The sequence below is a fragment of the Pongo abelii genome, chromosome 12 (genome assembly GCF_028885655.2).
Source record: "Pongo abelii isolate AG06213 chromosome 12, NHGRI_mPonAbe1-v2.0_pri, whole genome shotgun sequence".
NCBI classification, from domain to species: Eukaryota; Metazoa; Chordata; class Mammalia; order Primates; family Hominidae; genus Pongo; species Pongo abelii.
The window spans coordinates 22,280,546-22,424,724 of NC_071997.2; the positions used below are offsets into that span (position 1 = coordinate 22,280,546).

General features: G+C 41.3%; 2 protein-coding genes, 1 non-coding gene and 3 pseudogenes across 5 annotated transcripts; 3 read left to right on the top strand and 3 right to left on the bottom strand.

The window, feature by feature from the left end:
* Positions 1-3,682: 3,682 nt before the first annotated feature.
* Positions 3,683-34,796, bottom strand: LOC129057625 (ankyrin repeat domain-containing protein 18B-like; annotated as a pseudogene).
* LOC100441943 (putative ankyrin repeat domain-containing protein 20A2) lies at positions 33,583-75,153 on the bottom strand (annotated as a pseudogene).
* On the bottom strand, positions 64,418-64,520 carry LOC112131635 (U6 spliceosomal RNA). The gene has a single exon (XR_002913634.1). It is a non-coding gene; the product is annotated as a U6 spliceosomal RNA (small nuclear RNA).
* Positions 75,154-76,648: 1,495 nt separating the features above from the next.
* On the top strand, positions 76,649-80,424 carry LOC100441213 (ankyrin repeat domain-containing protein SOWAHC). The gene is made up of 3 exons (XM_054547794.1): positions 76,649-76,765; positions 77,015-77,064; positions 79,440-80,424. Exons 1-3 carry the CDS (start codon positions 76,649-76,651, stop codon positions 80,395-80,397), a joined length of 1,125 nt encoding a protein of 374 aa, XP_054403769.1. The 3' UTR covers positions 80,398-80,424.
* Positions 80,425-88,527: 8,103 nt separating this feature from the next.
* Positions 88,528-94,843, top strand: TEKT4 (tektin 4). Of its 3 annotated transcripts, XM_054547804.1 has the most exons (7): positions 88,528-88,977; positions 89,407-90,079; positions 91,521-91,591; positions 91,966-92,109; positions 92,807-93,029; positions 93,602-93,756; positions 94,571-94,843. In XM_054547804.1, the coding sequence occupies exons 2-7, from the start codon at positions 89,546-89,548 to the stop codon at positions 94,785-94,787; spliced, it is 1,344 nt and encodes a 447-aa protein (XP_054403779.1). In that variant the 5' UTR covers positions 88,528-88,977; positions 89,407-89,545; the 3' UTR covers positions 94,788-94,843. The 3 variants fall into 3 exon arrangements, with proteins under 3 accessions (XP_054403779.1, XP_024098529.2, XP_054403780.1); XM_024242761.2 differs by lacking the exon at positions 88,528-88,977 and having other exon boundaries at positions 89,361-90,079; XM_054547805.1 differs by lacking the exons at positions 88,528-88,977; positions 91,966-92,109 and having other exon boundaries at positions 89,381-90,079.
* A 33,784-nt stretch (positions 94,844-128,627) lies between these two features.
* On the top strand, positions 128,628-129,054 carry LOC100433963 (small ribosomal subunit protein eS24-like; annotated as a pseudogene).
* Positions 129,055-144,179: the final 15,125 nt, after the last annotated feature.

Sequence of the window (144,179 nt, forward strand, 5' to 3'; positions counted from 1 at the left end):
TCATGGTTCTGCAAGTGGTAAAGAAAGCACAGTGGCTTCTGCTTCTGGGAAGACTCAGGAAGCCTCCCAATCATACCAGAAGGAAAACAGTAATAAAATGTTTCATATGGCAGGAGTAGGAGCAAGGCTGAGAGAGGAAAGTGGTGCCACACCCTGTTATACAAACAGATCTCATGAGAACTCACTATCACTAGGTCAGCATCAAGATGGTGCTTAACCATTGGTGAAGGATCCGCCCCCTGACACAGCTCCACCCCCTACTGTTTCCAGACAGAAGCCTGCTGCAGAGGCAGAGCCTCTTGGAAATCCTGTTCTATGGCAGTGCAGAAGGAAAACAAGGGCTTTGAGTTGCTATGCAGGAGGCCACCACCCTCTAGACCCCAGATTCATAGACCTACCAACTGTTCACACCTTCAGTATGGAAAAGTGATAGACACTCAACACCAGCCCAGCCCATGAGAGCAGCCATAGGGGCTAAAGCCTGCAAAGCCACAGGTGCACTGCCCTGGTAGAGGTTTTCCATGAGCCTCTGCCTCTGCAGCAGGTTACCCCCCCTTCCTACTACCCACCACCCTCCTACCACCCTACAGCTGGCCTACTCTTCCCCACCCTACCCACCCCTTTTTTCTTCCACCCCCACCCCTCCCATCCATGATTAAATAATCTCCCACCAGGCCCCACCTCCAACATTTGGGATTTCAATTCCACGTGAGTTTTTCCAGGGCACACAGCCAAATCATATTATGCTGACCTTGACCCCCCAAATCTCATATCCTTCTCAAAGAATAAAGTACAATCATGCCTTTTCAAAAGTTTCCAAAAGGCTTAACTCATTCCCACATTAACTCAAATGTAAAAAGTTCAAAGTCTCATCTGAGACAAGGCTACAGTCTCTTCTGCCTATGAGTCCCTGAAGTTAAAAGGGCATTTGTTTCTTTCAAGGTACATCCAAAACCCAGCAGGCCAGTATTCATCCAGTCTCACAGCTCCAAAATCATGAAGAGAACTCACTATCAGAAGAACAGCATTAAAAAGATGGTGTTCAACCATTTGTGAAGGATCTGCCCCCAACCCCTGCCTTTCAGCCCCAACCCCACCACAATCCCCCCCAACCCTCCCCAACCCCCAATCCACCCCAACCCTCCCCCACAACCATCTAACCTCCACTCTCCACCATGATTAAATCAACTTCCACCAGCCCCCACCTTTAACATTTCCCATTAAGCTTTGGTAGAGACAAAGAGCCAAAACCTATTATTCTGTCCCTGGTACCCCAAATCTCATGTCCTTCTCACATTGCAAAATGCAATGATGCTTTCCCTAGAGTCTCCCAAATCTTAACTCATTCCAGCATTTACTCAAATGTCCAAAACCCAAAGTCTTATCTGAGACAAGTCTACAGTCTCTTCTGCCCATGAGCCACTAAATTATAAAGCAAGTTAACTACTTCCAAGGTAAAATGATTGTACAGGCAATGGGTAAGCATTCCCAGCCAACAGAAAAAAAATTGCTAGAAAGAAGCACAAAACACAGATGGGACTCATAGGATACATAAATGTCCAAAACCCAGCAGGCCACTCACTCAATCCTACAGCTCCAAAATCATCCTTTTTGAATCCTTGTCCCACATCCATGGCACAGGTCTGTGAGGGCTGGGCTCCCAAGGCCTTGGGCAGATCTGCAGCTGTGGCTTTGCAGCGTTCAGCCCCCGTGGCTGCCTCTCATGGACAGGGCTGTTGTTGATTGCCTGTAGCTTTCCACACTGAGGGTGCAAGCTGTTGGTGGGTCTACAAATCTGGGGTTTGGAGAATGATGCCTCCCTCTGTGGGGGCTTTAACCCTGTATGTCCCTTCTTTGCTTCTCTAGTAGAGGTTTCTCATGAGGCTCTGCCTCTTGGAAAAGCTTCTTCCTGGACATCCAGGATTTTCTGTGCATCCTGTGGAGTCTAGATGGGGGCTCCCAAGCCTCTATTCTCTTGCTCTGTGCACCTGCTGGCCTAACACTATATGGAAACCATCAAGGCTTGAAGCCACCTCTGAAGCAGTGATGCAAGCTGTACCTGTGCATGTTTCAGCCATGGCTGGAGCTGGGGCTGCAGGGATGCAGCCAGCAGTGTCCTAAGGATGCACACAACAGCAAGGCCATGGAGCTTGCCCAGGAAACCATTCTTCTGTCCTAGGTCCCAGGGCCTGTGACAGCAAGGGCTGCTGCAGAGGTCTCTAAAATACCTTCAAGGCCTTTTTCCCACTGTCTTGGCTATTTGCACTGGGTTCCTTTTTATGCAAATACCCCAATCCTTGAATTTTCCCCCGCAAAGCCAGCTTTTCTTTTTGACCACTTGTCCAGGCTCCAAATTTTCCAAACTTTAGATCTCCACTTGAAGTTCCAACTTGAAGTCATTTCTTAGGTCACACATAAGAACACAGGCTGTTCAATGCAGACAGGATACCTCTTGTGCTATGCTGCCTAGATGTTCATTCCACCAGATACATCCTAAATCATCACCTCAAGTTCATAGTTTCACAGATCTCCAGGGCAGGTTCACCGTGCAGCCACATTCTTTGCTAAGGCCAATCAAATGTAACCTTGGCTCCTGTTCATAGGAAATTCCTCATTCTCATCTGAGACCTTTTAAATCTGGACTTCAGTGTTTATTCTTTTGTCAGCCTTCTGATCACAAGTATTTAACAATTCTCTATAGTGGTCTAAGCTTTTCCTCATCTTGCTGTCTTCTAAGCTTTCCCAACTCTCCCAACCTCTGTCTTTTACCCATTTCTCAACCTGCTTCTACATTGTCAGCTATCTTTATCACAGCCTCACAATGTGGTAAAAGAAGAAAAGTCTATTTTCAGGGGGAAAATTCAACAAGGCTTCAGATATTTCCATGAAAAGAAGCTGAGTGCTATTTGCCAAGACAAACGGGAAAGGGCCTTAAAGGCATTTCATGGCTCCACTTCATGGCACTAATTTTCTGTATGATCATAAATGAAGAGGTTTAATTGGCTCATGGTTCAGCAGGCTGTAAAGGAAGCATAGTGGCTTCTGCTTCTGGGAGGATCAGGAAGCCTCCCAATCATACCAGAAGGCCAAGGGGCAATGAGATGTTTCATATGGCAGGACTAGAAGCAAGACTGAGAGAGGAAAGAGGTGCCACACCCTGTTATATAACCAGATCTCATGAGAATGCACTATCATGAGGACAGCATCAAGAAGATGCTGCCTAACCGTTGGTGAAAGGTCTGCCTCCCACCCCCACCTCCCACTGTTTCCAGGCAGCAGCCTGCTGCAGACGCAGAGTTCTTGGGAAACCTCTACTAGGGTAATGCAGAAGGAAAATATGGACTTGGAGCCCCCACACAGGGGGCTACCACCCTCCAGACCCCAGATTCATAGACCTACCAACAGCTTGCACCCTCTGTGTGGAAAAGCTACAGGCACTCAACACAAGTCCAGTCCATGAGAGCAGCCATGGGGGCTCAAACCTGCAAAGCCACCGGTGCACTGCCCTAGTAGGGGTTTTCCAAGAGGCTCTGCCTCTGCAGCAGGCTACTCCCCCTTCCTACTACCCACCACCCTCCCACCACCCTACAGCCAGTCTACTCCTTCCCACCCTACCCACCCCTTTTTCCCTTCCACATCCACCCCCACCCGTCCATGATTAAATCACTCCCTCCCACTCCCTCTCATACTCTAATCCCTCCAAACCCTTCCAATCTTTGTTTGCTACCCACTACTGAGACTGCTTCTACTTTTTCAGATATCTGTATAGCAGGTTGGCTATGTAGCAATAACAAAAATCCCATTTAAGGGGAAAAATTCAAGATTTCAGAAATTTGCATATAAAGAAGCCCTGTGCTAATAGCCAAGACAAAGGGAAAAGGGCCTTGAAGACATTTCACAGCTCCTGTCTGCAGTTCTAATTTTCTGTATTATTGTAAATAAAAGAGGTGTAATTGATTCATGGTTCTGCAAGCTGTGAAGGAAGCATAGTGTCTTCTGTTTTTGGGAGGAATCAGGAAGCCTCCTAATTATATCAGAAAGCCAAGGGACAATGAGATGCCTCCTAAAGCAGGAGTAGGAGGAAGGCAGAGTGAGGAGAGAGGTTCCACAGCCTGTTAAACAACCAGACCTCATGAGAACTCACTCACTCTCAGGAGGATAGCATCAAGGTGATGGTCCTTTATCATTTGTGAAGGATCTACCTGCACCATTTTATGACTAAATTTTTTTCCACCTAGGCCCCACCTCTAACATTACAGAATACAATTTCACATGAGTTTTGGTAGGGACATAGAGAAAAACCATATTATTCTGTCCCTGACCCCGTGAATCTCATGTCCTTCTCACACTGCAAAATACAGTCACTCCTTGCCAGCAGTCTCCCAAAGTCTTAATTCATTTCAGCATTAACTCAAAGTTACAAAGTCCAAAGTCTCATCTGAGTCAAGGCTAGAGCCTCTTTTGCCTATGAGCCTCTGAAATAAAAGCAAATTCACTGCTTAAGGGTACAATTGATGGTACAGGCATTGTGTAAGCTTTCCATATCCAAAAGGAAGACATTTTCCAGAAAGCTTCTTATTTCTATCTGAGACCTCCTCAGCCTGGCCTTGACTGTCCATGTTTCTGTCAGGATTTTTATCACAACCATTTAACCAGTCTCTTAGATGGTCCAAAAGTTTTCTCATCTATCTGTCTTCTTTTGACCCCTCCAAACTCTTCCAACCTCTGTCCATTACCTGGTTCCAAAACTGCTTCCACATTTCCAGGTATCTCTATAGCAATGCTCCAATCCTCATTTGCCATTTTCTGTATGATTTATTTTGAAAAAGAGGTTTAATTGGCTCGTGGTTCTACAGGTTGGACAGGAAGCACAGTGCTTCTGCTTCTAGGAGGCCTCAGAAATCTTTTAATAATCATGGAAGGCAAAGAAATAGAGTTGTCTCACATGGCAAGGGGAAAACACAGAGAGTAGGGATAGAGTTTTCAGTGACCAGATCTCATGAGAAGTCACTCATTATTGTGAGGATGGTACAAGGGGATGGTGCTGAACCATTCATGAGAAATTTGCCTTCATAATTCAATCACCTTATACCAGGATCAACCTTCCAATTAGGAAATATAATTCAACATGAGATTTGGTGGGGACACATAATTGAATTGCATCATCAATCTTTGAGTATAAACACATCCACAGCAGGCTTTATCCAGCCAACTTCTTTGAGACCCTTTATAGGGTTTGAGGTCTAGAGCACTAAAATATTCATACTTCAAAAAGCAATAAAGTGGTATTATCATTCTTCCAAAAGTTACAGTGGTAGTGTAGGCATTCATAGCATGATTTAGTTCACGTTTGCTACTGTTTCTATTCTATCACCATATTAACTGTTTCTTATACAATTCTGTATTCAGCTCGATTTCAGTTAAGCCCAAAACCATCCTTGAACTAGCTCTTTGCTAGTGTTATTAATCTGCTGTAGAAAGTATCCTTGAACTGGAAACAGTCCACAATTGAGTATCGAGTCATTCAACACTATCAATTCCTGGGTGACTTTTTGAAAAAGTAGTATCTCTTGTTGCAAGAAATGCTACATCTGTGAGTCCATGTCTCTCACTGGAATTGGATGGAAGTGGTGAATTTCAGCCAAAGTGGCCAGAGAAATCCTGTTCCTGTGATTCTGACATCATCAGCCTCTGCACCTCTATCTTCCCTTCTGCCACTTGTTGTCTGTTCTCCGTGACTTTGGTAAGAGCTTCCTTGTGTATGTGGATGATGTCCAGGATGTTGGTCTGGTGTCCCTGAGACAGCACTAACAGGTCCATGGCTGGGTCCAGGTCCTGCCTGGACTGATTGGCAAAGAGCTCATTGATTGTGTGGAAGGCATCTATACTGAAGTGGATGGCCTGGTCCAGCTCCAAGGCCTGGCTGAGGCTGAAGGAGAACTGGCAGCCTTCTGATGCTCTTTCTTAAAGCCTGTCACCATCACCTGCTTGCATATCAACTCATTGGCTGTGAAGTTGAGCTGAGGGCCCTGTTGTCCATCTTCTTAGTGAGGCACTTGAAGCCATCAATCTTGCTCTCCCACTCCTAAAGTTTGAATGTCACCCTGGGGGTGGGCTCAGGGCCAGGAAGAATCTGGCACTCACCATCTCATCCTTCTCAGCCTTCCTCTTGCTCTGTCTCCAGGCTGTCTCCTCAGTGCTGGTGGGGCGCATCAGGAAGTGACAAAAGATGTGGCACTGTGCCTGCACCCAGAAGCTGGCCATGTGGTTCATCCACCAGATTGGGCCCTTTCTGCACTTGAACATAGATGCCACTTCACCATAGATGCCTTCAACACTGTCAGTGAGCTCTTTGCCAATTAGCCCAGGCAGGACCTGGACCCAGTCATGGACCTGTTAGTGCTCTTTCAGGGACACCAGGCCAACATCCTGGACATCATCCACATACCCAAGGAAGCTCTTACCAGAGTCCCCCTCAAGATGGCCTGTGGTCTGCCTCTTGGCACCCAATAAGCCCGCAGTGCTATAGAAGCCCCGATGCATGGACTGGAGCCCCAAAGGCAGTGCACACCCTGTTCCTGAGCCTGCTGCTCATTTTCTCTCTGTGGCTCCATTTGCAGCACTTTTGTTGCACTGAGGCCTGTGCATGCCAGGCAAGGCCAAGCTGGTTCCTCAAAGAGGAACCAGCCACCTTTGCAAGGGTGTGCCAGGAGCCGGTGGACCAGCCACCAACCTCCTCACTCACTGCCAGTCAGGGTAAATCAGTTCTTCTGCCCTGGAGGTAGGGCCCCAGCACCATCTGCTTTTCCTCAGGCCTCCGCTCCATCAGCTGTCAGGTGGTGGTCACTCAGGCTGTGGGAACCTGGCCATCCCTGTTTCCTTGAGTGGGGGAGGTTGGTGACTGCTCCATCTGCTCCTGGCACACTCTTGCAGAGGTGGCTAGTTGTTCTTTGAGCCAGCTTGGCCTTGCCTGGCACACACAGGCCCCAAGTACTGAGAAGCTGCTCTGAGTAAGCTTGTCTTGGGCCAAATTCTAAGTCTGGCCAGGGCCACAGAAGGCCAAGTCTGCTGGGTGGTAATCCTGGCTGCTGCAGGGGGGCCCATGGTGCCCCTCCCTTCTCAGGGCTCAGCATGTGGTCCAACTGGGACAGGACCATTTAGGTATGGGACTTGTGCCCCAGGAGGAGGCCTCTGTCACACAGGTTGGGTGAGAAGATGTATGGCATGCTGCTGGCTGCCAGGGCTGTTGGGAAGCACGTTCGCCCTTCCCTCCAGGGACCTCAAAGTGACCAACTTCCCCTTTAAGAATGACTTCCCAAGGCCCAGGAGCCATCTGGGGCTGCAGGGCAGCTGGCCTCATGCTGCCCTGGCTTCTTCCATGTTGTGCTGGTCACTACCCACCAAGGGGGGTCAGAAGCAGGCACCATGCAGGGCGGTTGTCTCTGGACCTGCGTCTTGGTTATCATGGAGCTGGACTGGGCCTGGTGACAGGGCCCTGATGGGGTTGTCCTGGGTGGTCATGGGGGTGATCAGAAAAGATGCAGAATGGCATTGCTGTGAGGATGAATGAGATGACTGTCAGCACAGAACAGGCACCCAGTGAGTGTTCAGGGATTACCCTCAGTAGCTGCCCAGAGGCCAAAACCACCCACCTGATAGTGACTGTCCCCAAGCCAGGAGGAAGAGAAGAGAGCAGGTCCCACTCACCTGAGTCTAATCGGTCAGCTGTGTTGAGATGTGCCTCTCACCTGGAAAACGGTCCTTCATGCAGAGCCACTCACAGACACTGCTGTGTGTCTCTAACTGCTCCACAACACAGAGGTGATGGGGGCTCAGCAACAGTGACATTGTGGGGTGACACAACCCACCACAATGGGAGCCTGCTTGGGTCAACAGGGCCCAGAGTCAGTGTCCTCTATCCCCTGAACTGACATGTGCATGCAATGTGTTTGTGCATGTGTGTGCGCCCGTGCGTGTGTGCACGTGTATGTGTGTGTATGCGTATGTGTGTGTTTGTTTGTCTTGCTTCTCTGGCCAGGCCTAGCTTCTCCACTCACGGGTGCACCCAGGTCCTCATCACTGTCACCACCAGGGTGCATGGCCAGCATTAGAGCCTCTACAGGTTCTCCCCAATCTCTGCCCTCCCCACCCATGGTGGTCTTGGGGATGCAGACAGAGGAGGGGCACCCGGTAGAGCAGAGAAGGCTGGCACCCTCTCTAGGTGGAACACAGGTCATGTGTAAAGTTGTAGGTCTGCCAAGCAGTGCCGGATTCAACACATCTTCTCACCTTCTCTTTCCAGCCACCCTCCAGGGTGCCCTGACTCACCTTCCCTGCAGATGGAGGCAAGGAGGCTCCACAGACAAACCCCCTGCCTGAGGTCACATAGTAGCCAGCTGCCAGGTTCCTACTGACCAGCCGCCCCTGACCAGGTTCCCACTGATGAGGCCCCTAATGACCACTCCTCCATTGACCAAGTCCCACTGACCAAGTCCCCACTGACCATGTACCAGGCCCGCACTTAAAAGGCCTCATGGACCAGACCCCACTGACCAATTTCCCACTGACCTGGTCCCCACTGCCCAGGTTCCCACTGACAAGACCACAACTTACCAGGTTGCTACTCACCCGAACCCCCACTGAACAATTCTCCATGGATCAGTCCCCAGCTGACTGAGCCCCCTCTGACCAGGCCCTCACTGACCAGACTCCAAGCCACTAAGGCCCCACACTGAGCAGGCCCCTGGTATACTGTATATGCCCCACCAACCAGTTTTTCATTGTTTATGTTCCAACCAATCAGGCCCCACTAATAAGGCCACCACTGACGAGGTCCCCCCACTGACCAGGCTTCCAATGACTAGGTTGCCAGGTCCCCACTGATGAGGCCTTTACTGAGGAGGCCACCACTAACCAGGCCTCTGCTGATCAGGTCCCAACTGACCAGGTCCTGATGACCAGGTCATGTCTGACCATGGTCCACTGACCAGGCCCCTGAGCGGTGCTCAAAGTCTTATTACAATGACCCCCTCAGCTCACAGACCCTCCCTCCCTGCATGTGTGCCCAGAGGTCAGGCCCTGGGGATTTTTTTGGGACACAGCCTTTCCTCCAAGACACAGGGAGAGAAAATCAACCTCAGGCTCCAGGTGCCGAGTTCCAGACTCACCCCCAAAGGCCCTCTAGGCCCATCTCAAAGGAGACAGTGAGGTGGCCTGGCACTGCCTGGACATGCCATCTACCTTATTCCTGAGTGTCAGAGTGTGAGGAAGGGAGGGACATTTGGCAGATGAGACATGCTGTGCTGTTGGGTCTCCCAGGGTCCTTCCCACAGAGCCCCGTTCTAAAGTTACAGCACAGAGGCTACAGGAAGACTAATCCACAACCTTTGAGGCTCAGCCAGGGACCACAAGAGGACTGTCCCCAGACAGCCAGAAGGTCCCTTGCTAGTTTCTTTGTACCTCAGTGGATGCAGCAGTTGTTCTTCTGTTGGGGACCAGTGACCATGCACTGGGGAGGGCTTGCCTGTGCTTCCTCAGTGGCTCCACCTCTGCTTCTAAGAAAAATTACTCATTCCAGCACTGGGGCAGAGAAAATACAAGATTAGCTTAGAACATCTTCTGCCAGAAAGTAAAAAAGTGCTGACAGAGTAATGGGGACAAATCAAAAAGACACAAAGTCAGCTTGGAATGTCTACCACTGGCCTAATCTTGGGGAACTGGAGCACCACAATCATGAGCTTTCCCTTCTCCTTTATTTATTGGTTTTATTTCTCCATGTAGAACAAAGAAGAGAATAAGAAAATAATCATCTGGCAACCATCATAATAGTAATAAGTGTTCAAACACAAGTCATCCATGAAATGCTAAATCTAGTGGGTTCTGAGGAGTAACCAGATATCTACAGAGCCTCAAAGTATCTCCATACAAAATACAGTTGAACTACAAAAACAAAATCGTAGCATTAGCATGGACAAACCTGGCAGGTACTCCTTAACTCTCCTAAGTAATAAAAACTGTAAAATGCAAATAAGCCTTCGATGACCTTAACTAAAGTATCAATGATGACTTGGTTTTTTGGCTATTTAAACAGCTGACATTTGGGCAATTTGAGTATGTCAAACTCAATAATACTTGTTTTCATTTGCAAGATCTACTTAAAACTTAAGGAGGTTAAAAAAACATTATTTAAAATACCCTATAAATTATCATCGTACATATGATACAAAAATATCCTACTTCAGTAAATATTGTAATGTTATATATTTTATGAGAAACAATTAAAATGTTGTGTAAATAGCCCAGTAATAAAGTTTTATAATCTTTTAAATCATACAATTTTTCCTTAAGACTTTATTGTTGAACATTCTCTTTATTAGATGTGGCTTACCAGTGGATTCTAGAGAGGAAAGTAGATGGGAGCAAGTGTCCAACACAGCAACAGCTGGAAAGAAAAAGAAAGAATTATGTTCTTTATCCAAAACACTTCAGTTAACTAAGTGTGAGTTTAAAAATTAAAGAGTTGAGAACTTTATCAGAGTTAATAAGAATGGGAAATATGTATGTACATTTACAATACAAAATTACTATCTAATAATTTACACATGGCATTAATTCTAATTGTGTTTAAATATCAGAGCTTTTTCATTCTTCATTCATGAAATCAACAGCCACGTGCTAAGGTACTAGAACCAGCACTGGAATTACAAGATGAAGATGGTGTGGTCCTCTCTCAACAGTCATATGCTATAACCTAAAAAACCAGACAGGCAGGTAATGTCCATATAGAGTCATAGATACCATGACAGGTATACAGCAGGGCACTACTGGAACACACAGAAGGGACACCTACCCACTTTTATGTCAATATCATGGGCTTTCTGGTGGAGGAGATAACATAGGTTGATACCTGAAGGACAAGGAAAAGCTTGCCAGATAGAGGGAAGAGGTGAAGGCAAATAGCCTGAGGTGAGGAAGAGCCCTGTGGAGTTCCACTCCATACAGTTTGGTGCTGGAGCAAAGGGCAGAGTGTGGTAAGTGGTGAGAGACAAGGCTGAGTAACTTGACAAGAATCACATTGACATGGGTGTTTTTATTTCATGGTGAAACATTTGGAATTTTTCCTGAGAACAGACATAAGCCAATGACACAGTAAATGACAGGAGATTTAAAATGTCTCCTGTCAAGTGACTGCTTATGAAGGGTTATTGCTCAGCTAAGGATTTCAAAATGAGTCTGAGGTCTGTTGGCCTTCAATCTCTGCCAAAACCCTGAGAACTTGATGATGCCTGTGTTTTCTGAGAATCGTTTCAGTGTGCTGGCTGACAGTTCCATGGGGATGGCAAAAGGGAAGAAATTGCAGAGCGAGTGAAAAAGAGATGCACAGACTTCTTGGGAATTTTTTAAGCTATGGAACATGATGAATTTATGGTGCATAAGTACAGTCTTCTCTGTGAAAGTTTTTGTTTTCACATCTTTCATTAGATGTGTGTAAGAAAAAAATACTTGATATAGTATCTACTAGCCCAACAATGAAAAGGAATGCCATTTGCTATTTACACTTTATTTCTAAAATAAAACTAAATTTAATTTAAAAATTTTGGCAACATACTTCTCTTTGTTTCTCTAATTATTTGTTTTACACAGTCCAGCTCCATCTAAAACAAGTAAAAATAATAATAATGTTTAAATTAAACAAGAAACATTATAATGAAAATAATATATCACTTACAAAATGTGGCCTTTAGTATTTTTAGTGACTAGACATAACTTGAAGTTTGCTTAAATAGAAAAATAATCACATAAATAAAGTAAAATTTCTACTTATTTTAAGCTTAGATAACAGAGGATGTATCTGTGTAATGCTGTTTAGAGTAATCGGACAAAAATACAGTTAATATTGGTCTACTGCATATACATGATTTTAGAAAGGTAGTGTTTTATTAGTACAAAGGTTAAACAATGGCCAGGCATGGTGACTCATGCCTGTAATCCCAGCACTTGGGGAGGCCAATGCAGGCAGATCACGAGGTCAGGAGATCGAGACCATCCTCGCCAACATGGGGAAACCCTGTCTCTACTAAAAATACAAAAATTAGCTGGGCGTGGTAACGTGCACCTGTCCCAGCTACTTGGGAGGCTAAGGCAGGAGAATTGCTTGAAGCCAGGAGGTGGAGGTTGCAGTGAGCCAAGATTGCACCACTGCACTCCAGCCTGGAGACAGAGTGAGACGCTGACTCAAAAAAAATAGTAATAATAATTAAATAATTAAAGTCATCTTTTGCAATGAATGCATTGCTTTGAAATTCTTAGCGAAACTCTGCCCTTTATAAAAGTTTAATCCATTTTTTACTTCAATAAATTTTATCTTAAAATGAAATTTCTATTCTCTACTTATAGTAAACTTTTTTTATAGTAAATTTTTCTTGTTTTTTTTTTTTTTTTCTAGTTTGTATTCTAAATTACGGCAGTACCTGTGTAGGTTTCTTCCAAAGGTATATTGAGGGATGCCGAGGTTTGGAGTACAATTGAACCCATCACACAGGTAGTGAGCATAGGACCCAATAGGCAGTTTTCCAACCCTGGCCCACTCCGTCCCTCCCCGTTCTTATTTCCCAGTGTCTATTATTCTCATGTTTATGACAATGTGCACCCAATGTGTAGCTCCCACATGAATGAAAACATGAGATATTTGGTTTCTGTTTCTGCGTTAGTTTGCTTAGGAGAGTGGATTCCAGCTGTATCCATGTTGCTTCAAATGACATGATTTTGTTCTTTTTATGGCTGCATAGTATTCCACGGTATATATGAAATTTCCCATCTAACTTGGATTTTCAATCTACCTTGGATGCACTTGGATTGACTCCATGTCTTTGCTATTGTGAATAGTGCTGCAATGAAAATACATGTGCATGCATCTTTTTGTTACAATGATTTATTGTCCTATCAGTACACCCCAGTATAGTTATGGGGTTGCTGCATCCAATGGTCATTCTTAGTTCTTAATTTCCAAACTTCTCTCCATAGTAGCTGAACTAATTTACATTGCCACATACAGTGTGCATTCCCTTTTCTCCACAGCCTCCCCAACATCTTTTTTGGTTTGTTTTTTTTTTGTTTCACTTTTTAACAAAAGTCATTCTGACTTGTGATGTTTTGTTTCACATTTTTCTGGTGATTAGCAATGGTAAGCACTTGTTAATATGCTTGTCAGCCACTTACATGTGTTATTTTGAGAAATGTCTGTTCATGTCCTTTGCCCATTTTTACTGGTGTTATTTATTGTTTGCTTGTTGATTTGTTTAACTCTCTTATGGATTCTGGATAATAGGCATTTGCTGTATCCATAGTTTGTGAACATTTTCTTCCATTCTTTAGGCTGTCTGTTTAATCCTGTGATAGTTTCTCATGCTGTGCAGAAGCTCTTTAGCTTAATTAGATCACATTTGTCAATTTTTGTTACTCTTGCAATTGCTTCTGAGGACTTAGCCATAAATTAATTGACAAGTATGATGTCCAGAAGAGTATTTCCTAGGCTTTCTTCCAGGATTTTTACAGAGGATGTGCTCTTATGTAAGAAAAGCACAAACCTTTTTTTTTTTTTTGAGATGGAATCTCCATCACCCAGGCTATAGTGCAGTGGTATGATCTTGGCTCACTGCAACCTCCGTCTCCTGGGTTCAAGTGATTCTCCTGCCTCAGCCTCCTGAGTATCTGAGATAACATACGCCTGCCAACATGCCTTGCTAATTTTTGTATTTTTAGTAGAGACAGGTTTCATCATGTTGGCCAGGTGGGTCTCAAACTCCTGACCTCAGGTGATGTGCCTGCCTTGGCCTCCCAAAATGTTGGGATTACAAGTGTGAGCCACCGTTCCTGGCCAAGCACAAAGCTTTTAACATAAAAATGGAAATGAACATTTTAGGATTTTGTGTAATTTATAAAATGCAATTATTTTGGATTCTACTATAATAAACATCCATATATGGGGTAAAGTGTTTAGATGCCAATCATTCAGTTGTGATTATGAGTGGGAAGAGTTGAGATGGTGCAAATAAACTTTTTTAAAAATTTTTTATTTTCAAGACGTAGTCTCGCCCTGTCACCCAGGTTGGAGTGCAGTGGCGCAATCTCGGCTCACTGCAACCTCCACCTCCTGGGTTCAAGCAGTTCTCTGCCTCAGCCTCCCTAGTAGCTGGGATTACAGGTGCCCACCACCACACTTCGCTAATTTTTTTTTGTACTTTTAGTAGAGGTGGGGTTTCACCATCTTGGCCAGGCTGGTCTTGAACTCCTGACCTTGTGACACACCTGCCTCAGCCTCCCAAAGTGCTGGGATTATAGGCATGAGCCACCATGCCTGGCCGGTGCAAAGAAACGTTAAAAATGACATGAGCTGGGCACTGTGGCTCATGCACTTTGGGAGGCTGAGGCAGGCAGATCACAAGGTCAGGAGTTCGAGAACAGCCTGGCCAATATGGTGAAACCCTGCCTCTACTAAACATACAAACATTAGCTGGGTGTAATGGTGGGCCCCTGTAGTCTCAGCTACTCAGGAGGCTGAGGCAGGAGAATCACTTGAACCCAGGAGGTGGAGGTTGCAGTGAGCCGAGATTGTGCCACGACACTCCTGGGTGACAGAGTGAGATACTGCCTCAAAAAAAAAAAAAAAAAAAAAAAGGTGGTATGAACCACAGCTAAACTGCAATCAATTAGAGAGTAAGCCAAAGCATCTCAAAGTATATCGTCAGTTATCAGGCAATAACGTGCAATTTCTAAAACCTAACTTAAATGCAGCTTTTAAAGATATTTTAAACATGTCAGTTTAATCACATTTATTGAATAAACTTAACAAATGGGTATCTCTTGAAAATGAGAGCTCCAGGGAATTAAAAAATGTAAAGTTCCCATTTTCTTTCTGTGTTAACACAGCTAATTATGATCTTTACTTCACATGCATAAGTCAACAGAACAACTCAGTATTTCACCAAATTAAAGACAAGAATTATATTAGAGAAATGAAACCCAAAAGAGAAACAGTCATATATAACTAACCTCAGTCAAGTAGTTCTTGCAGTTATTTGAAGTCTGAGGGTTTGAAGTGGAATTCTTACAGGCATTTGGGGAATATATTTTCTGTTGAGTCCTATACTAGTAAGATTTTCAACACAAGGTGACTCTGGGCCTCGCCTTGTAGGAAGAGTGCTGAGAAAATATTTCACCCACTCTTTCTCCATAAGGAGTTTGGTGCTGATCATTGCTATTTTCTTATTCGATCTGTAAAGATAGCAAAGACAAATGCTTAGTATTTCATTTTTCCTTATATAATTCTTAATGACTTGGCAGTTTTTAAAAATTTGCCCTGAGAGTAAACCAAATTACCCACTAAACAGTGTTTTCACACCAAAGATGTGTGAGAGCATACCTGTTGTAAGGAATTATACTTTTAAAATCATTCTAAAGAAGCACCTGTGTTTCTGAGGTGATTTATACTGAACATGCAGCTCAAACAAAGTAGACAGGGAAGAGAAATGGCTATCAGTCATGTATGGCACAACAGGTAAAACTTGCTGCCTTCTAAAATGGCTCTACTTGTAAGATTCTGAAGATTCCATTTGAAATACTTGTATTTAAAGTGTAACAACGTGGGAAAAGGAATATGTTGATTTGCTTGATTATAAGAACCACTTCACTAGAAATAATTATATCAAAACATCATGTTGTACTCCTTAATGTAGGTTAAGAAAACTAACAAAAAAAATCTAGGAATACTTGTGTTTAGTAAGCCAGTTTTAGGTTTCACCCTTGTACATTTCACCAATTATCTAGGACCAATTAAACATTTGGTAATGAGGAATAATTCAGAGCAACAACTCCTAGGGGAGAACTAGATTGTTTGGTTGTTGATCAAAAAGAACTAAAACATCTCTGAAGGCAATTAGCCCCCAGCACTGTGACCAAGGCACTGGAGGTGAGGCTTGTTCTTTCTGCCTTCCCCACACCCCTTCAGGCTGAACAAGGTGTTATTTTTCAACCACTTTGTGAATTACACTTCTTTAAATTCCTGTGATAATTATTTCCTATTTCACAAGGATGCCTTTCTGTAACATCTTGAATATGTTACACAAATAGTCTTTCTTGAGGCATCCTCTAGTGATAATACTAAAGATCACACTCAAAAACGATTGTGCCCAGAGTAGCAGTACCACTTGACACTTTGGGTTTAGGTTGTGATCTACTGAAAAATAAACTCATTAATATTACTATTTAGGGAAATTCTGACAAGTAATTTAAAACAAGATCACTTTATTAATTATAAAGCTTCAAAAATACTTAGTGAAAAAAACTAACAGATTAAGTTAACTACAAGAGACTTTTCAGGGGAAAAAAGCCATACAAAAGCAAAAAAAAAAAAAAAAAAAAGAAAAGAAAAGAAAAATGAGAGGAGAGACAGAAACTATCCTTGACTAACATTTTAAAGGTAAGATTACTTACTACCATTATTTTCCAAAATTACATTGTCAAATTAGCATTCACTTCCTACTAATATCCTGAAGCCATATCACTAAAAATTATACTTTCAAAACAAATTAATGAGCTTAATTCATTTTCTATGAGTGTATGTTTGGACTTACTTCGTTAATTTTTTTGACATGGAATTGTTAGCTTTCAATGCTGCTGTAAAGGCTTCCTTATATTCTTCTAATTCGGTTGTAACCTCTTCATAAGTAGTTTTCATTTTGGAGAATTTACATTCCACATCTTTAAGTGTGAGTTCCTTCTTATTTAGTGAAGCCGTATTATCCTTGTTTAACTGCTCTAATTGTTTTTCATATTATGCTTGTTTCTAAAACAAATGAAAAGAATATACTTTTAAAACACTTATAACCTAATTATTATATGTTTGTTGCCTTTCATTTTGAGTCAGTGATTCAAAGAGCAATTTTTAATATGTTAAAAAAAGAGACTGAAGCTTAAAATGTTTATCAGCAGTATCAAAACTAATAACTGAATTCAGAATTAAGTCTGATTTATAAAAATTTGAAATCATAATTATGTTAGTATTAATGTAATCTGGTCATATAAAAAGCAATAGAATCCATTCATAATTTTAAAAAGTGATCAACGAACAATGTAGCTTAAGACCAATTCAAAAGTATCACATAATTTCTAAATCACAACTTTTTCTTATGCCAACTGGTCTTAATCATCAAATGACTCCATAGTAAGAATCATTACTCTGAAAGATTGATTTTGTTGTAATAATAATGGAAATTTAAATATTTAAAAGAAAAAACAGACACCATTTTTTTTCTAGAACTCTACAAAGCAAATTGCTACAAGAGAGGCAGAGGAAACACAATATACACATATCCAAAATATAATTTGCAGTGAAATAAAGGAAAGCACATTACAGATAAACTTACCTGATTTAAAAAACTGACCTGTAAATGGATTTCTTCTAATTTTTCTACTGCCTGCACTGCCCTTTCATCTAGCTCCGATTTATATTCTTGTAGTTTACTAAGTTCTACCATATTGTTTTCCATATGTGTCTTAAGATTTAATATTTCTTCTTCCAACATCTTTTTATCCTCCTCAAGTTTTTCACATTCCTGTCGTACTTTTTTCATATATAATAACTCCTGTTGAAGAACTTGATTGTCTTTAGCCAAATTGACACATTTTGAAGATACAGCTTCCTTCTCTGCTGTAAGATCATCAAACTGCATGAATAAAATAGTATAGCTTGATAATGAAGTAGGCTGAGAATAATCTAATACAAAACCAACAGCAAATTTTGAAATGCATTTACTTGGAATAAACTGTTATCTGTAATGCGGTACATTCTTCAAATGTGAACCCTTAAATTACTCAGAATTTTAAGAACAAAGTTAAAGCTACCATGAGTCACAAAAATACATTATTTAACTATCATCATCTTTGCCACAGAACTTTTGCACTTCATCTTTTATTTTTCTGATAATTTATTTTTGTTCTTCCTTAAGTGGCACTAAGTTATCTCTTAGTAAAAAGTGTCTGTCCCCCTTCCCTCATTATCATTCCCCATAATATGTCAAAAAAAGTTTCAGAGTTATTTAGGCCAAATATCATATTTATTTCATTTATTTCATTATTTAGGCCAAATATCATATTTCAGAGATATTTAGGCCAAATATCATATTGAGTTATTTAGGCCAAAGTCAATAAATGGCTCTAGGAATAAGACTTTGAAAATAATATAACACTCTATACTAGGCATAGTGGCTCATGCCTGCAATCCTAGCACTTTAAAAAGCTGTGGCAGAAAGATTACTTGAGGCCAGGAATTTGAGATCAGCCAGAGCAACATAGTGAGAACCCATCTCTACAAAAAAAAATTTTTTTTTTAATTAGCCGGGCGTGGTGGCTCATGCCTGTAGACCCAGCTATTTGGGAGACTGAGGGAAAAGGATGGCTTGTACCCAGAGTTCAGGGCTGCAGTGAATTATGACCACATCACTGCCCTTCTGCCTGGATGACAGACAAAGACCCTATCTCAAAAAAACACAAAATAATGAATCCTATAAGTAAGGATTCTGATGCCATAAGCCTTTCCTTAAACTGCAAATGTTTCATGCTAATTGGAATTGCATTTTAAGAAGTAATGATTCTTGGGGTAAAGGCCATAGAATACAGCACCCAGAAATAAATCCACATATTTCCAGCCAATTGATTTTGGATGAACGTGCCAAGAACATACACTGGGGAAAGGACAGCCTCTTCAAATTAATGGCACTGGGAAAACTAAATATCCATATGGAGAAGAATGATACTATCCTATGTAACACCATATAACAAAATAAACTCAGAATCAATTGAAGACTGAAATGTAAGGCCCAAAACTATCAAACTACTATAAGTAAACATAGGGAAAATGCCTGAGGACGTTAGTCTGCACAAAGATTTTTATGGGTAAGACATTAGAAGCATAGGCAAAAAACAAATGATAGACAAATGGTACTACATTAAGCTAAAAAGCTTCTGTCCAGCTAACAACTGAGTGAAGAGAAAACTTGTAGAATGGGAGACAATATTGTCAAGCTATTAATCTAATAAGGGACTAATATCCAAAATGTACAAGAAATTCAAACAACTTGACAGTAAAAAAAAAATCTGAGTTCAAAATTGGGCAAAATATCTAACTATACTTTTTTTTTAGAAAGAAGAAATACAAATAGCCAATAAATAAATTTAACAATGCTCAGTATCACTAATCCTCAGAGAAATACAAATCAAATCTACAATATGATATAATCTTGCTTCAATTTGAATAAATTATTATCATTGAAAAGATTTAAAAAAATGCTGGTGAGGTTCCAGAGAACAGTAAATTCTTACATGCTGTTGGTGGGAAGGTAAATTAGTGCAGCCACTATAGAAAACAACATGAGGTTTCCTCAAAAAATTGATAATGGAACTGCCGAGGGATCCAGCAAGCCCACTACTGGGTATTCAGGCAATAGAAAAGAAAACAATAGATCAAAAGGATACCTGTCCTCATATGTTTATTGTAGCACTATTCACAATGGCTAATGTATGGAATCAACATACATATCCATCACCAAATGAAAAGACAAAAAACTGTGGCACACATACACAATGGAATACTATTCACCGTATAAAGGAATTAAATCTTGTTATTCGTGGCCACGTGGATCAGTCTGGAGGATGTTATGTTAAGTGCAGACACAGAAAGATATAAATACTGCACATTCTCACTTCTGTGTGGGAGCTAAAGAAAAATTGAGGGCTGGGCAACATGGCTGATGCCTGTAATTTCCTAGCACTTTGAAAGACAAAGGCAGGAGAGTCACTTGAGGCCAAAAGTTCCAGAGCACCTGGGCAGCATAGGGAGATGTTTCTATAAAGTCAAAAATCAGACGGGTGCAATGGTGCATGCTCATAATCCTAGCTTCTCAGGAGGCTGAGGTGTGAGGATCACATGAACCCAAGAGTTGGGGGCTGCAGTGAACTATGATCAAACCACTCTCTCCCATCTGGGTGACTACAGTTGCCCAGAGCCCAGACTACACTAGCAAGACCCTGTCTCTTAACAACAAAAATCTCAAAGAAGTAGGGGAAGGTAGGTTGGTTAATGGATATAGAATTACAGTTAGATAAGAAGAATTGAGTTCTGGTGTTCTGTGGCATTGTAGGGTGAATACGGTTAACTATGATTTATTGTATATTTTTAAAAAGCCAGAAGATTGTGAATGTTCACAATTCAAAGAAATGAAAAATGGTTGAAGTAGTAAATGTGCTAGTTAGCTTGATCATTACACCCTATTTACATGTATCAAAATATCACTCTATAACCCATAATTATGTATATATGTGTCAATTAAAACAAAAGAGAAGCTACATTGATCCCATGTAAAAAAACAGAATATGAGCCAACCTTACTGCCTTCCTCCTAATGAATAGAATGCAGTAAAAAGGATACCATGTGGCTTCCCTATCTCAGACTGCTTTCCCTTGGAACCCAGCCCCCAGATTGTGAGAGCACTCAGGCCACAAAGAGAACCTGGCAGTGCCAGTGTCAGTGTTCATGCTGCCTGTCCCAACCAAGGTTCCAGCCAATGGCCAGCATCAACCGTCAAACACGTGGGTGAGCAAAGCTTCAGAGGATTCCATTTCCCCAACTGATAGCTGTTCCTAGGGAAGCTGAGGGGAGTAGAGACGAGCTGTCCTGGCCAAGCTTTTTCCAAACCACAGGTTCATTAACAAAATAAATGTTTTTCTTTTAAGCCAGAAAACTCTGGGTAATTGTTAGAAAAATGTTTTAAAAAGAGACAACAGGAAACACAACTTATGCAGCAGAAAAGAGTCTCCTTTAAAGTAGGATCTAAATGTTGAGGTTAATTTATTGATGGCAAACATTATTGAGAAGCAGCAGATAACCAGGAGAGAGACTTAAGCTGATGAGGAGGAACTTTTCCTAAAACTCCTTCAGTTATGAACTCTGATAACAAGGCAAGGGTGTCTCCTTACAGTTTCCCCTCAAGTTAGGAAATAAGACTGGGAAGCAAGAAGAAGACATATGGTATGAAAAAAACTAGAAATACTTGGTTACACAATCAAAATCAGACATTTACCTGATTTAAATTAACTAAAATTCTAAAAGATAAGCTTTGAGTATTTATTAATCAATCTAGTATTTAATTTTTATTTTCCTTTTCTCAATGAGGAAATAAGGAGACCATTATGAAATGATTTTTAGTCTTCACAGAAGTAAAATAAACATAGTGTGCTTTGAGTGTTAAGCAATCAAATGCAATTTCTCCTTTACCTTACTTCAAGCTTGTTTGTTTGGAGAAGTTAAGACCATCACATCTCTATGTTATACCACAAGGCTTCTCTACAGCACACAACTTGGCTCTGAAATTTTGAAAGTCAAAATACTAATCTACTATGTGCCTCTGATAAATTGCCCGAACATTACCTGATTTTGAAGTGCTGCACTCCTAAGACCTTTTCTTGGAATGAGTTAAACTTTATATTCCAAGAATCCTCTACTGAGCTAGAAAGCAGAGCTGTGCATCTCTGTTTCAGTAAAAGGCAGTCGATACAACTAACTGTGGTTTCTGAGAATGCAAGATCTGCACCAAGAAAAGGATTAGCCACAGTGCTACCCAAGAGAACCAGCTACCAGGTGGAAAGAGCATCTGTCAACTGCAAGATGATGACTTCACTTGATTTCCACTGAGGAAAGCTGGCGGCTCAGACTTAAACTTCTCCTTCCTGGATGGTAAACACCTATGGAAGATTCTATGAATTATAATGAGTTAGCAAAACATAATGCACTAAATATTAGACTATGTCAGCAGATCCTGTGACCAAAGCTTACTGAAAACAAAACTATAGCGGGAGGCAATGGAAAAGAGACTAAAGATTTGAATGGAGAAAAAAGAAATAAAGTGTGTCTTATAAGCCTGGCTTCCCATCATGTCTTAGAGTAAGTAAGGTATAAGCTGGCCAGAGACTCCTTTGAGACACAAAAGGTGAAGTTAAAGATATTCCACTAAATTTAATTTTTATTATGACATAAGACAACTGGTAATATGCAACATGATTGAAAAAAACTTCTCAGTACATTCATTTTGGCCTTGCATAAGAATAGATATAAACAAACTAAGAATTGATAATATAAAAATAAACTTGTGCATATACAGCCAATTGATTTTATATAAAGTTAACAAAAGAACAACATGGGAAAAGAATAGTCTTTTCAACAAATGGTGCTGGGACAACTGGGTATCCATGTGCAAAAAATAAATAAATTTGGACCAAATATCTTATTTAAAAATTAACTCAAAATAAAACAGTTAACTGTAACAGCTAAAACTATAAAACTCTCAGAGGAAAACACTGGCATAAATCTTTGTGACTGCATTTGGCAGTGTTTTCTTAGCTATGACTCCAAAGGAGAAATGGACTTCAAAATTGAAAACTGCTGTGCCCGAGAAGACAGTATCAAGAAGTGAAAAGGCAAGACACTAAGTAGAAGAAAGTATTTGAAAAGCATATATCTGATAAGTGACTTACATATATAGGATATGTAAAGAACCTTTGCAATTCATAAGTAACAAGATAATGCAATTTTAAAAATGGGCAAAGATTTTGAATAGATGTATCTGCAAAGAAGATGTAAAGATGGATAAGGATAATGAGCACATTAATAGATGCTTGATGTAATTAGTCGTTAGGAAAATGTAAATCAAAACTACATGTGGTATCACTTCACACCACAAGATAAAATCTTTGTTCAATAAAAAAGTGAAAATAAGTGTTAGGAAAAATGTAAAGAAATTAAAATCGTTATCCAATGCTGCTGGGAATGTAAAGTGATGCAGCCACTTTGGAAAACAAACTGGCAGCTCCTCAAAAGGTTAAGCATGAAGTTACCATACGACCCAGAAATTCCAGTCATAAGTATATACTCCAGAAAAATAAAAATCATGCAAACATCAAAACTCATACATAAATGTTTACAGCAGCATTATTAATATGAGTCAAAAAGTGGAAAGAACCAGAACGTCCATCACCTTTGGGTGGGAAAGAACCCAAAGGTCCATCCCCTGGTGAATGGATAAATAAACTGTTTGATGTATCCATACAATGGAATATCACTCAGCAATAAGAAGAAATTAAGTACTGATACTGTATTAGGAGGAGACAGCAAAATACCTAGGCAGATATGGAAGGGTCCCCGGAGAATCTCCAACCAGCCCCACAAGTGTTTACACCAGATGTTAAGTGCAGATAAGGGAACCTGGACTTGTCTTGCCTGGACATGCTGGCAGCAGACCAGAGGCCAACATGCACTGGGGGGATGGGGTGGAGCTACCAGGAATTCACGCCTTATGCAGAGGGGGATCCTGGCCTCTTCAGCTCGTGTGCTCCTGATATTCAATTCTGAGGTAGAAACCTGTTTGCAGGACCCCTCTCTTTGCTGAGAGCTTTCCTTTCACTTAATAAATTCTGTCCTCCTCACCCTTCAATGTGTCTGTGTGCTTAATTTTTCCTGGTCATGAGAGAAGAACCCAGATGTAGCTGAACTAAGGAGAAAAACCCCACATCAATACCTGCTACAACACAGACACAGCATGAAAAATTATGCTAAGTGAAATAAGCCAGTCACAGTAGTCCACTTGCTTTTTATTTCAGAGGCTTATAAGCAAATCTATATAAAGAAGGTTGGTGGTTCCCTATGGCTGAGGGAGGAAGGGAAAACTAGTGAGATGGCTAAGTGATGTGGGGTTTGTTTACAGGGTGATGAAAATGTTCTAAAATTGATTGTAATGATGACTGCATAACTCTCTGAAAATACTAAAGTCAATGACTAGTATATTTTAAATGAGTGACTTGCATGGTGTGTTCATTATTTCTCAATAAACCTGTTACCCAGCCCCCCCAAATTAATTTGGTACTAGTGGTCTGGAGACAGGTACTGCTTGGTTTCAGATCACTGGCCAGAGTTAAAGACAGACACAAGAGAATCAACAGCATGTCCTTTTATAGAAAAAAGGTTCATATTTTAAAAACTATTCCTTTTCATTAGTATCAATTGTGTAAAATTAAATGAAAAATCTTTCTTTCACTGCTCAAAGCACTGAGAGATTTATATTGAGGAATAAGACCTTGTTTTCTTTGGCCCCAATTTCTATCTAAAGGTCTGAGAATCACACACTTCAAACTATCAAATCTCATCAGATGGGTTTTATTAATTCTTATAATGTGGCTTATTTTCTCACCTGATTCTGGTACAGCATCACAGAGAGAAGAAGCTGAAGGAAATCAAAATATTTAACCCCCAAATATATTTTTCTGACATATTTTGAAATGGCTGCTGCAGGTCCAAGAGATTGAAATGGCCCTCATTAATGAAGCCCAATCTCTCCCCTTCTAGGTCTCCCCAGATCTGGGGAACATTAACTAAGAGGCTGATGCATTTAAAGTCTGAAAAGATATATTTATCCTCTTTTTCTCCACATATTTTGGCAGAATTTGGGTTTTTCCATTATCAGTATGTTCCCAAATTACATGATTTTTAATCCCAAAACTGATTTAAAATTACCATATGTTGGAATATAAGTTATTCTATTATAAAGATACGTGCATTTGTATGTTCATTGCAGCACTATTCACAATAGTAAAGACATGTAATCAACCCAGATGTCCATCAGTGATAGACGGGATAAAGAAAATGTGGTATATATATACCATGGAGCCATAAAAATGAATGAGACCATGCTCTTTTCAGGGACATGGATGAACTCAAAGCTGTTATCCTCAGCAAACTAATGCAGGAACAAAAAACCAAACACTACATTTTCTCACTTATAAGTGGGAGCTGAACGATGAGAACACATGGACTCGGGGAGGGGAACAACAAACACTGGGGCCTGTTGGGGTCAAGAAGGAGAGCATCAAGATCAATAGCTAATTCCTGTGGGGCTTAATATCTAGGTGATGGATTGACAGGTGCAGCAAACCATCATGGCACACGTTTACCTATGTAACAAGCCTGCACATCTCACACATGTAATCTAGACCTTAAGATAATTTTTTTTAAAAAATTACCTTATGTTTTAGCTTCTTAATCAGAATATCCATTTTCAGTTGATCTGTTTTTAAGTCTCCATGGCAACCGAAGTCTTCATTTCCAAATACACTTAACATATTTATTGTCAATTCCAGGAGTTTCTTATATCTGCAGAAATGTATGGAATTAGTAAGTCAAATATTTTTAAGAGTAAATATTTAATAATTGTTTAAACAGATATTATGTTATAGCATATCAAAGAAACACATCTATAAACTATGATCTTTTCAGTTTCAACTGAGCATAGTTTGGAAGCATTCTATATGAAATTATAATCTAAGAACAATTTTATGGCATATATGGCAGGTAAAGTGGTATTACAACCATAGAGTTTTTTGTTTTGTTTTGTTTTGTTTTTGAGAAGGAATTTCACTCTTGTTGCCCAGGCTGAAATGCAATGGTGTGATCTTGGCTTACTGCAACCTCTGCCTCCTGGATTCAAGTGATTCTCCTGCCTCAGCCTCCCAAGTAGCTGGGATTAGAGGCATGTAGCACCACGCCTGGCTCATTTTGTATTTTTAGTAAAGATGGGGTTTCACCATGTTGGTCAGACTGGTCTTGAATGGTCAGACTGGTCTTGAACTCCTGACCTCAAATGATCCACCCGCCTTGGCCTCCCAAAGTGCTGGGATTACAAGTGTGAGCCACCACACCTGGCCTAACCATACACTTTTTGTAAATAAACTATTCTTATCCATGTTGGTATGCTAAGATAAAATAACCTATTACTAAATATAAGCCATAACCCAGAAATGAGTAACCAAGATAAAAAAGTAAAACACATACATTTGAAAAAGACAAAAAATTATATTTTGATACCCATTCACAGTCTATAAGAAGAAAAAAAAGTACACACAAAAAGCATCAAGGCCATTATTCAATGTTGAAAAAGAGAAGACCAAGAAAGAGGCAGAGAGTTGTGTGACGATTTAAAGACTTTGAAGGAGAGATCTAGAGATCTTTGCTGACATAATGTCAACAAAATGAAAGAGATACAAAACCATATAGAGAAAGGCAATGACAGAAAAATGTAGATTAGAATCAGAAAACCAACTTAAGTGCTCAGTAAATAAATAGAAAAGTAGCTGTGTTCGGGGCTTCAAAGACACATTCCATTTTTTTAAAAAAAATCTGTAATCAAAACATGAATGCTCATTTTACTTTTAAGTTATACATATATTTTTATATATATGAAATTTATTTCTGTAAAACAGAAGTTTAATAATAAGTATACTTCGTGTATACAACGGAGGTATCTGTGTAAAATGAGTAAATTTCCATATGTTTTATATCTAAAAGAAAAAGAAGCAGAAACAAAATATAAGCTATATATCAAGATAAATTTTGATGTTAAAGAATGACACAATAGGTCTTCTTTAAAGAATTTGAATGCAGCAGAGGATACTACAAAAGGAAGAAAAGATGACCACAGACAGCAAAAATATCTTCAGAAATAAAAATTCAAACTAGATAATGAAGAGTGCACTTGACATTGTATGTCCAAGGCTTTGGCATTGTTTTCAAAATCAATAAAGAATAAGTGGCTGGGCACAGTGGCTCATGCCACTTTGGGAGGCTGAGTCGGGCAGGTCACGAGGTCAGGAGTTTGAGACCAGCCTGACCAACTTTGCAAAACCTCATCTCTACTAAAAAATACAAAAATTAGCCGGGTGTGGTTGCACACGCCTGTAATCCCAGCTACTCAGGAGGCTGAGGCAGGAGAATTGCTTGGAGGCATAGGTTGCAGTGAGCCAAGATGGCGCCATTGCACTCCAGCCTGGGAGACAGAGGCACTGTCTCAAAAAAAATAATAATAAATAAAAATAAAAATAAATAAATAAATAAGTATAATATTTTGGCATTCAAAAAATTTTCAGATTATGTTGTTTTTCTTTTATACATATTTTTAATACAAATTTTTTCATCCCAACCTTGCCCCAGCAGCTCAGCTGACTCCCAACCCCATGATGCACATGCCTATAAAGTTGTGTTGTGAGTTTCTGAAATACATTTTAAAATAGAATTCATTTAATTATGAAAATGAAGACATAAAATGAATTTGTATCTCGGTTTTAGTCAAGTAAAATTAGAGCTAAATCAATTAATAAATGATTAACATGTTCTACAATACGAAAACCATACCCAGTTGCCTCTTCTTCTAATTCATGATTTTTCTTTCTTATTTGATTCACATTATACTCCAGTGATGATACTAACACAAAAAGTTTCCTTAATTCTTCATTTTCTTCTTCAGGCTTAAAAAAAAGTGTTTAAAATTATTTTTGTAAAATCTAGAGACCCTGTTTTATCTTAAAAATATTATTTCTCATAAGTTAATGAGTAATATGTATTTAGGCAGGGGTATAAAGTGCATTTTATAAGCCTGATGCCAATAAGGGTAGATTTCAAAAATAGTCACTTTTCTTAAAACTGCTAAAAATGATACATACTTTCATCATTATATTTTCTGAAATTTAAACTGTCAAAATGTTTGTTACAAACAAGGGTTTTTACACATAAAATACTAAGGGTTAGTAAAAAATGTGTAGTTATATTTACATTTTACTTTTTAAAGATGCTCTAGAAACATTGTCATTAATAGTTTAAGATATTCCAAGTTTTCTTAAATTACATCTTACTAAGATGATTTTTAGAAAACTCTTATCTATTTCCCATTACATTTTTGATCCTCAACTGTCTTCAGGCTGAGCTAAATACTGTCATTCTCTGTAAGTATTCACCCACAGGTTTCAGTTTTTCCCTTTCTCTTAACCCTTTCTCTTTAAATAAAGTTGTTTTCTATAATAAACAAAAACACAACTTTTGTCTACTTTTTGTGGTTTTTCTATTATCCTGTTTCTCCCCTTCCATTGGCCTCTGTGACACATGGTCTCATCCAGAAATCTATTTTTCATCACTTATTGTGTTTTTAATATGGAAATCTGATTTTTAATAATTCCAATAAAAAAGTCCAAGGGTCATGAAGGACTTTATCCTGCTTTACTCAGCAGCAACTGCGAGCAGTGACCAAATGTTCCCTCTGCTCCTCTGACCCCGCTTCATTTCTAAATGCAGCAACCTCTGTTCTTCAGTCCTATTCCTTTCTGTTTGTTTGTTTGTTTGTTTGTTTCTGAGATGGAGTCTCCCACTGTCACCCAGGCTGGAGTGCAGCGGCACGATCTCAGCTCACTGCAACCTCCGCCTTCTGGGTTCAAGCAATTCTCCTGCCTCACCCTCCCAAGTAGCTAGGATTACAGACGTGTGCTACCACGCCTGGCTAATTTTTCATATTTTTAGTAGAGATGGGGTTTCACTATGTTGGCCAGACTGATCTTGAACTCCTGACCTCATGATCTGCCTGCCTTGGCCTCCCAAAGTGCTGGGATTACAGGCGTGAGCCACCACGCCTGGCTGCTATTCCACTTTTTAAATTCTCTCAGGACTCCTAAAATCTCAAAACTTTAACCTAGATTCCCTAATCTACATTTCCAGCTCTGACCTTTTTCTTGAGGCCTCTTCCTTCTAGTACACATATGACAGACAATATTCTCAACCACACGCTCAGACATTGCTACTTGGTGCAGATTACTTTTGTAGACAGTGAATCTTGTCTATTTTATGTTGGTTCTTATTGATGTTACTTTGAGTATACCGTTATTTTCTAATCTCAAAGGGGAACAGTCTCACCGTTACAATATTGACCAGTATACTTTGTCCTTTTTTTCTTTCTTTCTTCTTTTTTGGACCAGTCTACTTTGTCCCTTTTTTTCTCCTTCTTTTTTTTTGAGATGGAGTCACACTGTGTCATCCAGGCTGGAGTGCAGTGGCACCATCTTGGCTTACTGCAACTTCCACCTCCTGGGTTCAAGTGATTCTTCTGCCTCGGCCTCCCAAGTAGCTGGGACTACAGGTGCACAACACCACACCTGGCTAATTATTGTATTTTCAGTAGAGACAGGGTTTCACCATGTTGGTCAGGCTGTTTTTGAACTCCTGACCTCAGGTAATCCACCCACCCCAGCCTCCCAAAATGTTGGGATTACAGATATGAGCCACGGCACCCAGCCCTTTTTTTCTTTTATAATGAAAACTTTCCCATGAGAATCAGATTATCAATTGTTTGCCTTTGTTTTCTTTTAAAGAGTTTCCTTTTCCATAGAGATATGGCATGATGAAAGTCTTGTTCTAAAGTTTCTAAAGTTTCTTTCGGGGGACACTCAACTATATCATTGGGAAGCTCCAGTCAAGTAGACATCTCCCTTCTTCCCATTTGAGATTCTTCATCTCAAAATGGTGTCCACCAAATGTCTTCATCCAGGTAGTCTGTTGCTTAGAAATTCATGAGATAAGAAACTTCTTGAGAAGTTAGAGGCTATTGATTGAGATGGTTTAATGCTGTCCCTTATTATATGTTTTACTCCCAAGGCAGACATCAAAGTGGCTAATAATACTATGCCTGATGTCTAACTCACTTCTATGGGAATCTATACAAAACGTTTTATTTATGAGACAGAGTCTCACTCTGTTACCCAGACTGGAGTGTAGTGGCTTGATCACCACTCACTGCAGCCTCAATATTCCAAGCTCAAGTGACCCTCCTACCACAGCCTCCCAATGTAGCTGGGACTACAGGCATGCATCACCATGCCTCTAAGTATTTATTTATTTATTTATTTATTAAAGACAGGGTCTCATTATATTGCTCTGGCTGATCTCAAACTCCTGGGCTCAAGTGATCCTCCTGCCTCAGCCTTCCAAAATGCTAGGATTACTGGCATGAGCCACCTCCCCCAGCCAGGTGTTTAACTGGGGACTAACATGAAGCACTTAGAAGAGTACGTGCAACATAGTGAGCTACATAAAATACTTGCTATTAGCATAATAATTTTATTGTATATCTTAACAAAATTGTGTATATTAGGCAGGTGGTATGCCAATGGAAGTAGTCTCCTACAGCTGCACTGAATCATTCTTCTCACCACTGAGAGTTGCAGCAAATGGGGGGCATATAATTTATAACTTACCTTTCTCTGTGCATGACTGAGTAGGCAATGACTATGTATGTACTACAATGTAAATAGCACCTCCTGGATTGAATAGTACATAACTGACATGACCAGCAGAGACAGGCTAAAGACACTGAGCTGAAAACCCTGGACTCTATTGCTAAATCAAGGCTCCTGAATCAGTTCCCTCTGAGCAACTGTTGCTGTGGTGCTGGTTCACAAGCACTCTGCTGAGCACTCAGATTGAGAAGCTGTGCTATTGTTCATCAGACAAGCTGCAGCCAGAACTGTTCAGCTGACAAACTGGTAGCAGTCCAGAAACGCAATTCTGGCTGCATAGTGAAAAAATGCCAATTTAGATTCTTTTTCATAGTGAGAAAAACATAAACATGTGATTGAACGAGTCACCTCTATTAGACTAATTGGTTTAGATTTGATATTTAATTGCTAAAAATACATTTAGAATATAAACCTTACTGTGCCAAGGTCTCAAAGAACAAATAATTGGTATGGTATAAAGTATTTAATTGTATGCTAAAAACTTCTAAGCTAAAATATTTTCAATGTATGCAGGATAGGTGGCATACATATTATATATTATTCCCCCATTAAGCAAATTTACACTGAGACAAAATTATCTTCCATAAAAAAATAAAAGCCATGAAAAATTAAGGACTAAGTTTTATGCACAGACTAGACAACAATTCCTAACACATAAGGTCAATCAGAGTCAGAACAGTCAGAGAAAGCTTCATAAAAACAAAAAAATTGTCTGCCAGGTCTGAATGAATGAGGCTAGATGAACAGAAACTGAGAAGGCAGAAAGGATAGCATGAGCAAGACAAGTGCTGAAATCTGCCCAATTAACTCTGAGGATAAAGTCCAATGGCAGGGAAATAAAAACACGTGTCCACATAATACCCTGTAAGTGAATGTTTGCAGCAGCATTTTTCATAACAGCTAGAAGTGGAAACTAACCTAAAGGTCCATCAACTGATGAATTAATGGAAAACCAGTATAGCCATGCAATAGAGTATCATTTAACTATAAGAAGAAATCAACTACCAATGTGTGCTAAAACATGCATGAATTCTGAAAACATTAAGCTAAGGGAAAAAGCCAGTCACAAAGGACTGCATATTGTCTAACTCTACGTATATGAAATATGCATAACAGGCAAACCTATGGAGACAAAAGTAGATGGTGGTTGCCTACAACAGGGGTAGGTGGAGGGACATGGAGGAAGGTTGCAGTCATGCCTAGCAGATGTAGGGTTGCTTTTCAGGGTGATGAAAATGCTGTGAATATACTAACAGATACTGAATTGCACATTTTAAATGGTTGAACTGTCTGATACATGAATTATATCTCAGTGAAACTGTTTTTAAAATCCAATGGTGATCAGATAATTTTCTCAGCTCTCAAGTTTTGATGTACATCCTGTATCAGATCTAAATATTTCTATACTTTTATAGTATATTTTAAATAAAAGGTAAATAAAGAAAATGCCTAACTTTTCAAATAGTTTGTAAATTAACATAAAACACGTACATTTCAAAGAATAGTATAATGGTCTTTCTATACAAGTTAACTTAGAATCTGCGAAATAGACACAGATTCTGTGTCCATTCACAAAAGTGAAGAAATAAGACAATTTTCTGGAACATTCCATTAAACATTGTCCTCTGATTTAATCTGGCCTGTCTCATCATAGCAATACAAAAATTACTTGAATATATGTTTAACAGGAAAAAAGTCAATTTTCTCTGAGGAATGATGTATAATTATCAACTTTTCCAAGGGTACATATTGTAAGAGAATAGGTATGCAATCCTTTTTCAAAATGGTAGAACAAAAGTCACAATATAAAAAAAAAAAGTACATTTTAAAGATAGTAAAATGGAAATAATTAATTATAATGAAAGTACAAAATCAAGCTTCTGCCAAAATTAGTATCCTAAAACATGTTATATAATTCAACCAGCTACAGAATAACTGTCGACATGTTAAATTCCATACATACTTGACTTTCCACTTGAAATAATTTCTTCTTTGAGGCCTGTGTCTCACCCAAATTAATGTGACAACATGATGTACCTTCCAGTGGAGACTCTAACATAGTTAATTTTTTTAGGCTGTCAGCCACTTCTTGTTGAAGTTGTCTCACAACCACCTGATAAAATATTTTTGTTACTGATTTTATAAATTGCCTTATTATTAAATTATGTTAATAACATTTAACTCTAACATACCTACGTTGAAAATTATCTCACACACATCAATTCACCTTCTTTTCATCATATGTACACACTTTTATTTATTACTGAATTCAGTGAGGGATGCAGAATGTGTTATCCTCCTGCCAAATTGGTATTCTCTTAATACAACAGATTCATCCCACCATTCAATCATCTTAGAAGCTCAACTCAACCTCAAAGTTCCTAACATATTCAATCAACCGTTCAAATCCTTCCAACAGATTCCTGTCTCAGAATAAAAGTAAAATTCCAATGGCCTTTGAGGCCCTAGGTAAACAGGCCTCTACCTCCCTCTCTGACTTCAAGCTCCTACAACTCCCTCCTGTAATTACTCCATTCCCACTGTACGTGAAGCCTGCCACCCCTCTTTAGTCTGAAAATGGGGATCTAATGCCTAACTCATAAATCACAGGCAGCTACAGTATCTTTGTACTGGACAAAGTTATATTCAAATGATAGTCATTGAGCCTTGAAATAAAAATTATGAGCTAATTATTAATAAAAATATTCTAAGTAAATTATGAATACCAGTGGGAAGACTAAATCAAATATGGTTTTGCTAAAATTTACCACATTTACCCTAAATTATAATTTTATAACAAGTAAGTGCCTTTAAAACATTACGTGGTCATAGAAATACGTAATTTGAGACTGACATATTTTCAGATTTAAGTTAAATTAATATGAATAATAATAAAGCTATACCAACTAAAATATATAAAAAACTACTTAAAGCAAGATATTATAAGACACAGCAATACACTTCAGTTCATCTGGGAAATCTAGAATTAAGTGTCGAAGCAAATCACTTAATTAAATTTTAATTTGAAAATACTCATTTCAGGTGTAAACATTTCCATTTATAACTTCATCATGGTCTTAACATGTGGCAACATAAAGACATTAAAATTATTATTTCAGCAGTACAGGACTATCTACCTTAACATATGACTCTGTGCCTAATAAAATGTCATAGATGACACAATGTCTTCTCTCAAAGTAAATCATCTCTCACCTCTATGGAAACAAGGTATGTTTCTAAGCTGATATAGTAAACATATTTTTCCTTTTTTTAATTAAAAAGCTTTGTTGAAATATAATTTACATACTATAGAATGTATCTGTTTTAACATAAAGTTAAAAGATTTTCAGTACATTTTCTGAGCTGTGCAGCCATCTCTACAATCCAACTTTAGAGCATTTCCATCACTGCAAGATCCCTCACGCCCATTAGCAGTCACTACCAGCTTCCAGCCCCAGCCCTTCGCAAACATTAATCTACTTTTTGTACCTATACATTTCTCTTCTCTGGATGCTTCATGTAAATGAATTATACAGTGTAGTAAACACACTTTTTATCTACTGATTTTTATATTCAACTAGGTTCAACATGTATCCAGAACCAAATGTTTAAATTTTCTTTCTAGAAGTTTGAAAATATTTATCTTCCTTGATACTTACTACTCTTTCTGCTTCTGCTTTCTGTCTCATATTGAAAGAGACTTTCTTTTAAATGATCATATTCATTCATTAGCTTCTTATTTTTCTCTTCTAGCATGAGGTCTTTCTTTCCACTCTTAATAAAGCCTCTTTGGATATTAATTAATATCTCTTTATGATCCTCTTTCTGATGAACATCAACTAGTTGCTGTTCAAGCCATGGATTTTCACGTTGCAGTTGACATGTCCTCTCTTCTACACAGTTCCACTTTGCAGTGGATTTACTCACTTTAGCTTCTGCACTTTGATACATCTCTTTCATTTCCTTTATTTGCTGCTGTGTTTGGCTTAGGTCGTTTTGTACAGTTTCTAAAGCCAATGACTTTTTTCTGAGAGTATCTCTTGTCTTACAGAACTTATCTTTTAAGGTATTGAATTTAATTTGCGTTTTAGAAAGTTGTTCAGTAAGAAACTCATTCTTATCTTCTACTTCGGAAATATCAGAACTCATTTTTACTTGTTCAGAAACATCTTGTGTTCTCTTTAAAGCAAGTTTTAGGTTTCTTTCTCTTTTCACACTTTCACTGTGTTTACTTATAGCAGCAGCCTGTCTAGACTGATAAGATTCAATTTCAGCTTCCAGTTTTTTCCTGCTTTCTTTTTCCTTCAACAGTTCAGAATTGAGCCTTATATTCTCAGCTTGAGATCATTAAGCTCTTGTTGATACCGGAATGCTGTTTTTGTTATCATTTCCTCATTGAGTTTTCTACACTTTTCAAGAGCAGCATTTGTATCTTTAGCAATTTTAATGTCCTTAAGATATTTATTTTCTTTTTCCAGGTTGTTATTTTTCATTGTGCATATTTCCTGTCTGAGTATAGCAATATCTGTCTTCAAAATGCAATTTTCATCCATCAGATCTTTCATTTCTTCATGATTATGAAAATCCTAAATAAAACAAAAGAAAGTTTTAGCTAGTACTCAATAAAAATGATTACCTTTGAAGTTAAAGAATAACCTGCACATCCATGCACTAAAAAGGTTACTGTAAGTGGATATCCAACTGGAGAAAAAGTTGAAGCAAAATTTTGAACCTTATAGAGCATAAATTCCAAAAAGTTCAGAAATTTATTTAAAGTCAATGAATTTATAAAAGTAAACACACACACACACGCACACCAGATAATTTTTAAGAATTTCAGAATTGGAAAAGCCTTTCCCTGAATTACAACAAACTCAAAAGTATAAATTAAAGCATCAACAAATTTGACTAAATTAAAATATATCAAAAAATTGCATTTACACTTTGATATCTAACCCATACACCACCCTATAGTAAGAACCTTAGTTCACACGTATTTGGACAGATAAAATTTCCCAGAGTTACTACAGTTCAGTTTCACTGATAACATTCTATTTCAATTTGACTCCTTTAACACTTTTATAGTCAGTTATAAGAATTACATTTACTAAATCATAAATCTAGACATTATACTAGTCACTCCTATATATATTCATTGGTGAACTCATCTAGTTACCACAATTTTGAGAAAGAAAGGTTAAAAATATAAGCAAGCTACAGGATTTTCCCCAGGACTTCTGACTCTACTTCTAGTTCTCCAACAGATCACAGTTACTTCTGTGGTGTAAATATATCCATACAAAAGAAAACTTTTATTTCAAAACACCAATGGTAAATAAGATAAAATTTATAGAGCTCTTCTTAGAATATCATGAGATTATCTGTGATTGCAATAATTTCTGCTTCCTCTTTATAATATTAGGTACAGTAATCAATATGAAATAGGGGAAAGTACAAGGAACAATTTTACTGGGAACAAAATCTTTATCAATAGGTTATCACTAAGTATATATTATGGCATATTATTGTTTTCAAAAGCTCTTTGTAATAAAATAATATCCTATGTGGATGCCAAGATTTATAATAAATATTAATAATTGTACCTGTACGTGTCATCATTCATTTTTAAAAATGAGATAACATTTCTGGTTTGTTTTAGACCTAAATAATATATATTAAATCAAGTGGATATTATAAGTAATATTGATAAAATAAAGTTTAAAATATAGAATTTTTACTAAAGATTGATTTACCTGATTTGGAGTATTTCTTGCAGTCTTTGATTTCATCTCTAGTGATTGAACAGTCAGTTCAAGTTGTTTTGCTTCAACTTCTTTCTTATATTGTTTCTCTTTCCTTTCTAATTCTTCTCTATTTTTTTGGTACAGCATATTAACATTTGTTTTTCTTCATTTTCTTGTTTTAAGGTGCATCTGCAGATAAAGACATTTATCTTAAAATTCATTTTGTTAAAAAATAAAGAGTTCATCCTGTGATCTACCTCTGCAGATGTTGTTTATTATCCTAATAAAATTTCTATGTTCTGGATTATTTTTCCTTTGCAGTTCTCAGATATTTAATTTCTCACTTCAACATCTTCAAAAGAACGCATATACTTGAAAAGTAGTAAGGAAAGAATATTCTGCTAAAGTTTTTATTACCAGTCACTCTAGTATATATTATAAAAAAGGATACTGGAGATAATTCAGTAAAGTTACAAGTTCAAAATTACCTTCTCAAATCACACAGTCATAATTACTCCCTAATTAGAAAAGGTCATTTACAATCAACTAAAATTTTAAAGTTACTATTTATTGACAAGTGTATAAGTTCACTAGAAATAAATTTTCATCTTTATGAAATATTGCAGGTGTCTCTCCAAATGATTTACAGAGTAAGATGTCTCTCACAAAAACTATATCTGCAAATGACTGTCATCCAAAACTAGGCTAAAGAGTCTAACATCTGTTACCCCACACTTTTATAATTCTTTCTTAATACTTTCAATTCACCTTCTTATTATATATATTTTATATATTTATTAGCCTATTGTTCATTATGTGTAATATATAATTAATGCCCTTAATAAGTGTGTGTATGTTTACACAAGTTATGTTTTCCTGGGAAATCTAGTCCCAGAAGTGGAGTTGTTGAGTTAAAGGGATGTCAGGTTATTTGAAATTTTGATACACAGCACTCAGTTACCCTTCAGAAATAATTTACCAATTTCATATACCAACAGTGTATGAGAATGCCTTTTTCCTCACATTTGCCAACACTAGTAATTACTTTTTAAATATCAGCATGACTTTACAAAATATATTGTATTTTATGTTAATTTACATTTTTCTGATTACCAGGTGGGCTAAATATCCCTGGTAAAAATATAAAACTTGTTTTATATTTTTATAAAACATATTTTTATAAAAATATATTTTTATAAAAAATATCATAAGGAATATTAGTCCAATTTTGAATTAGTTTATAGCACAATGACAATTATCTCCTGTGAAATACTGCTACAGGTGGCCAGGCACAGTGGCTCACTCCTGTAAACCCAGTACTTTGGGAGGCTGAGATGGGCAGAACACCTGAGGTCAGGAGTTCGAGACCAGCCTGGTTAACATGGTGAAACCTCATTTCTACTAAAAATACAAAATATTAGCCGGGCATGGTGGCACATGCCTGTAATCTCAGCTACTAGGGAGGCTGAGTCAGAAGAATCACTTGTACCCAGTAGGCAGAGGTTGCAGTGAGGTGAGAACACACCATTGCACTCCAGCTTGGGCAACAAGAGAGAAACTCCATCTCAAAAAAAAAAAAAAAACCCAAACAAAACAAAACAAAAAAAACACACTGCTATAGGCTTACTTACCTATCATGCTCTTCCTTCAGTTTCTTGGGAAATTGCTGAGGATATGTTTTCCCAATCTTTCTTTGTTGGGTTAATCTGTCAGCAGCAGCAGCAGATGTACTATGACATATATTTTCTGGTAGTTGTATTTTTTCACTTTTGATTGTATTATTTCCTTCTTTGACCTTTAATAAGAGTAATATGAACAATAATTATTATTTTATTCAATAAAAAGAACTTTTTCCTGGAATTTTTCACTTGATTCAGGTTAACTATCACCATTTTAATAAGTATTTTGTGCTTACTTTAATTTTATCATTATACATAATTATTATAATTATAAGGTACTCATCATTTTATCATTGAAATTTTTGTCACGTCTGCTCATTTCTGTTTGAGTGAATGGAAGAATTTTCCAAAATTTCAAAAAGGCCTCTTCTCCATTTTGTGCTTTTATTCCCATCCACTCTTTGCTATCTGACATAAACGTTTATGCTATCTGACTGGCAGAAACAGAGAAATAAAAAGACACAAGCATAACATATGTCTTCTGTCTTTACCACCTGGATTTTACATGAAATAGCCAGATTGAGAGGATGTGACTTTGTAGGGCTTCAGGAACAGTAAAGAAGTTTTCCCTTTTCTGCACTAAGCTATTCTTTTCCCCACTGCCTTTTATCTCTCTCTCTTTTTTTTTTTTTAATCCTGGGATATCAAAAAAGTAAAGGTTCTCCCTGAACTATGGGAACCAAAGTTTGCCACAACACAAGAAGCAGAGTGAAACTGCTGAGTTTCTAGTGCAGAATTCTGGAAAATGAGATGCTTCCCAGATTTCACATTCAATTACCACAAAAGTTTATAAGTGGAAAACATATGGTACAGTTACCTACTTTAGCCCCATTATCTACTGATAATGGGAGTCAAACCAACCAAGACATATGAAATGTTTCATCCAGAGCTCGAGGTGGCATTCCCTAGCATTTCATGGCACCAAATAACATGATCCAATTCCATATTGCTGAATTACATAAATTACCAGATAAATTTATCAAATTAGTCAGATATATTAAAAGTCTAACTTAAGCAAAGCAATTTAATGACTCACAGGGTGGAAAAAGGCCTCATCTGCTTTTACTTTGAAAGAAGAAAATCTCTAGATTTTTGTCTATCTTTAGAACACAATGTACAGAACTCAACTTTCTACTAAAGAGTCAAAAGCTAAATTTTTGGGTAAGAAATTATGCTTCTTACATGATAAAAATCATACATGCCAAAACTTACCATACTTTATTAAACAACATAATGTAAGGTCTGATTCAACAGAAATACTGGAGAGTGATGATTTTTTAAAATATGTGGAAGTATATATTTGTTTTCAAAATATTGGAAATGACCATGATGGGACTATAAGTTCAAACAGTTTGAGCTAAGCAGATAAACTTGCATGCATGAAAACACATTAATCAGACTCATGTGGCTGGGAATATTCGTTGCAACTCTCAAGGCTAGATGTGTTTTTGTGGCTCGTCTCAGTCATGGCTTCCCTCCCATTGTATTCCCATTCTATCATTAAATAAATGTAATTCATCTCTAAATGAATACAGAAAAAAGAATCTAGAATCTAGAGCTTATTTCTTTAGCAATTTCTTTATGTTGATCTGGTTCAGAAGGTCACATTGTATACGGCTGAATTAGTTTCCCAGCTCACACGCCACTTGGAAGACTGATAGGGAGACTTAGGTTGAATAATGAACAAACATTATGAGAACGTTCTCCAGAACCGTTATTTAGATAGCAGAACTAATCTACTTTGACACATAATTACACATTTAGATAATCCCACTGTAACTGTACACATGAGATTTTCTTGAATAGAAAATCTGACTAAATCAAATACTTGATAAACAGAAAAAAGAAGCAGCAAGTGAACCTCTCTCTTTTTGAAGTTGGACTTTCTCTTTCTCCAAAGCCAGGAACTCAACTTGTAACATGCCTACCTCATTCTTTTTTACTATTATTATACTTTAAGTTCTGGTACATGTGCACAACATGCAGGTTTGTTATATATGTATACATGTGCCATGTTGGTGACCTTGGACTATCTTGCTGTGTCTTCTAGCTGTATATTTGATGTTCTCTCACTATGTGGCAAAGAATAACTCACATTTTATAATTCAAGATTCATGCTTTTGTAGTTATTAGCACTGGGATTGTCATATAATGGCTTCTGGAGTAAGCACTGTATTGGATTTCTGTTTTTATAAGTATCTGTAGCAGCAGAAATACTGTGGCTTTCTATCTGAATCATATGCTTCATTTCTTTGGGGTGGGTAAACCACAAATCAAAAACACTTTCTGGATCTCTAGACTGAGGCCAAAGCCTAATGTCTAAATTTCCAATTAGTGGTATTTGGGTTTATATTTTTTGCCATTTGCATGTCAAACTCTTAATCATCTTCCATTTCAATCATAATTACTGGGTTCCTTAATTTTTCAGTTTCTGTATCATTACAAAAATTTTCATCGTCTGTGTTACAAACAAGCTATGTGTCTGGTTTGTTATCATTTTTATAGTCTGATTTATTTTCATTTAAATGAAGCTTAGAAGATGACTGGTAAGTGTATTTCAGGGACCTGGAGTATGAATGGAATAAAAAGACATTTGACATGGGCTTCCTCTGTTCAGGCACTGCCTGGAATGCCACAGAGTTAGACCCTCCAGATGCATTTTTCTCCTCACAATCAGGGACCTGATTCATCAGATTAGAGGGCACTCCTTTTTCATTCGTCCCTCTTTAGAGTTACTATGTAGGAGCTCTTCCTCAGGGCAAGCAGTAATTTTGGAGTTTTCAAAACTTTTACCAATATTCAGCTTGAACTTGTTTGCAATGAATTTTAAAGAAAGCCATAAATATACAGATAGATTCCCTTTATCACAATTCTTACCCAGTTCTGGTTCTTGAGACTTTTTTTTTTTTTTTTGGCAGGTGCAAAATGGAAAACAAGTTTGCTTATTTTGTTTCTCAGATGTCTTTTCTGTCAGATTGCATGTTTTAAAATTAGCTTTAATCAAGTATAAACAAAGAAATATTAGAAAACAATTAAAATTTAACCGTGAAAATCTATGTGTTGCCACTCTTAATTATGGGATTATAACTAAAAAGCAAAAAATAATTTGCCTTGGCTTAACATAGAACAGAAACATGAACTGGCAAGCTGAACTCTCAGTGTCTGTTTGGACTAAACTTAATGCATTATGTGTAAAATCTACCAGAAATGAATTCAAAGATGATAGGTAGTATTATAAAAGCTTCCTGTCTTACAAAGACTTTACCTCAGCATACCAGAAAAAGGGAGCCCCTACAGTGCATGTATATTTCTGAAGATTAACTAGAGACTAGGCAAACACTAAATTATTAAGAGCCAAACTGAACACCAATAAGAAAGAGAAGCAAAATTTTAAATTCTAATTCAAATGATATACTATGATAGTGTTATGTATCTAGAGATTTTCTGCTTATATCCACTTCTAATATATTTTAAGTTCCAGTAGTGATACTGTTTGGATTTTTTTAATTTTAGTAATATTTACTATGTATTTATGTTGAAATAAAGTTATTGTTTGTACCCTGACACCAAAGGTCCCATTCTGCAAGGTAGGATTCTCTTAACAGGCAACTGGGTTGATTTTTATGACCCCATTCACTCCCTGAACACAGACACAGAAGTCAAATGGTGACCACAAAACAGAACAAATCTTTAAACCTGGGACTGGTGACCAGCAATATAAAACTGCAACATTTGAACCACTGGCAATGATGACTCCTTTAACACTAGTTTAACTCAGTGGCCATCATTGCTAAATCGTTCATAATTTCTGTTTCTTAGTAATATGACCCAATATTTCATGTTACCTTCTGTATTATGAGTAGGGTTATACAAATAAAAGAGCAAGATAATTCTGAAAATTTCTTGCCTCAATTCCAAGGGTAAAGACAGCTATGAGTTACTAGAGATAGTAAGAATTACTAGAATAACTAATAGTTACTAGAGATAGTAAGAATATCTTAAGTTTCATAACTGGTTAAAATGTTTTAAAAATTAAATATAAAATTATGATCTATTGGATTCTAAAGGTATAGTCTAAAAGGTCATGTCATTTTGAATACGCTTTTTTACTAAAGCAAAAAAAAAAACTAATATTAAACAAGAAACTTAAATTTTCATATACCTGTGGTTGCTTCTTTTCACTTCTTTCAAGCCTTTCTTGCTCTTCCTCTGAAGCCACTGGTAAGGCTTGTTCTGTTGACAAATTCATTGGTTTAGTTCAAATAAACTAAGAACAGTTAGATAAAGACTATAATCTTTATAAAATAAATAGAGAATGACATTTCTTTGTATTTTATATTTTGAGAGTTTAAATGAAGCTGAATGTTTACTGAAATATTTACTTCTTTAAGAAATACTTCTAATTATCCAAAACTTCAACAAACCACTTGGGGAGACACTAGATATCACCAGGTTCAAGCCATACAAAATCTCAGGGTCACTCACAAATTGTTCCTCCCAAAATAAATCAACAAAACTGTTAGAAACAAAACAAAATTTTAAAATACAGTCAAAATATACAATGTACATAACAGTACCTTTTTAACAAGACACCAATTGAGTTGGCAGTTACTAATAATTTTCAAAATTATTGTTGTTTATACCTTAATTAGTGTGCACCCCATTTTTTACATCACAAGTGTTTTCCCCTACTATTCTGAAAAATTTATTTTCATCTTTTCAGACACAGAATGTATGCTGGGCATAATAGCTCACATCTGTAATCCCAGCACTTTGGAAGGCCAAAATGGGAGAATTGCTCAAGGCCAAGAGTTTAAGACCAGCCTGGGAACCATAGATAACTTTGACTCTACAAAAAATTAGACAGGTATGGCGATATGTGCCTGTAGTCCCAGCTACTCAAGAAGTTTAGGTGAGAAGATCCCTTGAGCCCAGGAGTTTGAGGTTGCAGTGAGTCTCGATCATGCCATTGTACTCCACCCTGGGTGATAGAGTAAGAACTTATCTCCAACAGCAGAAAAAAAAAAAGGCTCAGAATGCTGTGTGAAGTGTTCCTTGATTCTAGCTATCTTTCTGCACACACACAGGTGTCTGCTTCATTGGGGTCCCTTAGTACTTTGTCAATTTTTCTAGTGTCACTTTACCACCTGAACTGCATATCATGTCTTTACATGTCGATCCCCTTTGCTGCTAGACTGTAGAGGACAATCTTTTGAATCATCTTTGTATAAACAGTCTTAATTTTGCTAAATAATTCGTTATTGAGTTCCTGCTAAGTGTTAGGCACTGGGGTATAAGGAAGGAAAATAAAAGCTGTCAGGGATGGCTTTCCTAAAGATCATGCATGAGCCGAGACTTAGAGAGTGAGGTTAGCCAGATTAAGTGAGGCAGAGGGCAGGAAAGAGTGAGCACATGCCAGGCAGCAACAAGAGAGGGAGAGAATCCTCCAAGAGAGTATGTATTTCTCTGCAAAAGAGGAATGGTGAGGGGGCCATTACCAGCAGCTCAGTAATTCCAGAGAAAAAGGCAGATGGGGAAAGGGCTATGGATGGAGATTTGGGCAGAAAACAGTTTCCTATTCTTTTCTTTTTTTGGGACAAGGTCTTACTCTGTCTCCCAGACTGGAGCACAGTGGCATGATCTCGGCTCGCTGCAACCCGGCCTCCTGGGTTCAGGCAATTCTCCTGCCTCAGCCTCCCAAGTAGCTGAGATTACAGGCATGTGCCACTACCACCTGCTAGTTTTTGTATTTTATTAGAGATGGGGTTTCACCTTGTTGGCCAGGCTGGTCTTGAACTCCTGACCTCAAATGATCCACCTGCCTCAGCCTCCCAAAGTGCTGGGATTACAGACATGAGCCACTATGCCCAACCCAGAAGTCAGTTTCTGAAATCCTTATACAAAGCTTTAAGATGCTTGGACATTAGGTATTCAGGAGTGGTTCATGGATCTATTTACATTAGAGATAATTAACTCTAAATACTGTGAGGAGCATAAAATTCTGAGGCATATAAATAAATGAACAAAGATAAAATATAAGGCAATCTTGAAAAGATGATGCAGGCCTGAGGAGATGTTTTCAGAAATATTTAGGATATAAGTATCACTGGCCATTATAAGAATGAATTTTTATTGAATGAATAAATGTATATATCCAGGTCCCTGGAGAAATACACTCTGCTCACTACTTTACAAATTTTATCAAATGTGAAGTAAGTTAATATATATAAACTGTTTCAGTTACTTGTATTTACTTTACACTTTTTCTGTTTCAGTTTTACTGTGCCAAGGAAATGCATTTGGGTTTTGTGGTGGTGGTTGTTGTCGTCATTGTTGTTGTTTTTTGAGATGGAGTTTCACTCTTGCTGCCCAGGCTGAAGTGCAGTGCTACGATCTCAGCTCACGGCAACCTCTGCCTCCCAGGTTCAAGTGATTCTCCTGCCTCAGCCTCCCAAGTAGCTGGAATTACCGGTATTTGCCACCATGAACAGCTAATTTTGTGTTTTTAGTAGAGATGGGTTTCTCCATGTTGGTCAGGCTGGTCTCAAACTCCCAACCTCAGGTTATCCACCTGCCTCAGCCTCCCAAAGTGCTGGGATTACAGGCACGAGCCACCGTGCCCAGCCACATATGGGGATTTTGTTTTAAAAGTTCTGTTTCCTGGATCTACCAAGCTCATGAGAAAATAGAAGGAAACAAGTCATTTGCATAGGTAAGAAACTTTGGATTTATAGCTTGTCATCACTACTCTAGAAGATTATCATCATGTTTTGTAAAACAAAATGTTAATTCTAGACATAAGGGGAAAAAGAAATTAAAACTATAGGGGTGGATGAAAAAAATATTGCATAATTTATTACTGTTGACCTGATCATATGACTGATTAAGGGCACTGAATTTAACTTGTATGTGAAGTAGACCCCATATTAGCTGCAGTTAATCAGTAGACCAGGTGTTCTAGCAGAATTAAATTTGATGCTCCTGTGTTATCTTTAAATGACACAGCTCTTCTGAAAACCCGTACTCCTAGTACATGATTATCCATTAAGACAAGGTGATGGAATGTGTGAATACAGCTAAGGAGACACCACAAGGCAAATGCTCAATGGTTTCCATTAATATTGGGAAAATCAACACTATAAAACAGAAAGCCATAGGCATTATTTAATATTTGGTTTTGGAAGGTATTTTTAGTGACACTGCATACAGTTGTACCGAATAATTGGAAAATTAGAGATGTAAAAATTAAACAAAGGCACATTGAGTTTGAGTAGGAAATCTGTAGATGTCTAGCTGGTTTTCCCATCCAGTCCCAAAATTCTAAATATAATCATGGTACCCACACTCAAATTTATGTTAAATAACAACCTCAATGAAATTACTCTTTCTCCTCATTCTCTTTGTTATTTATATGTTGCTTTCCTTGAGGGAAGAATACAAATGCCTTGCTAAGAAGCATTCTGTTTGGTTGTAGGCTGCATAAGGGGAGTAAGCACAAAGTACATTTGACCACAAAATGACTTTTTAAAAGTCAGAACTATGGTAGCATGAAGCCAACCGAGGTAATCTAGAATAAAATTTTCTATGCTTCTTTCCCTTCTTTGCTCTCTTTCTACTCTAATAACTGCGATTCATGCAGGTAATGAAGAGTATAATTATCTGATAGAAACACAGCTCCAAGATTAATCCTTTCTTTAACTATGAAGTTCGTGTGTCCAAAGTCTGTAGTTGCTGTCTGATTTTTGATCACTGATGGTGATACAGATATTTATCATCAACTCACAACTTCCCAAATCTTTGAAAAGTCTTACTATTGATGGTTCAACTAGTAGAAACATAATCTAAAATATCTGAAAATAAAGTTTTTATTTATTAGAATGTAAATAGTAATACAAATTGTAACAAGTTGTAAAAATTCTTTCTTCGCTGAAGCAGTACCATGTTGTCCTCTACCCACAAACACACCACTCCCTCATGGTCTAACGTATTTTTAAAGTCCTGTAATTGCTATTAACTCAGGCAAGTTTACTTAACTTGTTCTAAGCTTCTGTTATTTACTACAATTTACTTTCAATCACTCAACTATCTCTATTATATATGTTGTTTCCCATGAGAAATTTGTTTATTAGTAATTAAGATTCTTCAGGGATAAGAAAATATTTGAATAACTAAGTTTGTGCATAAACACATTAAGGTCAAATACCCATGACATTATTGTGTGTTTCTGTGTACTAGAGACAAAAACTTCAAAAAAAATTTATATACATTAAATTAAAAACTGCTTTCATTAAACTGAGATAATCTTCCCTCAATGCATGAATACCTTCAGAATTCACATAGACCAAAGAATTGTATAAAATATAATAGCCTTAAAAATCTTATTTGTAGCTGTCACAGTGGCTCCCGCCTGTAATCCCAGCACATTGGCAAGCCGAGGTGGGCAGATCACCTGAGGCCAGGAGTTTGAGTGCAGCCTGGCCAGTGTGCTGAAACCCCATCTCTACTAAAAATAGAAAAAATTAGCAGGGTATGGTAGCATGTGCAGGTAGTATCAGCTACTCGAGGGGCTGAGGCAGGAGAATTGCTTGAACCTGAGAGGCAGAGGTGGTAATGAGCCAAGACTGAGCCAGTGCACTCCAGGCTTGGTGACAGAGCAAGACTCTGTCTCAAAAACACAAACAAACAAACAAAAAACATAATTGTTCCCATATAAGTCTATGTTCACACAAGATCTGAAGAGTACACAACACCATGAGACAGGACAGACATATATTTTAAAAGTTATATTCCTGGTTTCTGTAAAAATAAAACGGTTGAATTTAAGCTTTTAAGACAAGTCAAGGAAAAGAGCAAAAAATGCAAAAGTGAAACTTGAAAGGTCATTTCTCCATCAAGGGCTCATGATCACTGGACATTCACAAACTATATTGTTCAAAACATTAGTTCTGAATTTTGATCAGAGTATTCTAGGAGTTTCAGTTGAATTCAAGGATGTCCAAGAGGTCAAATAAGACAATATCATTTGCTATTTTCAGTTTTCTTTTCTGAGAACAGCACAGCAAACTTCTTCAGAGAAATGAATTGTCCTAACTTCATAGGCTAAAGGCTCATGAGTCATAGTTCTAAGGACATTTATAAAATATGGTGGCGCATGCTTGTATTCTGAAGTTTTCAACTTTAAACTCTCATATAGTAAATATTAATAGATACAAACTGATTAAAGAAAAGCCCTCTTAATCTGACATTATTTTTATTTTTCTTTCTTTCTTCATTTATCAGCAACAGGGGAGTCTAACTAAATTTGGTAAAGTGGTATAAGGGAATGCAAAGAAAAGTGTAAAATGAATTAAACCAGAGATAATCATATCAATGTGGATACATCTGGAAAATATAATACAAAATACACCAAAGAAAGTGGCAGAAAGGTATGTAAAGTGTATAACCACTCACATACCATTTTAGGACACAAATAAAAAATTCTGCATATTATTTCTGAGCACCACAATATAGTTAAAGATTTCAAAAGGGCATTGAAATGAAAAACAACCAACTTATGATGTCGGTAGCCTCTATGCAATCATCTTTTAAAAACCTTAACACCAAAAAGTCTCAAAATCACCATTTTAAAAGACTGTGTCTACCAGTTATAAATGAATAATTACTTTCCTCATTTTTAATAGTCAAAGATGCCACAAACACACACATACACACACCTATACATACACATACACACACAGTCTTGCTCACTAGAACATCTGATTGGCTTCAGATCATCAGTGTAATAACACTAGCAGCAAGCCTCTGAAGTTAAAACAGAAATTGACACGTTAATAAGTAAAGCTTTCCTCTAGCTAAAGATCAGAACTCCAACTAGCACTTAAATCAATGGAAATATCTTAGAGTCTCAAAATTCACTGCTTTGAATCCCTGACAAGTATAAAAATTTTATACTGAGAACTTCATGCTATTCAAAACATTAAAAGAGAAACATCTGAGTTAAAGCTTACATTTTTAAAATCTTTTTTATGCTTCTAAATTTATTTTTATTCAAATATGGATACCAACAATAACATTTATGTCAATGCCTTCCATTCAATTTTGAACAAACAATTAGGGGTAAGAATAATGTGAGTACTTCCAATCATTTAATGTACTATTTCCAGCATTCCATTTGTATTGAATATGTACCTCCTCTCAATGTCTGTACCTTCTTTCTTTGTACTGTTCCTTTCACAGCAGGATCTTCCATTTCAGTGCTAGGCTGAATGGGTTTTAAAAGAAAATGATTCACAAATCATATATATTTTATACAATATGGAGTTAGTGATTCAAAAAATATACATAATTAATTACCTTCAAGGAAGGATGTTTTGCAGGAGACCCTACAAAGCAAAAGGGACATGTCATCAATTATATGTAAGTATGACAGGGCCAACCAAACATTCATGCAGTGTTACTATCGAGCTGAATTCTCATGCCTGGCTACAAAAATAATTACTTAAGGTTTTGACGGTTCTTCTTGGCTTCTTCTTTTCATTGCCTAGGACAGCAACATGACAGAAACCTAATGAGGAAAATAGGAATATAACATTCCTAAAATGCACACTTTACATTTCAGTAGTGAGATTATGTTTCAAATGCCTATACCTAAAATAGAAAAGCATGGATATCACCGTGAATATGTGGGCTGATGAGGAGAAAAGGGACCACTAAACAGAGGAGCAAATCAAACCTGAGGAAATCAATGTCAAAGCTGATGGTGAATGTACAGAGTATTTTAACTCAACACATCAGAGGCATAGCTGTCAGCACACCACAAACAAATTCCCCTTGTCCTGTCACTGAGGAAATACACAGTTGGGATGACAGGTTCAGGTGAATGTGTGATTCACTTCTCATCAAAGAAAGTGTTCTACATTGATCAGCTAGGATACACACTTATGAAATGAGAGCTAATCAAAGTACTCATTTTTCCCATGACCACATGGGCTACTGCAGCACCTACATTTCTCCTATCCCCTCATTTGGCCTTGAGTTAGAGCTCCTTGATCCATTTGTGCAAGGTGGCCCATAAAACACATCAAATAAACCATGTCGAATAAGCTTCCAATATCAAAATATTTACCAAAAAAGAAAACACTGAATTACCACAGACTTGCTGGATACAAATACATATTTATATTTCAAAATCAGTGCAGTATTTATTGAAAATGAGAATTTTGGTATTCGCAGAATGAATTTTATAATATGATTGCTTCTAAAATTAACCAAGTTTGGTATATTATCTTACACTGTAAAGGACTTTTATAAAACAGCTATCATATCAAAGAACTGGCTGTCTCAAAAAAAATTAGCCAAAGCATCTATACGCAACTTAATCACATCTTATTCACTCATGTCAGTGAAACTTCTCTCTCTGAGGCCTGACAGCTATCAAGTGAAATGAGCTGCTGTGGTTTACCCAATTCTAGCACTCCCTCCTGCCTCCAGTACCCTCCACAGCAATAACCTCTTTTGTGAGACTGGGCATATGCTGAAGCAACTGCAAGTGAGTTGTCTCAAGTTTACTTGGCTTTAACCCCCAAGACCCCAGCAAATGTCTTTCTTTCCTCCCTCCATGTCCTTTCACAATCCCTCTTCCTTTGAAAAAGTGATTTTTAGATCTGTCGTCCTGATGCTTTCCTTCCTAACTGCTTTTTATGGATAATTGTGACCACTTTTTTCATCTGTATTCAGCAGTAGTATACACCTGTAATCTCTTTTTTCATCTCATTTTCCTTCCCCTGTGGCTAGAATCATGCTCAGAAATAAAAGGAAATTCTGTTATTTTTTAAATTGCTCTCCAGTGGTTCTTTTTCCAGATTTCTCTAAAGGAAGGCTATTCCCTTGCTATTCAGAGCTATGTCCAAGGACCAGCACCAATCACCTGAGTACTCATGAGAAATGCAGACTCCCATACCTGCTGAATAAGAATGTGCACTTTCCAGAATCTCCTCAACTAATTCATGACAATTTGAATGCCCTGTTCTACACTGATGTGCTTCCATATTGGTTTACCCTAATTGCCCTTTTTGGCCTAGCCTCAATTTCTTCCTTATTATGTCCCTGAATTTAATACTACATTATAAGCCATAATGTTTCTAATGAACTTTTAATCAGGCAATACCTTCTCTAATTAATTTCTTCTCCATAAATCACCCAACTATTCTTTTCAATTATGTTAATTTGGCCTATATGGTACTATCCTATGAGGTTACAACATTTTCTTCAAAACCAAATTTTAGCCATACATGGCTGACCATTTATGGTGATGTTCACCTATGGCAGATAAAACACACGTCTGTGTGGTAAAGTACCTCAATCTTTAATGCCTCCCCAGTAGTGAGGATGACAGCAAGAGAAGGAAAATGTTACTCTAATTCTCTGACACATTTTGGTACTGGAAGCTCACTTTATCTTCCTTCCTATTTCTAACACCCTGTTCTTCCTTCTTCTACAGATCAATTTGACTTTACAACCCTCTCCATTACATACATCCGCATTTTTTAAAATTTACTCCATGTACACTCTGCCTTCCTCATTCTTTCTCTCTCTTTCTTCATTTCCTCTTCTCTCTCTCCTGACTTGCCTCAGGTCTTACAGTATCTTAAAATGGAACTCATAACTCAGCTCCTTTAGTGGTACTCCCAATAGAATCAACTTCTGACCTTTGGTTAGAGACACAACTTATCACCATTTCACTTCTCCTTTACTTATTATACAGTTAATACGACATTTTCTTTAGCTATTAGACTCTATTAGTGCTCATATTTTCAAAGAAATATTCCATCAAATGACCTTTTTTTTTTTTAGATGGAGTCTCGCTCTGTCGCCCAGGCTGGAGTGCAGTGGCGCCATCTCCGCTTACTGCAAGCTCCACCTCCCAGGTTCACAGCATTCTCCCGCCTCAGCCTCCCGAGTAGCTGGGACTATAGGCGCCCGCCACCACGCCCAGCTAATTTTTTTGTATTTTTAGTAGAGATGGGGTTTCTTCATGTTAGCCAGGATGGTCTCGATCTCCTGACCTCGTGATCCACCCACCTCAGCCTCCCAAAGTGCTGGGATTACAGGCGTGAGCCACCGCAACCGGCCTCCATCAAATGACTTTTTAAATAAAATACGGTTCTCACCTTCTCCTTTTCCATTGACTATTCTGTTTCCTTTTTCATAGGAAGGTCCATGTAAAGGCTCTGACACTTTCTCGGGAACACACTGCTAAGGTAATATCAAGAATTAGTTTCCATTTTAAAATTATAATGAGTTGCATCAAGAGTTTCTTATCAATCTCTTTTTATGAAACTGGGTCTCACTCTGTCAACCCAGGGCTAGAATGCAGGGGCCTGATTATGGCTCACCGCGGTCTCAAACTCCTGACCTCGAGCAATCTTCCCACCTCAACTTCCTGAATAGCTGGAACTACAGGTGCATACCATCAAGCCATACTAATGTTTTTATTGTTATTTTTGTAGAGACAAGGCGTCATTATACTGCCCAGGCTGGTCTCAAACTCCTAGGCTCAGGTAAATCTTCCACTTCTGCCTCCCAAAGTGTTGAGATAAGCAGTGTGCACCACCATACCCAGCCCTAATCAATTTCTTTAAATCAGTCTCAATGTTGCCCAGGCATGGTGGCTCACACCTGTAATCTCAGCCCTTTGCAAGTCCAAGGTGGGTGGATTGCTTGAGTTCAGGAGTTTGAGACCAGCCTGGGCAACATAATGAGAACACATCTCTACACAAAAAATACCAAAAGGAGTCAGGCATGATGGTGTGTGCCTGTAGTCCCAGCTGCTTGGGAAGCTGATGTGGAAGGATCACTTGAGCCTGAGAGGTGGAGAATGTAGTGTGCCAAGATCATGCCACTACACTGCAGCCTGGGCAACAGAGCAAGACCCTAACTCCCCAAAAATTTCAATTTAAAATGTGAGAACAAAGAGAGCTACAAACAAAAAACAAGCCTAATTGGTCAATGAAATATGAGCTTAAGCCAAGAAAGAAAAGAAACAACATGAAATACAATAAAGTACATGGGGAAATAGATCTATAACAGAGCCTTTTGGTCTTTCATATCCCTGATAATACTAATTAATATTTATGCTGCAATTAGTTTTTTGGTAAGTACTTCTGTGATAGAGTTTATTACTATAAAGACATTCAATTAGCTAAATATGGTCATCTACCACTACCTGAAAGAACATTATTATAACAGAGAGAGAAAACTGGAAGCTTCCATCAACTTTCCACCCAGAAAAAGAATTGGTCACCAGAATTCTAAAGGGTAATGTATGGCAGACACATGCAAAAATGCTCATCATCACTGGTCATCATAGAAATGCAAATCAAAACCACAATGAGATACCGTTTCACACCAGTTAGAATGGTGATCATTAAAAAGTCAGCAAACAACAGGTGCAGGAGAGGATGTGGAGAAATAGGAACACTTTTACACTGTTGGTGGGACTGTAAACTAGTTCAACCATTGTGGAAGACAGTGTGGCAATTCCTCAAGGATCTAGAACTAGAAATACCATTTGACCCAGCCATCCCATTACTGGGTATATACCCAAAGGATTATAAATCATGCTGCTATAAAGACACATGCACACGTATGTTTATTGCAGCACTATTCACAATAGCAAAGACTTGGAACCAACCCAAATATCCATCAATGATAGACTGGATTAAGAAAATGTGGCACATATACAACATGGAATACTACGCAGCCATAAAAAAGGATGAGTTCATGTCCTTTGTAGGGACATGGATGAAGCTGGAAACCATCATTTTCAGCAAACTGTTGCAAGGACAGAAAACCAAACACCACATGTTCTCATCATAGGTGGGAATTGAACAATGAGAACACTTAGACACAGGAAGGGGAACATCACACACCAGTGCCAGTCATGGGGTGGGGGGAGGGGTGATGGATAGCATTAGGAGATATACCTGATGTAAACGACAAGTTAATGGGTGCAGCACACCAACGTGGCACATGTATACATATGTAACAAACCTGCACGTTGTGCACATGTACCCTAGAACTTAAAGTATAATAATAATAATAAAGAGTATTGTATGGCTTGAAAAGGTATATTTAATAGAACATGAGTTGGGGCTAATAAAAAGCTTAAGAAATGTTAATCTAAAATCTCAATGTTAAGATTCCAGTTGAATGATACTAGAAAATATGTTGTAACCCTCTTTGCTACTGATGACCTATTTCTAATTTATTTCCTTTTTAATTATGGCATAATTTCTCAACATAACACATCAAAACTTATACACTCTTAAATATTAAAAAATAATACAAATGTAAGCAATATTTTAAATACAATATTTAGTTGTTAGATACATTAGGTATATCACTTATAACATTCCATTATATAAAACTTCATTTGTCTATTTATTCAGATTAAACAAGTATTAAGACTGAATGTCTCATGCCTGTAACCCCAGCACTTTGAGAGGCTGAGGCAGGCAGAACACTTGAGCCCAACAGTTAAAGACCAGCCTGGGCAACAAGGCAAAACCCTGTCTCTACAAAACTCAGCCGAGCATGGTGACACAGGTCTATGGTGACATAGCTCTATTGTTTCAACTCCTTGGATGGCTGAGGTATGAGGATCACCTGAGCCCAGGAAATGGAGATCAGAGTGAGTCAAGATCTCACCAGTGCCCTCCAGCCTGGGTGACAGAGTGAAACTCCATCTCAAAAAACAACAAGTAAAATGTTCCTTACATGGAAGACTGTATTCTAGGTACTCCAGGATACACACAAATATGTTTACTGACCTCCAGTAGCCTATGGTATGCAGGAGCTTCCAATGATTATTTAAACAACTAAATAGAAAACCTTCTGACATTCAAAATTTCAGAATATGATATAAAGACTTTGAGTGGTTATTTTATTTTATTTTATTTTTTAAGATGTAGTCTTGCTCTGTCACCCAGGCTGGAGTGCAATGGTGCGATCTTGGCTCACTGCAACCTCCGCCTCCTGGGTTCAAGCAATTCTCCCATCTTGGCCTTCTGAGCAGCTGGGATTACAGGCACGCACCATCATGCCTGGTTAATTTTTGTGCTTTTATTATTTTTTTATTTTTTTATTTTTTTTAGAGACAAGGTTTCACCATGTTGGCCAGGCTGATCTTCAACTCCTGACCTCAGGTGATCTACCCACCTCGGCCTCCAAAAGTTCTGGGATTACAGGTGTGAGCCACCACGCCTGGCCAAGTAAATATTTGAAATAAACTACAATGACAAAATTATGATGATAAAGTCTTACCATATTGGTATTAAGAGTCTCTGCTTCTAGAACTGGTTATTTGCAGCAAAATACGTGTTATTCAATTAGATGAAGTGTTTTATATAAACTCTTCATGGACAACTCATAACACACACAAAAATCCCTTTGCAATACAAATTTTGAGAACATAAATTTAAATTTCTACATTTCCACAATTTATATTTTTAAATCAGATACTGTCTTGTTATGTTGCCCAGGCTGTTCTCAAACTCCTGGGTTCAAGCAATCTTCCCGCCTCAAACTCCCAAGTAGCAGGGACTACAGGTGTACACCACCACACTCAGATATTTTTCTACAATTTTTAACATTATTTTAGTCTCACTACAGAACCAATAATATAAGTAGAGAAACAATCTCTCCTAAAAACTATATGATACCAAAATAATAAGTTTCCAAGAACAAAAGCTATATGCTATGTGCTAAACCTTTTTGCAACTAAAAGTTACCAGGAGGATTCCATGATTACTGCAAATAATTTGATCCACTGAAGAGTTATACAGGCATAAATATTATGAAAGTCACACTCATATGATTTAAAAGTCAAAGTATTAGTATTTATCCAAATAAACCTTAACCAAATTTCATATTTCCTCTATTGGAGAAAGCATTTCCTAATGTGATTTTCCCATCACTACTTATTTTCTGGTTCATTTTTTTTTTTCAGCTCCCACCCTGTCACAGTACTTATCTTTGTTAGTTACCAAAGTTAAACACATTTTTTGAATCAACTAGCCATATGTATGTTTTTTTCTGACCAACTTTCCATTACCACCATAAAACAATGATAGGTAAACCACTGCTAAATTTGAAAAGCAAATACTATGCAAAACTAGATTCAAAGTGAGAAAATTAATTTTACAAGAGACCACTTTACCTTAGTAGCAACACTCAAGTCTTTGTCATCTGATGCAGGCAATGAATCCACACACAGTTCATCGAAAATGCCTGAGAGCAAAAATAAACAATGAAAATGAGGAAGTTGATTTCTTTACAATTTTTTTAACTGCCAGTTTCCATCCAGCTTCCCCCTCAAAAAAGGAAACAATAATCTGGGGAAAGGTCAGCAATCTATATATTAAATAATGATTCTTGATATAATTAAAATATGTCCTCTGTTCTAAAAATAGATTTGTTACCTATTTCTGCCCCCACCTGTCTAAATCTATAAAATATTCAATGAAAACTAACCTTGAGCTATATAACAAATAGTGACAGTCAATATATTGGCAGAGCCTGACAATAATTTGTCCTTACAAATTATCTGTCCTGAAGCTGAACTTAAAATTCAATTAATGGATGGCATAAATTTTGCTACCTAAACTGGAAGAAAACTGATGACCTAAAACAAGGTAGAAAGATCCACTGTCTCTTTTCCATGATCAATCTCTGGTTAAAAGATTAATCTGCAGCACTTCAAAATGGCAGTCTTAATTCCTCAGCATGGAACCCACTTAGGAAGGTCCTATTGCTTTCCTTTGCCCTAAATCAATACAGGTAATCCCCTGCAATATTTGAAATGTATGAAAGCTAAATGTACAAAAGTCATGTAACACAGGTGTATGTTCTTATTGAGAATACTTTTCCCAGAAAGATTAAAACATTAACAATTATAAAATCCCATTATTTTCACTCTATAGGACCTACCTTATTCAGATCCACATAAACTAGCAAGCCCTTAAAAATTTTCATAGGCACTCAGACACCCAAGGAGAGAGACTGCTGGAAAAACAGAGTCCTGATAGTTATACCTCTATTTCCCTAAGTACTATCTGAATATCTTTCTTCCTATGGGCTCCCACTTCCAGATTCCACTCCTGCAGGGCTCCACAGAAGTCTCCAATCTTCACATCTTCAGTCTATGAAAGCACAGATTCCTGAAAGGATGGCCTCAAATGTCCAAGTGTAGGAGCCCTCTATATCCCTGCTCCTGAAAAACAAGCTAACTGGAGTCTCCATCACCTGCCCCCAGCTAGACACACTACCAACTACCCAACTGAACTTCATGACTGATTTGCCAGCCAATCATGCCCCTGACCCAGCCTACATGGACATGGGAAGGACATCAGTGAATTGGGAAAAGAGGCAGAGGTGAGGAGGTACCTGTCCTGGGCCACAGATCTATGTAGTTTAGCAATCTCCAGCCCCTTAGTACTCCAGGGGCTCTAAGCCACCCCTCTGTAAGTCAGGATGGAAGTAGATGACACCACATTTCTATCTGCTGTAGACACTCCTCCCAGTGTCTCAAAATGTTTTAGCATCTTTCAGTAAAAATCTTCAAGTCTGTCAGTCCTTGATAAATAAAAAAAAGGAGCAAATTTTTTAGAGCTCCCTTGAACCTTCTATTTTAACGTTCCTTTTTAGATAATTCCCAACATCTTGTGTGTCTGTCATCTTTATAATTTATCGATCGATAATTGTTTCTCTTCAAATTTGGCCTTCCCCTACTCATTCCATTCTTACACACTTTCATTGGGTTCACTAGCTAATTCCACACTCATTCTATCCACTGGGTGTACCAGACTCACTCCCGTTTGTATTATTAAAACACACGCCAATAGGATATAAAAAGAAGGAAGAGTACTGGGCTTTAAAATGAGTGCAAATCTCATTTCTGCCAATTCCTATGTCTAAAAAAAAAAAGCAATCCTAATCTTTTTGAGTCTCAAATTCTCTATCTAAAGAATCACTTGACCAGAATGTTCAACACGTGAAAATACTAGAAAGTATTTTAATTCATTCTAAGATTCCTTAAAATTCTGTAATTCTGTGTGCTTTTGATTCTGTCTGTAGGAAAACTGGGAATACGTAGCCAGCAGAATTTGAAAAGATAATAGAATAAAAGAAGCACCAGAAAAGCAGAGAAGAAAGTTTTAAAAAATCAAGACAAGATTATAGAAAATTCATGGAAAAAGAAACAAGACTAAAAAAAGTATTATGGAAGTAAGCAGAAATACTTGCCTAAATGGAAAACAAACCTGGGATGTCAAATAATTTCTAAGACTTGCCTAACTTGCTTTGTAAAACTTACAGTCCTATGGCCAAAGCTAAGTAAGATCTGCCCTAAAGCCTTTGATGCTAAAAATAAGATACTGGTTACCACTGAAATTGTCAAATTTATTAGGACAAACTCTTGGACTAACCACATTCTAACGATAACATTAAATGAGAGTTTAAACTCTCATTAACTTAGACATTAATTAATGAATCTCATTAATCTGATTCAGACCTATACCTTGATCCAAGCGCTGCACAGATATCTATCAATCTATGCTGAGGAGCAAGAGAAGGGATTTGGAAGGCAGGCAGGCTGACGGTCAAACTGTAGGCCAGCTACTTTGTTAACTGTGGGATGATGAGGCAATTAATCAGCTCTAATCCACAGTTGTTTATTTAATAAACAGTAGGTTATAGGAACACAGATGTTGTGATGGCTGTATGAGATGATAAATGCATAGAACATATTAGGATGTCAAGCCCAGAATATAACACTCAACAGATATTAGTTTCTTCCATCTACATTTCCCTAGTTAACATAATTTTTAAAATCTATAAAATCCTACTGACTGCAGATTCATCAGAACTTCCAACATCTGTTAAAGAAAAAGGCAAAATGCATTTTAAATCAGTAATAAATGTACAGAACATTAACAAGCATAAGAATGCACAGTGATGCATGCCTCTAATCCAAACTATTTGGGAGGATGAGGCAGGAGGATCACTTGAGGAGCCCAGAAGTTTGAGACCAGCTTGGGAAACACAGCAAGACTCTACCTTCATAAAAAAAATTGTGCACACTTGTGTGTATGCTTTAGATCCTATTTTTGTTGTTGTTGTTGTTGTTTTGGTTTGGTTTGTTTTTTTAAAGCATAAGACTGATGCTTTGTTACAAAGAATTCCTTTGGGAGCATGCCTGGGACCTTATTAGAATTAACATTCATTATACCTATTGGTAGGTAATTAATGCAGTAAGAACTGTTACTTCTCTGTTTTTATTAAATGCAAAGAAGAATAAATTTATTAAATTTTGGTATCTACAAGTAATCTGCAGTATACAAGTCATCCTAGCCAAACCCTATGAGATTGAGTAAAAATGGTATTGTTAGCAGAACAGGTGTGATGAGTCAACAGTGTCAAAGAGCATGATTTCTGGACCAAAATATGAGAGGCAGTTAAAACAGAGTATACAGTAGTACCCCTCATCCACTATATGTGCAGAAAGACATAGTTGACCTGTTTTTCTCTGCTCTCACACCACAGCAAAAATCATCAACAAAGAAGGCTTCTGTGACAAAATGTGTGGAGAGTTTTTCCCAATCAACAAGCAAGCAATCATTCCTGCTGATGACACAATTCAATTCTCACACCCTATCTGCTGATCACATCAGATTCAATTTAATTTATGAATTAAACTTTATCATAGACATGTATGTATAGGAAAAAAAGTTTGTGATTCAGTACTATTCATGGTTCCATGCATCCACTGGGGGTCTTGGAATATATCTCCCACAGTTAAGGGGGAACTACCGCACTTATTTTGTTATAACACAACACAGCCTCTTTAGCTCTTCAGTTAAAACTGCTCAGTTTAGGGTAAAACACCCTATCACCAGAAGCCAGCAAAACATAGGAATCAGACCAGAAACAGGAATCCTTGCAAAGACTTTCCAGCCGCCAGTGGAAAAGAGCTCAAAAGAGATAAATGTATTACTCTGGCTACTACTCTTTGGGGAAGGTGCTGGGTGGTTTATTTAGTTGTAGCTATTTGCTCTGCCCTACATATAACACAAGGCCTAAATTCACCTGCCATTTTACCTCCCACAGAAAAACCGCTGGAAAGATCACTCCTTTAAGAGCTTATCCACTATGAACCACACCTCACATTCAGAGAGAAGCTTAAGAAACACTGGGGAGGTGTGGCAGGCTGCCGGGCAGTACTATATGATGTGAAAAATATATAGAAAGAAAACTATCAATGCCCTTTTACTACCAGAATGTTCCAATGCTTGCCCTTCTCCCTAGTAGGGGAAAAAAATTCTTTTTCACCTCACATAAAGCAAACTCTCTTGCTATCCCTCATGACAGAATCTAGTTGTAGGTGAGTCATGTCATCATAATACAGGCTGTTGTCAACCTCATCCCTCAAAGGAAGGGGATCAGTGAGGAACCTATGTATTTACCTATAGCATTCACTGCCTGGTCTTATTTCTAACCGAAGGTAAGTAAGAAAGTCTTTGTGATTCCAGTTTTATAAAGTATAACCCCTTGAACTTGTCCCCTTTCATTGCTAGAGAGTCTATCTGGACCCACCTCACAGAGCAAGAGGCCCCAGTTTCTGCTGTGTGCTACTGCATGATGTCCTTTTCCTCAGCCCTTTCCATTATGTGGCAAATACCTATACAAATCATGTTTTCTAAGTATGTAAAGCATATGTCATTAGCATATATTATCCATTAAATGATAAAGAAACAAAAGAAAAACAAAAGGACAAAGAACATCTTAAATGACTACATTCAATTATGATGACACGTACTAGCTTTTTGTTAACTATTCAAAAAGATATCCACTGTATTATTCCAACTATATGACTCTTCTGAAAAAAGTAAAATTATGAAGACAGAGTAAAGATCAATGGTTGCCAGGAGTTGCTAGGGAGTAAGTGAGAGATGAACAGGCATAGTAGAGAGAATTTTTAGGGCAGTGAAACTGCACTGTCAATAATATTACGATAATAGATACATGTCATTATACATTTGTCCAAATTCACAGAATGTACAGCATCAAGAGTGAAGACTGATGTAAACTATGAACTTTGAGTGATTATAATGTGTCAATGTAGGTTCATCAGTTGTAACAAATGTACCACTCTCTGGTGGAAAATACTAATAATGGGGGAGGCTATGCATGTGTGGGAGGCATGGAACATGAAAAGTCTCTGCATCTTCCTCTCAATTTTGCTGTGAACGTAAAACTGCTCTAAGAAATAAAGTTATTGACTTAAAAAAGATATTCACAGCTGGGCACAGTGGCTCATGCCTGTGATCTCAGCACTTTGGGAGACAGAGGTGGGTGGATCATCTGAGGTCAGGAGTTCAAGACCAGCCTGGCCAACATGGTGAAACCTCATCTCTACTAAAAATACAAAAATTAGCCAGGCATGGTGGCAGGCTCCTGTAATTTCAGCTATTCGGGAGGCTGAGGCAGGAGAATCACTTGAACCCAGGAGGCGGAGGTTGCAGTTAGCCAAGATTGCACCACTATACTCCAGCCTGGGGGACAGAGTGAGACTCTGTCTCAAACAAACAAACAAAGATATTTACTGTCTATGCATCCCGAGATCTCCAGAACAAAAATTAAAAAAAAAAAAAAAAGAAACAAACAAAACGATGGCCAGGTGCAGTGGCTCATGCCTGTAATCCCAGCACTTTGGGAGGCCGAGATGGATGGATCATGTGAGGTCAGGAGTTCGAGACCAGCCTAACCAACATGGTGAAACCCCGTCTCTATTAAATAAAAAAAAATTAGCAGGGCATGGTGGTGCATGCCTGCAGTCCCAGGTACTTGGGAGGCTGAGGCAGGAGAATCGCTTGAACCCAGGAGGTGGAGGTTGCAGTGAGCTGAGATTGTGTCATTGCACTGCAGCGTGGGCAACAAGAGGTGAAGTCTGTCTCAAAAATAAAAATAGGATTGACTTTGCAATGCGGGCTCTTTTTTGGTTCCATATGAATTTTAAAGTAGTTTTTTCCAATTCTGTGAAGAAAGTCATTGGTAGCTTGATGGGGATGGCATTGAACAAAAGAACAAAGCTGGAGGCATCACACTACCTGACTTCAAACTATACTACAAGGCTACAGTAACCAAAACAGCATAGTACTGGTACCAAAACAGAGATATAGACCAATGGAACAGAACAGAACCCTCAGAAATAATGCCACATATCTACAACTATCTGATCTTTGACAAACCTGAGAAAAACAAGCAATGGAGAAAGGATTCCCTATTTAATAAATGGTTCTGGGAAAACTGGCTAGCCATACGTAGAAAGCTGAAACTGGATCCCTTCCTTACACCTTATACAAAAATTAATTCAAGATGGATTAAAGACTTAAATGTTAGACCTAAAACCATAAAAACCCTAGAAGAAAACCTAGGCAATACCATTCAGGACATAGGCATGGGCAAGGACTTCATGTCTAAAACACCAAAAGCAATGGCAACAAAAGCCAAAATTGACAAATGGGATCTAATTAAACTAAAGAGCTTCTGCACAGCAAAAGAAACTACCATCAGAGTGAACGGGCAACCTACAGAATGGGAGAAAATTTTTGCAACCTACTCATCTGACAAAGGGCTAATATCCAGAATCTACAATGAACTTCAACAAATTTACAAGAAAAAAACAAACAACCCCATCAAAAAGTGGGTGAAGGATATGAACTGACACTTCTCAAAAGAAGACATTTATGCAGCCAAAAAACACACGAAAAAATGCTCATCATCACTGGCCATCAGAGAAATGCAAATCAAAACCACAATGAGATACCATCTCACACCAGTTAGAATGGCGATCATTAAAAAGTCAGGAAACAACAGGTGCAGGAGAGGATGTGGAGAAATAGGAACACTTTCACACTGTTGGTGGGAGGGTAAACTAGTTCAATCATTGTGGAAGACAGTGTGGTGATTCCTCAAGGATCTAGAACTAGAAATACCATTTGACCCAGCCATCCCATTACTGGGTATATACCCAAAGGACTATAAATCATGCTGCTGTAAAGACACATGCACACGTATGTTTATTGCAGCACTATTTGCAATAGCAAAGACTTGGAACCAATCCAAATGTCCAACAATGGATTAAGAAAATGTGGCACATGTACACCATGGAATACTGTGCAGCCATTAAAAAGGATGAGTTCATGTCCTTTGTAGGGACATGGATGAAGCTAGAAACCATCATTCTCAGCAAACTATTGCAAGGACAAAAAAACCAAACACCGCATGTTCTCACTCATAGGTGGGAATTGAACAATGAGAACACGTGGACACAGGAAGGAGAACATCACACACCAGGGACTGCTGTGGGGTGGGGGGAGGAGGAGGGATAGCATTAGGAGATATACCTAATGCTAAATGATGAGTTACTGGGTGCAGCACACCAACATGGCACATGTATACATATGTAACAAACCTGCACATTGTGCACATGTACCCTAAAACTTAAAGTATAATAATAAAATTTAAAAAAAAAAAAACTTGTGCTTCTCATGAAGGAAATGCTTTTCTGTCTTCTGTGCTCAGTAGCTATCTTCAAAAAATAATCTCCTATTTGTATGGGTGCAGGCTGGTTCAGTTTTACAGTTCTTATTGCCATTTATTTATGGTACCAGAGAGGGATTGCTGAGTTCCCGGTGCTAAAGATAGTTACTTTCTTAGTGATACAAATCAATATGTAATACAGTTCACCCTTCAACAGCAAGGGTTTCAACTGCAGGGATTCACTTATATGCAGATTTTCTTCGGCCTCTGCAACCCAGGGACAGCAAGAACCACCTCTCCTCTTCCTCCTCAGCCTAATCAACCTGAAGATCATGAAGTTCTTTGTCAAGATCTACTTATGCTTTATGAAAAGTCAATATGTTTTTCCTGATGATTTTCTTTCTAACAGCTTCATTTCTCTAGCTTACTTTATTGTAAGAACACAGTACATAATAATGCAGCACAAACAAAATAGGTGTCCATCAACTGTTTATGTTATCAGGAAGGCTTCCAGTCAATGGTGGGCTATTAGTAGCTAAGATGAAGGAATCAAAAGTTATACTCAGATTTTCAACTGTACAGAGATCAGAGTCCCTAACCCCCACATTATTCATGGGTCAACTGTAGCTATTTGTTTACTAAATATAAACAATTTATTATAAAATGAAATAGAAGATCCATTTGTATAACAAGTCCAATTTGTTATAATGTGACTATAGAGGAAACATACAACATACTAACTTAAAAATCTTTTTTCTTCTTTATACAAAAATATTATATAGGATTTTATGGATCATAATTAAATAAATGAATTTTTTCAGACAATAATGTTTGAGATTATAAGTTAGCTACAATTACCTTCCTAAATAAATCTGAATTTCAAACTAAAGAAGTTAAATTTAAAAAATTAATTTACATATGTATATACATATATGCACATTTAATTTACACATATTTTTGAACTGGTCTTTTTTGATTAACACTACCTTAATCTTACATCTTACTTTTTACTTTCTTATCAAGAGTAGAACCACCAAGAGAAATAAAAAATTCACTATCAGAAGTCTTACCTGGTTTGTCATTTTTAAGTATCTTCTTTTTATGTTCCAAAATTTGTTGTTGAATTCTATGTATACAAAAGTAATAAATAAAATTGCTATTTTAATACTGAAATAAAAAATATTTACCAAACATATTAAATTCTAAAACCATTTCAGGCAATATCAGACCTAATATCAGAATTTCAATGTCCCATACACTTCAAATTTTTAAACCTTACAAGCTTATTAAGCTTATAATTAAAGAAGAAAAAAAGTGAAATACTCAGAAATGGAGGAAGCACAGCTCAGTAAATGAACTCTAGTTAGCCGGACATCATGCAAAGCGTCCTGCACTCAGAATAAGTCCTCACTCTGTAACCAATAGGTGTTTTGTTTTCAGACAAGTTGCTTCTCTTAGGCTCCATGGTTTCTTCTAAAAAATAAGGATTTTGCTACCTTACTTTAGTAGGTTGTTAGGGAGATGTAATGAGATTACATGTTTAAATGTTCAGGAAATAGTAAAGCAATGGAATAATTTGTTCTTGAACTTTATTGCTTTGTGTGTGTTTTTCTGTAAGTTCTAATATTCAATTGTTACAGTTTTCAGAAAATGTTATTAAGTGCTAATTTTGGTTATTAGTTGTATTCTTTGTGGCTTGTAATTCAGGGCATTTTACCTAATTCATAACTAATCTGATTAAAATAGATTACCTAATTGTCTCCCATCACTGAGTTGTTCATCAATCACACCAAAGGCAGAAAACTAACAGGTGTCAAAATCTGGGCTTGGACAACTACCACTCCTTCTCTACCTCCTCAAACTCTGAGCCAGCAGATCTGTGCTTGGCTGCTGGATCTCCATGGTCCTCTCCAACTAACAGACAAGACAAAACCCTGCTTTGATTGTTTTTCAGTTCCATGAAGGAAATGCAAGTTGATATTCTGTCATTTCCAAGACATGTACTAGCAACAAGTAACATCCTCTTATTACTCAGCTCTGTTCTCATTTCAGAGATCACCTTACATCAGTAGTTTTATAGTGATAATCACAATTTCAATATTGGGTGTCTTCTGTTTTGGTTTTACTCACACTGCTTTCTTGGAGCTACTCAACAAATAGTCAAACGACCTTCCCAGGACTATGCAAAATATGGAATTCTTTCTGAATCTGTGTGCCATCCCTAGGCAGCAGCCATGCTTATCTGCTCTGTATTGATCCAACTTTTAAATACGTGTTGCTGAAACAAGTACAAAGCCCTGTTTGATACATGGATACTCATGAGTCACGGATGAGGCTTAGCTCTGTTAAATCCAACTCACCTACTTTAGATTCAGAGAATTTTACTGAATGGCTTCCTGTGAGGTCGAATTTTAAAATATATTTAAAACTTGAGGTAGAGATGCAAGTAGCCTGGTAGATTTTCATTATCATAGAGACACATGACTTGAGGGGCCAACTGCAAGCTGGTTCCCACTACTCGGTGGAAAGATAACACGGAACCTTCTGCTATCTAACCAAAGCTACTCCACAGGATATAAAAAAGCCTCAAGGTACAGATCTGATAGCAAAAGGGAAAGGGAACCCTAATCTCTTCCTGCAACATTATTAACATCCCTGACTGTTGAGAACAATCCCAACTAACATTGGTTAAAGAAAGACAAACACAGGTCTCAAAGGATAACTTACCATGAACACCAAGGCTAGGTCTAGCTAAGATGTGGGCTTCAGATAAGGTTTTTAGTGTAGGGCGAGGATCAACTTGCTCAATATTTGTGGGGTAAAGCTAGGAGGCCTGGCTGCCAGATCAGGGTGCTGGCAACAATGACTGAGCATAAGGACATAAACTAATAAACACCGTAGCTTTGAACTCTATGTATGAATCACCATGAAAATTGAGGGGTCTGAATGAGTGAAGGCATCCTGGTGGCAAAGGTCAATCATTATCAGATTGCAGGACTGGTTACAATGGCAACAATACAGGAAGTGAGTCCGTGGAAACAACAGAATGATCAGAATGGCCTTTTTCCCCCTTCTTCTGACTTGTAAAGAAAGACTGCCTTCCTTGGACTTAGGAAACCCCTTAGCTTCTTGGAAAATTCAAAGAAGGAAGATACAGGAGATAACCCCAGGGGAAAATACAAGATTTTCTGCTAAATTGGACATTTCAAGACCCAATAACTAATTAGAAAAGTCAGGCCAGGCATGGTGGCTAGCACTGTGAGAGGCTGAGGCAGGAGGATTACTTGAGCTCAGGAGTTCAAGACCAGCCAGGGCAACAGAGTGAGACCTTGTTTCAAGAAAAAAAAAGAAAAAGGAAAGGAGAAAAGGTCAAAGATGTGGCTCTTTTTATCCCATGCATGAGGATTATACTTAGAATAAAATGAACGACATTGAGATCCCTAGGGATAAAGGTCTTAAAAATCCTGAAAACATCTTGCACTCTACTTCTAACTAATCTAGACTTCTGCTTGATTTCTGGCTAAAAGGTAGACTAACTCATTGCTATTTCAAACTATCTGAACAAAACTAGGAACTCTCACCTAATGTATAAGATGGAATAGTTGCAATTATTTTAAACTTCAATTCAGTATTAACCGGCCTTTTGACATAAACACTTACTTTGTCAAACTGCGAGAAATAGCATAATCTTCTGCATCTCATCCACACGTCTTGAATAAAGACATTAATATTTTGCTTAAGAAGGATGTTGACAATACCTGGTGAGTCATAGTGCACAGCAAGCATGAGGGCTGTTCTAAAATAACAAAGAAATCACTCCACTGAAGAACTTTATAAAGACTTTTTTAAACAGCTAGTTTGATACACTTTACCAATTTAATATCCACCTGTCAGTGTAGACATAATAACCATTTGCATGTACTAGCTTGGGTCTATAAGCATCTAGGGTGCTCAAGTGTTCATCTTTGTAAATTATCACCAAGGCTAAAAGAAAAGGACAACAAGGAAACCTCTTGTCCCACTGGAGTATGACATAATACAAGTTGCTAACTGATAGTCCTTTGATGGCCAAGAAACTGTGCTGAGGTCACTTATCTAAAGTAGGTAAAGATTTAGACGAAGATTTCCCCATTGCTTTCCTAGTCTGATATATTGTAATTCAAATCAGCTAGGGGTCAGATAAGAGTTATCTGCAGGCTGAAAACAACAATAACAACAATAATGATGATGATGACAATACTAGTAGTCATAAACTAAAAGTCCACACTTTAAAAATTAATAAAACTGGCCAGGTGCAGTGGCTCATGCCTGTAATCCCAGCACTTTGAGGAGCCAAGGAGAGCAGATCACAAGGTCAAGAGATCGAGACCATCCTGGCCAACATGGTGAAATCCCATCTCTACTAAAAATACAAAAATTAGCTGGGCGTGGTGGCACGCGCCTGTAGTCCCAGCTACTTGGAAGGCTGAGGCAGGAGAATCGCTTGAGCCTGGGAGGTGGAGGATGCAGTGAGCCAAGATCACACCACTGTATTCTAGCCTGGCAACAGAGCGAGACTCCATCTCAAAAAAATAATAATAATAAAACTAATACAAAACCCTTTAGCTAATAAAAGATTACAGTACCAAAAACATCTGATTATAAATACCAAACACTCTATATTATAAGAGAAGATGTATCCTACTATACACTATTGTTTATGTTACTCAGTCCAAATATTTGCTGGTCTACCTGATGATTCATGGTGATATTTTTCATTATATGCCAATAATTATGTTAATCTTCTTATTAATATTTCTGACTTGAGTGACTGTTACCACTCTAGAATACTCAGGTTTTATTTTTAAAAAAAGAACTACTGTACCATCTCAGCCTATCAACGGCATGTGTACTTGCTTTGTTTTTCAATAAAAATTCCACCATTTTCTCTTTCTTGCAAATTATAGCGAATAAAAGTGGGGTATTATTATCCTATAAAACAGCAAAAAAAATTAATAATTCACAAAATTACATATTTCTCAACTGAACTGAAAATCTTCTCTAGGATGCTTTGAACTTCAACATACAATATAGGAAGGAAGTAAATGAAAAGCAGTCCCTTCCTTCTCACTCCTCTGTGCTTTCTGATGTGCTGCTCTTTGCCTTGCAAACAACCTTCCTCTATCTCCCCAGATTAACTGTGCTCATTGCCAAAACTCACTTTAAACATTTACCAGTCCCAAGAATCCTTGCTTTGATCACAGCACTTAGCATGGTACATTGTAATCATTTCACTGTTTCCCACTGAAACCAAGAGTTTCTTGAGGCAAGGGCCTAAAACCCTAAGACATACTAGCAAATATTTTAAGTTTTTTACATAAATTAATGATCTAAATTACTATCTCTAAAGCAGTGTTTCTTAAACTATATTCCAAAGAATATTTGCTTTTTCAGAAGTATTATACCCCAAGAGAAAGACTCCATGACCATCTGTATTTGAGAAGTATTACAAAACTGTATTTTATGTCCAGTAATCAAGCAATCTCTTTAATTTTACCTAATCCCCATTTGACAATACTATTTGTGGCAAACATTAACATTTGAGGAATTAAGAGTTTCAGAGATACAGTTGCCAGAGCTTCCCAACACAGGTGGCGGTTTCCTCTGGGCGGTACAAACTTGCTTGATTCACTTCTATCAGTGGTGTCAGGATCCCAGATGCCAATGTCAGACACTCCTGCTCCAAATGGGTCTCTCTGGCAATGAGCTCTGAATTAAGAGAGATTGGCTTCAAATGCACTTATTTTCCTTATTATTAAATAGTCCATGGGTTTTTCCCCTAATACAAGAGAATAGATTTTTATCTTTACTGTTAGAAAGCTCAGTATATTCTGTGTAAGAGAGATAGGTTTAAAAAACTTAAGAACAAACATTTAAAAAACCAAAACTCAGTAAGAAATACTATTCTCAATTATAATGGTAATCCTGCGACCCTAGTACAGCTCTACTTTTTAAATCCATTTTTACTGGCTTCCACTTAAATGGCTACTTAAAATTATTTTTTATTTTAGACAAAATATAAATCGGAAATAAAAACATAATGGCTTATCAATAAAAGTTCTCATACTGATCCATATGGATTATTTCTGGCATAATACAAGCCAATAAGTCACTTGCATTTTTAAGAAAGAGCACTGAGGAGAAAGATGTACTGTCTGCAATATTCGTACATTATCCAACTATAACCAGGAATAACCTAAAAAGGCTTCTAGGCATTCTTATGGGCAGAGAATTATTTGTGGTATATATAAAGAAAAGAGTTAAAAACTTCTAAACTTTAAAATTCAACTCCATAACTGAGGGATTTATATACTCTATAGACTATATATTATAAACAAATATGTGCTGACTTAAAAACCTTGAAATCTTTATCAAAATGTACTATAACATAGGAGTTGTAAACTCAGATACTTACAAGGAGAAAGGAAGGTTGCCTGAGTAAGGAAGTACTAAGGTGGGCACAGCAGCAAACTGCAGAATACATGCCTTCTATAAAGGGGCAACTTCTGCACAGAAGACCAAAGAGTGATAGAAACTCAGGGGACACCAGATTTGATTTTTTAGGATAAGCCTGAAGTCCACATTTCTTCACGAGTCTTCTAAATTTTACGTGTTGATTCAAACAAACAAATCTGTGTACCACATTAGAATATAGCCCTTGTGTTTTTATATTCGCTATAAATGTGTTACTAAATGGTTGTGTATAATCCAGGTATTTGCATGTAAAATATTTTCTTTCTCTGGTATCATATGCTTCACCAAAAAATCAGGCTCTCATATATAATAAAAATTGCTAAAAAGGATTCATAATACCTGCTTCAAGAATTTTTCCAACATTTATTCATTTAAAATATATTTGTATATAATTTTCCCAGATTGTTAACCAAATACATAACTGGTTCATGAGACTGCTAAAACTAAATTATTAAAAGAATTCCTATCTGTTTTCTTATTAACTTCATGGATTTCTGTGTTTAAAACTGACATTTTGGGTATGCTAAAGTTCTATAAACTTAACAAACATACTGAGATGGTTCATAATACAACTTCAACTAAAAAAAATAGTTTAGGATTTGCTACTATTCTAATTGAGAAAGCCCAACTTGTAATGAACATTTGTTGACACATAATCACCTGCATGGTGACAAAGGGACATCAAATCACGAAAGGGTCAGCCTCTAACTATTGAAAGATTACCCATAAGCAAATTTCTAAAGACTCTCTGAATGGTAGTGAATGATTCATGGTTGGAAGGAAAGGTGTTATTCTGTAAGCTGAGAGATATTGCCAATAATATTTCCTTTCACTTCCCAGTCACAGATGTAGAGAAAGACAGATAAGTCAGGCTAATATTATTGAAAAGGAGAACTTTGAAGGAAGTGGCAACTATCAAATGCCAACTCTTCTAGAGATTTCTTACATTTTTGAGATACAGAAATTTATATATTGCACTTATCTATTCTGGGGTTTTTCATCAAGAGTGTATCCAAACCTTGAAGGTTTTTTGTTATTTGTTTTTTGTTTTGGCTATTATTGTTGTTAGAGACAAGAATCTCACTATGTTGCTCGAGCTGGATTCAAACTCTTAGGCTCAAGCTGGGACTACAGGAACATGCCACTGTGCCCAGCTTCAAGAAAACATTTTTAAACACGTTCAGGCCTTATTAGGTCTATGACATCAAAATCTTCAGGGGAAAGCCTACAATTGTAGATTTTTAACAAAATGTCCTCAGGTCACTGTAATGCATAATTCTGAGAATTAGTGCAGCAGACAATCACTTCAGTCTCACCTCTCACCCACATGGCAAACTCCCTTTATCAGTTGGAGACATAGCCAAAAAGAGAAGAGTGAGAGATAGAGTCATTTATTAAAACTCCAATTAAGTTTCCTGGCTATGGGTAGAACAGGGGCAAGTAAACTCAAAATCCCACTTGATTTTGCTATTTACGAGCTCCTTACCTCCCACCTTCCCCTAGATTTGAGAGGAGACATTAGACTCTTATCTAAGCGGCTGTTTCTGCCAGGATGGGTATATAGTCAGTTAATAATTTGTTCCACCTTCTGCTGAAGTGTTTCTCACTTGCTCACCACATATTCACTGCCAATCTGGTTTCCTCAGAGTCCTCCTAAAATTAATCTCTAGGCAAGTTTCAACTCACTCTCTTTTTCAAACCAAAAATTATTAGACCCAAAGCTAAAGAGCACCTTGTCTCAACACATAAAGCAAACTTAAAAACAAAAAAAACCTCTTCCTGGCATTTTCCTCATTATCTAATTTCCAAGTGACCTGCATATTTCTGATTGCTCTCTTTTTCCCTTCCCATTTTTCCCTCTTAAGCCTTGCCACTGAGAGATGATATGTCGGTTTTTCAGAAAATTATCAGCAGCAGCAACATGTCCATTTATTGTAAGTTGCTTTAGTTTTGTTTGAGTTTTAAGATAAAGCCTATTTCCAGGGAATATTTTCTTTCCTGTGTTGTTTTACACTAATTAGGAAAAAAAAAAAAAAAAGAATAACCCTGTGTAGAAAAAAAGTTGAAAAGGTTTTACCTTTAACAAATTCACAAATATTTTCCAAAGTGCATTTAATAAAGCTGTGCCCTTTAATGCTTCTTAAAAAGTACCAATATTTAAAATAAAATCTTAGACAATTAAGTTATTTCAAAATCACTTAATTTGCATTTGCATTCAGGGAATGGTTGAGCTTCCAAATATAAAAAATTGACCCTTACCTATGTGAATGTTAAAACAAATATTTTGGAAAGAAAGTTGATTGATCTATACCTTGTCCAGTGCTTCAATATTTGCATCATGGAAAAGCAGTATTTCTGCCATTGAGGTGCTCTCACTATACACGGCATAATGGAGAGCAATGTTGCCATAGATATCCTTGAGGTTTGGATTGGCGCCATGTTCCAGCAAAATAACAGCACAAGCCTCTTCCTGGCAATGGACAGCCTGTCCGTGTTAGACCAAGAAACAGATCGTAAATTCCAAGAATTCAAAATACACATTCCACAGGTTTCACCAACTAGTTATATTTAAATGAGATCAATTTATTTTAATTCTATAGATGCAAATCAAATCCATGTCATGCTGAAAGAGTTGGCTGTAATATACCTGTATCAAAGGCGTTCTGTTTTCTTTGTCACAGAGAGCAATCTGGCATTTTCTGTTAACCAGGAGAGTGACCACTTTCACATGGCCACTGGCACAGGCCAAGTGTAGAGCAGTTCTACGAGAGTAAGAGGATTTTTTAAGAAACTGTAGTACAATATCTCAAAACATACAATCATTCATGTAATTGTAAAAATTGAATAGCATGTTTTTCCTCTGCCTTCAAAACAAATAATTTTTTTGAAGAAAGTACAATACTTACTAGCTCTTATTGCTCACTGCCTTAATGAAAACAGCAGCCTATTTGAGTAGAAAGAGCTCAGTCTTTGAATTAGGTTCAACTAGGGCTTGAGTCCTACTTTAAACCCTGCCACTTACCAACTATTGCTTAGCCTTTCTGTGCCTCAACTTCCTCATTAATAAAGATGACAATAGTAGCTATCTCATAGGACACCATCGTGATGCTTAAATGAGAAGCTATGTAAAGTATGTAGAACAGTTCCTACAACAACTCAGTAATTGTAAGATTTTTGTTTTTTGAGACAAAGTCTCACTCTTTTGCCCAGGCTGGAGTGCAATGATGTAACTATACCTGGAACTCCTGGGTCAAGTGATCCTCCATCCCCAGCCTCCTGAGTAGCTGGGACTACAGATGTGCACCAGCATGCTCAGCTATTTATTTAAAAATTTTTGTAGAGTAAGAATCTCACTTTGTTGCCCAGGCTGGTCTCAAACTCCTGGCATCAAGCAATCCTCTCACCTCAGCCTCCCAAAGTTCTGGGATTACAGGTGTGAGCCACTGCACCCAGCCAGATATTATAATTATTACTATTACTACTACTTCACAAAAACATTTTAATTAGGTAGAATGATACAATTATACCTACTTTGCAGGATGGCTTCACGAGTAGGTCACATTTTAACACCTCTGACATTGGAATGCCACTTATAATTCATGATTTATTGTAACTATAACTGGTAGCATTTAAAAATTATCTTATTGATATGTAAAATAGCGGGGCATCACACAATCCACGAGACCTTACATTAAGTAGAATATGGTATACTCAGCAGGTCTAGGGCAGTTCTAGGCATGTAACAGAAACTTAAATACATTTTAGTTCTTAAAGGTACTATGGGGAAAGAACACTTAAATAACAATAACGCATTTTTTAAACAAATTAATTCTTTGATTTTCAAACAACTTCAAGCCAAAGGAAACTCATGATTCAAATGAATACATATGGCTCATTGTATTCAATATTTATACTTACAGAATATATGCAAATAAGACTTTCCAATGATTAATATTAGTATTTAAGACTGATAAACTTTTGAAAGGGCAGTTAAAGGTTATCTTCTACTATTTCCTAACTTGAGAAATGCTTTTGTTTGAAAGGTGGGAGATAAAGTTTCAAGGAGATTAAGTCCCAATAGTCCTATTTTAAATCTCTCAGCTTGTGCAGGCGGGGCAGGTAAACATGAAGTTTCTAAGGATGGAAGGGTCCTGAGAGATGGTAGAGTATGTCTGCTACATAGCAGGTACTCAGGTTATGCTTGATGCATAAATGGAATGAAAGAATAGATAAATACAGTTGGGGAGTTGAATATTTTTAAATGAACTCCTATAAAGCAATATTTTTGCAATAGTAATTATTTATATGTGTTATTTTATTTTTAAAGAATACAATTAAAATGAAATGATTAATCTAACATTGTTTGCATAAATGGAATGCGTATATAAGAAAAACATGTACATAATAAAATATATAGATAATAAAATCTGGAAACAGATAAAAACATTCCCTTTTTACTTCTGAAGAGGCTAAAAGCTCAAAGAAGAAAACAATACACACAATAATGATAAAAAATAGAAAGTGAGAAATTATTTTTATCAGTGCAAGATTCATATTCCTCTCTTCCCAAGGATTATTCCATTAATAATAAACTTTTCTAGAAGTTTTTACATGCTCACTGCAGCAATCACAGATAAGAAAAAGGAAAAAAACTTTACTTAAAATACAAATGCTCAGAAATTACAAATTTTATACTTTGTACATATTTTTGCTAAAACAAGACCATAGTATGTTTGTGTATGTGTAATTTAACTAATTTTTTTTCCTCGCTAGCTATAACAAAATACATCTTTGCACATCAACGTACTTCTGTATCTATTGCCACCTTCAGTGGTCACATATTATTCCATCCTATGGATGCAACTGAAATTTATTTATAGGATCCATTCTATGGGTTCTTTTTAAAGTAAGTGCTGTGAAAAATAAAGTGCACATATCTTTATTTCCTAAGGGTATTTTAGTATAATGGAATTGGTGGGTAAAGGGCATACACATTTTTTAAATGTAGTACTTACCACAAAATTTTCTATTTGAAAAGTAATCAGCAACTTAAACTTTAAGCAGCAGTATAAAACATCCTCACAAATATTGTGGATAGAAAACTGTTTCATTCCTCTTTTAATTTAAATTCTTATACCAGAAATGCGAAGGATTTTTTCCTATGTATATAAGTAACTTGTAGATCTGGAAAAAGGTACTTTGCCCACTTTTAGAGTGTTTGATGATTTGATTTGAAAGAATTCCCTGTAAAATGAAGATGTACTTTTCATCTAATGTGTATATATAACATATTATATCTGTTATATATGTATACATATCAGTAATATATATATATATCTTATGATATATAATAAACAACATAGGCCGGGCGCGGTGGCTCACACCTGTAATCCCAGCACTTTGGGAGGCGGAGGTGGGCAGATCACTTGAGGTCAGGAGTTCGAGACCAGCCTGGCCAACGTGGTGAAACCCCCTCTCTACTAAATATACAAAAATTAGCCAGGCATGCTGGCACCTGCCTGTAATCCCAGCTACTTGGGAGGCTGAGGTAGGAGAATTGCTTGAACCCAGCAGGCAGAGGTTATAGTGAGCCAAGATTGTGCCATTGGACACCAGCCTGGGCAAAGAAGCGAGACTCCGACTCAAAAAAAAAGAATACAATGAATTCCCTATAAAATGAAAACATACTTTTTTCATCTGAAAAAATATATATATATATAATATAGTAAATATTTTTCAAGTAAGCTCTCTTATCTGAGAACTTTTCGCCTGCTGAAATAACTCACGTTATTTTTGATAGGGGAATGAGTTCTCTCATTAGGCACCTCCTATAATGTATATAAACCATGTTTTAAACGTGTACGTTAAAAATAACAACACTGTATATGCTTAACTTTGTGAGTTAAATCACTCAAATTCTCCAACTGCTCCAGCCAGGGAACTATGAGGGATGGAAAACAGCTGAGAGTCCGTTTGGCTCCGCCGCTCCGAGGGTGCCCGGAGCCCTGCAAGGCTCCGTCCCAGGGGCTGTGGGGAAGCCGGGCCTGGGGACCCCCTCCCACCCCGGGCTGAGCCCCCGCTACCTGTGCTGCTTGTCCGGGGCGTCCAGTCTCCGCTCCTGCGCGCCAGGCAGCGCTCCACCTCCGCGGCGTCGCCCTTGACAGCCGCCTTGTGGATCTTCTGCAGTTCGGAGTCCCGGATTCGGTATCCGGAACCCGTGTAGACATGGTCTATGGAGCCCTGCGCCGTCTGGCCCCTGCGGCTCCCGAAGCCGAATAACTTCATAGTGGTGACTTCTTCTCAGACCCCCAACCACCGGCTCTTGAGCAGGGGCAGCTCCCTGTCACCTTTTCACCACCCCCCTCCCCCGACCCCGGCCGACCCAGCCCCAAATCCCCTATCCCACCCCAAATCCCCGATCCAACCCCCAATCCGCGATCCAACCCCCAATCCGCGATTCCAAATCTGTGATTTACTCCACAATCCGCGATCCAGCCCGGTCCACCACAGCCTTCAGCAGCAACACTGGCAGCCTCCGACCTCTCAGACCGAGTGAGCCCCGCAAAGCCGTTGGGCGCGCGCCTGCACCGCGGTTGCTGCCCGGCTCCCGGAAGCCGCTCCCGGGCGGCGCGCGCCGGCAGGTGGGGCTGCAGCTCTGGGCGGGCGCCGATGGGCTCGCCCGGGCGGCCCCAGGATCGCAGGCGCGCAGCCAGCCCGGCCTGAGAAGGAGGGCCTGTCTGGCCTTGCAGCTCGCCCCGCTCCTCCTCTGAAGGGAGATAGGGCGCTGGCAAGGGCACTCCGCGGCCACCTGAGTGGCTTCGCGGACTGCCTGGCTTCACGCTGAGGCTCTGGCCCTGGAGTCTGTGTGGCTAGTGTCAGGTAGCTGGAGAGGCATGGAGGCAGAGGCAGAGGCTGCTCCTTCCCCCACCCGCCCTCACTGCTGACAGTGCCCCACGCGCGGTTTGCAGCTGCAGATCTGGCACTGGCGCGGGATGGCGGAGCTTCCCTTGGATGGCCTCAGGGCCGCAGAGCGTACAGCCCACCTGGCCTCAAGGTCCGCTCCTCTTGGACATCTCTCTGGATCCTGGGCCCTGGCGCTGGGCACTCTGTATCCACACGGATGAAACTGAGCGGCTGCTGGCGGGGCCCGTTGCCTGATTTTGCCGCCTGGGGGGTCTGGCCTCAGGATCCACGCTACTGGGGGGCGGGCCTGGTCTGGAGTGTCCAGTCACTTGCTGCCGGTGCACCACCTCTAGACTGCAGCTGCGGCTCCGATGCCGGCGTGAGCTGGCGGGCCTGGTACCTGATGTCCTCAGGTTCAAGCGCATCGCCCGCCCACTTGAGGGGTTGCTCTGACTTGGCCTCCTCCAAGAACGCAGGGGCCGCCGGGGCTGGCTCTTCGTGGTAACCGGGATGGTATTGAGCAGCAGGTTTTCACCCTGGTGCCGCTGCTGTGCGGACTGCCTGTTGGGCGCCCAGGCACCGGCCCCAGGGTCCGCGTGGCAGCTGTGCGGGTAGGGTGAGTGGCGCTGAGGGTCAGAGGTTGCTCCTTCATCTCTGCCCGTGTGCAACTTGCAGTTTTGCAGTTTTCTGCAGCAGCTGAGGCGCTGGCGCGGGAAGGCGGAGCTCCCCTGTATGGCGTCAGGTTTGCGGGCACAGAGCACAGTCCACCAGGCCTGAGGGTCCGCTCAGGGGCCATGGTGGTTGAGTTCTCCGTGGAAACTGGGATGGGGTGAACTGCCAGTTCCCGTCCTTTGGCCGCCTGGCCAACTGCCAGACTTAACCGCTGCCGCCCAGGCATCTGTCTCTAGGGCTGCCGCTACTTGGGTAGAAGTGGGAGTCGGGGTGGGGCGTGGAGTGTCACCGGTTGCCAGGCCAGCACTGTCTTTGCAACATATTCAGATGGCGACGGGCAGCTCGGGCGCCAGCATGGGCTGGCGGGGCTCCCCTGGACGGCCCTCACTCAGGTCGCTCACAGCATTGTCCCAGGCCTTCCTCGGCCTGTGCCAGGCGGGCAAGGTTAGGGGGAGTTTCCAAGGCTTCTATCCCAACTCTACCTATTTCTAGCTATTTTCTCTTGAGTTATTTTGCCTTTATCTCAGTTTTATTTGTAAAAATAGTATATGCAAAATACATCGAGTGAATGCACATCAGGCATATAGATGATCTGGCAGAAACATGTTTAGTATATGCAAAATACATCGAGTGAATGCACATCAGGCATATAGATGATCTGGCAGAAACATGTTTTCTCATCCCCATTTCCAGTCAGTATTTGAACACAGAGGCTTCCATGGTTTTGATTCTTTCCACAAAAGGTTAGTTTTGTCTGTTTTCACCATTTATGTAAGTGAAACTATAAATTATATAATTTTTATGTTCATTCACTAAACATGCTTGTGACACATCATTTTGCTCCTGTTGATTATTCATTAATTTTATTTTGTAATACTCAATTTTATGACTCTACCACAGGTTTGAGGCCTTTGCTTGTTTTGTTTTTAATCCATTCCACTACTGATAGACACAAAGGCAGTTTCTGATTTGAGGCTATCATGAATAAACCTGCTACAAACAAATCAGATATACACGTTTTTCTGTAATAATATTTTCACTTTTCTTGAATTTAAGTACATAAGAGTGGATTTTCTGGGTTATAAAATAAGTATATATTTGGCATTGTATGAAATGGGGAGACATTTTCCTAAGTGATTGTGCCATCTTAAACTACAATGAAATGTTTGGGAGAATCAGTTCCACTTTCTAACCAATACTTGATGCTGTCAGTTGTTTTAGTGTTATCCATTCTTATGGGATATAACTGCTGAGTAGCTGTCTGCCTTCCCCCATAACACAGAAAATTGAAGGCCCAGAGGACAGTTTTATTTTCATATTTGACATCTTCTATTACTTTTTATAGAAGGGTGATTTGGGTAGTAAAATTTTCTTTCAGTTTTCTAGGTTGTCTCTGAATCTTACTGGGGTTCCTTGTCCTAAACCACATTCAGAAATTTTCACGACCGACTTCTTTTTATCTTTGTCATACCAGGCCAATGAGGGACAGCATTCCTGAGACTTTTTAAGTACTTTGTGTGTGTGTGATGGTCTAATAATCATAGCCTTAAAACTTTCTAGCTGGGCATGGTGGCTCATGCTTGTAATCCCAGCATTTCGAGAGGCTGAGGCGGGTGGATCACCCGAGGTCAGGAGTTCGAGACCAGCCTGACCAACATGGAGAAACCCCAACTCTACTAAAAATAAAAAATTAGCTGGGTGTGGTGGCATATGCCTGTAATCCCAGCTACTTGGGACGCAGGAGCTACTTGGGCTGATGCAGGAGAATCGCTTGAACCCACGAAGCGGAGGTTGCAGTTAGCCGAGATCACACCATTGCACTCCAGCCTGGGCAACAAGAGTGAAATTCCGTCTCAAAAAAAGAAAAAAAAAAATGAATCTCAGACTTCTGGGAGACACTGAATTTGTGAATGTGTACAGCATGTCACAATAACTTTTTTTTTTTTTTTTTAGACCAAGTCTCACTCTGCTGCCCAAGCTGGAGTGCAGTGGCCCATCTCAGCTCACTGCAACCTCTCCCTCCTGGATTCAAGCAATTCTCCTGTCTTGGCCTCCCCAGTAGCTGGGATTACAGGTGCTGCAACCATGCCTGGCTAATTTTTGTATTTTTAGTAGAGACAGGGTTTCACATATTGGCCAGGCTGGTCTCGAACTCCTCACCTCAGATGATCCACCTGCCTCAGCCAATGGGTGGATTGTTAACTCAAAATACGCACCATTGAATACTGAGGAAAATGTATAGCTATCATCACCAGCAGCTGAGATGCCAGTTGAGATACCAGAAATGCCCCAGCATGTAACTCCTCTTTTAATTCACACACACAACACACACTCATGGTAACCAGTTCAGGATGGACACAGAAACAGTCATAGTCTTTTTTGGGAACACACTCCCCTATGACACTTAGATCCTAATGCTGACTCCAATTCCCTCCTGGGACCTCCCGTCTCCTTGTAGCATGCTGGGCTTTCCCTTAGAAAACCCCATGTCATTTCCTTCAATGGAACATCAATCAGCTTCACCCACAGTGTCTGCATGTCTCTGTCCATAGCAAATGTTTTTATTACTTTAAAATATAGATTTTTACCTTAACTAGCCAAAGACTTAGGACCCTTTTTCCAAGCTCTTTTAGATGAAGTAATAAATGCAAGTATTAGAGATGTGTATATGTGTATAAATATATGGGGAAAAGATATTGCCTAGTTGTACAAATTAGCTTTAACAAAACTCCTGATTTAAATTATTTAATTGTGAGAAGGGTGATTCTAACTCAACACACCAACGAAATAAAAGCCTTATCCCTCTGCTCCGCCAAAATATCCCATTCAGAGCCTGCGTGTGTGTGTACACACACGTGTGCACTCATCCCCACCTGACCGTATCAAATTATTATTTAAACTAGATATTTTTATTTTGTTGCATAGTAGTAACAGTTTCTGGAATAAAAAAAAAAACAGGAGAATAAAACTGTTTAAATGTATCTCCGGGTGGACGCTGTGGCCACTGCACCGACCCCGCCAATGGCGCCGAGTACCTGCGTTTCAGGAAGAGGTTCTGGCGGGGCCTCCGCCTGAGGCCGCGCCCCTGGGACTGTCCCGCGTCCACGTGAACGCGGAGCGCAGCATTCACCATCCCCTCCCTGAAACAGCGGTCCCCGAGGCGCTCCACAGGCAGGGCCGAGCTGGGCGAGGGGGAGCCCAGCCCTTGCACGGGCCGCCCTAAGCGGCGGGGACGCAGGAAGAGCTCGCCGGCTCCACCAGACCGTACCCCAGACGCGGGACCTGGGGCCAGCGAGGACCAGGAGCCGCCGCCCCACGGCTGCCAGGAGGCGGACAGAGGCAGCTCCTGGGGGGCTACCGCCCCGAGGCCGTTCCGCCACAACTTGAGCGACTTGGGAAGGGGCAGAGCCCCGCCCCTGAAGAGGAGCGTGTGTCCTGGAGGCAGCAGCCTGGGAGCTCCTCCTCCGAGGGCACCGCAGAGGAGAGTGACTCTGGCGGCGCAGCGCTGGCTTTCCCGTCCGCGGAGGAGGAGAGCTGCGGGGCTGGGTGAGCTGGACCCGGGAGCACGGCTGGCTGCTCTCGGCCTCCGATGGGGAGTGGACAGCTTAAGGGGTTGCCCCCGTGCCAGCCGGCCTGCTGGCCACGCTGGGCTTTATCACCGCCTCACCTGCCTGGGCAGGCGCCTAGCACCGCAGGCTGGAGCTTCTGGCCATGCTGGTCAACTTCCCCAACGAGCCTCCGCTGCCTGGGAACAGCAAGGCCAGGACAAGCAGGGCTACACCGCCCTGCACTTGGCAGCCATGTACCTTGGAGATGGTGAAGCTGCTAGTGGGGACCTAGGACGCCGATGTGGACATCAGGGACTACATTGGGAAAAGGGCCTCCCAGTATGTGAGTCAGAGCATCACAGAGGAGATCGAGACCCTGGTGGGAGTCCTGGACGAGGACGACTGGGAGAGCACCGTCGGGGGTGGGTACTGGGAGATTTAAAAGGTGCCCCCTCCATCTCATCACCTACAAACTCTCACACGTCCTGGAAGATGGGGGGACCCTCTTCACCATCACCACTTGGCTGAAGGTGGTCCAGAGGCAAAGCCAAGGATTCCAGGGCGCACAGTCTCGGGCAGGACTAACGGACTTGAAAAACACAGGCTCAACAAAATTCACTTCACAACCAGGATGCTTCACATCACACCCTTTCAGGGACCCAGAGCAGCCACTGGAAGAGGAGTAGGAACGCTCTCTTAAAGGCCACTTATCCTATTCCTCCAAATTAAGACCAAAGTCCAATGTATTTAGGTAAAAATTATTTCTTCTAGAAAATGCTGAGGTCTTCTGAAATTTAATAACAGAAACAAAAAAAGAACACTAGATGTGTGTAACGAAGTGAGACCAGAAAAGACAAACTAACTTTTCATTACTAGGTTGGAACGGATGGGGTGGAGTTCCCATCAGGCTAGCATTCTGGGGAAACTGTTTTTCTTTTTTTGGGGGGGGGGTGGGGGGAACGGAGTCTCGCTTGTTGCCCAGGCTGGAATGCAGTGGTGCGATCTTGCCTCACTGCAAGCTCCCCCTCTCGGGTTCACGCCATTCTCCTGCCCCAGCCTCCCAGTAGCTAGGACTATAGGCGCCCGCCACCACGCCCGGCTAATTTTTTTGTATTTTTAGTAGAGACGGGGTTTCACCGTGTTCTCCAGGATGGTCTCGATTCCTGACCTCGTGATCCGCCCGTCTCGGCCTCCCAAAGTGCTGGGATTACAGGCGTGAGCCACCGCGCCCGGCCAGATTTCAAGAGATTCATCATACCTTGACCTGTGCCCCATTTCCCTCCTCCACCTGTCTGACCTGGCGTCCCTATTTCGGGAGACTAGAAGTGGGGGAAAGAGAAGGGATGGCTGTTCTTTGCTTTCACCATTCCTGGATGCCCTGCAAAGGAAGGAATATTGTGCTTTTATGTATCTGTTTTATTAAGTGGTTACTCTTCCAAGAACAAAAAAAAAAAATGCAAATTGTTACGAAACTGGTAGTATTTGTAAGTGCAAGTACTACATGCTGCCTTGTTCTTTTACCAATTGCATTTCCATTTTAAGGTACTACTGGTACAGCCACGGTGGAGAACAGTTTGGAGGTTCCTCTAAACACTGAAAATAGAGGTACCACATGATCCAGCAATCCCACTGTTGGGTATATACCCCAAAAATAGGAAATGAGTGTATCGAAGAAATTATCTGCACTCCCATGTTGGTTGCACCACTGTTGACAATAGCTAAGATTTGGAAGCAACCTAAGTGTCCATCAACAGCTTAATGTATTAAAGAAAATCTGGTAGATACACACAGTGGAGTATTATTCAGCCCTAAAAAAGAATGAGATTCAGTCATTTGCAACAACAGGGAAGGAACTGGAGATCATTATGTTAAGGGAAATAAGCCAAGCACGGAAAGGCAGACATTGCATGTTCTCACTTATTTGCGGGATCTAAAAATCAAAACAATTGAACTCATGGACATAGTAAGTACTAGGGGGCTGGGGAGGAAGGCAGGGGATGGGTAATGGGTACAAAAATAGGCAAAAGGAATGAATAAGACATACTATTTGATAGCACAACAGGGGGACTCTAGTTAGTAATTGTACATTTAAAAATAACTAAAAAAATGTAATTGGATTGTAACACGAAGGATACGTGCTTGAAGGGATGGATACCCCACTCTCCATGATGTGATTAGTTCACACTGCATGCCTGTATCAGAACATCTCATGCACCCCATAAATATATATGTCTATTATATGCTCACAAAAATGTTTGAAAATAAAAATAAAGGAACTACTGAAGGTCAGGTCAGAGTCGAAATGCAAAAATACTAATTAGAGAATAATGTGAATACAATAGGAATCCTGTTGGTATTCTATTTGTATTGTAAGCAGCAGTTCAATTGTTTTGTCAAAGCAATTTCAATTTTAATCACTGAACTAAAGAAATGGGCAACACTGACTTCCGTAATATAGGTTCCACCTAACCATCTCTAACACCACTGTCAAGGAGGACCGGTGTTAAGGTACATTAACAACCACACAAATTTTTAAAAGAAAAGAACACTCTTAGCAGCCTATGGTACTTTTAAATGAAATATTGCCTCTCATTCTAATTCTCACTTGTGTTGCCATTCTAAAAGTTTGAATTTGCTGAGGTTTATATTCTGGGTATTATATAACCATTGGTTCTATTTGGCATAACCCTATTAAATGCTGCTTACAGCTGAATTACCTACAGAAACTTTCTGGTTTAATTAGCATAAATTGGCTTAAATATTAGTGAGCCCATACTTCTGTGATATAATTATTGAACCAACTTAATGATTCTCACGTAAGGTGTGAATTTACTAACGCATTCATAATCTATGCTTTGTAGCAACATTTTTCAAATGTTTAAAACGCTAAATCTTCTCAATTTTCCAATCTTTTCTTGAATCTATTAGATACCTATAGTGTAGTTGCTGAAAAGCTGGGTAACAAATACACCCAGTTAGAAATGGCACTGCTTTATAAAAGGAACTAGAGAAAAGACGAGACTATTTCTATATTTAAATACTGCTGGCAAGTGAATTCCTTTGTATATAAATGAAAGATACCATTAAAATGAAAGACTTGTTTTAAGTGTGGTTCTTACATTTCATTCATTTATGATAGAGTAAATGGCTTTATAATTACTTTAAAATTTAACTCACTAGTATATTAAATCTGTTCATTGCAAGGTTAGAATCAACTGTTAGGGGAACTAATTTAAACAAGCCCTTCCTTAGTCTTTTGAGTCTCGTATTTGCTGAAAGTACCTACAGCTTGCAGAATAAGGGAGTTCACGGACCACAGGGTGAGTGAACCCAAGCACAAATTGCAAACTGCCCAGAGCTACAACATTTAGGATTTTTAGACCTTTAATTTTCCAAGTCATAGAAATTTGTTACAAGTTCATCACATCTTTGTCTAAATGGCAACTGAATTTCTTTAAAGATAGGTTAAAAAAAGGCATAAAACTATGAACTATTATCCATTTGTATGCCTCTACTTTTGCTTTGGAATTATGGAAGTGGACCCTGTGCATTTGGGAAACACTGTTATGCATACACATGGGTGAAAAAAATCTAATATTGTGTAAATTAAAATACTTTTGAAGTTGAAAAGCATCCATTTGTTCTAAATCTATATATATTATGTGTATCTAGTACAGAATAAGCTGTAACTTCCCATTGAGGAATCTTAGGTTTTACAGATACGTAAAGCTAAAGCAACTCTAAAGAGTAAACACTTCAGAACAGGAAGGTTCTGGTCAATGTTGAGAGTAGACACTTTCACTGAAGGTTCTGGTGAAATGTGGGCAACTAATTGCTCAAAATCTGTAATTTGCTATATAGTTAACTATTAAGTTAAAATGTCATTTACCATGCTTTTTACACTAAAAGCTTTAACTTTTCTGATAAAATATTTTAAATGTTCAATTATTACTTCTGAGGAAAGCTACTTCTAGCGTTCTTTGTCGTGATGTGCTTGTGTGCAGTAAGTGGAGCATTTTCAGCTACTTACCACTACATTCTTCCAGTTTTTCAGTTTCCGATTTAGATTATAAAAGGCAAATGACTAATTTAATTTGATACTCAGAGTTGTGTTTACCTTTAATGTACAAATATATGTCAGATACTTGATGTTTATTGATATGACACTGTGTGGTTAAACAGCGCAAGTATGTCCATGTGTTTCTTAGAGGGTACACTTGAAACTAGTAGTGTTTATGCAGCTCACTTATGTAACTTGAAAATCTGGTACTATTGCATTCAGGACTGAAATCTTGGAGTTTAGGTGTCTTGTCTCTCATTTTGAAAGTAAGTTGAAAGTTGAGAATGTAAAATCTATAAAGTTAATTTTTTTAACTAGGAAAAAAAACAAATTAATGACAGACACCAAATTACAAATCCAAAAACCTCAGAGAACACCAAGCAGGATGAATATTTTAAAAATATACCTAGGAATATCATATTCAAACTGTAGAAAACTTGTAACAAAGATAAAATATTAAAATAAGACAGAGGAAGAAACACATTGTCTACAAAGAAACAGACATAAGAATTACATTGGACTTTTGTTTAGAATCCATGCAAGTAAGAAGTGTTGAAAAAAATTAGAATACAGTGGGTATTTATTATCCAAGTATTCATTATCTAAAACTGCAAAGCAAAAATAATTGTTAACAAGAACATATTCACTAGCAACCTGAGCACTCATGATATTAGTGTCTGTTCTGGAGAGAATTATGTCCCCCCAGAATTCCCAACCTGAAGCCCTATCTCCCAGTGTGACTGTATTTGGACAAGGAGCTTTTAAGAAGGTAAAGGTTAAATAGGGGCAAAAGGGTAAGGCCCTAATCTGTTAGGACTGGGGTCGTCATCCAAAAAGGAAGAGACACCAGAGATATCTCTCGCTCTTCTCTCCCTCTCTGCCTCCCTCCTTCTCTCTCCCTCCCTCCCTGTCTCTCTCCCTCTCCCCACATACATTTAATTGTTAAATTGAGATTTTTGTTAGAACATATATAGTGGCATTTTAATAAAGTGTTACTCTACTTAAAACACACACACACAATTTTGATAAATTCTTTTTTGAGGATAAGGCCGGGCATGGTGGCTCACACCTGTAATCCCAGCACTTTGGAAGGCTGAGGCGGGTGGATCATCTGAGGTCAGGAGTTCAAGACCAGCCTGGCCAACATGGTGAAAACCTGTCTCTACTAAAAATACAAACAATTAACTGGGTGTGGTGGCGGGCACCTGTAATCCCAGCTACTCAGGAGGCTGAAGCAGGAGAATCCCTTGAACCCAGGAGATGGAGGTTGTGGTGAGCCGAGATTGCACCATTGCACTCCAGCCTGGACAAAAAGAGCAAAACTCCGTCTCAAGAAAAATAAAAAAAAACCAAACTGGGACGTGTCCCTTTTAGGCAGATATAACTTTACCATTACTAAAATTGAGCCTCAGAAACATTAAGCATGCTACACAACCTTAGCTGGGAATTAATACTGAAATGGAAGCTTGAATCCAAGATGATTTATTTTGAATCCCATGCTAATGCCGTTAACTCCTATAGACCCTTCTCAGGTGCAGCCAGAGAGACACTAGGCCACTGATGGACGGACAGACGTGGGCAGGGTCCGTCTCACTAAACCACCCACCACTGCCACAGCTGCCTACAACAGACACATCAGATGACACTCCAGGCAAGTAAATGATTTTCACTGTGGACTTATTGGTTTTAATAATAGGTCCTGGTGCAGAGAAGTCTCTCAACCTACTGTGCAACAAGTTTTGAGAAGCGGGTAAGCTATATGTTTTGTGATTTTGTTTCATAAATGCATCTACAGGAAGACCAATATTGACTGAATGAAGCTTTCGTTTAAAGGGCTAAAATATGCTTTGTGTTTTTATATGTGGAAACTACTTTAAACCTAATGACTACTTATTGTATCATAGCTTGTGATGTATTCTGCTCATGGCTTTTAAGGTAAATTGTGCCATGATCCACTGCCATTCTAACTGCTTTAATTAACAAGTCATTACCACACTACTGTTACATCTTAATTATGCATACAGACAGGTAGACTTATTTTACATATGTGAACTAACTAGTTGTCAAAGCAAATGCAGATTGTATTCCGCAAGTAAAGTCTTTTTCTCTCTGAAATTTCTAGGGATGTTCTTTCAGTGAAATTAATATTCAACCTGAAGATTTTAGTTAAAAGAACTGAGTGCAGATTAAAGTCTTGTGATTTAAACATAGTCAAGAGTACAACTGTGATATTTCACTGAAGTTATGCAATAAAATATCTGTAACCTGCAAACAAATCAAGCAGACGGCACAGTACTGAATTTGAAACCAGAAATACTGGGTTTTTATGTAAATGCTTCATAGATTTGTTTTATGATAAAGGGTACATAACTCTCCTAAACCTCACACCACCTCTTAAATAGGGACAATAAGTCCATATCAATGCTGATGCCTAAGCTATTATTAAACTCTTACAGTATGATGTAAAGTGAAAGTACAATGTAACATCATTCCTAGGCCAACTTTGACCAGTTTTATACAGAAACATGTGCCAACTTTTCTGTTTGCAAGGATAATATCAAAGCAAACACCAGAAAGTTATATCTTTGATGCATTTTTTCAAAATCATACACATAATAAACCAAAGACAAATGATGAATATTATTTCAGAAAATATAAAGTCTTCCCCTTTCTTCTTTTGCCAAGGAAGTCCAATATTTTCACCATTTTTATGCACACAATCAACTTTATTTAAGCTGGAAGTTAATGTCTCATTGTTTTCACTGTTCTAAATAAACACCTTTTCCCTTGAGTATTGTTCTAAAAATTTTGAAGTCGTGTGAAAAATTTTGTTCTGATTTTTCACGGTTGTGCTAATGATACGTGAAAAGGAATACAGATGGTATTTAACTATGAACAAGAAAAGATGTTAAATATCATTAGTCATTAGAAATTTGTAAATTAAGACCACAATGACTAACACATATATATCAGAATGGCTAAAATAAAAATAAAACATCAAACGCTGAGGAGCATGAGTAAAAACTGGAGCTTTCACACATTACTGGTGGGAATGTAAAATCGTACAGCTATGCCAAAAAGGAGTACAGTAGTTTCTTAAGAAACTAAAGGAACCCGAGTCCCCAGGCCTGCAGTCTGGGCCAAGGTCGCTGGCCCTGGATCAATCAGGATGGGGTTCAGGGGACTTCCTGGGGCCATCCAGTGTCCAAGGTGCCCTTTGGTGGCCTCATCTGCCCCTCAGCCCCTGAGCACGCCCCTCTATCCCTCCAATCCTCCCTGTCACAGGGACATCTGTCTCAGAGCCCTGCCCCACCTCCTGCTTTCTGGAGATGCCAACTGCCCAGGGTGCTCTTAGCCCTGCCCTCCCCATCTCCGGGTCCTGACCAAGGTGCTCTAATGGACACCCCCTGACCCAGGTCTCAGGGAGCTGCCAGCACGCTGGGTCCCTGAGGCTGAGATCCAGCAAGACACATGTGGCCTGAGGGTCCCACTCTCTGGCTGGCAGAACCCAGAGGTGGGAGCACATTGGAGTGTCCTTCAGGGCGTTTTCACCCCATGAGAGGGCTGGGGGCTTTGGGAGTTTGCAGCTGGCAGGAGTGAGGACCCAGTCTCCTATCTCTGATGCGTCCTTGGTCAAATCCTGTCCCCCAGCCTGCAGGGCCTATTGCAGTCACCACGTGAGTGTGTTCCCTTAGTCTAGGAGCCCCAAGCAGGCAGCACCCCCTGCCAACGACTTCAGGGCACCTGGAACTGGAGGCTGAGAGGTCTCCCACTTCGCAGAGCTGGGCTCTGGCCCAGAGGCCTTCTCCTTGGCTCAGGTGGTCTCTCGGGCTCCTGGGGCTGCAGATCAGGGGACAAACACGGGCAGCTCTGCTCTGCCTACAGAGAGGTGCCCAGTGAATGCAGGTTCCAGACAAAAGGTGGAGCCTGGCATCCTGCCCTGCGTGGACTCCAGCCTGCTGCCATCTGGGGAAACTGAGTCATGGCGAGGCTCGAGGATGTTTCTCAGACCACACCAGTCCCTGAAGGTCCCCTGACCTCCCAATCCTGACGGACAGTTAGAAGAGGTTCCCAAGCCGCCTGCCACAGGTTCTGGCTCGGCCTGAGTTGGGGTAAGTCTCCACGCTGCTGTCCTCAAAGCCCCAACAGGAGGCTGTGTCAGACCAGGCGCACCGTGGTGACAGCAGCATGGACTGAGAGTTCCGGCCGCGGGAGAGGTTAGGACCGGGGGAGGTCAGGTCCAGGAGGACGGCACTAGCCGGCACACGGTGGGGCTGGAGAGACCCTGGGCGGGGTGGTGGGAATGGCCCAGGAGGAGCCCGGCTCCTGTGGCTGGAGTGAGGGTGAGGGCTGTGGTGGGAGAGGGGCTGAAGGTGGAGAGAACAGGAGCCCAAGGGCCTGCGCTGTAGGAAGGGCATGGACTTCCTAGTGAGGACTTTCTGGTGGGGGGCTCTCAGGGAAGAGGAGGCCAGAGGGGCTGGGGGTCCCCAGGACTGCATGCGCCAGGCAGGCGGAGGGGAGGCCGAGCCAGGAGCCGCAGGCTTCTCACTGCCAGACCAACGCCGCCCTCCGCTGGCCGCGTGGGGAATCGCGCTTAGGCTGGGGCTCCCCTGGCCCCAGGTTTGGGGGACTCCGATTTGTCCTGGGGCGCTTCCTACCCATCCAGCCTCCGCCAGGCAGCCTGGCCCTGGGTGGCTTTGAGGGCAGCCTCCGCAACACAGGACCTGCCTCCGCCCTGTGGGGCAGATTTGGGCGTCTGACTCTGGACACTTACCCAGAGGCTGAATTCAACTCCCCAGGGAAGAGCACACTCAGACTCCCTCCCCGCTGTGCCCAGCCTGAGGGGACCCTGGCTGGGACTTGGGAGGAGAAGGCCAGAGGCCAGGGCCTGGCTCTCCGGCACTAGGTCCAGGAGAAAATGGAGCAGAGTCCCTGCAGGAACTGCCTCAGACTGCCCCCGAGGGGACCTGGCCTGGGACCCTCCCTGTGCTACCACGCTGCTGTTGGGGCCAGAAGAGCAGGGAGAGCAGCCACCTGTACGGCATCAGGTAACACTACCAGTCAGCACACCCAACACCCACACGACAGCCACAGCCCTCTGCCGTGAGAGGGCTGCAAGTGAGCAGTCTCCTCTGTCTTGTTCACCCTGAGCGCGGAGCTCCGCGCACGACAGGATCAGAGAGCAAACCAGGAACAAATGGATGAACCAAGGAAGGGGCCAGGGCAGTAGATCCCCACCCACACCCTGAACCCTAAGGGGGGGACACAGAGGCTGGAGACGGGCTGGCCCCAGGATCCTCTAAGTGACAGGAACCCTTGGCCACTGCGGATTGCCCCGAGGCGGGGACAGGGATGGTGGGGCTGGGGCTGCCTGGCCCTTTAAGAGAGCAGTTCTGCCCGCCGCCCTGAATGCCCCCTCCCCTAGCTACTGGAGAAGAGATCCCGTTTCTTGGCAACAGGAAGCTCTTGGTTTACAGTGTCACCCAAGCGACTGGGAGCCGCGTCCCGCTCTAGGACTGAGCCGTTGGAGCTGCCCCGCTGACCGCACTAGGCTGACCACAACCGGCCGACCAAACACACTCCTCACTCTCCTGGCCCTGGTGGGCGGCAGGCACCATGGCGCAGACGGATGTGCTCCTAACCAAAGAGCCGGCCCCGCAGACGGTGCCGCCCTGCGAGCTGCCCTGCAAAGAGTACGACGTGGCCCGCAACACGGGCGCCTACACGTCCTCCGGCCTGGCCACCGCCGGCTTCCGCACCTCCAAGTACTTGCCGGAGGAGTGGTTTCAGAACTGCTATGCTCGCTACCACCAGGCCTTCGCCGACCGCGACCAGTCGGAGCGGCAGCGGCACGAGAGCCAGCAGCTGGCCGCAGAGACCCAGGCGCTGGCGCAGCGCACGCAGCAAGACTCCACGCGCACGGTGGGCGAGCGACTGCAGGACACGCACGGCTGGAAGTCGGAGCTGCAGCGCGAGGTGGAAGCGCTGGCTGCGGAGACCGACCTGCTCCTGGCCCAGAAGCAACGGCTGGAACGCGCCCTGGACGCCACTGAGGTGCCCTTCTCCATCGCCACTGACAACCTGCAGTGCCGCGAGCGCCGCCAGCACCCCAACCTCGTGCGCGACCATGTGGAGACGGAGCTGCTGAAGGTGCCAGCAGCCTTGGGTGGCTGGGACTTGTGGGCAGAGAGGAGGAGCCCCCCACCCACCCACCGCAGTTCACGTGGACAAGCCACGTGGCTACTGCAAGCACGCGGGAGCCCAGCCCTCTGCACGTGAGACCCGAGTCCCGAAATCCGGCCCCTTAGTGACAAGAGGCAGCTTTGCCCCAGAAGACCCCTGACTTCCAAGCAGCTGTTTCTCCTCTCCTCTTCCAATCCCTTTGAGTCCTGGCACAGTCATCCTGACCCTGGGCTCCCTGGGCTGAGCCACAAGGCACCTCCCCAGAGACCCTCCCTGGCTGGGACAGTTGCTCCTGAGGTGGAAACCCAGATCTGGGCCAGCACTGTAGGTGTGGACAGATAAGGTGGGGTGGGCTGGGAGCCACTGCTCCCATTCATCCTATACAGAGCCGGGGACACCAAGATCTGCACCCACAGGTCCCCTCTCCTCCATGTCCCCTATAACTTCCCAATCCAGCCCAGCTTGTCTGTGGGGCAGCCCCACAGGATGAGACAGTAACTCAGTCCTGGCCCTGATGCTGGCTCTGGAGAATTCTCTGACCTCTCAGAGCCTGGGGCCTCCCTGAGAACCACTACACGCCTGTAGACATTCGTGAAAGATGTGGGGTGGGGGCAGCTGGTCTCCTGCCATACCCCAAGCTCAGGCAAGAACCCTTGAGTCCCTCCCTCCCCTCATGCCTTCCCTCCTCCCTCCCTTCCACTTCTGCAGGCCCTTCCCCCTGCACCCTCTGTGCCTCAAGAACTCCTGCAGCTCCCACAAACCCTCTGCCTGCAACAAGGGCACCTGCCAAGTGATGGAGACACTGACAGTGCAGGAACAGGCAAACCCAGGGACAGAGGGGTGCAGGACTCGGGCCCTGGCACACAACGAGGTAGCCGGTGGTCGAGGCAAAGACGCCAATCACAGGGAAAAGGCTTGTTCCTACACACAGAAAATTAAACTGGCCAGGCAGTAAGAAGAAACACAGGGTCCTTCTCCTATTCTTGGTGTGAGGATGGCCTTTCCCAGCACAGAGCCCTGAGGGGCAGCCTGGGTGGGCATCTGGCCCCCAGAGTTTGGGTCCTCAGGGGCTGTCCAGAGGCCAGGGGAAGGCCAACGTTCCTGGGTGCACTGAGTGAGCAGCAGTGATGACTCCTGAAGCCTGGGGCGTGGGAACTGCTGCTGAGGGACCTTCCCAGCAGCCCATAGAAGGCCCTGGAGGAAAACACCCCACTTACAACGCAACAAGAAGAATGCCCAAAAGCCCAAGATAAACCCAGTGAGAGAGCAGAACTTGCACAGTCAGAGCTCAGGCCCGGCATTCTACTCCTTGTGGTTGCTCAGGTGTTGACCAAGGCCTGCAGCAGCTGGGCCTCCTGGGATCCTGACCAGGGACCGGCTCTGGTGCTCAGGGCTTCTCCTCCCTCAGGAAGCCGAGCTCATCCGGAACATTCAGGAGCTGCTGAAGAGAACCATCATGCAAGCAGTGAGCCAGATCCGGTGGGTAGAGGGCTGCCCAAGGGATGCTCCTGAACCCACCCACGGCTGGTCCTGGGGCAAGGCACTGAACTACAGGACCCTGAGACTCAGAGCCAGCAGGGGCTGCCCCAGATCACCGTGGGAGCGCAGGACTGGGTGGGGGAGGTTCCGGCCCAGCCTGAGGTTGAGTGGCCAGAGCCCAGTGCCACATCTGATCTGCAGCCTGCCAGCCTGGGCGGCAGCTCCTGGTCACTGCTGAGCACGAGGGCCGCCCGGGACAGGCCGACCCAGAGCTCCCTCCTGAAGCGGGCATTGGGGCCCAGCCTGCAGCACAGAGGGTTCCCAGCAGGGCCCTCCCGGGGCACACACCAAGGCCCTGCCCCACCCCGCCCCAGACTGAACCGGGAGCACAAGGAGACCTGCGAGATGGACTGGTCGGACAAGGTGGAGGCCTACAACATCGACGAGACCTGCGGGCGCCACCACAGCCAGAGCACCGAGGTGCAGGCTCATCCGCACTCCACCACCTTCCAAGAGAGGTGGGCCCCAGCTCTGCCCCTGCGCTTGCCCTGGCTGTGGTCTCGCCTCCCTCTGCCTGGGGGCCCCAGCGGCGCTGCTTCCACCAGCCTGGTCCGAAGGCCCTCGCCCCCGAGAGCACTTGGGCAACTGTCTGCCCCTGGCATGAGCAAGCGTGCAAGACCTCCTCAAGTGCCCAGCGCAAGCACAGCCTGGTTGCCGGCAGACAGGACAGGGTGGGGTGGGGTCAGACCCATGGGCCGGCAGTATTGCGTTTCCACCCAAGGCCAGCAGAGGGAGCGCGACCACCGCCCACTTGAGCGCCGCAAACTCCTGGATGCGAAAAGAGGACGCGGGCGCTGGGTACTAGGGAAGGGGGGCTGCGGGGGCCGGAGGTGCTGCAGAGGGGGCCTCGGGGGCGGCGGTGTTGGGAACGAGGTCGCGGGGGCACGAGGGAACTAAGTGCCCGGGGTGGGTAGGGTGTGGGGGGACTCAGGGGAGTTGTGGGCGGGGGGCATTCGGGGGCAGGGAGCCTGGGGAACTGGGCTTCGTGGGGCGGCACTGGGTGCATCGGAGTCCATGCAGGTCCTCCAGGAGCATGGGGTGCGGACAGGGCATGGGGGTGCGAACAGGGCATGGGGGCGCGGCGGGGGCGCGGCAGGGCCCCCAGCCTTCGGCAGAGCCTCCCCGACCCTCTCCTGGCTGTCCCCCGCCCCGCAGCGCCTCCACCCCAGAGACCTGGGCCAAGTTCACGCAGGACAATCTGTGCCGCGCCCAGCGCGAGCGCCTGGCCTCGGCCAACCTGCGGGTGCTGGTGGACTGCATCCTTCGAGACACCTCCGAGGACCTGCGGCTCCAGTGCGACGCCGTGAACCTGGCCTTCGGGCGCCGCTGTGAGGAGCTGGAGGACGCGCGGCACAAGCTGCAGCACCACCTGCACAAGGTGGGGCACCCTGAACCCCGAAGACGGCCCCCTCTCATCACCTGGCCTGGGCCCTCAACACCTTTCTCCTCTGCCCCACTTATTCCGAGGGACCCCAGAAGCGTCACCTCGCCAGAAACCTATGTAAAACCAGGTGACACTAGGTATGATCGGCGGGTGTTGCCACCCCCATGACTGAGCAGGAGGATGGAGGCAGGAGGTAGTCTGGGGAGCACTGACCGCCCGGGAGGTCCCCAAGAGTCCTGGCCTGGCAGGCAGGGCTCTGACTCTAGGGTCTCAGCGTGGCCTTTACCACCTCTGAGTCCCCAGTCCTTGAGCAGGATTAGGGTCCTGGTGACCACCAAGGATGGGGGTTCTTGGACCAGAGCTAAGGGACAACAGGCTGCCTGACTCTCCAGAGCCCACTGGGGGCCCCATGCACATTGTTCCCCTCATCCACGCCTCCCCAGGGCCACTGGTCAGGACTGCCCTCTGGACACAGCCCCAGGACCTGGGTAGGACCAGCCTGGTCTCGGCATTCCATATGCCTGGGCATGGGGGCACAGGCTCAAGGGGCACTGTCCTGTCTGCAGACGCTGCGGGAAATCACAGATCAGGAGCACAACGTGGCGGCACTGAGGCAGGCCATCAAGGACAAGGAGGCACCTCTGCACGTAGCCCAGACCCGGCTGTACCTGCGCTCGCACCGGCCCAACATGGAGCTGTGCCGCGACGCAGCCCAGTTCAGGTGCTGCCTGGGCTTCTGAGGCAGTCCCAGGTGGCCCCGTCCACCTCCTCCCTGCGACTCTCTCCAATAAACACTCCAACATCCCCCCACACACATGCCCCGCAGGTGCTGAGAGGGGAGGGAGACTTTGGGGCCACGTGCAACACGCAAGCATGCCTTAAACAGAGACATAAACATGACACTGGGCAGGTCATGGGTCGGGGGGCTCCCAGTGCCAGGGACCTGTGCGCACACGATCTCACCCCACCCTGTGCTACCTCATCTTCCCGGGAGGAAGCTCCTTCAGACAAGGTGAGCTCCAGGAGGCCACAGGGCCAGAGAGGCCAGGCAGAGCCATTCCCTGCTGCCCTGAGGGTGCTGTCCACACCTCTGGTGGAAAGTATGACCTACGCCTGGGCTAGAGACATAGATGGGCCATCCTTTTGTTTCCCTTGTTAACAGATGCCCGGTGGCCCCTTCTGAGTCTAAGTACCTTTCTTCCTTCCCTGCCTCTCAGTTCCTTCAAGGAACTGGGGGACTCCTTCCATCAAATATCAGGACTGGAATGAACTGAGCCTGGTCGGCTGAGGCCGGTCCTGTGCTGCCAGGGTCGAGATTGCACGCGGGTCACTCATTCCCACTCAGGCCCGCGCTCCCTGGGAGGACCCTCGTAATTTATGCTCTGCCCTAGAGCCGCTTTCCTGGTGGGGTCCTTTCATGGAGTCTTCCCAGGACCTCCTGCCAGCTCCCATTGGGAGTTTTGGGTCCCCTGCACCCCAGTAGGTGCATACTTCTGCCCTCCCCAGCCCCGGCTCACACCCCCCAACACCCCCAGGCTGGCGAGTGAGGTGGAGGAGCTGAACATGTCCCTCACAGCGCTGCGGGAGAAGCTTCTAGAAGCGGAGCAGTCCCTGCGCAACCTCGAGGACACCCACATGAGCCTGGAGAAGGACATCGCTGCCTTGACCAACAGTCTCTTCATTGACCGCCAGAAGTGCATGGCCCATCGTACTCGCTACCCCACCATCCTGCAGCTGGCTGGCTACCAGTAAGCAGCGGCACAGTGCTTCCCCCCAATCTCCCAAATAAACAGCGCGTTAGCTTTCTACACAGTGTGTGTGTGTGCACGGTGGGACCTCGAGTTGCTGTCCATCTGAACTGGCCTTTGGGTCCCCTGTGAGGCTGGCTGTCCCTATGGACTCATCATCCCAACAGTTGGAGATGAGAGGTCAGAGCCCAGGACCAGGAATCCCTGTGCCTCAGAGGACAGGAAGTGCCCAGGTGGGGACCGGGGCTCCAGAGCACAGCTCAGGTGTGGGCACAGACCATGTGTCCAGCTCAGAGCCAGGCCATCCAGCTCCCCCTCCCCACTTCCCCATCAGTGCTGGCTCCTCCATTCCTTCACCAGGGTCTTAGGGCCTTGGGACATCTTTGGGACCTCTGCATCTCTCCAACTCCTCCCCCTGCACCTCCAGGCCCCCAGCCTCAGCTCACATACCCCCGTGGACAGGGCGCTTACTCTGCTAGAAGCTTGTCTGGCTGCTGGGTACACCTGCTGGGGTGATCCTCCAGGCAGGCCGCACCCAGAAGCGCCCCCTTCAGCATCCCCTCTCTGTCCCCAATGACAGTGTGTACCCGAGCTCAGCCCAGCCCAGCTCTCAGTGCCCAGGACCCCTGAGGCTCAGATGGGCAGATCAGCAGGGGTACATGGAGTTCCCTCCTGGGTGTGGGCCCAGTGTGGGGAGAGGGGCCTGAGAACAGCCCAGGGTGGGCATCCACTCGGAGAGCATGTGGGTGGGGGTCCCATCTCCAACATCCAGGCCCACAGGGCTCTTGTCTCAGCCTGGAGAGGACCGGGAGGTAACAGCCCCTTCCCCCCAATCAACCACAAGGACACCCAGATGGGCAGCTCTGTGAGCTGGGTGGGGTCAGCCAGGTGGAAGTTGCTGCTGGGGGTTGCTAGGAGAGGCATGGGCTGCCTTTCACGTGGGGCTAACTCAGACCTCCCTCCCCGACCTGCGAGGACCCCTCCAGAGGCCACTGCTGAAGACAGAAAACACTACTGCCGTTCACTGGGGGAGGTGATAATGTTGACTGCAGGCAGTTGCCTCGTGGAGGAGCCTTCTTGGGAATCTTACTCAGCCTGGATAGGGAGAAATCTGGGAGAGGCTGTATGTGAGCAGGTAGTGCAGGGAGGGCTTCCTGGAGGAGGGAGCCTGGCTTCCACCACACAGGCCAAGGCACAGGGACTGGGACCAGGGAAGGAGGTGTCTGGGCTGGGTCTCTCACTTTAACTTGAGCTCTGGTTCACTGCAATAGGCTCATTGCTAACCAGGCCTGGCCCTCCCCAGCTCCAAACCCGACTACCAGGCAGCGAGGATTCTTCTGCCCACCCGGCTGCTCTCAGAAATGCAGACCCAGACCCTGGAGGGTGGGCCCAAAAGCTTCCAGGACCTTCTCTCCAGTGCAGATTCAGGGGGAAATGTCACTTCCCGTCACCACGGAAGCCACACTATGTGTCGCAAGCCACCAGTCGCTACAGTGACACCCAGACCCACTCTTATTCTTTGGGGTGCCATTTAAATTCGCCCTGGATGCTGTTACATGGGGCTTTTGACAGCCAGGAGCAGAAGCAGTGGGACACAGCAGCCAAGCCTTACCTAGGGGCTGCAGACAGTTGGTGTCCTGTCCATGTAGCTCCTCAAAGCTGCTAGGCAGGAGCTGAGGCAATGACCTGCCCAGGGAACACCGGAGAACCATCTCCCTGCAATCACCTCCAGCACAGGGGAAACCTGCAGTGAGGCAGATGGTGGCGAACTCAAAGGCCTCTGAGCTGGGGGAGGTTGTTGGGTGGGGGCTTCACTCCCTGCCACCCTAGACACGACGGCCAGGGAGGAATCAGGTGTGGATGGGTGGTGGCTGCAGAGCCCTCCCTGCCTGCTGCAGGGGGATGCAGGTGGTCCAACCCCATCCTGGGCCTGGTCAGCTCCGGTGCCAGCCTAAGCACAGTAGCGAGGAGTCCCCCAGGAGAGCCAGAAACCTCCATGGGACGTGGGTGGGGCAAGGCCTTCCCATGCTGTGCTCACCCCAGCCTCAGAGGGAGCTGCTGGCACTGTCCCCTCTTGAGCAGCAGCACTTTTCCCGGACTCTAGGGAAGTAGCCACTAAGAGGCCCAAGAAACAATGGCTCCCTCCATGCAGGCCCCACACTCAGGCTCCCATTATTGCCCAGGCGGCGCTGCCCAGCCCTGTCGGGTCCTCATCAGGCTCAGGACCTCCTTGTCCCACCCTGGAGGGGGTGGCTGATAGACAGCTGAGTGTGGGGGTTGCCCGGGGAGGGGGCCTGGGAGAAGTGTTTCATCTCTGATGCCAGATGGTGGCACCAGGCTAGGAGGCACTGAGCTAGGTGCCATCCTGAGCACATGGCAGGTTTTAACTCCTTCAGGCCTCCTGACAGCCTCACTATCACATGCATTTTACAGCAGGGAAAACTGAGGCCTGAGGGTCCCTGCGCCCACGGTGCTCCCACCCCAGGGACATGTTGATGCAGGGGAGGCTAATGACAGCAGTCATGGAAGTCACTCCCAGCTAGAGAGAGGCCAACGCCCCTGGCCTGTAAGCTTCATGACTCAGTGCAGAGCCAGCACCTGGCGCTGCGGGGCTAGAACCCTAAGGGCCATCTCCTCATGCTGAATTTCCTGCTGACTTCCAGATTGTCCAACCCCCACCCCTGAGGCCATCTGGACACTGGCAGCTGCTGCTAACCCACAGGCCCCTCTGTGGAGTCCCTATTGGCCTGGCCTTGAGCTCCTACCCATGGTGGAGATCAGATGTGGCTTGCTCCAGGAAGCCTCTGGGCTCCTGGGGATTGGGAGAGTGGCTGGGGGTGATCCAGACCTCCAAAGTGGGCAGGAAGGTGGATGCCCACACTGGGCTGTTCTCAGGCCCCTCTCCCCACACTGGGCCCACACCGGGCCCACACCCCAGCCACCCTGGGCTTCTAGCGCAAGGATAAAGAAGGCTCCAGCAGCTCTCGCCTGGAAGAGACTGTGGTCCCTCCTGTCCCCGGCAGTTCAGGGAGGGAGGGGTTGCTGGAGGCTGCTGGCCCATGGCTGTTACTGACCGGGTCAGGGTGGGGATGGAGAGGTCCAGGCCCTGCCATCTGAGGGGTGCAGGTGGGATGTGCCCCAGCTGCAGCATGGCCCTCCCCCAACCCCAGCCTGTCCTAACCCTGAGTGACCCCACACCCTAGAGTCAGAGCTGTGTTCTGTCCTTCGAGGCATCCAGTGGAGCCTGGACATAGCTGTCCCCCTCCGTGTCGGGGTCACCCTCGGCCGTCCCATGTCAGGGTTCCCTCATCTGCCCCCTCGTGCAGTGGTTCCTAGAGATCACTCTCACAAGCATCAGATGCATGGCTCAAGGTCAGCGCCAGAGCCCCTGGTGCAGTGCCCGCTGTCCAGCCCACATCGGCCACCCTGGGGGGCTGCAGTGGAGCCTGCGGTAATAGAAGCCTCACTCCTTCAGACCCCCACTCCCCCCTCTCCCACACAGGCTGGCCGCTGGGCTGGGGCTCACGGGCTGCCTGCCTGGTGCTAAAAATGGAACCCCAGACTTTCTGCGTTTAATAATACAATCCTGACTCCCCAGGGCCCTCCCCATTTTGTGGGAGCACCCCAAACATCTTCCACGGGAAAAATAGGCCACATAAGCCCAGGCATCCAGGAGCCCAAGGTCTGATGCCCAGGGATGGCAGGGCTTGCCAAGGCTCTTCCCCCAGTGCCCAACACCCCTGCCAGCATCTCACAGTACAGTGGGGCAGATGCTGTTGGGTGTCCATTGGGAGCCAGCCCCAGGGGCACAATGTACAGCAGCACTTACCTGTTGCTATGGCTACGCTGCAGCCATGAGTGACCAGGGCTGTTTCTGTCCAGGAGACACGTTGTCCTGCCCCGTACACTCACCCTCTGCTCTCCCTGCCGACCCTACTCTGGCCTGGCCTGGGGTCCCTGAGCCACAGTGGCTCAGCCACCAGCTCCGCCAGCTGCCTGCACAAACGGATGCTCCCCAGGCCACCCAGACCTGAAGGACTGGAGAGAGCTCTTCTCCCGACCATTCAACCACCCCTCAGGCTCCCTCCACCCTGCCCTGCACTTGGAGAGTCTCTGTGACCCATCCCCCACACAAGGAACTCACAGGAACGCTCCTCTCTTTTCGGGGGCAGGTCTGCTGGCATCAGGGAGCATTGAGGGAAGCACATGGAGGGGGGGACTGGGGTCCCCCATGACTGTGCCCCAGCAGCTCCCCCCCCCACCTTCCCCCACAGGGGATGCTCCCAGACACTTCTGAGCTGCCATGGGTGCCCATTCCACAGGTAGGGAAACCAAGGCTCAGATCCAGGGAGCTGCAGTATGTGCGTGTCCATCCATCTTTCTCCACAAGCCCCAGGAGCTCAGAGGCAACAATGCGGAGTCCCTGCCCTGCCTGCCCCAACCCTGCCACAGGCCCACAGGCTCCCCCTGGGGATGTGGCTGCCCACCTGCAAAGCTGTGTCCTCATCACCCAGGTCTGAGCCGTGCAGAGCTGGTTCCAGTGGCTGCAGGCACCACAGTCGCAGAGCTGGAAGAAGCAAGAATCCTCCCCAAGAGTCTGCAGAGGGAGCGCATTTCTGCCCACACCTTGATTTTGGACTTGTGGCCTCCAGAACTGTGAGAGAATAAATTCCTGATGTTGTAAACCATCACTACAGCAGCCCCCGGACACTAATATAGCTCAATACGTCCAGGCTCCTCTCTCTGTTTGTTGTTGTTCTAGGTTTTTCTGAGACAGGGTCTGGCTCTGTCCCTCAGGCTGAAGTGCAGTGGCACAATCATAGCTCACTGTAACCTCCATCCCCCGGGCTCAAGCCATCCTCTTGCCTCAGCCTCCCCCACAGCTGGGAGTACAGGCAGTGTTGCCATGGCTGGCCAACTTTTAAATTAGGTAACCCTTCCCAATAACTTTCACAATTAGTTAACATCTTCTACATTCCTATTTATTTTCCCCTTTTTAATACAAACACATGCCCATTAAATAAGCAAAATAGGAAAAAAATTTTAATCACCCAAAGCCCTACCATCTACTTACCAGAAACAATAATGGCACAAGGATATACTGCCAAATTACACTAACTTTTAGTAATCCAAAGCAATAGAAAAATCTCCAGTTTTCAATTTATTCTTCTTAGATTTCTAATCAAGAAAACCTATTTTCTATACTAAAGCAAATACATACAAAAGGAAAAGACATACTTATGAAGCAAAGGGATGAACTGGAGTCCTAATGTTACGATAGGCTGGTAGTCATTTATTTGTCATCACTGAGGTATTTTCAGAAAATAGCCATGGTTCCCAGAACTTTAACAAGCACAATGATCCACTCTTAGATACTTTAAAGTCCCATAAGAAGACATCTATCCCTTAACTAGTTGTTATACACTATATGTGAATAAAACCATATAATTTAAATTTCCTCAATTAATTTCACAGACAGTACCCAACCTCACATCACCATGATCTTTGACATAAATGTCAATGTTTTATTGTGAATCGTGACAGACTATCTACATAGCATACTCATGATTTACAATTTGAGATTGTCAACCCAGCCAGTAACCTATGTAGCACTGAATTCAAATACCAGAAAAAGGACCCAGATTCCCTCACCACCTAGCAGGGCTCAAGTGCGCTACACAGCCTGGTAAGGAATGGGGACTAATTACAAGGTTGTAAGCAGGTACTACTATAGTCAGATGAGTTTTTGACAGGTTATTCTAAAAACACTGAGAAAAGAAAACTGTTGTAGTATTCCAGATAAGATCATTTGGTCTGTAAAAGGAAAGAGTCAAGGATATAGAAAAGAACCATCAAGGAATTTCAAAGGGTAAACTGGATGTGATTATATAGTACCACATCAAATGATCATCAGGCTCAAAGGCGGCACAGGGGAGCAGGAGGCTGCTTTCTCCAGGTACTCTCTTTCCCAGGCTTGCCCAGCAGTCCTGGGAACTGACATATATATATATATGGAAACCACCACTCTGAGCAAACTATCGCAAGGACAGAAAACCAAACACCACATGTTCTCACTCATAGGTGGAAACTGAACAATGAGAACACTTGGACACAGGATGGGGAACATCACACACCGGGGCCTGTCGTGCGGTGGGGGGAGCGGGGAGGGATAGCATTAGGAGATATTCCTAATGTAAATGAGGAGTTAATGGGTGCAGCACACCAACATGGCACATGTATACGTATGTAACAAACCTGCACGTTGTGCACATGTACCCTAGAACTTAAAGTATAATAAAAACAAAAAATAAAAAAATAAATGTCTTCCTCAAGTTTACCATCAAAAAGTGCTATAAATGATTTGCAAGTATTTTCTTCCATCTTGTGGGTTATCTTTTCACTTTCTTGATGGTGTCCTTTGAAGTGCAAAAATGTTTAATTTTGATGAAGTCCAATTCATCAATTTTTATTCTTGTTGCTGGTCTCATATTTAAGAAAACTTTGCCAAATCCAAGATCATGACAATTTACTCCTATGTTTGCTTCTCAGGATTTTATAGTTTTAGTCTTTACATTTATGTGGATTAGCTCAAAATGGATCCATTTGATTCATTTTTTTTGTATCCATAGTTTTTGTATATGGTGTTGGGTAAAGGTCCTACTCCAGGTTTTGCATATGTTTACACATCTAGTTGTCCCTGTGCCAGTTTTCAAACTTCCTTCCCCACTGAATAATCTTGGCACCCTTGTCAAAAATCAGTTGGTTATATATGTATGGGTTCGTATCTGACTCTCATTTCTATCCCACTGGTCTGTACATCTATCCTTCTGCCAGTATTATATTGTTGTTATTACCATTGTCTTGTAGTAAGTTTTAAAGTCAGTAAGTATGAGTTCTCCTACATTGTTCCTCATTTTCAAAAGATTATTTTGGCTATTCTCAGTCCCTTGCAATTCCACATGAATTTGAGAGTCAGCTTGTCGATTTTACAAAGAACTCATCTGGGATTCTGACAGGGATGAAGTTAAATCTGCAGATGAGTTTAGGGAGGACTGCCATCTTAAATGTTAAGCCTTCGGCCCATGATCATGGGATACTTTTACATTTATTTAGATCTTCTTTCATTTCTTTCAACAATGTTTTATAGTTTTCAGAGTGCAAGTTTTACACTTCTTAAATTTATTAGTAAGTATTTTATTCTTGTTGATGCTATGATAAATGAAGTTGCTTTCTTAATTTCATTTTCTGATTGCTCATTGTAAGTATGCAGTATTCAGTTGAAGTGTGTCAAATACTATTGATTTTTGTATATTGATCTTGTATCCTGCAACCTTGATGAACATAAGGGATTTGTGTCTACAATACATATGGAACAATTACAATTCAGTAATAAAAAGACAAAACAACCCAATTAGAGATGGATAATTCAAGAATGGATAAACAAACTGCAATACATGCAAACAAATGGAATATTATTCAGCAATTTAAAAAATGAGCTATCAAGCCATAAAAAACACAGAAGAACCCTAAATGTATATTGCTAGGTGAAAGAAGCCAGTCTGAAGAGGACACACACTACATGATCTATTACATGACATTCTGGGAGAGGCAAAATTAGAGAGAGTAAAAAGCTCAGTAATGACTGGAGGTATGAGGAAGAGGAGGAGGAGGAATGAATCAGTGGAGCACAGGAGATTTTTAGGGCAATGAAACTGTTCTACATAATAGTGTAATGGTGGGTACATGACATTATACATTTGTCAAATCCAAAAATCTATAAAACACAGAGTGAATGCTATGTAAACTATGAACTTCAGATGTAAGTATCAGTTCATCGAATCTAATAAATGTAGCACAGTAACGCAAGATGTTAAGAGTCAGGAAGACTGGGTGGGGGCGGGGCATTGCAGGGGAGCATATGTGAACTCTCCGCACTTTTCTATTTTTTCTAAAACTGCTAGAAAAAAAGAGTCCATTATGTTTTTAAAATAAAATGATCCCTAGCAGGAAAAAAAATGGCAAAAGATCTCAACAAATATTTCTCCAAAGAAGATATACACATAGCCAATAAGCATGCAATAAGACACTAGACATTACTGTTAACAGGAAAATACAAATCAAAACCACAATGAGATACAATTTCACATACATTAGAATGGCTACAATTAAAAAGTCACAGTGTTTGTGAAGATGTGGAGAAACTGAAATTTTAATACACTGCTGGAAGGAATAAAAAATAATGCAGCCACTTCAAAAAGTAGTTTGGCAGTTCCTCAATTAGACAGTTATCATGCATCTGAGCAATTCTGCTCCAGATATACACCGAAGAAAAATGTCTACACAAAAACTTGTACACCAATGTTTATAGCAGCATTATTCGTAATAGCCAAAAGGGGTTAACAATGTCCTAAATGTCCATCAACTGACAAGTGGATAAACAAAATCCAGTGTATCCATGTAACAGAATATCATTTGGCCATAAAAAGTAAGTACTGATACATGTTACAGCATAGACAAATCTTGCAAGCATTATGCCAAGTGAAAGAATCCAGTAACAAAAGCCCATATGATATATAATCCCATTTATATGAAACACACACAATAGGGAATCCAGAGACAGAAAGATTGGTGATTGCCAGTGCTACAACTGCAGGGGTGCAGATGACAGATGTGGAGAGATGGAATTGAAAGCTAAAGGGCACACGAGGCAGGGTGTTGTGGTCCATGCCTGTACTCCTAGCTACTAGGGAGACTGAGGTGGGAGGATCACTTGAGCCCAAGAGTTCAAGGCTGCACTAAGCTATGATTACACCACTGCATTCCAGCCTGGGCTGGTCGACTGAACAAGACCCCATCTCTTAAATAAATAAATAAATAAATAAATAAAAATAAAATAAGGTAAAGGGCATAGGATTTTATTTGGTTTTTTTTGAGGTGGAGAAACAATTCTAAAATTGATTGGAATGTTGGTTACCAACATCTGTGAATATGCTAAAACCACTGAACTGTATACTTTGAGTGGGTGAATTACATGGTATGTGAATTACCAATAAAGCTGTTTTAGAAATCCTAGTATTTGCTGTGCTATAACTGTGACAAAGTACCGCAGGGCAATAATTGCAGAGCCAACCCTACCATTACAGTATGACACAGGAAAACTTAAAACTGCACTTGCGATCAAGCTAGATGCAGAGCATGTTAGCACAGCAAAAAATAAATGACTACACTAAAGACCCATCCTTCAAGGATTACAGAATTTAAGTGCTGAAAAGGAGAGTACAACTCCTCTGTTTTTTTAAAAAAGGTAAGAACTCATGACTTAATTAGTCACTTGTAAAATTCTGGATTGCTAAGAGATTTTCAAATAGAATTTAAAAGAAAACACACGACCAAGACAATAAAGACAATCTATAGATAAATTTACTATTACCTTTAGCTTTTGAACATACAGCCAAAAATCCATCTTCTGTCACTGCTTTAAACAAAGGTCTGACTCCTTATGTATCTCTGCCGAGGAACACTTTCTTATTGGCAGAATCCAGAAAAACAAATGCAAACACACCATCCAACATACAAATTGTTTGCTTAATTCCTCCTTTGTCATAAAGATGAAGGATTATCTCACCATCCACTTTGATCTGGTATTCAAATTCAAAATAGTGTTGCACCTTAGGAAGCAATAGCAAAACCAAAACGTTATAGACTCCTTGTGCATTCACTAATAATTTTTTATTGCAAAGTTGCTTCAGTATTTCTGGAGCTCTAAAATCATTTCATGCACTTTCGTGATTTAGAAGAATCATAGCATTATCAAACTAGGGTTTGCTTCAACTCATAATTCTGCAAATTCTGTTCAACATAAAGCTGAATCCATGAAAGTTTTAGTTGCAGTCTGATAAACAGAATATAATGGGAATGTACCAGAATAGCAACCTGTAGAGCAATGGAAATGCATATTATATACGTACCATGTATGTGATACACAAATATTTATATATAGGCAAATTGAATATCTCTTATCTGAAATGTTTGGAACCAGAAGTGTTTTGGGTTTTGGAATTTTTTTTTTGGATTTTAGAATATTTGCATCTACGTGAGATATCTTGGGGATGAGACCCAAGTCTAAACGTGAAATTCACTCATGTTTCACATATCTTATACACATAGCCTAAAGCTAATTTTATATAAAATTTCAAATAATTTTGTGCATGAAACAAAGTTTGTGTACACGGAACCATCAGAAAGCAAAGGTGTCACTATCTCAGCTACCATGTGGAAAATCTGTGGCTGACATCACTGACCATCATTTCTGACTCTGGATTTATATGCTACTGATGAGCAATCATTTTCACACACTTATTCACACATAAGTAAAAAATATGACATACCATTAATACAGTTAAAAATAATAAGCAACACAGTAGCATCACCAGAATACCTGCATCAGCTGTTAAACAGCTGTACAAACAATGGCAAGTTTTCAGGCTCCACCTACAAAGATGTGTTTTGATTAAAAGGTCACTGTACATTGTATTTTTTTTCTTTTTTTAGGTGAGAAGAACTATCAGAAGAGTTGAGCAACTAGGAGGTGAGCCCTCTGAGGCTGAGGAGGCATTCTGCCAGATGACTTTTTATAATGTTTCTCCAGAGTCATCTGCCTCATTATCAATGGCTTTTGTCTTGGAAGTCTCTAATTTTATAAACTGACATGACCTCTTGTTCTCTTATGAATGCAGGTAGCTCTAGTCCTTCAGTATCTTCAATATCTCTATCACACATTTTCACCATGTCATCCATACCTTTACACTACAGTCCAATTTCTCCAACAGCTTGACTTTCTGTGTTACAAGTGTTTCTACTTTGCCTTATCATTGCTGCTTGTAGGGATTATCTACAGGCCTTATTGACATTTTCAGTATGTTAACACCACAGAGCAGAGAATAAGCAAAAATACACAACGGGTAATGCACTTAGGTCCCATCTGTGGGGATCCTGCCATGGGCGTGTCCAGCTTGCACGTGTGCCATTCTGTGACCTTTTGTGGGCGTGCTTGCATGGGGAAATCTGAGCACGTGTAGAAAAGTTATACTGCAGCTGAAGGGGGCTGAAAGGGTCTTTTTTCACTAGAGAACGTCAAATAAACTGTGTGTTGTACACCTGCATTTTGACTGGGACATCAAAATCCACATGTAGTGTCATGTCAGTGCTCAAAAAGTTTCAGGTTTTGGAGCATTTCAAATTTCAGATTTTCAGATTAGGGATGCTCAACCTCTGAAGTTAAGGTAATAGGTTGCTTGGTTGCCATGACACTAAAAAACGTATCTTCCGCAACTGTAAACTTTTGGTTTGAGAAGACAGTATCGGCTAAGAAGTTCCTCCAGTCCAGCTTCAAAGACCTAGCTATAAAAATGTAAAGCAAAGGGACAAACATCATTTGGCATCATTCCCTGAAAAATGGCTCCATCACAATAACAGATACATATTCCAAAACAAAGCTGCTTGTCCTCAGGGGTGGATGACAACGCCCAGTGCTTCCACCACTGCAGTAGCATTAAAACTACCCCTCACTGAGAGATAAAATGATGGTGGCGCTTTATTAGTCTGCATGCCCCAAAGGAACAGCAAAGGGACTGTCTGTCACTGCATGCAGAGTAAGGAGGTTTGATTAGGCTACTCCCCAATTCTGTCACTCTCCACCATCACTGGCAAACTATGAGGATGAAAAGTCCTTGATGTATTACTCTTTGTATGTCATACTCACATTTTTGGCTGACATTACAGAAAGAAGAGGTTTAAATCAGGTGGAAATCCTAGGTTAAGTTTAAAACATGTTTTCAAATCTCAAAAACTAAACCTATTATGTATGTGCACGACCCATAAATATGCTTCACACTCCATCCAGCTCACTCCATAATTTGTAAACCTTTTGTAAGCCCTCAATGAACTGTCCAAAAATGGGCTTTGCCTCCAGTGACTATAAAGCCACTACCTGGTCACCCCTCTCTGCTCTATCAGGGATGATCTGTAACTAGCAGGTGGGGTCTGGAAACATTCTGCTGACTGTTCTGGGCTGAACTGCCTGAAGGGTAAGTGACCATAAAGCATGGAAAACTGTCATTAGCTGAAAAAAATAAACCCAGCACCTAGGACAATAGATACATGCCATATACTCCCAAATAGATGACGGGTCTCCGACTTGTTTTCTGCCTCTTAGGAGCTTATGAAACTAAAGTTCACAATTAATGGGGAAGGGAGGAGACAGATGATCTTCATTACCTTAGTTATAAACTTGCTTTGGTCTATGGTGATCCTGTGTTAAACTGTGAAATAGAATCTATCATCCTGGCTCTCAGAAGCCCTTGACTTCATCCTTTTAGTGCTTTTCTTACTTATTTTCAAACCTTCACCTCTCTCACATTGAAAATCCCAACTCTTAATACCCTCTCTAACAAACTACCCCTTCCCACCAACCACCACCACCTACCTCACTCTATCATCTAAATCTGTTTCAAGATATAAAAATCTTGGTAATTTATATCTTAACACAAATTACATACTACCTCTTTAAAAAGCAAGTTAAGCCTGATTCTAATTGTGGGATGAAAAGCTTTTTCCCTGTGAAGAAATTTTAAATATCATCAAGCATGTGGAGCGGTGCTAGCGAGGGCATGGTGCAAGGAATCAAATTCCAAAGGCGATTGTTTTCTCTATCTTTGTATAAAAATGTCCTTGCCCCAATTAAAGGCTCCACCAAGTTAAAAAAAAAAAAAAAAAGCATTTGGTGATATTAGCAAGCAACAGTTTCCCAAATCTACCTTGCCACCTCTTTGGCCTAAACTCTGCAGGTAATTTATTTAAAAAAGAGAAGGTCCTTTGGGTAACAGAGGTATCACTTCCTACTCTCTTAAACCAAACTCCGATGCTGCATCTTAGATAAAAGCCCTCAAATCTGGCCTCCTGAAGTCACGCTGTCATTTAACTTGGCTGCAGGCCCCTGATCCTCCCCTGCAGGGAGAGGGCCTGCTCTTTGCCCCAGCCTTTACCCCATTCCTACTTTCTTCACTCAGTCCCCCTCCACTCCCAGCACACCTCTGGCTGTATTTTATTATTAGTAGTAAACTTTACTTTTATCAAAAAGGTGGTGGGGGTATTTTTGAGCTTATGTTGCATAATACTTTATATAAGCCTAAAATATACATCCTGTTCATTAGATTTCCAGCTGCCCCAACTACATAAGCTGAGATGCTTGGTAGAAGCAATGGAACAAACTTCTCTAGTTTTACAAATATTAACATTTGACTAATTTAGAACAGAAATTAATTATTTTCAAAATATTTAACTTCTAGTAACGTTTTAGCAAAAAAAAAAAAAAAAAACACCACTGTCCAAGTAAAACAGGGCACTTCCTATTTCATTTAAGGAGAAAGCCAAGCTGATAATGCCATCATACCGCCTAGCATTCTCATGTATATGACACTGATTTGACTTAGAAAGAAAAAAGTTTTAATACTCTCTTCTAACTTCCCACTAGCAGGAAATTCCATTCTTGCCTTTCCTTTTCACCATTTCATCTACAATCACCTAGAAAAATGATGTCTGGTGCATATTAGGCCCTTAATAAAGGAATAAAGAAATGTGTGAAAGGAATTTCTTGAATAACTATTTCAAAACTTTTTGAACAAGAAGACTATTATTAAGAGTGTTCCCATGAGCAGACAACAAACAATGACAAAAGCTATTAATTCAGAGATTAAAATGTCCAAAACAGTTAGGATATAAATCTCTATCAGTGCATGACAGGTATCTATCAAGAAGTCTCAAAAAAATACCAAGAAACATCACAACCAAATGCATGAACCTTGAATGAAATCTGGCTCAAAACAAACAAAAACCAGCTATAAAGATATTCTTGGTATAACTTTGAGAGGCCAAGGTGAGCAGATTGCCTGAGCTCAGGAGTTCCAGACCACCCTGGGCCCCCGTCTTTACTAAAATACAAAAAATTAGCCAAGCATGGTGACAAGTGGGCCTGTAGTCCCAGCTACTCAGGAGGCTGAAGAAGGAGAATAGCTTGAACCTGGGAGGCAGAGGTTGCAGTGAGCCGAGATCGCAACACTGCACTCCAGCCTGGGTGACAAAGTTGAAACTCTGTCTCAAAAAAAAAAAAAAAAAAAAAAAAATCCTCCAGACACTTAAGGAAATTTAAGTATAAACTGGATATTAGGTGGTATTATGGTTTTTTTTTTTTTTTTGTGAGACAGAGTCTTGCTCTGTCTCCCAGGCTGGAGTGCAGTGGCTCAATCTTGGCTCACTGCAAGCTCCACCTCCCGGGTTCACGCCATTCTCCTGCCTCAGCCAAGTAACCGGGACTACAGGTACCCGCCACCACACCTGGCTGATTTATTTTTGTATTTTTGGTGGAGACAGGGTTTCACCATGTTAGCCAGCGATCTCCTGACCTCCTTGACCTCCTGACCTCGTGATCTGCCTGCCTCGGCCTCCCAAAATGCTGGGATTACAGGCGTGAGCCACCGCACCCGGCCAGGTGGTATTATGGATTCTTAGGTTTAATAATGGTATTGATGTTATGTAGAAAAATGTCCTTATTCTTAGGAGATAAATGCTTATATATTTAGGAGTGTCACAAAATCTGCACCATACTCTGAAATGATTTGGCAAAAAACTGTGTGTGTGTGTGTGTGTGTAGAAAGAAAAATCAAGCAAATATGGCAAAACAATGATTATTCAATCTAGGTGCTCACTATTCTGTTTTTTTCTGTATGTTAGAATTTTTTTCAAAACAAAAAGCTGGGGAGAAGGAGAAAAAATTCTGAGAGTTTTATCACTCTTTTTGTGACCAAGTCATTTCACTCACCACTTTATCAGTTCCCTATCTACATACTTAGAGCAAATGAGATAACATAGAATGCTTTGCAAAGTAAAAAGCATGATACAGAATATATAATATCATCGTAACCAACAAGCTCTGAAGTTTAATCGCATCCAGACATCTGGTTTCTTTTTCCTTACCTTCTTATGGTTGTAGATTTCACCACTGTAACAGAGCCACATATATGGATATTTCTTCACTTAAATTGGCTGCATTCCAAACAGCGGGTCAACTACCACCAACCGGTGAAATCCAAAGCAGCAGCTGGTGTATCCATTGACATTCTCAAAACAGAATGCATCTGGACCCCTGTGTGCAATCTTCATAGCACACAGACACTAAACAGAAAGGCAGTCATTGCTGCCAAACAGGACCCAAATGCCACACATGGTGCAATGAAGCTATAAGCTCCCTATGGAGAGAAAAGTAGACAAATCAAAAATATTCAATATCCAGTCCAAGTCTGCATTAAATCTTGATTCCAGAAACGTGCATAAACCACTTCAAAGACTAAAATTTAAACCATCTTTTCTATAGCGATTTCCCATTAGGTTGGCAGGCATACGAGAGTAGAGAATGATTTAATTTACTTACAAGTATTCAGAAAAGATAGTGACCTCTACATTCAACCAGCTATAGCAGCTTAGCACCCAGCCAAAGCCTGCATCTCTCCCACCTTAAGATTTAGTGGTTGGCTAGAGTTGGCAGCATCCAGGCCACATCTATTTCTGCATTCTAAGTTTGCTTCCAAGATAAAGATACAAAAAATGCAGGCTGGCTCCAACCTAGCCAGAGATCCCAGCCCCACTCTCTGCATCCCAAAATCCCTCAAAGATGCAAGAGACTTTCCAGATTTCTACAGTCTCCTCTCAGGTTCCCTTGACAGTTAAATGCCCTCTCTTTACGTCAACTAGCTGCAGGTAGAACATAATGGGTACAACAGAAAATCACTGTAAGTGTAATATGAAGATACACAGCTCTTTTAAGCATTTCATTATATTACATCTAGCTTACTTCTAAGTGATTTATTCAGATGTGACTGAAAGTCTAAAGGGAAAAAAAGCAATTTAATTTGATAAATTAAATTATCAATTACAGCCAAATTATTTGCCTATAACAAATTAAACATTTTAAGTTGACAGAAGATACAAAATGTTTAAACATTTATATTAATGTTTGTATAAATTAAACATTATAGCCAAATTATTTGGCTATAACAAAATTAAACATTTTAAGTTGACAGAAGATACAAACATTTTAAGTTGACAGAAGATATAAAATGTTCACTATCAAAATGTCAAAATGTCGCTACTGATAAAAATGTTCTCAAATATTTCTGTTTCAAACTTGCATTGTTCAGTAAGGAAGCAAAATAGGTGGGACATATACAGCAACAACATCCCTCAAAAAACAACTTGGCTCATTCCTATAAGCCAGGAAGCAAATACATCATCCTTACATATGTTAATTACCTTCCAATTTCAAATTCTCAACTGTGAAATCAAGGGCTATTTTATTTGGCTGCTGCCAGCTCAAAATGACTGTTTTTATTAAAACATCTCTAACTTGAAAAATATTTGGTGTTTTCTAAAAAACTGTAAATTGCAGCAAATGGCCAGATAATTTTGGATAAACACCCTACAGAAAAAATATATATTCAAGTTGCATAAGTTACTTTGCGCAATCCTTTGAGGATATTTCATTTACATCTAAATGAACCACAGGTTTAGCTGGCTTTTCTGGAAAACCAGAAGCGAATAATGTATGATTATAATGAAAACCATCTCAAGCAATTTGGAAATGAAGTACCACATGTCCTATGCTGTCCCTTCCATACGCTTGACCAAATATCCTACAACAAATTGTTTACTTTGAGATTTAGCAGGAAAATTCCATGAGATTTAAATGAGATGACTACTAATAAGCCATCTGCCTTTGACTCTATACCAATTAAAAACGGGTTAGGAAAGTGCTTTGAAAATCAAGTGTGTTCATCAGGGAATCATTTACCTAAGTCTTCTTACCACTGCTTATTAGTGAATATTAAGCCTGATATAGTAAATACACGCTAACCACTAAATTGAAGGGGAAAGAGGGAGAACAAAGAGGCATGTAAAGTACACTTACTTTTTCTAGTAGGAAAAAGCCAATTAAAACTATCACCTATTATTTTTATTGGAATCAGTCTTATAGGAGGGCAAACTTCCTACTGCCGCTACCTATTCTGTTTTTCTTATTTCTTCCTAAACTTCTAGAGCCGTGCTGTCCAATAAATATGTGAGCCACATATGTAATTTTAAATATACCAGTAAGCCCCATTAAAAGAAAAAGGTGAAATTAATTTTAAATATACTTAACTCAATATGTCCCAAATAGTAATCATAGTAATAATAATTTTAACATGTAATCAATATAAAAAATTATCAAGCAGATATTTTACACTGTTCTTCCTACTCCAACGACAAAATCCAGTGTATTTAACACAACACATCTCAATTAGGACCAGCCAGCATTTCAAGTGCTCAACAGTTACAAGTGGCTAGCGCCTACTGAATTGGACACTGCAGTTTCAGTGCATTTAATTTCTATTCCACTTAGCGCTACTTAAAACTTCACCCCCTCACCTGACAATTATGTTAAGATCTCAGTAAGTAACCAATTACAGGCAGTTTCAAGCCCTACTTTACCTCTGATTACTCTTACAGCGATGCAATGGATCATGATTTAAAATTTAGAAAAAAAACTGCTGTTAAATTATTAGTGAAGCACCCAGGACAATGGACAGTAAAGAAATAATGTAGGCCACGGGCCGAGATGACAAAACGGTCCTTTTATTTAAAGCTATAACAACAATCTGAAGCCAGCCCTGTAAAATAGACATCCATTGAAAAAGGCATGCTAGTTCTTTTGCCTTTTTGTGTACTTGGCCTCCTGTGTCCCTAAACAGACCTCTTCTCCGCAGGGTTTGCTCAGCAAGTCACTTGTTGAGTCTTGCAGTCTACAGAGGCGGTGGGGAATGGCAGGGGCTGGCATAGGAGAGGGGAGAAGGCAAGGTGAGGGGGCCAGGTGAGGAGGGGGGCAGTTGAAGGGGAGTTCAAGACCAGCCTGGGCAACATGGTGAGACCCCCCGCTCCCCGCCGCCGCCATCTCTGGTCTCACTAACATACAAATACGCACAAATTAAACTTAAAAATTTAAAAATTTAAAAATTGTCCAAAAAGTGAAATATTTACATGGATTGTGTATATATTCATTTTGTAGAACTATAGGTCCCATGGAACTGGGAACTCTTTACTCTTCCAACACAACATTTATTTAGCCACAAATAAAAGAAGACCAGTGATGTAGCCTGTACACAAAAAAATAAGAAAACACTGGTTAGGCTGGGGCAGGGGTGGGGGGAAGAGATCTACAAAATTAAAATTTTATTGGGAAGGATCACTAATTAGAATCAGAACAATTACTGCTTTAAAGTAGTTAAGAACAGAGCACAAGGAACCCACAGAAGAAGCAGATATGATTCAAAGCAGAGCTCACAGAGCAGATGGTATCTGAGCCAAGGCTGATAGAATAACATAAATAAGGGCATTCATGGCCATTTATTATCACTTAACTGCAATGCATTTTGTGTAAGTTATTTCTACTCTTCATATCAACCATGGAAAATAATAATTATTCTTCTCTTTTCAAGTTAAGGAAGTGGTAAGTGGTCTAAGAAGATAAATTAACATACCAACACCAAACAGCTCAAGTTCAGTGACTCAAGAGTGCCCGTGTCTCCCCCAAGGTTGCTCAGCAGGCAGACGAGGTAGAGAGAGCCCTTCCAAGAAGTGACAGTGAGATGTAAAAGGTCTCAGGGTGTCTCTGAGAACAACAGAAACCAGTACGTAGACCAAGAGGGAGAAGCCACGGAAGACGTAGGGATTCCCTCTTAAGACAGCAAGAATAAACAGCAGGGCTGAGGGAAGCCATGGAAAACAGGCAGAATACCATGCATTTAGCGAGAAAAAAACAACTTTTACTTTAGAAAGGGGGAAAGAACAGTGGTGATCTAGGTAAGCCTAGAAGAAGAGGAAAGGGCATCGGAGAAAAAATAAAATGTATTACGGTTCTCCAGAGAGACACAACCAACGGGATACACGTATATGTATAAGGGAGCTTACGAGAGCAAATTGGCTCACACAGTGACAAGGCAAATTCCCACAATAGGCTGTCTGCCAGGTAGGGAAAGAGAGAAGCTAGTAGTGGCTCAGTCCAAGTCCAAAAGCCTCAAAACCAGGAAAGCCCACAGTGCAGTCTTCAGTCTGAGGCCGAGGGCCTGAGAGCCTCAGGGAAGCCGCTGGTGCAAGTCCCAGAGTCCAAAGGCATAAGAACCTGGAGTCTGATGTCCAAGGGTAGGAAGAAGGGAAGCAAGTGTCCTGCACGGGAAGAAGAAAAAAAGAGAGCCAGAAGCCTCAGCTAGCAAGGTTATCCCACCTTCCTCCGCCTGCTTTGTTCTATACAGTGCAGCATGTGTACACCACTTCTGTGATACTGTTCCTAATACCCATGGGAAAAAAGCGTGATATACTCCCAATAGCCCATGGGAGTGTACACTCCCTGTGTTATTATTCCTAGTATGCAGGGGTAGGGAAAGGATGACATTACTCCCAAAATCGCAGAGAATGAACTCCCTGCCTTGTGATATTGTTCCTAATATTTAGGGGCTAGTGGATATTACTCCCAATATCGCAGGGGGTGTACACCCCCCGTAGTATTGTTCCTAATATCCAGGGGAGATAAGATATTACTGTCAATATCGCAGGGGGTGTACAGCCCCCCGTGGTATTGTTCTTAATATCGGGGGGGGAGAGGATATTACTGTCAATATCACAGGGGGTGTACACCCCCCTGTGGTATTGTTCCTAATATCCGGGGTGGGGGAGAGGACATTACTGTCAATATCGCAGGGGGTGTACACCCCTTCTGTGATATTGTTCCTAATATCCAGGTCGGGAGAGGATCATATCACTTTCAATACCGCCAAGTGTGTACATCCCCCTTGTGATACTGTTCCTAGTATTTAGGCTACAGTGGATGATATTACTGTCAATATCACAGGGGGTGTGCACCCCCCGTGGCATTGTTCCTAATGTCCAGCAAGGGAGAAAACACTACTGCTCCCAATGTGGCAGGGGGTGTACACTTCCCATGCGATACTGTTCCTAATATCCATGGGGGGAAAGGATATTGGGAATAATATTACAAACAATATCACAGGCGGGTGTACACGCCCTGTGATACGGGGAATAATATAATCCTCTCCCCCCTGGATATTACAAACTATATCACAGACGAGTTTAAACCCCCTGCGATGTGGAAAGTAATATCATCCTCTCCCCCACTGGGTATTACAAACAATATCACAGATGGTGTACACATGAGGTGTTTACGATATTGGGAGTAATATCATCTCCCCCAGTGGATATTACGAACAATATCACAGAGGAGTGTATACACACACTGCCTTATAGGGAGTAATAAACTCCTCTCCCACCCTGGATATTACAAACAATATCACCGAGGGTGTACACACAGGGTGTTTACGATATTGGAAGTAGTATTATCTCCCCCATGGGTATTACGAATAATATCACAGGGGTGTGTACATCCCCTGTAATATAGGAAGTAATATCATCCTTTCCCAGCCTGGATATTACAAACAATATGGCAGGGGGCAGTACACCCCGGCGATATGGATAGTAACATCTCCTCCTCCCCCCGTGGATATTACGAACAATATCCAAGGGGGTTGTACACCCCCTGCAATATGGGGAGTAACATCATCCTCTCCCCCGCTAGATATTATAAACAATATCGCAAGTGGGGTGTACACTTCCTGCGATAAAAGGAGTAATATCATTCTCTCCCGCCAGAGATGATATGAACAATATCTCAGGGAACTGTTCTCCCATGCTATATGGGGAGTAACATTTTCATCTTCCCCCTGGATATTACAAAAAATAATGCAGGGGAATGTAAATCCCGTGACATGGGGAGTAAAAATCATTCCTTCTGGCTGGGCACGGTGGCTCACACCTGTAATCCCAGCACTTTGGGAGGCTGAGGCGGGCGGATCACAAGGTCAGGAGATCGAGACCATCCTGGCTAACATGGTGAAACCCCGTCTCTACTAAGAATACAAAAAATTAGCCAGGCGCGGTGGCGGGCACCTGTAGTCCCAGCTACTCAGGAGGCTGAGGCAGGAGAATGGCATGAACCCGGAAGGCGGAGCTTGCAGTGAGCCAGTAGGAATAGCAATTAATTATAGTAGCAGAGGTAAAGCAGGCTCATGTATCCACATCCATCCCTACTGTAAATATACGGTGGGCCCATACAATAAACCGTAAGAACCCAATTGATCCTATAGGTCACACTAGGCCCATATACACGAATGGTTCTTTTTTTTCCAGAATAATATGTTACGATGTGGGAAATTATCCCAAAGCCCAGTCGGATGAGGATGTAGACGTCAGGGTGACCAAAGAATCTGAATAAATGCTGATACAAGATAGGATCACCTCCACCAGCCAGGTAGAGAAAAGCAGTATTAAGATTGCGGTCAGTTAACAATAAAATAATGCCGGCGGCTAGGACTGGGAGACAAAGGAATAGAAGAACTGCTGTAAGACGAAGAGGGGTGTGTGATATTGGGACATGGCTGGGGGTTTTATATTAATAATTGTGGTAATAAAGTTAATAGCCCCTAAAATAGAAGAAACACCTGCCAAGTGGAGTGAAAAGATAGTGAAATCTACAGAGGCGCCTGCATGTGTTAGGTTTCCTGCTAAGGGAGGAGAGACTGTTCAGCCGGTTCCAGCGTCAGCTTCTACTATATCGGACGCAAGTAATAATAGGAAGGAAGGTGGGAGGACTCAGAATCTCATATTATTTATGCGGAGAAATGCTGTATCGGGGGCGCCAACTACCAGAGGGACTGATCAGTTGCCAAGACCTCCAATTATAGTATTACTATAAAGAAAATTATGACAAATGCATAGGCTGTAACAACGACATTATAAATTTGATCATCTAGTAGAGTACCCGGGTGACCCCGTTCAGCTCGAATAAGGAGACTTAAAGCTATACCGACTATCTCTGCTCATGCACCAAATAATAAATATAATGTCCCGATACCTTTATGGTTGGTTGAGAATAGTCAACTGTCAGCGAACATAAATGAAGTGAGAAAAAACGGTAAAATGACTGAGTAGGGCATTAGACTGTACATCTAAAAACAGAGGTCAAGGCCTCTTTTTACCAGTCCCGAGATGATTTTCATGTTGAATTGTAAATTCAAAGAAGCAGCTTCAATCCTGCTTCTCTCACCTTTTATCCCCCATCAGCTGGAAAAGTAGATTCAAACCAGTTGACTAGGGAGTTTAGCTGTTAAGTTTTCGTGGGTTTAAGTCTCATCAACTTAGTAAGGACTTAGCTTAAAGTGATTGATCTGTATTCAACTGACCAAGGGTGATCTGTATCTGACAAGGTACATTTCAGGGCCACCACACAACAACTGCTCAAAAAGGCCTCCGATATGGGATAGTCCTATTTATTATCTCGGAAATACTTTTCTTCGCTGGATTCTTTTGAGCAGTCTACCATTCCAGCCTAGCCCCTACTCCAGAATTAGGAGGACATTGACCCCCAACAGGTATTTCTCCCCTTGACCCCCTGGAAGTACCTCTCCTGAATACATCTGTATTACTTGCATCAGGAGTTTCAATTACTTGAGCCCATCACAGCCTAACAAAAAATAATCAAAAACATATAATCCAAGCACTACTTATTACAATTATATTAGGTATTTACTTCACCCTCCTACAAGTCTCAGCACACTTCAAAGCTCCCTTTGCTATTTCTGATGGTATTTATGGCTCAATATTTTTTATAGCTACAGGCTTTCACAGACTTCACGTCATTATTGGATCAACATTCCTCACTGTCTGCCTTCTCCGCCAATTGAAATACCACTTTACATCTAGTCATCACTTTGCCTTTGAAGCCGCTGCCTGATATTGACACTTTGTAGATGTAGTATGACTATTATTGTATGTTTCTATTTATTGATGAGGATCTTACTCCTTTAGTATAAACAGTACCATGATTTCCAAAGTTCTGATAGCATCCGAAAAACAGTAATTCACCTAACATTAACCCTAGTAATCAACACCCTATTAGCCCTGTTACTAATAATTATTACATTTTGGCTCCCACAACTTTATATATATAAAGAGACAGAATATACGTTATCTAGCCCTTACGGATGCGGATTTGACCCTCTATCCTCTGCCCACATTCCCTTCTCCATAAAATTCTTTCTAGTAGCCAATCACATTTCTCCTATTTGACTTAGAACTTGCCCTACTACTGCTCTTACTGTGAGCCCTTCAAACAATCTGATACTGACAATCCCTGCGATACGTGTAGTGACATCATACTTGCCCCTCTGGATATTATGGCCAATATCAGAGTGGAGTGTGCACCCCCTGCAATATGGGGAGTGACATCATCCTCTACCCACTGTATGTTACAGACAATATCAGAGGGGGTTTACTTTCCCTGCGATATGGGGAATAATATCCTCCTGTCCCCGCCTGGATGTTAGACATATTTACAGGGGGGTGTCCACCCCCTGCGATATGGGGAGTAGTAATATCCTCTCCTGCCCTGGATGTTATGGACAATATATACGGGGGTGTACCATCCCTTCGATATGGGGAGTAATAGCATCCTCTTCTCCCTAAATGTTACGAACAGTATCATGGGGGATGTACACCCCCTGCGATATCTGTAGTAGTATCATCCCCTTCTTCTCTAAATGTTACAGAGACTATCACAGGGGTGTGTACACCTTCTGAAACATGGGAATAATATTCTCTTCCCCTCTGGATGTTATGGACAACATTACAGCGGTGTGTACACCCCCTATGATATGCGGAGTAATATCATCCTCTCCCCCCCAGATGTAAGGGACAATACCACAAATGGGTTTACATCCCCTGTGATATGGGGAGTAATATCATCCTCTTTCCCACTGGATATTACAAACAATATCACACGGGGATGTACAACCCCTGCGATATTGGGAATAATATCATCTTCTAATCCACTGAAAATTATAAACAGTATTGCGAGTGTACACTCCCTGCGATATTGGGAGTAATATCCTCTCAGCCCCTGAATATTACGAACAATATCACAGGGGTGTTTACACCTCCTGCCATATTGGGAGTAATATCCTCTAATCCCCTAAAAATCATGAACAGTATCACAGGGGAGTGTATACTCCCTACGATATTGGGAGTAATATCATCCTGTCCTCTTCTAAATATTATGAATATTACATGGGATTTAACACGCCCTGCGATATGTGGAGTAATATCATCCTCTCCTCCCCTAAATATTGTGAACAATATCACAGGAGGTTGTACACAACCTGCGATATTGTTTATAGTATCCAGTGGGAAAGAGGATGCTATTACTCCCCATATCACAGGGGGTGTACACCCCCGCTGTGATATATTCAATAACATCCAGAAGTAATATTACTGACAAAATCGCAAGGGGTGTAAACCCCACCTGTGATATTGTTCCTAATATCCCAGGGAAGAGAGGATGATATTATTCCCAATATTGCAGGCGGTGTACACCCACCCTATGATATTGTTCTTAATATCCAGGAGGAGAGAGAATGGTATTACTCACAATATTAAAGACGTTGTACAGCCCCCGTGATAGTTTCTAATATCCAGGGGGGTGTACACCCCCCTTGTGATATTGTTCCTAATATGTAGGGGGAAGGACCATGATATTACTGTCCATATCGCAGGAGGTGTACAACCCCCCCCAGGATATCGTTCCTAATATCCATGGGAAGAAAGACTATTACAATATCGCAGAAGTTGTACACCCCCTCTGTGATATTGTTCCTAATATCAAAGACGGAAGGGTATGTTACTCCCAAAATCACAGAAAGTGTACACACACCCTGTGATATTTTTCCTAATTTCCAGAGTGAGAGAAAATATTACTTCCAATATCATAAGGTGTGTACACGCCCCCCGTGATACCAGGTGGGGAAATGTTGGTATTACTCCACATATCGCAGTGGGTGTACACACGTTTTGCCATACTGTTCCTAATATCAAGTGGGGGAGAGGATTATATTACTTCCAATACATTACTCCCCCCCATTATACAGTTCTTAATATCCAGATTTGGAGAGAATGATATTACTCCCAAAATTTCAGGAGGTGTAGACCCCTTCTGTGATATTTTTTCTTATATCCAGGGGAAGACTAGATGATATTACTCCCAACAGCGCAGGGTGTTACACGCCACCCCCCATGACATTGTTTCTAATATCAAGTTGGGGAGAGGGTGATATTACTCCCAATAGCGCAAAGGGTGCACACCAGCCCTGTGATATTATTCCTAGTATCCAGAGGGGGAGAGAATTGGTGTTATTTTTAATATCACAGAGGGTGTACACCCCCCTTGTGATATTGCTCCTAATATCCAAGGGGTAGAGGATGAAATCACTCCCAATATCACAGTGGGTGTACACCCCTCCTGTGGTTCCTAATATCCATAGGGTATAGGATGATACTACTGTGAATATCACAGGGGGTGTACACCCCTTCTGATATTGTTCCTAATATCCATGGGGGGAGTGGATGATATTACTTCCAATATCACAGGGTGTGTACACCCCCATTGTGATATTGTTCCTAATATCCTGGGAGAAGACGACGATTTTACTGGCAATACCGCAGGGGGTGTGCATTCCCGTGATATTGTTCCTAATGTCCAGCAAGGGAGAAAATATTACTCCCAATATGGCAGGGGGTGTACACTTCCCATGCAATATTGTTCCTAATATCCACGGGGGAAAAGGATGATGTTACTCTAAATGTCGCAGGAGATGTAAACCGCCCATGATATTGTTCTCAATATCCATGGGGGGAGAGAATGGTATTACTCCCAATATCACAGGTGGTGTACACACCTTCTGTTATATTATTCCTAATATCCAGGTTGGGAGAGAATAATATTACAGATAAAATCGCAGGGGGTGTACACCCCGCCTGTGATATTGCTCCTAATATCCCGGGGAAGAGTGGACAGTATTACTCCCAATATCACAGGATGTGTACACCCCCTTTGTGATATTGTTTCTAATATCCATAGGGGGAGAGGGTGATATCACTCCCAATAGTGCAGAAAAGGTACAGCCCCACTGTGCTATCATTCCCAATATCCAGAGGAAAGAGGATGATATTACTCCCAATATCACAGAGGGCGTACACCCCCTCCCTGTGATATTTTCCTAATATCCAAGGGGTAGAGGATGATATTACTCCCAATATCGCAGTGGGGGTACACCCACCCTGTGATATTGTTCCTAATATCCATGTGGAAAGGGTATAAAGTTACTCCCAATATCGCAGGGGGTGTACAACCCCCTTGTGATATTGTTCCCAATATCCGAGGGAGAAACGATACAGCTGTCCACATTGCAGGTGGTGTACAACCCCCTGGGAATTTGTCCCTAACATTCAGTGGGGAAGATATCAATTAAAATGTCATGGGGGGCATACACCCCCTTTGTGGTATTATTCCTAATATCCAGGGAAAGAAAGAATACTACTCCCAATATCGCAGGGGATGTACACCCCTCTTTGATACTGTTTCTAATATCCCTGGGGGAGTCTATAATATTACTGGCAGTATCATAGGCAGTGTACACCCCCCGTTATATTGTTCCTTATGTCCAGCAAGGGAGAAAATGATATTAATCCCAATATGGAATGGCGTGTACACACCCATGAGATATTGTTCCTAATATCCAGGGAGAGAAAGGATATTATTCCCAATGTTGCAGTGGTGTATAACCCCCCCCCCACTGTGATATTGTTCCTAATATCTAGGTGGGGAGAGTACAATATTACTCCCAATATAGCAGGGGTTGTACACCGCCCTTGTGATATTGTTCTCAATATCCATGGGGAAAGAAAATGATAGTACTCCCCAATATCGCAGGTGGTGAACCCCCTGTGATATTGTTTCTAATATCCAGGTGGGGGGAGGATATTACTCCCAGTATTGCACGTGTTGCACAGACCCCCTTTGATATTGTTTCTACTATGCAGGGAGTGGGAGAAGAGGATGATATTGGGAGTAATATCACCCTCTCTCCCCGGGTATTAATAGCAATATTCAGGGTGGTCGACACCTCCTGCAATATTGAGTGTAATATTATCCTCTCCCAACCTGGATATTAGGAACAATATCACAGGGGCGTGTACACTCCCTTCCTTTCACCATATACAAAAATAAACTGAAGATGGATGAAGGACTTATGTAAGACCCAAAACTATAAAAACCCTAGAAGAAAACTTAGGAAATATCATTCTGCACATAGACGCTGGCAAAGATTTCACGATGAAGGTTCCAAAAGCAATTGCAACAAGAAGAATTGACGAGTGGGACCTAATGAAACTAAAGAGCTTCAGCACAGCAAAAGAAATTATCAACAGAGAACACCCTACAGAACAGGAGAAAATATTTTCAAATTACATATCTGAAAAAGGTCTAATACTCAGCATGTATAAGGAATCAATAAGCAAAAAACAAACCCACTACAAATAGGCAGAGAACACGAACCCCCACATTCACCATCCTCAAGTCCGTGTGCAACTTCTTCCTGGATGCTGGACAAGGACTTGGGTACCAAGGGCACTGAACAGGTTAACACTTAAGCTGTCTGTGGATTTTTTTTTCAACAGACGATGTACATGTGGCAAACAAGCATATGAAAAAATACTCAACATCACTAATCATCAGAAAATCAAAACCATGAGATACCATATGACACCAGTCAGAATGGCTATTATTAAAAAGTCAAAACATAACAGACGGTGGTGAGCTTGTGGAAAAAAGGGAATACTTATACACTGCTGGTGGTGATATAGACAGGAGACAGGGAAATACTGGATAGAAGAGGGTGGTTCCCTGGCAAAGACCTGCCCACAAGCCTGGAAACCCATGGCCCTAAATGGGAACAGGCATTCCTGCTTTTACACCCAAAAGTTTTCTTTCAGCTTACTATGCCCCCCTATCCTGTACCCATATAAACCCCACACCCCAGGCTCCAGAAGCAGACAAGCAGATGAGGAGATGAACAGAAGAGCAGAATTGCAGAATGATGTGGCAGAAAGAAGAGAAGCAGCATCTGAATGCCAAGAGAAGTTTGGCTGACAGTGGTTGGAGAGATCAGCCTCTGGATGGCAAAGCTCCTGGGGAAGATCACCTTCCCTTTCCAGCTCCCCATCCATCCCATTGAGGGCTACCTCCACCACTCAGTAAAACCCCCACATTCACCATCCTCAAGTCTGTGTGCAACTTAATTCTTTCTGGATGTTGGACAAGGACCTGGGTACCAAGAGGGCACTGAACGGATTAACACTTAAGCCGTCTATGGACGGCACAGCTAGAAGAGTGCACTATAACACATGCCCACTTGGGCTGTGGGAGTTGCAGGCACCCACTCCTAGACGCTACCATGGCCACTTGCCCTGGCTTTTGCACCCGCCTGTCTGCATGCTCCCCTGCCCAGTAAGGGGTTTGACAGCGCACACGGTGGCCAGACAAGCCACACCCCTGTTGCACATCCTGCCAAGGGGAGTCAGGGAACTCTCCAGTTTCATCAGGAATGTAAATTAGTTCAGTCACTGTGGAAAGCAGTTTGGAGATTTCTGAAATACAACAGAACTACCATTCAACCCAGCAATCCCATTACTGGGTATATACCCAAAGGAATATAAATCATTCTGTTATAGACATATGCACGCATATTTTCATTATAACACTATTCACAATAGCAAAGACACGGAATCAACTTAGATGCCTGTTAACAGAAGACTGGATTTAAAAAAATGCAGCGTACATACACCATGGAATACCACACACCTATAAAATAGGATGAAATAATGTCTTTTGCAGCAACATGAATGGAGCTGGAGACCATTATTCTAAGTGAATTAATGCGGGAACAGAAAACCAAACAAACACTGCATGTTCTCACTTATAAGTGGGGGCTAAACATTGAGTCCACAAGGACACAAAGAAGGGAACAATAGACACAAAGTCTACTGTGGGTGGAGGGTGGGGGGAGAGTGAGGATCAAAAAACTCCCTATTAGATACTACGCCCACTACCTGGATGACTACGTAATCTGTACACCAAACCCCACTGACACACATTTTACCCATATAATAAACCTGCACATGTACCCGGCTGAACCTAAAATAAATGTTGGAAGGAAATAAAGTTACAGCCAACTCTTGTACTGTTGTGAGAAAACAATCATGTGTTGACAAAAAAATCAACTACTAATAGATTTATAATAGTATATATGTAGCACAAAAATATCAGATATAACCTATATACCCAAAAGTACGACTTAAAAACAGCATGACAATCTTTATGATGGAATATTGTGCAACTACTAGAAGCATATTTTCAGAGATTATTTATTAACATATGATAATGACTACATTGAGTGGTTTTTAGAAGCATGAATTGAAACTATGTATAAGCATGACTTTATTGAACTTATATATAACATTATACACACATTTACATAATTATAAAATAAGTATGCTTATGTTCATAAGTTTTACTTATTTATATTCACATGTAAGGCCAATAGGAAGTAATCTCTATCTGAGTTATTATTTCATAGATAACTTATGTTTGTTCTGCAAAAATATAAACACTGCTATGGATCTTCCAAGTATCCCAAAAGGATACAGTTTATAATTAAACAATAACCATTTTAGAAATAATTATTTTAAATGAGGCTATGATGAATCTAGTTTCATTGCATATTTTAACTTTGGAACATTTCATGAAGCGTCCCTTGATCACGACTCTCATATTCAGGAATTTTTTGAGATCAAAATGGGACAATCAGTATGAATCCATTTCTTAGACATGCAAATGGGTAACTTCAAATAACAGTAGTGATTTAATCAGAGTGCACAGTTGCTCTGGGACAAAACTTGGAAATAAGCATATTTTTAGATTCTTAATGTTTTACACACTTTAGCAGTCCACAGCACCATTACATACTTATTTTTCTACTAAAATACCTTGGTAGAAATTCACAGTAGAGATCAGGCTTGTCCTTCATACATTAACTAATCAAGTAGGAAAATACAAATGAGAACACAGTACCAAATATAGGCACCACATGGAAACAAGTATGAGGCTGCCAGGAAGCCATTTTTGTAGCTTTATAGCCCAATTATATTTTTCCTAATGTATTGCACACAAACCTTGGGGGAAAAAAAGAGGCAGAGAGAAAAGAGGTTATATCAGCCCTATCTCACAATCCACAAGTTCATCCTATTAGAGGAGGAACTATGTGAAACAAATTTTACTGACTCAATGTTCTAGTTAACCGCAAACTGTATGAGAACACGCTTGCGACTTCTTTAGCAGCTTGTTTGCTTTCCACTGGCTTCACGACTGCCCTTTGGAAAGAGAAAGTACATTTGGAACTCTGTACACCTTTTCTTTCTCCAGTACCCTCTTCTCACTTCCATCACTAAGGTGATAGAAGCAACTAGGGGCAATGCATTTGTAGCACACCTGAGTCAGAGGTATCCTCCAGGGGAAGGATCAGACCTGCTTGAAAGTACGTTGTTGGAATTCGGAGGCTTCTAGTAGCTGTAACATAAGCAACTGATGTTTACTGTTCCCTGCCCTCCACTTTGAGCACTCTGGGAAACGTTTTTTTAAAAAATCAATTGTATTGAAATGTAATTTACATAAAATAAATACTCCCATTTTAAAGTGCAGTTTGCTGAGTTTTGCCAGCTGTAACCGCCCAGGTGAATAAAACTGATTAAACTGATCTTTCAAATAATAAATTAACCTTGCAATCTTGTTAGAAATTTCATTTGCTCACAGTTTATTATCCATTCTATGTACTGCTACATTCAATTGGTTACTATGTTTTAAGGACTTTTGAGTCTATGTTTATGAGGGATAAATATCAAAGTTGTATAATGCCTTTGTCTCGATTTGGAATCAGGGCAATACTGGGTTCATAAAATAAGATAGGAAGGGTCCCTTTAAATTCTTTTTTTTTTTTTTTTTTAAACAGAGATTCACTCTTGTTGCCCAGGCTGGAGTGCAATGGCACAATCTCGGCTCTCTGCAACCTCTGCCTCCCAGGTTCAAGCTATTCTCCCGCCTCTGTCTCCCGAGTAGCTGGCATTACAGGCATATGCCACCACACCTGGCTAATTTTGTACTTTTAGTAGAGACGGAGGTTTCTCCACGCTGGTCAGGCTGGTCTCAAACTCCTGACCCCAGGTGATCCGCCCGCCTCGGCCTCCCAAAGTGCTGGGATTACAGGTGTGAGCCACTGTGCCCAGCCCTTAAATTCTATTTCTTAACAAGAGTCCGTTCAAGATTGATATTATAGATACTCCTCAACTTACAATGGGCTTATGTCTTAATGAACTCATCCTAAATTGAAAACATTGTAAGTCTAAAACACAGTTAATATATTTAACCTACTGAATATCACGACTTAGCCTCGCCTACCTTAAGCTTGCTCAGAACACTTACATTAGCCTACAATTGGGCAAAATCATCTACCATAAGGCCCATTTTAAAATATTGAGTATCTCATGAAATTTATTGAAAACTATACTGAGAGTGAAAAACTGGTCATATTGATGCTCATCATTAATGTACACAGATGAAAGCACCATTATCAAGCCAAAAGAGCACAAGTCAAACCACTACAAGTTGAGGGCTCTCTGTACTTTCTTAAATGTTTGATAGAACTCACCTAAGAAACTATGCAGCCTGGAATTACCTTATAGAAATCTTTTTAAATTAAAAAAAATTCTTTAACACATAGAGAAGCTATTACTTTCTCTTTCTTTTTGCATCAGTTTTAAGAATTAGTTTTACAAATAATTTCCCATGTTATCTGTCAAATGTATTGGCCTAAAGTTTTCATAATTATATTGATGTCTGTAGGTTCTGTAATTACATCTATTTAATTCCCGTTATCTAAATTTTGTAGCATTTCTAATTTTTTTCCGTGATAAATCTTGCTAGCCATTGTTTATTAAAAAATTTTTTTCAAAGAACCAATTTGTGAGTATATTAATTAGCTCCACCTTTGGTTATTTGCTATGTTGTTGGTTTACATTTTTATCTTTATCTTCTTAATTTGGATATACTTTGCTCTTCTTTTTTTAGCTTCTCAAAAAAGAACCTAAAGGTCATTGATTTAAGCCTTTTATTTTCAATATATGTATTACATCTAAATTTACCTTTAAGAAATGATTTATCTGCATCCCACGTTTTAAGTTTTTAAAAACTTTTCTTTCAGTTTACGCTATTTGTGTGTGTGTGTGAAACTTTTCTTGGCCCATGGGTTTTTCTGAAGTATTTTGTTTAATGTTCAAATGTTGGGGTGTTATTTTATATATCCTAGTGTTGCCCATCTCTGGTTCATGAAACAATCCATGTTCTCCATTGCACTTAGTTGACATGTCTCCATGTCTCTGGAGAATTCCTCAGTCTTTCTAAAATGCTTTTGAAGAATACTGGCAGTTATTTTGTATAACGCCCCTCCTCTATTTCAATTTGTCTGATGTTTTCTCATGATTAGGACTAAAGTTATACATTTTGTCTAAGAATACCACAGAATTGATGTTTTGTCCTACTCAGTGCATCATATAAGAAGTTACATGAAGTTCATTTCTCTTACTATTAGTAATGTTAACTTTGATCACTTGGCTAAGGTGGCATCTCCACTTTGAAGTTACTATTCTGTAATTATCTTGTGGGAAGACACTTTCATATTATGAAAATATGTTCTTTCCCAACATATATTCACCACTAATCTTAGCATCCCTCCAAGGTTCTTTCTTGCAACAATTACTATATTTGCAAAATGATGATTCTTGTATTTTATGTCTCCTACATTTAATAAAATCTTACTTTAATAAAATACTGTCCATTCTCCCCCTTTGGTTTATATTTAATATGTCAATATGGATTCATTTATTTTTTTTTTATTTTTGAGATGGAGTCTTGCTTTGCCGTCCAGGCTGGAGTGCCATGGTGCGATCTCGGCTCACTGCACTTCCGCCTCCCGGCATTCAAGCGATTCTCCTGCCTCAGCCTTCCGAGTAGCTGGGACTACAGGCATGTGCCACCATGCCCGGCTAATTTTTGTATTTTTAGTAGAGGCGGGGTTTCACCACACTGGTCAGGCTGGTCTCGAACTCCTGACCTCAAGTGATCTGCCCGCCTCAGCCTCCCAAAGGGCTGGGATTACAGGCATGAGCTACTGCACCCAGCCTGGATTAACTGAAAATTTTCTTCCGTAGATTGTAACAGATTACTATTGTTATTTATTTTATCGTCCCAATTTTCTCAAATTTGGCTAACTTTATTCAAAGTGGATTCTGTTTCCTTTTCATTTTCCCCGTTTTGTATTTCCTTACTTTCTAGCATGACAAAATACTGCAAACTAATCTTGTATTTTCCCTGCCCAATCCTGATGTCAAATATGTCCCCAAGGAGCCTTGGTTCCTTTAATTGGAGAATGGTGTTCTCATTGTTACTGGGATGATGTTTCTAGGCCCTTTTGTTAGAGGAGCTAGAAAATGTATGTATGTATACTCACACATTTATACACATCTATATTTATACAATTATCCATCTGTAAATATACTAAAAACAGTGACTTCATATAATACTTTTGATTCCAATCCAACACTACAGGATGCATTATAGCCTTTCTCCTTCCCTTATTTCTAACTCCACACTCTGATGGTAGAAAACCTGGCTCTCATCAGACCACCATCACGAATGACACAGCTAACTATCCACACTAGAAAGCTCATGACCAACCACCTACTTCCGAGGGAACAAATGCTCATTGATGTCCTTCACCTCGGGAAGGCAACAGTGCCTAAGACAGAAATTCGGGGAAAACTAGCTAAAATGTACAAGACCACACCAGAGGTCATCTTTGTATTTGGATTCAGAACTAATTTTGGTGGCGGCAAGACAACTGGCTTTGGCATGATTTACGATTCTCTGGATTATGCAAAGAAAAACGAACCCAAAAACAGACTTGCAAGACATGGCCTGTATGAGAAGAAAAAGACCTCAACGCGGCAATAAAAGGGAACGCCAAGAACAGAATGAAGAAAGTCAGGGGGACTGCACAGGCCAGTGTTGGTGCTGGCAAAAAGCTGAAGGAGTAAAGGTGCTGCAATGATCTTATCTGAGGCCACTGTGGATTTTTCATGAGAAGATTAATAAACTAAAAACTTTCAAAAAGAAAAAAAAAGAAAGCCTGGCTGTCATCCACAGTATATTTACATTTTGTTCAATCCTAGCATACACATAAAGTAATTTCACACTTGCAAACCCATAACCTTGTGAAAACACATTTGTAAACTATAGTAAAGTATTTGTGCATACTTCTTGTCTTTAGCCTTAAAGATAGTCAATAACTCTTGCTTTTTTTAAGTTACTTTGTTTAGCTCTCTTGTGCCCCAATTCTGTGTGGTTCTAATAATAATTTGTAAAAGACTTGAGTTCATTTGTTACTGTTTGTATTCCATTCCCCCATATCTGGTAAATTTAAATTATTTATTTGAGGGCATGTGCAATATTATAACTCTAAGAATTAGAGCTAAAAAAAAATGCTCAGGGAAGTGTCAAAGTGTCATTCTTCCCTCTTTTATGCTATTGTTTCTATTACCCCATTCTTTCCACCTCATTCACACTCACCCTCTGTAGGTAAACAATCTGTTTCTGGATTTTATTTCCCTGTATTTATTTTGCACAAAAGATCATACGTGCATATTTCCTTAAATCCTATCCTTTTCTACATGAAGCATAGTATACTATACATACTCTTTTGCACTTTGCTCTTGCTTTTAACACTAGTGCATTATATTCATGTTAAACATAGTTTTATGAACTCTAATAACATTTTTATCTTCTAGTTTCAAGATCCTTCACATTTCTGATTTTGTTTCTATTGTCTAATTTACTCCTGATTATGCTTCACATTTTCCTGCATCTTGGCATGTCTACTAATTTTTTCTTTAATGCTGGAAATGTGAGTGGTTGCACTGTTGTTTTCTTCCTTTAAAAAATGCTGTACTTTCCTCTGGCAAGCAGTATGAGTTACTTCTATCAGTTTGATCTTTTAAGGCCTCTTTTTAAGCTTCATTATGGTTGGCATATGAACAGGCTTCTTTCCTGGTGTACTTTAGCTCGACTACTAAGGCATGGTCCCGTGAGCTATCACCAGGGACTCCCAGTAGCCAGGTTGCATATATTTTTCCTCTTTGTCTCAACTCTGGGTATTATTCAGGTTGCATATTCCTAGTTATCTTATGCCAGTCTCAAGGACTTGAACTCTATGCATGCACTGATTAGTTCTCAGCAAAAATGCAAAGGGTGCTCCAAGTGTATTACAAGAGCTGCTTCTCTTCATACTTTCATCCTTTCTGGAGCTCTGCCATGCACCCTCTGTCTCTCCAGTCTCTGGTCTCTATCTCCTCAACTCAAAAAGCCTTTGAGGTTCTAACTGGGCTCCTTTCTGTGCCTGTGATTCAGAAATTGCAACTATGCAGAAAACTGTAGTGACCATATAGCTGGCCTTGTTTCCTTTCACTGTTTTGTTCCATTGTTCAATACCTGAAACTAATTGATAAATACATTTAGTCCAGTTGTCTATTTACTTCAGAAAAGTAAGCTTGGTCCTTGTTATTCCATCAGACCTGAGGGCAAAAATTTGGTCATTCTTATCAAATTGTAAGTTTTTGATATCAAATTATAAGTAGCACTCACTGGCAAGAATGCCACCTTTGTGCAATGTAGGAACAGCTGACCATTATTTAAGGTACTTTGTTACCATCTTCAAATTGCAGCAGTAAGTAATATACCAATCTATTACAAGATGACTCTGAGGTAAACAGTGGCCCTGCCCCTGGAGCTGTGCAAACTACAACTTGCATGATCATGAACTGCAACTCTGGAAGAATTCTAGAAATATGGAGAAAAAAATGCTGCTGCATGTCTGTTGGCAAAAGAAAATGGGGTAACGATCACACTTTTTCATTAGAGGCTAGAATGGCTTGAAGGGAGTCAAGATAAATTAGAAATATGTCGACTACTAAAGGAAACAAATATAATTGAAGCAGCATGGCAAGCTGGTGAATGTATACACTGAGAAGTTGTCATGGAAGACCAAATGACTGGATGCTTGACACTAAACCAGTGTGTGATACAATCAAGAAATTAGAAATCATCAGAATGTATGTAATTACACATTATTTGTACACAGATATAATATGTATATTTAGGGTATACATATTATATCTACAAAATAATACATAATAGTCCCTTTATCTAGAAAAAAACCACTTAAATAAGCAACAGGAAAACTACTTAATGGGAAAGAGGAAACAAAACCTGTGTATGAGAGTATGGAGGATCTATTCTCTTGACACTCACACGGATCATAGATAAGGCATGGAGCTAAGACCTTTTTTAGACTCAGTAGCAATTAAATAATTCTGTCTACGAGACAGTCAATTTCCATGCCTTTCCATCCTCCATAGCCTGCCTGTATTCCACGAGTCACAGTCTCCTTCCAGCTTCGAAGCCAGAAATCACATCACTCTGACTTCTGCTTCCGTCATCACGTCTCCTTCTCTGACTCTATTTCATACCTATCTCTTTCTCTTATGAATATTCTTGCAATTACCTAGGTCATCTTCCTATCTCAATCACATATGCAAAAATCTCTTTTACCATGTAAAACGACATAAACGTAGTTTTAAAAATATTTGGGATATAATTACATGCTCAAGTGTTCTATGAGGAGTATTGTGTGCCTCTACAGCATATGCTAAATTAAATGAGTATCTTCCAAGGACTTCTCCAGAAGTGGAGAACAAAGTATAGTCTCTGAAACCTGTGAATATGTTACCTGACATGGAAAAGGAGAGCTTGTAAGTGTGATTATCTTAAGCACCTTGAGATAAGATTACCGTGGATTCTCCAGAGGGCCCCGTATAATCACAAAGGTCCTTTGAAGAGAAGGAAGGATGCATAGGAGAGTCAGAAGGAAATATTAGTAGGAGGTTTAAATTGATGTGATCTAAGAAGGACTCAACTTGGTGTTGTCTCATTTGAAGCTGTAGGGAGCAGGGCCATGAGCTAAGGAATGTAGTCAGCTCCTACAAGCTGGAAAAGGCATGAAAACAGATCATTCTCTAGAGCTTCCAGAGGAAGCCCAGCCCTGCTAACACTTTAATTTTAGAATCATAGAACCATTTAGACTTATGAACTCCAGAACCAAAAGGTTAAAAATTTACATTATTTGAATCTACTAAGTTTGTGGTGATGTGTTACATCAGAAATAGAAAAGTAATACACATGAACAAGAATATATCAGAACGATTAGTATCAAGTATTAGGAGTGGTAAAATCAACCTCAGACGGAGGTTGCAGTGAGCTGAGATTGTGCCACTGCACTCTGACCTGGGCGACAGTCGAGACTCTGTCTCAAAAAAAAAAAGTATCCCTGATCCTGGGACAAATTCCTTAAGCTCTCCTATAAACTGCACAACCAGAACCCCTCACTGCAGACATACCTAGACAAAGCATCCTTTGTCTCCTTTATCCCAATAAGATTAACGCAGCCCCCACTGTGTGTACATCCCCTAAGAAATGCTTTGGGCTCATCATCCCAGGGTTTAGAGCTTATTTCTTTGGAATACTAACCACCTCCATCTCAGAACAGTCTGGGGCAGTCCCTTGTGGAAACTCCCCTGTGGTCACCTTTGGGGCAACTCCAGCTAAGTGCTGGACTAGAGGAAGAAGTCAAGGAGTCAGCAGAATTTTAAGGAATGGGCTGGGGAAAAGAGGATCCCACTGGGAGATCCTGAGATGCCGGCAAGTGTCTATGTGGGCTTTGTTGTCTGCCCCTCCCTGATGCCTGTGGGCTGCCCCGGGGATGCTGAGATGCTCCAAAATCTCCAGCGGGATACAGAGGGCTGATGGAGGGTCTGAAATTGCAAAACGTCAGTAAGGAAGTCCGGTGCTTGGACAGACAGGGAAAGGATTGGTTGGCACCAGCCATGGGGGGCCTGCCTAGAAACAGGCTAAGCTGGGGGCCCAGAGCAAGGTGTCAAGGCTTACAAGGCCCTTGGGAAACAATGATGAATAAGATGATATCCTCAAGAAACACAGGGTCTAATAGAAGAGATAATTATAAAGAAAGAAGATACTGGTTTCTATGTTCTATGCTGGAGTAGAATTACATACCAGGGACTGAGGTGGGCAAAAAAATCGAGTGTTTAATTCTGGGTATGGTAGTCTGAGAAAGTTTCCCCAAAAGAGAAGGCAGACTGGTAATAGTATCAGTGAGAAATGTTTCAATAGAAGTGGCTGCCACATGGAGAGAGGGATTTGCCCTCTGAGGGAGTTGGGGTGATGGTAGGAATGGTGGCGGACTCTGGAAAGCTTCACAGAAGAGCTGATGGGGTAGGCTTTGCAGGATAATTACGGGTGTGTAATTTTGAAAAGCAAAGGGAACCAACCTGGCAAATGTCTGGCAGCACAGAAGTGTACAGTGAGTTTGGTAAATAATGTGTAGTACAGTGGCTGGGATGTAGGTGTAGGATGGAAGTCTAGTGTAGTGCCCGAGTGTAGAAGGCTTTGATTTTTATATGAAGTACGGTGACTATTACAGCAGGTCCTTGAATAATGTCTTTTCATTCAACATCATTTTATTGTAATGTTGATGAGAAAAAAACAATTCTCAGCCAGCGACTGTCTGTGGTCTTTCCACATTCTTCCCAGGTCCCTGGGGGTTTTCTCTGGGTACTGCAGTTTCCTCCCACATCTCAAAGATGTGCCCATTATGTGAACTAGCATTTCTAAATGGTCCCCATCTGAGCTGTGTGTGTGTGTGTGTGTGTACACTCTGACATAGGATGGCATCCTATCCAAGATACAGGGCTGGTTCTGTCTAGCGCCCTGAGTTGCTAGGGGACACTCTGGCCACCCATAATCCTGAACTGAACCAAGTGGATAAGTAATCATCTTACTTGTTTTTGTCACTGGTAAGTAAGAGGTTTTTCCTGCTTTGTATTAGTCGCAAAGCAAGAAAACCCAATGAGAAACAAAGTCAAAGAGGTTTTCTTCCTGGTTGAGCATGCAGAACAAAAGACTTCTTGCTCTAAAGACACCCTCCCCCTGAAAAATAGAAGGCATGGGGTTTTGAAGAACTGGGTACAGGGAGGGAGAGCAATGTTAGCATGTGCAGGGTGGGACTCCAGGTGCACAGGTTCAGTGCATAAACCTACATCCTTATACAACCCATGACACAAAATGGCAAGATTTTTGGGGGGGAAGGAATTTTAGTATTATAGTGATATGTTCATGATCTAGGCTGGTTGCGGTGGCTCACGCCTGTAATCACCAGGCACTTTAGGAGGTCAAGGTGGGTGGATCACCTAACGTGAGGAGTTTGAGACCCACCTGGCCAACGTGATGAAACCTGGTTATCTACTAAAAAAAATACAAAAAAAAAGTTAGCCGGGCGAGGTGGTGCACACCTGTAATCCCAGATACTCGTGAGGCTGAGGCAGAAGAATCGCTTGAACCTGGGAGCCAGAGGTTGCAGTGAGCCGAGAAGGTGCCAACTGCACTCCAGCCTAGGCAACAAAGTGAGACTCTGTCTCAGGAAAAAAAAAAAAAAAAAAGAACTAAAAGTAATTAGGGGTCAACTAGGGGTCACCTGTTCAAGTTTGTGCTGGTTGTAGTTGGGGATGTTACCTCCTCCTAATATCTGGTCGGGGTGGAGAAGCTCTGGTGCTGTTGGGCCATCTGGTTTCTTTATGCAGTTGTGCCTACAAACAAAGAAACTAAAGACAAGACAGTAAGAAAAAGAACTTTCCCAGTTATTTCATCAGGGTGGCCCTGATAACATTTTTATTGATTTTTTTATCATTTTTTTTTTGAAATGGAGTCTTGCTCTGTTGCCCAGACTGGAGTGCAGTGGCTCGATCTCAGCTCACCTCCTGCCTCAGCCTCCCAGGTTCAAGCAATCCTCCTGCCTCAGCCTCCCAAGTAGCTGGGATTACAGGCATGTGGCATCACGCCCAGCTAATTCTTTGTATTTTTAGTAGAGACAGCGTTTTGCCTTGTTGGCCAGACTGCTCTCGAACTCCTGACCTCAAGCAATCCTCCTGCCTCAGCCTCCCAAGTAGCTGGGATTACAGGCATGTGGCATCACGCCCAGCTAATTCTTTGTATTTTTAGTAGAGACAGCGTTTTGCCTTGTTGGCCAGACTGCTCTCGAACTCCTGACCTCAAGTGATCCTCCTACCTTGGCCTCCCAAAGTGCTGGGATTACAGGCGTGAGCCACTGTGCCCAACCTAATTTTTCTTAAATGTATGTAGAGCTCACACTTATTTCAGTGTTTAATACTGGAAGTGTTTTGGGCCTAAGTTTGGTGATGTTTTCGTGACCAGAAATATGCCATGGAAACAAGTATTTCTATCAACTAGGCTACGATAAAGTTGATGTAATTACAAGTCACAGTTTTCAAAAACATATTAAATCCTCACACTACGTGAGAACTTACTGTATTCAATAGGCAATGGAGAGTCAGAAAAGTTTAAGCAAAAATGTGTAATTCTTCTGTCAGAACATACTTGATAACACATTTTATGAAACATCAGGTTTATAACAAAGTTTTTAAATTATGTAGATATTATTAGGGTTGTGAAGATGAAGACTATATAAGCCCATTTATTTACAAATCAGCATATAAACATAGTAGGATTAACAATATAAGGTGGCAACAGACAATAAATTATGGAGAACTTCAGAGGACGCTAAGGTTGGATGGGATCTTGGAAGTTTTACAGGTCAATGCCACTCCATCTATCGGCAGTTTCACTAGGTTAAGAAGTGAACAACAACAAAAATAACCTAGATCAGAAGTTAAAGATCATTTTATTGAGTATCTGCCAGGTCTGTGCCATTGCAGTGTACTAGGTGCACTTATGAGTCCTCTACTTACAAACTGCTTTTCACAAAATATGAAACTCCAGGCAAAGGTTCAGACACATGATGTTTGTTTTTAAAATCTTTATACAGCCTTGTATCCCTTTTCCTTTCCTTCCTTTTACCCTTTTTAAAATGTGCTATGAGTTTTATCTTAGACTAACATCTGTAATGTTGCTATATGCCAGTATTTAGTTGCTGTGTTTGATGAATCATAAAATGGTGTAAAACTTCAATTAGTGTACTTTTTAAATAAAATATCTACGAATGCATCAGCAAAATGCTTATGACTTGAGTATTCACAAAATATTAGTTTTCTCTGGATCTAACAATAATGTGAAAACCCAAAATGAATATAAAATATTAGCTAATAGATTTCAAAGTATTCTACGAGTACAAAAAGTTATTACATTATTACTTTCATATATGTAAAACATTAGTAATTTTTAGTCAACTTAAACATTACCTTTACACCTAAACTTGTATTAATTCAATTAAGAGTTAATATAGTATCCTAAAGTCATCAAATATTAAAAAATAAAATGTATTCTGACTTGGAATATACATAAAATTAACTATTTTCAGCTGAGCACAGTGGCTCATGCCTGTAATTCCAGCACTTGGGAGGGTGAGGTAGGCAGATTGCTTGAGGTCAGGAGTTTCAGACCAGCCTGGCCAACATGGTGAAACCCTGTCTCTACCAAAAATACTAAGTTAGCCAGGCATGGTGGAGCCTGCCTGTAATCCCAATTACTGTGAAGGCTGAGGCAGGAGAATCACTTGAACCCAGGAGGCAGAGGTTGCCGTGAGCCACGAATGCACCACTGCACTCCAGCCTGGGTGACAGAGTGAGACTCCATATCAAAACAATAATAACTCTTTTCTGCAAGTCTCAAGATAAAATAGCATTGCAGAATATCTAATAATCCTGAGTTTGGTTTTATTGGTTTTATTTTATTTTTTATTTAGTTTTGTTCACCTTGACCGGTGGGCTGGTGGTTCTTAGGTGCACCAAGGTTTTCATTTTTCTGTTCAAGATTTTAAAATCTTAATGGGGTAATTTCTCTAAATTTTTTGACAGTTACATCCCAGGTTTCAAATTAAAATAAAATTCCCATTTTACTAAAATCCTTGGTTTATTAATGATTTTATAATGACTTAATATATAATTTAATGAGGAATGACGGGTACTACAACATTTCAGAAATCAACACTGAAGAACTTGTTCATGAAACCAAACACCACCTGTTTCTCAAATACCTATTAAAGTAAAAATATATATAAATAATTTTTAAAAATAAAAATAAAGTGAACATAAAAAATATACATCCAGGTTTAAAGAAAAAACTATCTCAGTTAAACAACAAATACTTTTTGGGGGGACTCAACTCTACTACAAAATTATTTGTTGTTTATTATAATTGATAATACAGGTAAAAATAATGTTTTTAAAAATGAAAATATAGTAAAAAATAAAAAGATATTAACAAATATTGGTATATACTGGTGAAGGCCAGGCTCAGTGGCTGTTTTCCAAAGTGGTTACACCAGTCGGGTTTGGTGGCACACACCTGTAATCTCAGCACTTCCAGAGGCTGAAGCAGGCAGATCAGTTGAGCTCAGGAGTTTGACACAAACCTGGGCTACATGGCAAAACCCCATCTCTACCAAAAACTGTAAAAATCAGCCGTACATGATAGCATGCACCTGTAAGTCCCAGTTATTTAGGAGGCTGAGGTGAGAGGATCACTAGTGCTTGGAAGGTCACAGCTGCACTGGCCATGTTCATGCTACTGCACTACAGCCTGGGTAACAGAGCAAGATTTTGTCTCCAAAAAAAAAAAAAAGTTGGTAACAATGTGGAATAATTGGAACTCACATACATTACTGGTGGGAACATAAAATGGTGTAATCAATTTGTGTGTTTTCTTGGCATTTGACTTTTTCAAAAATCAAGATATTGTCTCCCTATGTTGCCCAGGCTGGTCCTGAACTCCTGAGCTAAGACAATCCTCCAAACTCAGCCTCCCGAATACCTGAGATTAAAGGTGTGAGCTACTGTGCCTGACTGGTGTAATCACTTTGAAAAACAACGTGGCAGTTTCTCAAAGGCTAAATGTATAGTAATCACATAATGCAACAATTTCACTCCTGGGTGTAAATCCAAGAGAAATAAAAATATTTTTTCACACTGAAACTTACATATGAGTGCTCCTAACAGTCTGACTCATGACAGCGAATACACAGAAACAACACAACTGTCCATCAACTGATGAATGGATAAACAAACTATTACTCAGCTATAAAAGGAAAGAAATCCTGATACACACTATAATCTGAAAGAAATTTGAAAACATTGTGCTAAGAGAAGAAAAAGCAAACCACAAAAGATCACACATTGTACAGTTCTATTTCTATAAAAGGTCCAGATTAGGCAAAACTACAATGACAGAAAATAAATCAGTGGTTGCCTATGAAGACACAGGAACATGGGAAAAGTAGGAGGTAGTGGCTAAGAGGTGAGGGTTTCTCACTCATAAGTGGCTAACTCGTAAGTGGGTATTCATTTCTAAGAGACTGTGGTGATGGATGCACAGCTCTGTGAATATTCTAAAAACCATGAATTGTATACTTTCTTTTTTTATTTATTTAGAGACAGGGTCTCCTTCTGTCACCCACGTTGTAGTGTAGTGGCGCCATCTGGTCTCACTGCAACCTATGCCTTCTGGGCTCAAGTGATCTTCCAGTCTCATGTCCCCGAGTAGTTGGGACTACCAGGCATGAGCCACCATACCCAGCTAATTTTTGTATTTTTGCTAGAGATGCTGTTTTCCCATGTTGCCCAGGCTAATTGCAAACTCCTGAACTCAAGCAATCCACCTGCCTCAGCCGCCCAAAATCTTAGCATTATAGGAATTAGCCACTGCGCCTGGCCTGAATTGCATACTTTGATAAATGAATTGCATGATATGTTAATCATATTTCAATAACATTATTATTTTAAAAAGGGCCAGGCGTGGTGGCTCACGCCTGTAATATCAGCAACTTTTGGAAGCCAAGGCAGGCAGATTGCCTGATTTCAGGAGTTCGAGACCAGTCTGGCCAACACACTGAAACCCCGTCCCTACTAAAAATACAAAAACATTAGCTGAGTGTGGTGGCATGTGCCTGTAATGCCAGCTAGTCGGAAGGCTGAGAAAGGGGAATAGCTTGAACCAGGGAGGTGGAGGTTGCAGTCAGCTGAGATCATGCCACTGCACTCCAGCCTCCGTGACAGAGCGAGAGTCCATCTCAAAAAGAAAGAAAAAGAAAATGGGCGTTGAACACAGGTGGCTCCCACCTATGTATAATCCAAGCACTTTGGGAAGCTGAGGCAGAATGATCACTTGAGGCCAGGAGCTTGACACCATCCTGGACAACACAGCAAGATCCCGTCTGTACAATAAAAAATAAAGAAGTTAGCTGGGCATAGGGGCAAATGTTATGTTAGTCCCAGCTACTTGGGAGGCTGAGGTGGGAGGAATGTTTGAGCCTGGGGTTTCAGGCTGCAGTGAGCCATGATCACGCCACTGCACTGCAGCCTGGGTGACAAAGCAAGACCCTGTCTCTAGGAAGAAAAAAAAAAAAAAAGAAATGCAAGTTTTTATCACCTTCTGAGAGTAATCAACATTCAGGAGGAACAGAGAAGAACAAAAGACCACTGAATGGTTGAGGATGGGTTGCTGGTTAGGATCAGTCGCTAGCTGAGTAGTATCTGAAAAATTTGTTAGTAAAATTATGGCGCTGGGGTGAGTCATGCAGTCGAATGATGAATACTAAATCCAGTACAAACACCCACGGTCTTTCTTTACATGAATTCCAGTGAAAAATTCCTAAGTGCCTAAATAGTAAGTAGTCTGAAATGATGGCAGCAGCGGTTTATTAAAGACTGAAAAAAGAGGCCGGGCGCGGTGGCTCATGCCTGTAATCCTAGCACTTTAGGAGTCCAAGGCCGGTGGATCACAAGGTCAGGAGTTCAAGACCAGCCAGGCCAACATGCTGAAACCCCTTATCTACTGAAAATACAAAAATTACCTGAGCATGGTGACATGCGCCTGTAGTCCCAGCTACTTCAGAGGCTGAGGCAAGAGAAATGTTTAAACCCGGGAGGCAGAAGTTGCTGTGTATCGAGATTGTGCCACTGCACTCCAGCCTGGTGACAGGGGAAGACGCCGTCTCAAAAAAAATAGAAGAAATGGCATCTTCAAGAACCACAAGAGAGTTCCACGCTGAAGAAGCTCTAATTCTGCATTTGCTCAACTATTGATTTGAGGTAGCCAATATGAATATAACACTATCTTAGGTAAAGTGTACAAATAACTCAATTTCATCTCCTCGTTAATAACTGATTAGGTAGTTTAATATCAATTCTGATTTTTAAAAAGCTAATCAAAAAAGGAATTAATTATGGAACCAATAAGAGGTTTGAATAGTTACAAGCTATTCAAAGGAGAATTCAAAAAACCACTCAGCTATGAGGCCATAAAGTATGATGAAATAAATTTCATTAACGTATTTTAAAATAAACTGATTAGACAGGCAACAACACCTGGGCACGGGTCTCCTCACCTCCAGAAACACAAACCCAATCACTCAGCTATGGGGTTGCATAGTCACAAAGAGACTGTTCTGAATTGAGATTTCTTTACTTGTATTTGTATTCTGAGACAGGTTCTCACTCTGTCACTCTGACTGCAGTGCAGTGGTGCACTCATAGCTAACTGCAGTCTTGGGCTGCAGGGATCCTCCTGCCTCAGCCTCACCATCCTACGACTACAGATGAGCACCACGACACCCGGCTAATTTTTTTTTTTTTTTTTTTTGTAGAAAGAGGAGCCTTGCTATGTTGCCCAAGCTGGCCTCAAACTCCCACCTTCAAGAGATCTGCCCACCTCGACAACCTGAGTAACTGGGTCTACAGGAAAATACCACTATCCCTGGATAATCATATTTTATTAATTTTTATTTGCATAGACAGGAGGTCTTGCTATGTTGCCCAGGGTGGTCTTAAACTCCTGGACTCGAACAATTCTCCCATCTCTGCCTCCCAAAGTGCTGATGCTACAGGCATAAGCCACTGCACCTGGCCCGACTTAAGATTTCTTTAATCTAGCATCCCATACTTCATATAATTGGGAAAAGCAGTAGTGGTTTTTTTTTTTTAATTACTTGGTATTTCAACAAGAATCAACCATCTCTCACCACTGCCAGGACCCTGGTCAGAACCACTATCATCTCCTACCTGGATGTTGCCACAGCTTGGCCTCCCTGCTTCTACCCAAATCTTCCCACAGTCTTCCTCAACTCAGCCACCATGGGATGCTTTCAAATCAGTAGACAGTTCATGTCACCTCTCTGCTCAGAACCCTTCCGCATTTCCCATCTCAGACAGAATAAAAGCCAAAGCCCCAGCAATAGCCTCCCAGGGCTTACACAATCTGTACTGATCTGAGCCCAACAACTCCCTGGCCTCCTTCCCTACTTCTCTCCCTCTCTCTGCTCCACAGGCCTGTTTCCTGAGCTTCAGACACACCACGGAGTTCCCTCTTAGCATCTTTACTGTTGCTTCTGCCTACAACGCTCTTCCCTCAGTACCTTGGCCAGCTCCTTCCCCTCCTTCAAAAGTCTTTGCTCAATTTTCACTTAGGAAGCCAACCCTGACCACTCTATTTAATATTGCTATGTGTCCCCATTCCTGCCATGCTCACTCATTTCTTTTTACTTTCTTTTAAGATATAATCTCGCTGTGTCACTCAGGCTGGGGCACCATGGCACCATCACAACACAGAGACCTGGAACTCCTAGGTCAAGAAATCGTCCTGCCTCAGCGCCTCTAGTAGCTAAGACTACAAGTGCATGCCACCACACCCGCTAATTTTTTTTCCATGTAGACAGGGTATCACTTTGTTGCCCAGGCTTATCTTGAACTCCTGGGCCAAAGCAACCATCCTGCCTCAGCCTCCTAAATAGCTAGAATTATAGGTGTGGGCCACTACCCCTGGCTTCATGTTCATTTCTTCTTGCTGCTGTACAAACTACCCTACATTGAGTGGCTTAATACACCACAAATCTACTACCTAACAGATCTGGGGGCCAGAAGTCCAGAATAGGTCTATTAAGGCTAAAGTCAAGGTGTCAGCAGGACTGCATCCCTTCTGGAGGTTCCGGAGAGAATGTGTTCCCTTGCCTTTCCCAGTTGCTAAAGCCACCCCTATTCTTTGGCTCATGGCCCCTAACTGCATCTTCAAAGCCGGAAGCAAAGCACATTAGAATCTCCCTCTGTGACCTGTGCTTCCATCATCAAATCTCCTTCAGTTCTGCCTCTCTTACCTCCCTCTTTCACTTATAAAGACCTCTTGTGATTGCTGGACACAGAGGCCGTGGCCCACAACCATAATCCCAACAGTTTAGGAGGTCAAAGCAGGAGAAACGCTTGAGGCCAGAAGTTCAGGACCAGCCTGGCAAACACAGTGAGACCCCCTCAATTAAACAACAAAAAGAAGTAAGAAAAAATTAGCTGGGTATGGTGATATGCATCTGTAGTTTCAGCTACTTGAGAGGCTGTGGTGAAAGGATCGCTTTAGCCCCAGAGTTCAAGATCAGCCTCAGCAATATAACAAGATCCCATCTCTACAAAAAATACAAAAATTAGCTGGGCATGGATGGTGTGCACCTGTAGTCCCAGAGGCTTGGAAGGCTGAGGCGGGAGAATTGCTTGACCCCAGGTGGTTGAGGCTGCAGTTAGCTACGACTGCATCATTGCACTCCAGATTGGGTGAAACAGACTCTGTGTTCAAAAGAAAAACAAAAAAAATACACCTTTGGTTTCTGCCCCTCGTCCTGGCACAGAGTTTCTTAAGTTCTTACAAAGGCCTTGGTGATAAAGGTGATAGGGGCATCTTTTGTTTGAATATTTGGTCTTAGTCCCAGGTTTCTAACACAAGAGCCTCTAAGACCTTTGGGATCACCGTAATAAGAATGCATTTGGTGATGTTACTGAGATGACTGGGTGACTGAAAGCTCCTAGACAGCTTCAGAATAAGGGCTGGTTGCCAGAAGAACCAACCATGTGATTGATTAGAGGCTTGGGGTCAGCCTCACCCACTGGGCTCCAGGAAGAAATACTGGCCGAAGACTGACTTAATCACCAATGGTCAATGATTTCATCTAACATGCCTGCTTACAGAAACCTTCGTAAACGCCCTGAACAACTGGATTTGGAGAATGTCTGGGTTGCTGAACACAAGGCAGATACCAGGAAGGTAACATGCACAATAGAGAGCATGGAAGTTCTGTACCCCTCCCAACAGACCTTGCCCTGTGTTTTCTTGTTGTTGTTTTTTTGTTGGTTTTTTTTTTTTGGAGACAAGGTCTGGCTCTGTCTCACAGCCTAAAGTGCCATGGCACAATCGTGGCTCACTGTGACCTGTGCCTCTCTAGCTCAAGCCCCATCCTCTCATCCTAGCCTCCTGAGTACCTAGAATTACAGGCACTGAGTAGCCAGAACTATAGATCACTGCACCTGGCTAATTTTTAGAAAAATCTTTTTGTACAGATGCGTTTTCACCATGTTACCCAGGCTGGTCTTAATCTCCTGAGCACTTAAGCGATGCTCCCGCCTCAGTCTCCCAAAGTGCTGAAATTACAGGCATGAGCCACTGTGTCCAGCAGGTACATCACTTTCACTGGCTGTTTCTGAAATATAGCCTTTAAAATGAACCAGTAGAAGTAAATTGGTGAGACGCAGTGGCTCACGCCCATAATCCTAGCATTTTGTGAAGTTGAGGTGGGAGGATCATGTGAGCCCAGAAATTTGAGACCAGCCTGGGCAACGTAACAAGACCCCATCTCTACAAAAAAGGAAAGAACATAGCCAGATATGCTGGTACGAGCCTATAGTCTCAGTCTCAGCTATATGGGAGGCTGAGGTGGGAGGATCACTTGAGCCTAGGAGTCCCATGCTACAGTGAGCTTTGATCACACCACTGCATTCCAGCCTGGCAACAGACTAAGACCCTGTATCTCAGAAAAGAAAATAAAACAATCTGTTTTTCTGAGTTCTGCAAGCTGTCCGAGCAAATGATTCCACCCACCAACGGTGTCATGAAACCCTGTTTTCTAACTGGTTGGTCAAAACTACATGTAACAACTGAAGACTTGCAATTGGCATGTGGAGTGAGGGTAGACTCCTGGGACTGAGCCCCCATCCTGCAGGGTCTGCACTAACTCCAGGGAGTGTCAGGATGGAATTGTGGGATACCCAGTTGGGATCC

Bases quoted from the DNA above. Each gene is read 5' to 3' on its own strand.
- LOC100441213 (XM_054547794.1), top strand. From the start codon at position 76,649: ATGGCGACGGGCAGCTCGGGCGCCAGCATGGGCTGGCGGGGCTCCCCT. The intron at 76,766-77,014 runs GTTAGGGGGAGT...CCCCATTTCCAG, and splicing joins GCCTGTGCCAGGCGGGCAAG to TCAGTATTTGAACACAGAGG. The intron at 77,065-79,439 runs GTTAGTTTTGTC...GTGAACGCGGAG, and splicing joins TTTGATTCTTTCCACAAAAG to CGCAGCATTCACCATCCCCT.
- TEKT4 (XM_054547804.1), top strand. From the start codon at position 89,546: ATGGCGCAGACGGATGTGCTCCTAACCAAAGAGCCGGCCCCGCAGACG. The intron at 91,592-91,965 runs GTGGGTAGAGGG...ACCCCGCCCCAG, and splicing joins CAAGCAGTGAGCCAGATCCG to ACTGAACCGGGAGCACAAGG. The intron at 93,757-94,570 runs GTGCTGCCTGGG...CAACACCCCCAG, and splicing joins CGCGACGCAGCCCAGTTCAG to GCTGGCGAGTGAGGTGGAGG.